At 38.5% G+C, this 144179-nt stretch overlaps 1 protein-coding gene, 1 non-coding gene and 4 pseudogenes across 6 annotated transcripts; 5 read left to right on the top strand and 1 right to left on the bottom strand.

Annotated features, from left to right (window-relative positions):
- The first annotated feature begins 13420 nt into the window (after positions 1–13420).
- Positions 13421–13527, top strand: LOC114108409 (U6 spliceosomal RNA). Its single transcript, XR_003585469.1, has one exon. It is a non-coding gene; the product is annotated as a U6 spliceosomal RNA (small nuclear RNA).
- Positions 13528–46490: 32963 nt separating this feature from the next.
- On the top strand, positions 46491–97337 carry Znf286a (zinc finger protein 286A). 5 transcript variants are annotated; one of them, XM_071603784.1, is made up of 8 exons: positions 46491–46541; positions 46980–47202; positions 48209–48297; positions 50347–50461; positions 51544–51636; positions 57379–58591; positions 63367–63372; positions 95371–97337. In XM_071603784.1, the coding sequence occupies exons 2-8, from the start codon at positions 47127–47129 to the stop codon at positions 97103–97105; spliced, it is 3327 nt and encodes a 1108-aa protein (XP_071459885.1). In that variant the 5' UTR covers positions 46491–46541; positions 46980–47126; the 3' UTR covers positions 97106–97337. The 5 variants fall into 5 exon arrangements, with proteins under 5 accessions (XP_071459885.1, XP_071459884.1, XP_034491068.1 ...); XM_071603783.1 differs by lacking the exons at positions 63367–63372; positions 95371–97337 and adding an exon at positions 59404–61888 and having other exon boundaries at positions 47045–47202; positions 57379–58669; XM_034635177.2 differs by lacking the exons at positions 63367–63372; positions 95371–97337 and adding an exon at positions 59404–61888 and having other exon boundaries at positions 57415–58669.
- LOC114108392 (large ribosomal subunit protein eL6 pseudogene) lies at positions 74037–74674 on the bottom strand (annotated as a pseudogene).
- A 5563-nt stretch (positions 97338–102900) lies between the features above and the next one.
- Positions 102901–105341, top strand: LOC114108408 (pygopus homolog 1-like; annotated as a pseudogene).
- Positions 105342–138369: 33028 nt separating this feature from the next.
- LOC114081967 (BBSome complex member BBS7 pseudogene) lies at positions 138370–140717 on the top strand (annotated as a pseudogene).
- A 3134-nt stretch (positions 140718–143851) lies between these two features.
- Positions 143852–144179, top strand: part of LOC114082679 (pygopus homolog 1 pseudogene) — a 1465-nt pseudogene continuing 1137 nt past the window's right edge.

The following is a 144179-nucleotide window of genomic DNA, read 5'->3' as shown; positions in this document are numbered from 1 at the left end:
AAAGGTCTTTTCCTTCCCATATCTTTCATTGGTGCATTATCATTATACACAATAGTGAGATTTATTGTTACATATTATTATGTTATATCCATGTACAATAGAACACTATAACTTGGTCAATATCATTACCCAGTTTTCTCCTTTCCCTCCCTTCCTGCCTACCCCTGGTCACTTTCTTCTAGCCTATTGGTCTCTCCTTCATTTTCATGAGACCCCCCCCCATAAACCTTTCTTTTCCTTTTTCTTCTCTATCTTCCACATATGAGAAAAACATACCACTCTTGACTTTATGAGTTTGGCTTCTTTTGCTTAACATAATACTCTCAAGTTCCATCCCTTTTACTGCAAATGGCATAGTTTCATTCTTATTTATGGATGAATAAAACTTCACTGTATATATAAACCATATTTCTTTATCCATTCTTCCATTTATGGACACGTAGGCTGGTTCTTGGGTATACAAAGCCTTTGGTCTGTCTCTTTGAAACTCTCCTAGAGAGTTGTGATACTGGTCTTGGAATCAGCATCAGGTCCTCATTCCAGGGTGTTGAAGACTAAACACCTGAGAAATGCTGAGGCAAGTCCAGAAAACAAATTTTATGTAAAAGATAGAATAGAGATAGTAGTCTCCTCCAGAGAAGAATAGCTGGTACCCAAGAGAGTGTGGGGGGACGGTCTCGCTTTTTCACACAACCCCCACCTTATTTCTTTCCTGCCCCAAAGCAGAAAAAGAGCCACTCAGAGGGTAATTGCTTATGCTGGGAAATGTGATCCTTCCTCCTTCCCCTCCCCTGGAGGTTTTAACAAGGGGTGAGGGGTGGTGCTATCTGGAGGTTAGCTTTAGCAACCCCATTTCCTTTTCTTTGAATTGATAATTAGCCCCCATCTTTCCTACCCAATCATTTATTATCTGTGCTGACTACCTGTCCATTATCCCTGTCTCAGTTGGATGCGTAGGTCAGTGGTAGAGCCCTTGCCTAGCATGCTAGGTCCTGGGTTTCATCCCCAGCATCACAAATTTAAAAATCTCCTTGGATTTTTTTCCCATATGTGATTCTCCTGAGTCATGCAGAGCTGTGATTCACAAACCTAGATAATATTTATCCATCATACTGCAGAAATTAAGAAAAAACAGTCCATCAGACTGAGAAAAATAAATAGGTCACAATACTGAATTTGATTAATTGAAGATGTTGTACTTCACCTAGGCTGTGTCCTTTTCTTTTTTCTGAACTTGTCCTATCATTTATAAAATAACACTAATAGTAGTAGGAGTGAGGGTATATTAAAGAGTTACTTCTGAGTCAGTTGTCCAAATTCACTTTGCAATTTTTCTGGTAAAATCCCAGTCTGAGAGCCACCAAGAGTGAAGTTGCGTCATTCTTCTGGGAACCAGCCCAGTACTTTACTAGCTAACCTTTGGGGGTAGACCCTGTGGACCCCTGGCCTGGGGTCACTATCAGCAAACTGGTCTCTAGCCCTACTTTTCTTCTAATTTAAGAAATCAGTTTCTTGAATTGCTTTAGTAATTAGATATTGCTGGCAAAACAATGGAAAAAAAATAGAGAGAACAGAAGAGCATTAAAGACTTTAGGGATCATTGCTCTTAAACTCAAAATATGACATTCCTTTATGGGGGTAGGAAAGAGGAGGCATCCCAGGGCATCATACATGCCTTCCCTTTGCAAAGACAGGAGGATATATATATGAGTACAGAAGGCAAGACTGCCCACTCCACAGGAAAGGGGATAAGGCCTGTCTTGCTCAACACATAACAAAGAGCCCAAAGGATGCCTGCCACAGGATGAAGAAACCTGGCTGAAGTCAGCTTGAACAATGCCTTCAGCTATGGGCATCCACCATCTAAGGAAATGCAACAGGGTCATTTCCCCCCTAAGCTACAAAAGGTCTAGTCCTGGGTTATCTCCAGGTTCCTATTTATCTACCAATGAGATGTGGCCACAAGGCACAGGTACAGCCTTGATGCCCTCTTCTCAAACCACCCAAGCTTACAAGGCCAGAATTAGCTACTGTACCACCCAGGAACTTATTGGAGAGCCTGCAAAGCCCTGGAAATAAAGGACTCAGGAATTTGACCACACTCTCCAACTGTTGTTATAAATTCCGAACACAAGGGCATGACATTTTATGGGGCAAAATAGTTGGAATATTTGAACCATGCTTTGTTGAATCACTATATCAGCCCCTTTAACAATACTACAAAATATGGCATAAAGTAATTACAGAAATTAAACTTACTTATCTTTTTAGGTTATGACTAAAATAGCACAAGAACCCACACATAATAAATGAAATAAATCTCTTAAAATATGTAACAAATGTTCTCTCTTGTCCTAAGACAGAACATGATTTTCAAGTTTGGCTCAACTAAAGGTCCTAAACCAGCTGTTGTCTTGACAGTGCATGTTTTCTAACACTTGGGCAGTTATCCAGCCCCTAGTCAAAATCTAGCTGTTTGTTAGGATACCGCACATTCCAGGAAGCCGTACACACCTTCCTAAAGGGCACAATTATCTCATATCAGCCAGGGTGTGACAGCCACTAACATGCTAAGAGAGATGTGCCTCAGCAGCTCAGCAGGCCAAATAGCCAGGGCAGGTCAGCCTTGCTGGGCACACAGGTGGGCCTAGGGACAGATGTCTTTATGCAACATCAGGGTACAAAGTGAAGGTAAGGGACTTCTTGGTTTTACTAGTGAGGTACAGACCTTTGAAGTAGGAAAGAATCTCAGAAATATCTACTCTCCTCAACATCTATAATTAAGAAAACCCAGACATGTTTTTCAACAATAAGTAGGGACTATAAACTCAGAACACTGTTCAAAGGAAGGAAAAAGACTTTTTCATTCTGTACCCAAAATGTGCCCCTCCCTTCAGGGACTGTTTGTGATCAGGTTCTGAGAACAATACATCATTTTCTGTATAAGCAACACACTATCTGCCTCACCAAAATCCTCCAGGGATCTCTTAAGCTTCAGGAGTCCTTAAAGCTCAATTCTTAATTTCACTTCCCCTGGGACACCCATTTGCTCAAATGGTTTCTACTTCTGCTTCATTGTTGAAAAACAGATGGATAAAGAGTGCTCTGTATTTCTGTTCCCTGATTGTCTGGGTGGAGGAATTGTACATGTCTCTTAGGATGAGGGGACATCACTCCTCTAATGCATAAACTCAGAAAGAATATGTGACACCAAGTCTGCTCAAAAGAAACCACTGAGATCCAGCTTGACATAACTACAGCCATCTTGGTTGTAACCACAATTTTGCCCACCAGGTGAACCTGGTACACATCCAAAACCCTATAGGACAATTAAAGTTGTTAAGATGATAGTCAACTGTGTCATGCTGGTGACTGATGCTCAGAGGGTATCTTTTGAAAAGAGACCAGATGCATTCTGGTTGGTCACAACCCATCTTTGTCTACTTTAACATATAGAACTCTTCCTCTTGCCTTGGGACACAGGTATCTTCCTGTTTTGTTGCTACTCAAGACATATTTCTGTCTGTAAGTCCCAAATAAATTGTACTCTATGCAATCCTGCCTCAGAGATGGGCAAGTCTATATTAATTTAGATCCATCATATGAGAAGTCTGCTGTAAAGTTCTTAGCTCTCAAGAGAGACACTTGGGAAACCAGCTTCTTTCTCCTCTGAATAAGGACAACCACCCTGGGATCTAGGAACTGACCTTAGGATGAGGTCTTCACAGTGAACAGCCAAGCAGAGGCTGTAAGGACCATGTCCTTAATGATGACATCATTGAGCTGCAGAATCAGGTTGATCCACTTTCCATACATTTCTTTATAGCTTAAAAGCATTTGGGTTGGCAACTCCATGGCGCTCAGATTCTTGACTCAAATAAATTGTGAGATGATAAACATTTTTGTTTTGTATACGTTGATGATATGAATATGAGAATGTTCTTGCCAGACCCAGTCAAAATTAGAGCTGGAAAGTAACAAAGAAAGAGAGCTTATGTCTGCCTGTCTGAGATAAGTACTATTTCAGAGACTTTCCTTTTAGTTCTACATGCACCCTATGATTTGCCTGCCTACAATTTAGGCACAGATTTCTGTAACAAAATATATCTTTGCAGTACTGGGGAATGAACCTAGAGCTTGTGGATGCTAAGTAAGTACTCTATCACTGAACTTCATCCCGTTCCTTTTGTGTTTTGTTTTGAGACAGGATCTTGCTAAGTTGCCCAGGCTGGGCTCAAACTTGCAATCATCCTGCCTCAGCTTCCCAACTCACTGGGATTACAGGCATGTGCCACAGCACCAGGCCAAAACTTATATGTAATAAACTTTGTAATAACTGAGAGAAGATGCTCTGGATAGCACACTTTCCCGGCAAGGGTACCTTCACCAATGAGCTGATGCCAACTGCTGCCTCAGGTTTCCAAGACCAGTGAATTTTGTTCCAAGTTACTTAAGTAAATTTCTCCCTTTTTACCTTTCAAAACATCCATTTGCCTCAACCTCCTTGAATATCCTCACAGTTTACTATGGCATGTGTGTTCCCTCAAATGCTTTGTTATTCCCAAATAAATATTATACTCTGGAAAATCTAATTGTTATTTAGGTTTACAGTTTTAAAAAAAAAGACATTTAAGTCTTCAGATAGTCTGAAACCCCCTGACAAAGGAATACTTTCTAAAAGCCATTCTGAGATCAGCCTGAATTCTTTTGCCACAAACCTTAATTCCAGCTACACCCCTATGCTTCTGTTTGCATTGTTTCAGGGAGGAACAAAATTCGTCAAGAAACTAAGATCATAAAGTTCATTATAAGCACCACTGAATTTGTATCCAATGTTTTCCTCAGTAGTCAGAGACCCTTTTCACTTATAGGCAAAATTTCTGCTAATCACATTACTCCTTTTGGAAACAATAGTTAGTTTGGGCCACTTACTTCTGATGTGACCATCCAAGGGGGTTCCAGCACTGGAAATGTAGACCCCCCCTCTGTATTTGTATCCCCTGTATCCTTGCAGGGATCAAGCTTGATATATAACTTGGTCACAACCACCATCTTGCCCACCAGGTGATCCTGGCATGCATTCTAAAGCCTTGAGAATCAATAGTCAAGACAGCTGACCCTATTTCTTAACTATCTTAGTCACCTTTTTCATTTCTGTGACCAAAATACCTGACAAGAACATTTTTAGAGGAGGAAAAGTTCACCTGGGGATCATGGTTTTAGAGGTCTCAGTCCACAGATGGCAGACTCCATTGCTCTGTGCCTAAGATGAGGCAGAACATCAAGGAGGAAGAGTGCGGCAGAGGAAATAGCTAGAGACATGACACCAGGAAGCAGAGAGGGAGACACTGCAGATCAGGCATAAAATATTTACCCGGAAAGGCACAACCCCAATAACCCTTTTCCTCCAGTGGTAACTGGAGTTACCACCCTATCAGGGAATCAATGCACTGATGAAGTTCAGACTCTTATATCCCCATCATTTCACTTCTAAACTTTCTTGGATTGTCTCACATATGAGCTTTTGGGGGATACCTGCATTCTAAACCATAACATTAACTGATGTTTGACAAATTACTTTTTAAAAACAAAATCTCAGGTACATTTCATTTGTTTTGGGGTTATCTTTGTCTATTTATCTTAGCTTTCAAACCCAAGCTTATCAACTTTTGGACACAGGAATCCTCCTGACTTTACTATCATCAAAGACATCCTTCTGTCCACAAATCCCTAATAAAGTGCATTTTGTACAATCCTAGATTTGTTTGCCTCTTTCTTCTACCTCTTAGATCCTCTACGCTTGGCAGCTGGTTTTCATACTCTGAGTTTTCCCAAAACAATCTTCTTTCCATAAGGAGACTAGCCAATTTCTGCAACTCTGGAATCATACCATCTGGGTTCAAACCTACAGAGGTAGCTTTGGTCAAGTTTAACTTCTCTGTTTTTCCAAAAAGAAAAAGTGATACTGATCTCAAAGGAGTTCAGAGGATGAATTTAAACCATACATATTCACGAGCAACCTTCGTTTTCAACAAGCTAACTGCTGTCATGGATTATTATTACTTAAGAATTTAGTAGCATGCAAACAGTAACACAGTAACTAAGAAAGCTATCAAGGGCTTAGAAGACACCTCTCTTTCCTCCAGATATTGTCTTTCTGTCTCATCTCTATCCCTTTATCATGCAGCTTCTTCCATGACAGGTTCTTGAATAAACCACATGGTGCTAGATTTGAAGCTCAAACTAAAGGACCATTTTTCTCTCAATCTCCCATTTTTTCCCCTCTAAATATCCATTCTTCATGTCTCAGCTCAAATTCTACTCTTTCTTTCTTCCCAATCACTTCATAATCATTAACTTTCCCTTTTCCTCACTGCCCTTACCATTTCTCATTTATTCTAACATTATGGTATTTGGTAAGCTATATAAAGCATATGTACATTTTTAAAATACCTTTATTTTATTTGTTTATTTTTTATGTGGTTCCAGGGATCAAACTCAGTGCCTCATGCAGGCAAGGCAAGCGCTCTGCCACTGAGCCACAACTCCAGCCCTGTATATGTACATTTTTAACAAGCTAATAAATACTTGTTAAAAATGAATTGGACTGAGAACTGGTTGTGAGGGACCAGGCCCAAGTCTAAGATGAGCTCAGATTTGGCTGAATCAAAACCAATGATCTCTTTGCCCTGGTTCCCTCCAGTTGTCACAAGAATTCCATATTCCTTAGCATAGCTTTGTTGGTATTTCTTTGAACTTCTTAGTTTGTATTCACCTGTTGTCTTTTCTTTTTCTGTTATACACATTGCATGCATTCTGTTTTGAATCCTTGATTGCATGGTTCTCAAATTTCATCTTTCATATAATTAGGCTCTTGGAACACTTCAGCCTGACCTCCCAATCACAGAGCAAAGCTGTGATTTTTTTTTCATGGTATCTTCTTGAACTTGAGAGCAAATCTGTCTTTGAAACCTGCCACCACCACTCCCATCACTATTGCCACCAGCAACACCATCATCATAGCTAACTACTCATTCAGTGCAGGGACTGTGTTGAGCAGTGAGTATATATAATCTTTATGCTGTAGAGTTTTATAGAACAGAAACAGCAGTTAAATGAGATTGAGTAACTGGCCCAACGTCATACATTTGATATATGACAGTCAGAATCCAAACGCACACTTGTAACTCCAAAACTAAAGAAGTCCCGGGGACCTTCTTGCTGATCCTGGAATAGGACAAGGTTACTCCTAGATACCTCTCAGAAGAGAGTGGCACGTCATCCACTAGTAGATGTGGGAAAGTTTCTTTTGCCGTGGCTGGTGGTGGTGAAGTCCATCCCTCAGTTGCTATCTGCCTTTCTCCAATTCTGTCTTCTCAGAAGCCTTCTCCTCCTCAAGAGGAGGAAATGGGCATAGGATATTTCTCCAATTAACTGGAACTTTCTCTCACTTCTGAAACATCTTTTATCATTTAACCTTTTACTAACCAACAAGTACACTCTGGACTGTGTCATTGGTCCCAGAGCCAGGTCTGACCTAATATATAACTTGGAAGATATTTCTATGGACCTGTCTCCTCTCCACCAAGGATTGCTCCATGCATTCATTATTTACCCTGCATCCATTTGATGCTTAATGCTACATTTGGTGGAGGTCACAAAATAAGTACAAGATGTGACATGGGTCCTGCAGTTACCAGTCCTACATGCACAATATCTCTGGAACTTCACCTTTCTTTTCCAACTTCATGGATTTTTCTGCTTTCAGGCTCCAGCAACATTTTACAATCATAAGAACCAACACAAGGACCAGATCAGTAAGGTGAGGATAATGGAACCGAAAAATGTAAAGAGCCTCAATGATATTGCTGAATTGCTAAACTCTAAAACTGCTTGTTTCCAGATTTTGAGTCACATAAGAAATGTCCTTATTGCTTTCCTCATATATACCTTGAATCTTGCATATGCAAAATTATACTCAAGACCTTACCTGATCCTATCACAACAAACCTGACCCACCTCATGGTTCTTAGGTTTTGCTGCCAGCACCCAACCAGATGCACAAACCAGAAGCCTCAGGAGCATCCCTAACTCCTTTCTTTCTCTCACAACCCATGCCCCCTTCCTTCACCATTTTTCATCCCAAGTATCTACAAACCCTTTACACTTTATATTTCCACTGCCATTGTCTCTCACCTGGATTATGGCAATGGCCTCCAAACTATAACTCCTACATCTACTCATTGTTTCCTCCAATCCATTTTCTACACCAAATCCAGAGAAGCTTTTTTAAAAATCAGCTTTTCTATGGTATAATTTACACAAATAAAATTCACATATTTTTTAATGTCCAGATCAATGAGTTTTGACAGAGGTATCCATTCATGCAACCACCACCCAATTAAGGCAGAGAATATTTCCAGCACCCCTAGGGAGTTTCTCATTTCTTTTTGCTCATTTTCCCAGTCACTGCTGATTCCAGGAAACTATAGATTTGATTTTTTAAATAAATATTTTAACCCCTATAGATTAATTTTACTTATTATATAATTTCATATAATTGGAAACAGTAGGTAGTATGTCTGACTTATTTCATTCAATAAAATGTGAATGTCTGTATTAGTAGCTTGTTCACTTTGATTGCTAAACAGTAATTTTATTACTTGCCACAATAAATTTATCTTTTCACTGTAGATAAATGTTTGTGTTGGTTCCAGATTTGGGGTATTTGATATTGTCATTTTGCCATCCTTTTACCAGCCAACCTGACCTTGTTATTTGAAATGCATCTTTGTAAGTATCACGTGAGTCTTGTTTTCATCCACTCTAATGATCTCTGCCTTTGGAGAACAGGGACAGGACTAATAGATTTATTAATGAGTTAAGAAGGACAAGCATTAAGTATTTATAAAGGTTTGCCTTCACCTTCCATTAAAATCTGAATGCCCACTGTTAACCCAGTGGTTCTTAAAGTGTGGTTGATGGAGCCCTAAGGTTTCACAGAGACCCTTTAGGGATTGTGTGAGGACAAAAGTCATTTTCCTAATAGTGTTAGGTATTCTTTCCCTTTTTCACAATTATTACTATGGCTTGTAAGTGTCCTTCAAGGCCCATATGTTTTAACATACCAAGCCTTTAAGCTTGATCCCTAGTCTGTGGCGCCAAGGAGAGGTGGTAGAACATTTAAGAGAGAAGCCTAGTAGAAGTCCACTCACTGGGGGTATGCCCTTGATGGGTATATTGGAATCCCAGTCCCTTCCTCTCCCCCTCTCTTTCAGTTTTTAGATGCTATTTGGTAAACCGGCCTCCTCCATCACATTCTGTGCTGCCACAAGCCCAAAGCGACTGGGTCAAGTAATTCTGGACTGAAACTTTTGAAACCATGAGCCAAAATAAACCTCTCCTCCTTCTAAGGAGATATCTGAGGTATTTTGTCACAGTGACAGAAAACTAACACAACTGTCATGGCACTGATAATGCAGAAGCATTAGTGGGTAAAACTGCTGGGACTTCAGCAAAAATCAAAGCAATGACACCAAGCCTGTACTAGCAGTTATGTTATTTTATTCCCCACTCACATTAAAGCAAACAAAAGCCAGTTTCATTCAAGAGTATGCTTGATGAAATGTTAAAAAAATTATTAAATTTTAAATTTCTCGATCCTTGTGTATATGACTTTATATTTTCTAGGTGGCAAAATGGGACTACATTTTGGTTTTCTAGCAAAAATGTACTTGTATAATTGTAAGAGTTATGAGCAGCCAGGTGCAGAGGTGCACACCTGTTATATCAACTACTCAGGAGGCTGAGGCAGGAGAATCACAGCAGACATAACTCTTTTAATTAATTTTTATTAATTAACTTCCTGATACACATCTAGGACACTTTCTTTTTCTGATAGTTTTTGGCTGATTTCTATGAGTACTTCTTCATAAGAGAATTTCATAATTTCTTGGGAAGAACAAATTTCTCTACCATGATAGATCAAACTTTTTTTTTACAGTTTCCACATACCCCACACCCAAATTCCCCTACTGCTAATATCTTATGTTATTATAAACTTGTCACAATTATAAACCAATACTAATATGTTATTCACTGAAGTCCACACTTGCTTAGATATCCTTGGTTTTTAATCTAGTATCTAGTGTCATTTTTCTGTCCCAGGATCCCATCAAGAACACATCATAATTCGGCCGTCTCTTTAGGTAACTCTGAATTGCAACATTTTTTTTAAGGCAGTTTTTTTGTTTGTTTGTTTTGTATTTGATGACCTTGGCAATTCTGAATTGTACTGGTTAGGAAATTCACATGTCTTTTGATTGAAAATTGTGTTTTCATTATTAGACTGGGGTTATGGGTTTTGGTGTTTGTTTGTAGAGGAAAAACAGAGGTAAAGTGTCATTTTCACCACATCTTATAAAAGCACATATAGTCAACATGATTTAGCAAGTTGATGTTGACCTTGATCACCCGGATAACCTTGATCACCTGATCAGGTTTCTCTACACTTAAAGAATGAGAAGTTATGTTTCACCTCTCTGAGGATGAAATATCTATAAAAATTATTTGGGAATTCTTCAGAATGGGAGATTTGTCTATTTATCCCAAATTTATTTATTTACTCAATCACTTATTTACAGCAGTATAGACTCATGGGTATTCACTTTGTACATTGAGTTATATTAAAATACTACTTTATTTTGTTGCCCAGATTTGTCCATTGGGAACCCTTCACTTGAGTTCCTGTGTCTCTCTGATGTGTTTTTTGTTTTATTTTGTTGTTTGGTGTTTTCAAGTATAAGATGTTCATCTTATGTATTCTCTACCACAATTCTGGAATCAGCTGTTTCTCCAAGGATCCCTGGTTCCTTTTATTTGAAAACGGAATAGGAACACAGATCTATTCATTTCCTTCTCCTATTTTTACATTGGGTTACTTTCTTTCTTATCAATTTGCAGTATCTCTTTATACATTTTGTTTATACATTATAAATGTTTCCAGAATTTTAACTTTATCCTACAGAAGTAACAACATGACCACAGAATTATTTGTTTCAGCAAAAAAGGAAAGAATGAATATATATGTGTGTGTGTGTGTGTGTGTGTGTGTGTGTGTATATATATAAAATATGTAATAGTGCATCCATAAAACACTATTAATCCATTTTTTTTAATGAAGTAGTTCTAAATTACTTTAAAAGATGTCTACAGGATAATTTTGAGTTAAAATGAGTTGAAAAAAACAGTACAATCCTAATTACACGCACATATTTCACACACAACACACACATATTTAAGGAAACAATGTGAATGGATATATATTGAACAATTCTAAAAGGTAGAATGTGAAGAGGAAAAGAGGAGTTTATATTTTACTTTATGCTTTTTTTTTTACTTTTTATAGTATTTGAATGTTAAAAGACTTTCACTTTTGCAGAGTAAAAACATTTAAGTGTGTGTGTGTGTGTGTGTGTGTGTTAAGAAAATAGATTGATTAAAATCAGCTGCTCCTGTGAAATTTCACTGTGGTTTTGATCTCAGCATCTCCACAAGAGGCACTGCTGCCACCTTGTGGTGCAATGCTACCATGGAAAACCACCTACCTAAGCATTTCTGGACCTCAGTACCCTTGCCACTTGGGGCAGGCTAATCCTTTGTTGTAGGGGATGTACCATGCCTTGTAGGATGTTTGACAGTATCCCTGGGCTCTATCCTCTAGATACCAGTAGTATTCTCTCCCCTGAGTTGTGACAACCAAAATTGTCTCCAGTGGGACATATTGGAGGTGAATTGGAAATAACACAATATTTTCCAAACAGCCAATTGTATTACAGTCTTTATTATACAATTCTTCCTTTCCTCACTGAATTGTAATGTGAACTCAAAAATCATTCATATTGCTGGCAACATCATTCTTTTAAGAGGCTGACAGTCTCATGAGTGCAAGGTATATAAACAAAATGTATTCATTCACTTTCAAAAATATCACAACAGAAAGTCTTTACATGATAATTTTCTAATGTTTGACTTGTTTCTTTTTTGGTGGAATAAGTGATCTCTATCCCCTGGGTATTCTCAAATAGATTTCTTTTCATAGCTTTGGGATATTCTGAGATTCAAAATTTTTAAAAATATTTATTTTTTAGTTGTAGTTGAACACAATACCTTTATTTTATTTATTTATTTTTATGTGGTGCTGAGGATCAAACCCAGGGCCTCACACGCACTAGGCAAGCACTCTTACCACTGATCCACAACCACAGCCCAAATATTACTACTTTCATTTCAGGGAGCTGCTTAAAAGGACTTAAAAATGCAAAATGAATGAATAGGGCCTTCCCAATCTCTCCCAACCAGACACACTTTCTCACTGTCCTCTGAATTCATACTGCATTTTCCTGTAGCACTTTATTATTAAGTAAGCCCTTAGTAAATCTGATTTGTACCACAGACTATGTACATCCTTTCTCCCTATAGGATTCTAAGCAGATGGAAGCAAGAAATGCCTCCTGTATTTTTGTCTATCTATACCAAAGTGAACAAATGGAACTTTGATTCTTACTCCACCACATTCTATGACTTATCCTCCCCAATTATTTGCTAAAGAGGCTCATCTTCCTCACCCTCTCTAGACTGATGGGAGAGGCTGCCAAGCCTCCTGATCATCACTGCTGATTCCACACAACTGAGGAACATCTGAACACCATCTTGATGGCAGTCCATCCCACCCATCTGATCCTGTCTTTTCAAACTATTACTGACAATCTTCCTGCTAAAAGTAAGAAACCTATTTGCTTCCGAAATTAAAATAAGATTTCAGGGAAGAGAGTAAAACCCACAGCTTACCTGGTATTTCCCTGTATGGTGAAGAGCAGCCATGGTTTCTTCCTCAAGATACCCTTTTGGGGTAAAGGGCAGGGTCCCAAATGGCAGAGCTTGAAGGAAAAAGTTAACAAAAGAACCAGTTATTTTTATATGTGTCAGATCTATTGCATTAGAAAAAGATACTTACAATAATATGTGCCTCAGACATTGGCTGTCATATGGTTTAAAGGATTTTACAGACATCTAAAGCTTCAAAGATAATCTCAGAGGGTAGAATGAATGTTAACTTAGGGAACATATGACCATTAATGGGGTTCAGGATCTGCATGAGCCACTGTTCTAAGAATGAGATTCCCTGTGATTAACCAAACAAACAAGAACAAAAAGTAACCCTTACTAATAGGGCTGGAGAAAAACTCTAGTCTCTGAGGTGACAGGCCAATTCATTGATCTGATCATTATATGTTATACAGAATTATTCAAATGTCACACTGTACTCTGTAAATATACAATTACTATGTCAAATTAAAAAAAATTAAAGACTGCCAGCCTCAACTCCTACATTCAAAAATGGAAAAACTGTCTTAACTTTGTACTCACTTCAAAAACACATATACACAAATTGGAAGGATACAGAGAAAATTAACATGACCCCTACTAAAGGATGCCATGCAGATTTGTGAAGTGTTCCATATTTTTTGTGTGTATTTCTCTTCCACAACATGGAAGCAACTTTAGCACAAGTAGACTGTGTAAATATTTCACTTTATTGTGGCTATATTTTTATCTTGCATTATTATGACTCTTAAATTTTATAGCAGCTTTAAACTTTACAATTCTATGGAATCTTTCATTGAATTTGGAATTTAATTATCTCACAATAAATGATTAATAATGTGTTTAAAAAGTTTTCTAACTTTATATAACAAGGAAAAGCCACAGAAGAAAAAGAAAAAGTAGTGCCCATTTTAGCAGTCAAAAATCACAGAGGTCTTCAGCCACCACATCCTAAGTATTCCAGGTCCAGGATAAGCCTGTGACCATCTATTATAATTTTAATATCTCCTTCAAAACTCACATTTAAATTTAAATGCTCTGATGACAGTATTAAGAGGTGGGACCTTTAAGAGATGATGTGGTTGTTATCAAAGAAATAGGATAGTTATTGCAGGAGCAGACTCCCAGTAAGAGGAAAAATTCAATCTCCATCCTCTATCTCATGTACTAGCGTTTCCTTCTGCCTTCCACCATGTGATGATGTACAAAGCGACCCGCATGAGATGCTGAAGAGATGGTGCTGCCAATCCTTGGACTTCCCAGCTTCCAGAACTGTGAGCCAAATAAATTGCTTTCAATGTAAATTACCGAGTCCATGGTATTCTGTTACAGCAGCAAAAAACAGAATAAGACACTATCTGTCCCACTACACACATGATCCACAAAGTTGCATTCAGTCAACTCACTCATCCTGCATCCTAAGCACTGTGTACCTGGGAAGATAGCAGGCCCAAAGCATTGTGAATCAATCAATGAATGATCCACTAATTCCCTATGTCTGATTCAATGCCCATCAAGGAATTTTCTGCTTATGTCTATTTCTCCGTTTTGATTTTTTGCCTACAAGGAGAAATACAAATAACTTTAAGATCATATTAACTTTAAGCAATTCTTTGAACTTATTTCTGGGTTGTAGGGTAACATGCTATCAATTTAATTCTATATATAATTCTGTATTTTCCTAATATTCTACAGTTTATTCTTTCTTTAATCTTCCCTCACGCTCTACTCCTCTCCCCCTACCTCCCATCCACAAAAGCAATAGTTAAATCCCCTTGTAGATTTGTTTGAGGAATCAATGTTTGTAGCCTTCGGTCATCATAAACAGCACAGTATTTCCCAATTTTGAAAAATCAGTGCCTCTTATAATCCTTTCTCATTACAACACTAGCATTGGAGGTTTCCTGCCTATTTTCAAATCCTGGTCCTGTGTAACCACAGCAAAGTTTCTTCTTGCTTCAGTTTCTTCACTTTAAAAAGGGGGGAAGGGGTGAGCAGGAATAATGGTATCTACCACATAGAATTGTTCATTAACACATATAAAGGGCCCAAACCAGTACCCAGTACAGAGTAAATATTCAGTAAAGGTCATTTAATTATCAGTTCATTATTATTCTCAATACCTTCTACACATCAACATTAATCAAGACTTTGTGCTTTCTTTCTATTCCTTGTTCTATGAAGACAAAAAGTATAATCAATATTTTGTGATACTCCCTAACCCCTACTTTCCCCCAAAATGCCTACCAGCTCCCTGTACTGGACAGTGGCAATCAGCAGTGGGTAAGGTGGAAATAGGAACTCATAAGTCCCAAGCCTTGAGAAACCAGAGGGGCTGAGGGCAGGATATTATGGGAAAGCCAGAAAGAATAAGGAATAAGGGCAGACTATGGAAGCCCCCTCCCCACCTGTGTGTGTGTGTGTGTGTGTGTGTGCGCGCGCGCGCTTAACCACTGAGACATAACCCCAGCCCTTTTTAAAAAATATTTTTAAAAAATATTTTTTAGAGATAGGGTCTCACTAATTTGCTGAGGCTGGCTTTGAATTTGCGATCCTCCTGCCTCAGCCTCCCGAGCCACTGGGATTACAGGCCTCCGCCACCACACCTGGTGTGAAAGCCCTTCTAATCTGGATCACCCCACTGTACTTCCTTAAATGAGAGAGTACTTTTTAAGAGGGAACTGAGAACCAGCCAAGAAGTAGTCCCTAATTCTTTCAGAACCAGGTAGCAGGTCCATGGACTCTGCAGATACAGATATGCCTGCCCTCATGAAAGGTTCAAAGGCCCAGAACTCCCCCATGTACTACCATGCCAAATCAAATCATCAGCTTCTCCCTGTCCACTTTCTTATCTCCACCCACAGTGTGACTTGCCGCCTCTCTCGTCTTTCAGAGAGGAAGCCAGTATAAAGAAAGAAAGTATACAAAGTAGGTATCTTATTTTCTTGGAGCTTCAATTAAAAAGTGAATGATATCAGAAAATTAATACCATTTATCAAGCACTCACCATTTACCAGGTGTTTTCCATAAATCACTTTTTATATATTATGAAAGAAGTAACTTGTCCAAGATTTCAGAGTTACCCACACACATTTTACAAGACGACTGTAAAGAAAAAGCAAATTATGTGTGTTCCTGTAAGATGCCCAGATAGTGGTAGAGTCCTCTCTCATATTTCTTACCTCTGTTCTGAAGTTTGTGGGCCCAATCCTCTATAATCACAGCCTTTGCAGCACCACTTGAGTATAGTAACCATTCCCAAGTCTTCCACTTCCTTTCTGAGAATTTCCACCATTCTCCCAGAAATTCTGGCAAAAGATTCTGGACTGAATATTTCTTTTTCTATTCTCTGAGATCCTGCTCAAAACAAATAGGGAGTCTGAAGCAGTATCTTTTGAGATAAGGCTAAATTTAAGAACTTCAAAGGTTGGAGTTGTAGCCCAGTGGTACAGCACTTGCCCACCATTTGTGAGGCACTGGGTTTGATCCTCAGCACTACATATAAATAAGTGAAATAAAGGTCCATGGACAACCAAAAAAATATTTGAAAAGAAAGAATGAACGAACGAACAGAAAACACTTAGTCTTCAGGAAGCCTCAATACCTTTACCCAGGGGTTCTGCAGAGAAAGACACCTAAGAATATAAGACAATTACAAAGGTAAGATACTGTAATCAACAAGCCCAATTAATACATAAGTGTAAGAAGGCCTGATGGAAAATGCCCTGCTGGGAATGAGGGCACCTGTATTCTATGTGCCAGTGGGTGACCCAGAACAAGGCACTTTTCCTTCCTGTATTTCAGTTTCTTTGTATGTGCAAATGATGAGATGGATGTCTACTACTGAAGTAACACAGCTTTCCACAAATGATTATGAATGATCTCCTACATTCAGCCCTTCCCACGTCTTTAAAAAACAAAACCAAACAAACAAATGTTCCACCACAGGGTAGTCTGCAGGGACACATGGGTGCACGCGGCTTGATCTCTGACCTGCCCCAAACACTGGGAGCCTCAGACTCTACTTGCCTCACCTTCCAGCCAGGCAGTATGGACCCTTAACCCATTTCTGAGCAAAGGACCCAGAGGTAACTCAGGATATGAAACACACATACCCCATTGTCAGGCACACACAAAACCCAGAGAAAACTCCAGGGGAGAAGGGGTGGGTCAAGGTGGCCAAGCCTACACGGACACCAACCCAGCTCCAGAAGAAGGGACTATGGTCAGATTAGTGGGCCTGGGGCGGGGTGGGGGGCCTGGGAACAGACCCAGTGAGAAAAGCCCAGCATCTGCTCCTTCCAGGTCCAGACACCAGGAGGGTATCTGCCGGGAAAGAGCGCAGCCAGCAAAAGGGATCGGAAGCGGAAGTCGGCGCAGAGGCTCCTGGGAAATGTAGTCCGGCTCCTCGGGCTGCCAGACCTGAACCGGCTGCGACCCCGCTGAGTTGAGACCTCGGTAACCCTCAGCTGTCTCTGAAGGCAGAGCGGAGCCCTCCTGTGGCCCCGAAAGCACAGATTGTAGTTGGCTGGCGGGAAAAGGCGGACTAGAGCCATTGGGAGCGTTTAGTGAACCATGAAGGACTATTCACAGTGTTTTAGGAGGAAAAGATAGGAAGTCAGAATTGTAGATTTTGTCCCTTGGGTCGCTGTCCACAGAATAAGCTGGACTGCAGCATTCCTTCAGAGTCTGCCACAATTTCGGTATTCTTCTTTTCCAGAATTCTGGATGATGCACCAAGCTCACGCGTTATGGTTGCCATTGCACACATCAGCTGGCCCATTCATTCTACAGCGGATCCCACCTTTTGCCCAGGACACGGACCTTTGATGGCTATCTGGGTTTCTGTCACTGAAGAACTGGGTTCTGATTCATGGAGAGGTGGGGCCTCCCTAGACCATCATTGCACCACCATGTTTATGTCTCTGCTCAGAAAAGTGTCCATTTATTTGTTATGTCCTGTTTCCTAGCCACTTTTATATTGACCATAGTCCTCCAAATACATAAGCGATTGGATTTTTGTGTGCCCAGGTTCAGTTAATTAAGGGTACATTCTGCATCCAGCTCCATGATGGTTCTACTGAGAAAACAATGAAGATAGTCGAATTCTTGGTCTCTTCTTTTTCTCTTCCGGAATCAGGAGACGTCTGCAGGACACATACAATTTTTTAGAATAGGCCCCAGTGTGCAACAGTCTATCACCATCAATTGGAGAAGCTGTACCTGAGTTCAGTCTATCCTGTCTTTACAACTGTGCTCTGGATCCTGTCTTTTAAAGCATTTTTCTGGCCAGAATGCTCTGGGAATCACAAAGATGCTACTGTACAGAAAGCAAAACTTCCAACTTGACATCCTTGTGCCAGAATTTCTGAAGAAATTCTGAAACCTCACCAGACATGGTGGCAAAAGCATGTAATTCCAGCAACTTGGAAGACTGAGGCATGAGGATTGTAAATTCCAGGCCAGCCTCAGCAACTTAACAAGACCCTCAGCAACTTAGCAAGACTCTGTCTCAAAATAAAAAATAAAAAGGACTGGGGATGTGGCTCAGTGGTTAAGTGCCCCTGAATTCAATCCCTAGTACAAAGGAAAAGAAATGCTGAAGCCTCTACAATTTTGGGTTCAGTGACGGAGATGGAAATCCCATAGGACACTCAACCAGCTGGGCTTCCCCTCTCCACCACAAGAAAAGCCCTAAAGTCTTCTGGAGTCTAATGATTTATTAAAAATGTTTGGAGTAGTAGATGAAACAGGAATAGCAAAGTGTTGATAGTTGTTGACTATGACTAACTGTCATAATGACAGATAAATGAAAATTCATTATGCCTTGCCCTCCACTGTTGTGTATGTTTGAAAATTTTCATGAAGTAATTTTCAACAATAAAAAGTTCATTAAAAAATAAGGCAGGTCATTTAGCTATAGAACAGGTAATTTCAGGCTGCCATTCGCCTGCGTCTCGCAGACAAATTACTCAGGCTCAGTGCTAAAGAACCCGTGGAAACTGCTTCTTGGAGTCTGCTCCTATCAGAACATACACTGAGCCCGGAGCAGCTGAATTCCGGCTCCCGGAACTGCTCTGGCCCAGGGCTAAAGAACCCGCGGAAACTGCTTCTCGGTCCGGGTCCTGCTGAATACTGTGGAGGTAAATACCAACTGAGCCCTCATAGGCAGTGGCAACAGGATTGAGACGGGGCTTGTGAGGGCCGGTCAGGACTCACCCATTGCTTTGGTCACCCGGCAAAGGGAACGAAATGCTGCCATTAGCATAGGATACCAACATGGCAGAGATCTGATGTCATCAGAAAGCGGCGGAGGAGAGAACTTCATCGATACCAGCGGCGACAGAAACAGTTGGTCTCCTGGTAAAGAAAGTGAGTCACAAACACCCGAGTCTCTCTCACTTTGTCATCAAGCCAGAGGGGCAGAGCAGAGCCGCCGCCCGAGCCCGCAAGGTAGGCAGACCTGCGACTGACCAGCAGAACAGGCCCAGCGGCCCGCCAGCGTGGTAGTCACTTCACCCCAATTGGAGTAGGGGCAGAGCAGAGCTGCCACCCGTGCCCGGAACAGGCCCAGCGACCTGCCGGTGTGGTAGTCACAACACCCCAATTGGAGTAGGGGCAGAGCAGAGCTGCCACCCGCGCCCGCAAGGTAGGCAGACCTGCGACCGACCGGCGGAACAGGCCCAGGGGCCTGCCAGCGCGGCAGACGCGTCACCACATTTGGAGTAGGGGCTGAGCAGAGCCGCCGCCCATGCCTGCAAGGTAGGCAGACCTGTGACCCACCAGCAGAACAGGCCCAGGGGTCCACGGGCGTGGTATACACATCACACCAATTGGAGGAGGGGCAGAGCAGAGCCGCCGCCTGCGCCTGCAAGGTAGGCAGACCTGCGACCCACCGGCAGAACAGGCCCAGCGGCCCGTCAGCGTGGTAGACAGATCACCCCAATTGGAGGAGGAGCACAGCCACCGCCTGCCCCTGCAAGGGAGACTTTTCAACTATACAAGAGCAATATAAATATATAGGAGGAAAATTTCAAAAACACAACAGTTTCACCAAGCAGAAAGAAACGTGAGCAGTATGAAAAGACAAGGAAAGAAAGGACCACAAGCAATGCAGGTCAACTCAACTTTAGAAGAGGGAATAGCTGCAGCAGATGGAATGTCAGATAAAGAATTCAGGATATACATACTTCAGATGATCTGGAGTCTCAAGGAAGACATTAGACAGCAAAATCAGACAATGAAAGATCACTTCGACAATGAATTACATAAACAAATCCAAGAAGCAAAAGATCAACTATACAGGGAGATAGAGGTTATAAAAAACAAACAAACAGAAATCCTAGAAATGCAGGAAGCAATAAACCAACTTAAAAACTCAATTGAGTATACTACCAGCAGAGTAGAACACTTAGAAGATAGAACATCAGACAATGAAGACAAAGTATTTCAACTTGAAAAGAACATAGACAGCTCAGCAAGACTGTTAAGAAACCATGAGCAGAACATCCAAGAAATATGGGATAACATCAAGAGACCAAATTTAAGAGTCATTGGGATACAGGAAGGGATAGAGTTTCAAACCAAAGGAATGAGCAATCTATTCAATGAAATAATACGAGAAAACTTCCCAGACTTGAAGAATGAGACAGAATCCCAAATCCTAGAAGCCTACAGGATGCCGAATGTGCAAAATCATAAGAGATCCACACCTAGAAACATTATAATGAAGATACCCAACATACAGAATAAGGAGAGAATTTTAAAAGCTACAAGAGAAAGGAAGCAGATTATATTTAGGGGTAAACCAATCAGGATAACAGCTGATCTTTCAACACAGACTCAGAAAGCTAGAAGATCCTGGAATAACATATTTCAAACACTGAAAGAAAATGGGTTCCAACCAAGAATCGTGTATCCAGCGAAATTAAGCTTCAGGATGGAAGATGAAATTAAAACCTTCCACGATAAACAAAAGTTAAAAGAATTTGCAGCTAGAAAACCATCTCTTCAAAACATCCTCGGCAAAACATTACAGGAAGAGGAAATGAAAAATAACAATGAAAACCAACAGTGGGAGGTAAGACAGTAAAGGGGGGAAAATAATCAAAGAGGAAAACAAACCATGTTTAGTAACATAAATAAACAAATATGGCTGGAAGAACAACCCATATCTCAATAATAACCCTAAATGTTAATGGCTTAAACTCACCATTAAGAGGCACAGGCTAGTAGAATGGATCACAAAACAAGACCTAACAATATGCTGCCTACAGGAGACACATTTGATAGGAAAAGACATACATAGGCTGAAGGTGAAAGGTTGGGAAAAATCATATCACTCATATGGACTTCGGAAACAAGCAGGAGTGTCCATACTCATATCAAATAAAATAGATTTCAAGCCAAAGTTAATCAAAAGGGATAAAGAGGGACACTACATACTGCTCAAGGGAACCATACACCAACAAGACATAACAATCATAAATATATATGCCCCAAACAATGGTGCAGCTATGTTCATCAAACAAACTCTTCTCAAGTTCAAGAGTCTAAAAGACCACCATACAATAATCATGGGAGAGTTCAACACACCTCTCTAACCACTGGACAGATCTTCCAAACAAAAGTTGAATAAGGAAACTATAGAACTCAATAACACAATTAATAACCTAGACTTAATTGACATATATAGAATATACCACCCACCATCAAGCAGTTACACTTTTTTCTCAGCAGCACATGGATCCTTCTCAAAAATAGATCATATATTATGTCACAGGGCAACTCTTGGACAATATAAAGGAGTAGAGATAATACCATGCATCTTAACTGATCATAATGGAATGAAACTGAAAATCAACAATAAAAGAGGGAAGGAAAAAGCATGCATCACTTGGAGAATGAACAATAGGTTACTGAATGATCAATGGGTTATAGAAGACATCAAGGAGGAAATTAAAAAATTCTTAGAGATTAATGAAAACACAGACACAACATATCGGAATCTATGGGACACATTGAAAGCAGTTCTAAGAGGAAAATTTATTGCTTGGAGTTCATTGCTTAAAAAAAGAAAAAACCAACAAATAAATGATCTCATACTTCATCTCAAAATCCTAGAAAAAGAAGAGCAAAACAACAGCAAAAGAAATAGAAGGCAAGAAATAATTAAAATCAGAGCTGAAATTAATGAAATCGAAACAAAAGAAACAATTGAAAAAATTGACAAAACTAAAAGTTGGTTCTTTGAAAAAATAAATAAAATCGACAGACCCTTAGCCATGCTAATGAAGAGAAGAAGAGAGAAAACTCAAATAACTAGCATACGGGATGAAAAAGGCAATATCACAACAGTCACTTCAGAAATACAGAAGATAATCAGAAATTATTTTGAATCCTTATACTCCAATAAAATAGAAGATAGTGAAGGCATCGATAAATTTCTTAAGTCATATGATCTGCCCAGATTGAGTCAGGAGGATATAGACAACCTAAACAGACCAATATCAATTGAGGAAATAGAAGAAACCATCAAAAGACTACCAACTAAGAAAAGCCCAGGACCGGATGGGTATACAGCAGAGTTTTACAAAACCTTTAAAGAGGAACTAACACCAATACTTTTCAAGCTACTTCAGGAAATAGAAAAAGAGGGAGAACTTCCAAATTCATTCTACGAGGCCAACATCACCCTGATTCCTAAACCAGACAAAGACACTTCAAAGAAAGAAAACTACAGACCAATATCTCTAATGAACCTAGATGCAAAAATCCTCAATAAAATTCTGGCGAATCGGATACAAAAACATATCAAAAAAATTGTGCAGCATGATCAAGTAGGATTCATCCCTGGGATGCAAGGCTGGTTCAATATACGGAAATCAATAAATGTTATTCACCACATCAATAGACTTAAAAATAAGAACCATATGATCATCTCGATAGATGCGGAAAAAGCATTTGACAAAGTACAGCATCCCTTTATGTTCAAAACTCTAGAAAAACTAGGGATAACAGGAACATACCTCAATATTGTAAAAGCAATCTATGCTAAGCCTCAGGCTAGCATCATTCTCAATGGAGAAAAATTGAAGGCATTCCCTCTAAAATCTGGAACAAGACAGGGATGCCCTCTCTCACCACTTCTGCTCAACATAGTTCTCGAAACACTGGCCAGAGCAATTAGACAGATGAAAGAAATTAAAGGCATCAAAATAGGAAAAGAAGAACTTAAATTATCACTATTTGCAGGTGACATGATTCTATACCTAGCAGACCCAAAAGGGTCTACAAAGAAACTATTAGAGCTAATAAATGAATTCAGCAAAGTGGCAGGATATAAAATCAACACGCATAAATCAAAGGCATTCCTGTATATCAGCGACAAATCCTCTGAAATGGAAATGAGGACAACCACTCCATTCACAATATCTTCAAAAAAAATAAAATACTTGGGAATCAACCTAACAAAAGAGGTGAAAGACTTATACAATGAAAACTACCGAACCCTAAAGAGAGAAATAGAAGAAGATCTTAGAAGATGGAAAAATATACCCTGTTCATGGATAGGCAGAACTAACATCATCAAAATGGCAATATTACCAAAAGTTCTCTATAGGTTTAATGCAATGCCAATCAAAATCCCAACGGCATTTCTTGTAGAAATAGAGAAAGCAATCATGAAATTCATATGGAAAAATAAAAGACCCAGAATAGCAAAAACAATGCTAAGCAGGAAGTGTGAATCAGGCGGTATAGCAATACCAGACTTCAAACTATACTACAGAGCAATAGTAACAAAAACAGCATGGTACTGGTACCAAAACAGGCGGGTGGACCAATGGTACAGAATAGAGGACACAGAAACCAATCCACAAAACTACAAGTATCTTATATTTGATAAAGGGGCTAAAAGCATGCAATGGAGGAAGGATAGCATCTTCAACAAATGGTGCTGGGAAAACTGGAAATCCATATGCAACAAAATGAAACTGAATCCCTTTCTCTCGCCATGCACAAAAGTTAACTCAAAATGGATCAAGGAGCTTGATATCAAATCAGAGACACGCCGTCTGATAGAAGAAAAAGTTGGCTACGATCTACATACTGTGGGGTCGGGCTCCAAATTCCTCAGTAGGACACCCATAGCACAAGAGTTAATAACTAGAATCAACAAATGGGACTTAATCAAACTAAAAAGTTTTTTATCAGCAAAAGAAACAATAAGAGAAGTAAATAGGGAGCCTACATCCTGGGAACAAATATTTACTCCTCACACTTCAGATAGAGCCCTAATATCCAGAGTATACAAAGAACTCAAAAAATTATACAATAAGATAACAAATTACCCAATCAACATATGGGCCAAGGACCTGAACAGACACTTCTCAGAGGAGGACATACAATCAATCAACAAGTACATGAAAAAATGCTCACCATCTCTAGCACTCAGAGAAATGCAAATCAAAACCACCCTAAGATACCATCTCACTCCAGTAAGATTGGCAGCCATTATGAAGTCAAACAACAACAACTGCTGGCGAGGATGTGGGGAAAAGGGTACACTTGTACATTGCTGGTGGGACTGCAAATTGGTGCAGCCAATTTGGAAAGCAGTATGGAGATTTCTTGGAAAGCTGGGAATGGAACCACCATTTGACCCAGCTATTCCCCTTCTTGGTCTATTCCCTAAAGACCTAAAAAGAGCATGCTACAGGGACACTGCTACATCGATGTTCATAGCAGCACAATTCACAATAGCAAGACTGTGGAACCAACCTAGATGCCCTTCAATAGATGAATGGATTAAAAAAATGTGGCATTTATACACAATGGAGTATTACTCTGCATTAAAAAATGACAAAATCATAGAATTTGCAGGGAAATGGATGGCATTAGAGTAGATTATGCTAAGTGAAGCTAGCCAATCCCTAAAAAACAAATGCCAAATGTGTTCTTTGATATAAGGAGAATAACTAAGAACAGAGTAGGGACGAAGAGCATGAGAAGAAGATTAACATTAAACAGGGATGAGAGGTGGGAGGGAAAGGGAGAGAGAAGGGGAATTGCATGGAAATGGAAGGAGACCCTCAGGGTTATACAAAATTACATACAAGAGGAAGTGAGGGGAAAGGGAAAAATAATACAAGGGGGAGAAATGAATGACAGTAGAGGGGGTAGAGAGAGAAGAGGGGAGGGGAGGGGAGGGGAGGGGGGATAGTAGAGGATAGGAAAGGCAGCAGAATACAACAGACACTAGTATGGCAATATGTAAATCAATGGATGTGTAACTGCTGTGATTCTGCAATCTGTATACGGGGTAAAAATGGGAGTTCATAACCCACTTGAATCAAAATGTGAAATATGATATATCAAGAACTATGTAATGTTTTGAACAACCAACAATAAAAATTAAAATAAAATAAAATAAAATAAATACCTTGAGCATAAAAAAAATAAGGCAGGTTAGAATCTACCTTTCCTATGCTCAAAATTTTCGTTAGACTTGGTTCCCTTTGCAAGCTGAAATCCAAAGTGTATACTATTTGAGTAATCATGTAATCCACTTAGTGCTACATACCTTTTTTTTTTTTTTTTTTTTGATACCAGGAATTGAACTCAGGGGCACTCGAACACTGAGCCACACCCCCAGCCCTATTTTGTATAATTTTATTCAGAGACAGGGTCTCACTGAGTTGCTTAGAACCTTGCCATTGCTGAGGCTGGCTTTGAACTTAGGATCCTCCTGTCCCAGCCTCCTAAGCCCCTGTAACTACATGCGTGAGCCTCCAAGCCTGGTTATATCATTTTTTAAAGAAATAGAACAGAAAAGAAGAAAAAACACTGGAGTGCATTATATGTAGTACAAATAAGTAGTTGTTAAATGAACTTATGCTTTTTGCATGTGTATACTTGGTTGTAATGTAAAGTTTTTGTGGGCAGGGGGTTAGGTGTTTCTTTGGGTAATGGTAAAAGGAGCTTGAGAATTATTGCTATAATGATCAAGTCTCCAACCTCATAGCCTGTCCCTTATGTACTACCACTCACCTTTCCTCTTCCCCCATATTTCAATATTCACTCCAGCCTCTTTGCTATTCCACATACCATGCTACACCCTCATATAGTTACATAGCTTATTCCTTCGACTTCATCATATCTCTGCTTAAATGTCACCTTGAACATCAATGTCTTTCCTCCTACATCCTATCAAAATAAAAACTGTTTAATATCACTCACCGTCTTATAATTTCCTTATAACACTTATCTCCACTTGACATTATATATTTATATATTTATTTGCTCTTTCTCTACCTCCACTCTTTTGTTTTGATCAATATATCCTAAGCACTTACTTGTTTTGCATGTGTATTCCTTTATTAGGCAACTTATAGGTTCTTTTTGTTGAGCATGTAAGTGGCATCTTAAATTTTTTTATTATGATATAAATGTCAGACATGCAAAAGAATACATAATGCTTAAAAATAATAAAACAAATGCCCATGTAGCCACTTCTTGGATGGTAATCCAAGTAGTATCATACTACAGATAGCATATTACTTTCTGTTGGTGTAGAGAGAAATGTTATTGACATTAGTAAACTGACTTTTAATATGGAAACTTTGTTAAACTTAATTTTTTATAGTTTTAATTATTTGCTGATTCTTTCAGGTTTTTCAGGTAGATAATTATCTCAGGGTCTACCACTAGGACGTAAGTAAATTTAATATATATATATATATATATATATATATATATATATATATATATATATATATATATATACACACACACACACACACACACACACACATACACATATATATAATGAGTTAATTTAACATAAGCCCACTTGATCCTCACCTGCATAGCTCATTTAATCTTCCCCATTACTCTATACAGAAGGTATTATTTATTATCTCTTCTTTATAGATGAGAGAAATTCAAGAACAGAGAGGTTAGGGAACACGCTTGAAGTCAAAGAGCAAGTAACAGAGCCAAAATTTTAAATTTAAAACCTGGTCACCTTGCTTTAGGATTTATTGAGACTGCCTGTCAAATGACTGCTATACAAGTTTTGTCTATTGTCTTTCAGACTTCTAGCCCCGACCCTTCTTTGTTTGCTTGTTGTTACTGTATGGGACAGGTCCTCCTGTACTATATTAAACAACAGCAGCTTAAAGAGAACATTCCTAAATTCTCTTTTAAATTCACATTTTCTCTAAGCTTTTGGTATATAAAGTTTATCAAATTGAGAAAGTAATCTTGGTAATTTTAAAAAGTTAGTCATTAAAAGATCATGTAGTTTATCAAATGATTTGTGTTTTTACCAAGTTAGTTATTTGACTTTTCTCCTTTAGTGTCCTTTAATTTGGGAGGGGGGATCAGGGATTGAACCCAGGGGTACTTAACCACTGTGCCACACCCCCAACCCTTTTTATTTTTTTAAATTTTGAGACAGGGTCTTGTTTCATTGCTTAGAGTCTTGCTAAATATAGCTCAGTGGTAAAGTGCCCCTGAGTTCAATCCCTGGACATGGGCAGTGTGGGAACCTTTTATGAGATAAAGAAACTTTATTCCTTGAATGGTTGGTAGATTTTTTTATAGTATAGCCTCATCATTCTCACTTGAGACTTGTATACCTTATTAATCTATCCATTGAATGAGCTTTTGATTTTGTGAATCTATTGGTTTTGTGCACATTATTTTACCAATTTTGACCATTTATTCTTTTTATGTTTTTTGTTTCTTTGGCTTAATCAAAGAAACAATGTTTTATATTGATCTTAAATTAAAATAAAAATATTGATTATACTAATAAGTTAAGACAAAAATATAAGTTAAAATAAAAATGTTGGGTTAAGTAAGTATATTTTTTAAATATAGCTTCAAAAATAGTTAAAATTACATGTGAGGATGAATTATGTTTCTATAATCTATAATACATATAGAAACAGGTTTAGATGTTAATTATTTTAAATTCATTGAGACAGCTGCGTTTAGCATATGGTCACACTTTCTGAATAATGCATGTGTGCTAGAAAATAATATATATTCTGTTTCATGGGAAATTGCATATAGATTTATTACTTTGAGATTCTTACTATTAAGATGTCTAAAACTCTCTTACTTTTAGCTACTTTATCAGTTTCTCAGAAATTATATAAAAGTTTTCTATTATGAATACTGATTTATCTATCAGTTCACTAAAATGCTTTCTTCATCTTTCATTCTTTTTATAAGTACAAGTGGATCCAGATGCTAAGTACAGTAAAAATATTAGAAATAATATATAGGAACTCTGAGAATAGACAAAGGAAGATGGAGTAGATAGAAAGAGAATTCAAGACTGGAGGAACATTGTGGTAGCAAAGCATCTTACTTCCCCCAACCCTAGTGGTAGAAGGTGCTGCAGCCCCAGGGACAATTCCAGGTGAACTGGCAAGGATTGGTGACTGGAGGACAATTGGAAGGCCTACTGACAATAAGCAGCCAGAGGAAGTATTTTTCTTCCTAACCAAGACTAAGATATCTCCCATCCAGAATACAAGTAAATGAGCAGCATCAAAAAAGGGCATCCTACCACAGCAATTACTGGCTCAGCCATATCTGGGAATTCCCACTCTCCCACATACACACACACACACACACACACACACACACACACACACCTAGAAACATAAAGTAGTTGGGTAATAATGGCAGCTGGGAATACCAACACATAGGTCTTCCTCATGGACTGAAGAATTCCTTTCCCCACCTTGGACCAACCTGGGAAAACTCCTTCCAGCCACTCAGGCAGCACCAGCATGGACCAGTGGGAACTACAGACCAAAACAGGACTAAAAATTAAACTGTCATTGAGTAGAGTGAAGATGACAGATAATAGAATCAGTGAACATAGGATAAATCAATAGAATTTACCCAATCTAAACAACAGAAAGAAAATGGACTAAAGATGAAGAGTCTCAAGCTGTTATGGATCAATGAAAGAAGATCCAATCATCTCCAACAAAGTCTCAGAAAGAAATGAAAAAAGAGAGCGGGTCTGACAGAACATTCAAAGGAATAATGGTAGGTAATATCTCACATTTGTAGAAAGACATAACCTTACAGATTCAAGAAGATGAATAAATTCCAAATTAAATAAATTTCTATGGAGGCACATTAAAAATGCTGTAAATAAAATACAATGAAAATGATCTTAATAGCACCAGAAACATGGCATTTTCTATGGAAGAACACCAATTTGAATGACAGTGGGTTTGCTACTTGAGATAATGAAGGCAAAAAAGAAATAGATCTGGGATTAGGGTGTTCCCGGTTTAGGATAATCGGGTTTAGGGCGTTCCAGGTTTAAGATTATTCCTGCTGGGAATAGGGCGTATCCTGCTGCCTGAGTTCCCCTTGAGTTCTCACGGGATTCAGACAGTATTTTTTGGGAGATAGAAGCCCAGTGGAGGTGGATTTGGGCAGAGAACATGGATTTCCCCAGAACGTGATTGTAGACGGCTGGTGTGAGTTCGGGAATAAAGAGTTGCTGTTTGAATCTACAAGCTGTGTGGTGGCTCGTGATTGTGTGCCCAGCCAGACTGCGGCATTTGGCGGCCCGTTCGGGGAACTTCTGAAGCTTGGAGGTAAGTGAAATTGCTCGCCCCTGAGGAAGAGGGAAAGAATGGGTGACCAATTCAAAAAACAATGTGTTATTGTTTTGATTTATCTTGTTGTTGTTTCAAGCTGCCTATCCCTAGAAATTTCTCAGGAAAACTGGAAAAAATGGTTGACTAAAGGTTTGAAGTTTGTCGGCCCTGAGGAAGAGAAAATTGATACAACGATTTTTTTATTCCGTTTTTGTTTCATTCAGTTTCGGTTTTGTTTTGTGTTATCTTATTGGGTTGCGTTATCTTTATAGTAGATTAGAAATTAGTAAAAAACAAACCGAAAAGATGTTAAGTAAATTGTTAGAGGTTCAGACCATGGAGAAAGACATTTTAGATCAAGCAAAAGAGAAGGTCTCTCGAGCTAGTCAGACAGAGGAAGAAAATTTAAAGGAAAAGGGGTTGTTAGGAAAAAGGCCACAACAGGAGGCTGTTACTAACTCCGTTTTATCACAAGAGGGCATAATTCAACCAACAGCCCCACCGATGGAGACAGCTGAGTGGCCCTCAAACCCCGTAGTTGATAAATGGGATCCTGAGACAGGACCTCAAAGATTAGCATGCCCTGTACTTGAACAGGTAGGAGGACAGCAAATTCACCGTGCTTTAGATTTTAAAACAGTGAAGCAGTTAAAGGAGGCTGTAACAACCTATGGTCCCCAAGCTCCCTTCACGGTAAGCATGGTCGAGTCCATTACTGACTTGGACATGACGCCAGCAGATTGGGCTAGCATATGTAAATCTGTACTAAATGGAGGACAATATTTGTTATGGAAGGTTGCCAATGAGGAATTTTGCGCGGAGACAGCTAGGCGAAATGCAGCAGCCGGTTACCCTCAAAGAAATCTAGATATGTTGTTAGGAAAAGGACCTTATGAGGGTCAACGGCAACAAATTGAATATGATCCTGCTATATATGCACAAATTGCTGCAGACACAGTTAGGGCATGGAAGACTTTACAAGGACATGGAGATTTACAAGGTCAGCTATCTAAGGTAATACAGAGAACTAATGAACCTTACGCTGACTTTGTAGATAGGCTAATTCAAACGGCTGCCAAAATTTTTGGGGATACAGAACAAGCAGTGCCATTAATAAAACAACTGGCTTATGACCAAGCAAATCGTTGCTGCAGAGAGGTTATTAGACCATGGAGACATGAAGATTTAAACACATATATTAAATTATGTAGAGATATTAATGAACAAGGGCAAGTCTTGGCAGCTGCAGTACAACAGGCTTTAGATGCCAGGCCAAAAACATGCTATGATTGTGAACAAACAGGACATTTTAAAAGGAATTGCCCCATAGGAGGAGGGTTTAACAAAAGTAGGTATCAAAGGAATAGAATACCGGGTATTTGCCCACGATGCCATAGAGGGAGACATTGGGCTAATGAATGCCGTTCTCAAACCACCATAGAGGGTACTCCCTTATCAAAAAACGGACAAAGACCAGGTATTTATCCATGATATCGTGGAGAAAGGCATCAGGCTCCATTGCCAAAAAACGGACAGGGGAGCCCAATGCCCCGGGGCCCACAACCACAAATCTACGGGGCAGTGGAGGAACCCAGCAACACCATCAGGGTAGTGCCCAGGACACATTGTCCATTAAATCCCTCATCAGACAAACCCGAGGGAGCGCAGGGTTGTACATCTGCGCCTCTGCCAGAGCAGTATTAACTCCAGAGATGGGAGTTCAAATCATTCCCACAGGAGTAAAAGGACCTCTTCCCCAAGGAACAGTAGGCTTATTATTGGGACGTAGTTCATCTACATTAAAAGGACTTATGATAAGTCCTGGGGTAATTGATCCCGATTATGTAGGTGAAATAAAAATTATAGCTAGTTCTCCAAGAGGTATATCAGTAATTTCACCTGGAGATAGAATAGCACAGTTGTTAATAATACCCAGCCTACATAATAAATTTTGTAGTCGTAGTGTAGAAAGAGGTTCCAGGGGATTAGGCTCCACAGGTGTAGATTGGGCTATGTTGTCTTTAAATTTAGATTCTCGCCCAATGCTAAAACTAAATATTCAAGGTCATGAGTTTAATGGGCTACTGGACACAGGAGCTGACCTTAGCATCATATCTCGTGAAGAATGGCCAAAACATTGGCCATTACAACAAGGCACTCAAACGCTTTGAGGCCTAGGAGTGGTGACTAATCCCCATAGAAGTTCTATGATATTAGATTGGAAGGATCCTGAAGGATGTGAAGGAACTATACAGCCATATGTATCGGATCATCTTCCTATAAATTTATGGGGACGAGATGTCCTAGATCAATTAGGTTTGACGTTGACAAATAACATCAATCCTAATGCGCCCACTACTAGGGCTAGACAAGGCTTTAGGAAAGAAAAAAGATTAGGAAAACAAGGGCAAGGTATAGCAGCACCAATACAAATAGATCAAGGAACAGACAGACATGGGTTGGATTTTCAGAAAGGGCCACTGAGACAATCAAAATTACTTGGAAATCAGAAAGACCAGTGTGGGTTCCTCAGTGGCCCCTGACTAAAGAAAAGATACAAGTAGCCCATGATCTGGTCAAACAACAATTAGCGGAAGGACATATACAACCTTCCATGTCTCCCCATAATACTCCCATTTTTGTCATCAAAAAGAAATCTGGTAAATGGAGATTATTGCAAGATTTAAGAGCCATTAATAATGAGATGGTTATTATGGGACCTGCTCAATCAGGGATTCCTCAATTGTCTGCTTTGCCAAAAACCTGGCATGTTTTAGCTATAGATATTAAAGATTGTTTTTTTTTTTCAATTCCAATTCATCCTGAGGATAGTCCACGTTTTGCATTTACTATCCCTGCGTTAAATCATGAAGGTCCTGATCAGAGATATGAATGGAAAGTACTCCCTCAAGGGATGGCTAACAGTCCAACTATGTGTCAAATATATGTTAACAAAGCAATCCAGCCACTTAGAAATCAAAATCCTGAACTACAAATATTTCACTATATGGATGATGTATTATTGGCACATAAAGATAAAAACATATTGCTGGAATGTTATGCCACACTTACAAACTTATTAAAAAATTATAATCTAGAGATAGCAATAGATAAAGTACAATTAAATTTTCCAATTAATTATTTAGGAGTTCTATTATCCTCAACCATGGTCCGTCCACCAAAAATTCAAATACGAGTAGATCAACTCAAATCACTTAACGACTTTCAAAAGTTATTGGGAGACATAAATTGGATAAAGCCTTATCTAGGTATACCAACAGGAGAGTTGGGACCTTTATTTGATATTCTAAAAGGTCCATCAGATCCAAATTCACCCCGCATGTTAACTCCTAAAGCAAGAAAGGCATTAAAATTTATTGAAACATATATGGAAAATATGCATTTGGATAGAATTGATATAAGTTTGCCTTTATTATTTATTGTACTACCAACAAAAAATATTCCTACAGGAGTATTTTGGCAAGAAGGTCCATTATTGTGGATACATTTATCTTATTCTCCTAACACTATTCGTACTAGGTATCCTGAGGCTGTAGGACAATTAATACTCAAAGGAATAAAAGCAGCGAAGGGAGTGTTTGGAATTTCTCCCAATAAAATCATTACTCCATATACTATGGATCAAATTGATGAGTTAGCTAATGAGTTAAATACTTGGGCAATAATCATGTGTAAATCTAATGTTACATTTGATAATCATTTACCATCTAATCCTTTGTTGTCTGTTTAGTCTAAGCATCCTGTAGTTTTTCCTAAAATGACAAGAAAAACACCTATCATGAATGCTCCAAATATATTCACTGATGGGTCTAATAATGGTACAGCAGCAGTAGTTACCCCAGATCGAACTTTTACATTTTTAGTACCCAAACAATCAGCTCAAAAGGTAGAGCTTAATGCAGTTTTACAAGCTTTTTTGATGTTTAAAGATTCTGTATTTAATTTATTTTCTGATAGTCAGTATGTAGTTAATGCTATAGTATCCCTTGAAGATGCTGGTAGGATTTCCCCTTCTTCTACTGTTTTCTCTTTGTTTTCCACTATACAAAGTCTAATCTGGGACAGAAAAGATCCATTCTTCATAGGACATATTAGGGCACATACAGGATTGCCTGGAGCCCTTAGTTTAGGCAATGATTTAGCAGATAAAACTACACATGACATACATATTTTCTCTACATTTGAAGAAGCTACAAATTTTCATAAAAGGTTTCATGTTAATGCTAATACTTTACAAAAGCGTTTTAAAATAACTAAGGAACAAGCCAGACATATAATAAAACAATGTCAAAATTGTGTGACATTTTTACCACAAGTTAATCTTGGAGTCAATCCTAGAGGACTGATACCTAACCATATTTGGCAGATGGACATCACACACTTGCCAGAATTTGGAAAATTAAAATATTTACACGTTACAGTTGATACTTCTTCTGGATTTTTGATGGGCTCCCTTCATGCCGGAGAAAAAACTAAAGATGTTATAGCTCATTGGTTACAAAATTTTGCCACTGTGGGCGTTCCTAAACAGTTAAAAACTGATAATGGTCCTGGCTATACCTCTACCTCTTTTAAACAATTTTGCTCATCATTTGGTATTACTCATATAACAGGAATCCCATACAATCCACAGGGACAAGGCATAGTTGAAAGAGCTCATCAAATTATTAAAACGTACTTATTAAAGCAAAAAGAGGGAATTGGAAGGGGGTATATATCCCCCAAAGATAAACTTAAAATAACGCTTTTTACTCTAAACTTTTTTAAATTTGGATTCATCAGGACTTAGTGCTGCGGAAAGGCATATGTATCCAAAAAATGTACATAAGCCTAAAGTACTTTGGAAAGATATTCTAACAGGACAATGGAAAGGTCCTGACCCAGTGATTGTCTGGAGTCGGGGGTCTGTTTGTGTTTTTCCACAGGGAGAACAGCAGCCAATTTGGATTCCAGAGAGATTAACTAAAACAATTTCTACAGATCGAAAAGAAGATGATTTGACTCAAATCCATAACAGCTGATATCCAGAACTCCAGCTTGCCCATTCTTACATCTGCGACAGTGATTAACCAGGATGCTTTTTTCAATAGCTATTTTATTATAGCATTTTTCCACATCATAAGGTTCTATTTTTATTTTTTGAGCTCATACAAACCTAGGTTAATGTTTTTCTGATCAGTTTTATTTTTTGACTGTGGAGTTTTTAAACATTGCAATGGAGATTTCACCCAGGTAAAGCTACAAGGCCTTTACTATTTTCTTATGTGTTGTACGTTTGTGTACACTCTTGTGTTTTGTGTTGTATGTCTGTATGTGCATATGTCCATATTTCTTATATGAGGAGCGCTCATGAAGAAATGGATCCGAATTATTATTATTTTTTTTTATTCACGTGATTTAAATGGTTTAATTTAAATTAGGTAAACATCTGTTAAGGATTGTTTTTAAAGTAGGTTAACAGATCTGTTTGTTTACTTTCACCTTTCCTTTTCATTATATTCAATAATTCTTTTCAGGATAATGTCTTTTTAGCATCATTGCCAGAATTCCTATCTTCATCCCAGTGCCGGTGAAGACAAAGATAAAACCAAACTACAGCTTCTATGATAGCTATCACAGTAAACTGTATAAACTGATGCATCAATGAATATAACTCAACAAGTAATGCTCAATCAAGGAGTCAACTTACTTTGGGAGGAAACGGATTTTGGGAGGAAATGGACATATTGATAGATTTCTCCACTTTGAACTGCTTGCAGAACCTGCCTGGACTATGTAACTATCGTTTGGTGCAGCGAATTGTGGTAATGCTGGCATATCTTTGCTGATGGTGTCACCAGTGATGCAATTTTTCCCAAGGAGCCGTCAATTGGCTTGGTGTTGTGGCATTTCTGTATCCTCCTCCCTTCTGCTAGTGATGGTCTAAAATTTGGGGGCCAATGGCTGTATGCTGGACCGGTAGTCAGTGACGGGTATGATCCAATTGCAGTGGTATCAACCTAAGACAGGAGGCTGACGCCTAAAGGTCAGTTTTCCGATGACAGGTAAGAACCATATGTTGAATTGGACAACCTACCAGGCACGGTCCTTAAGCCACATTGCTTGTTGTTTAATTAATCAGAAGGGGGGAGATGCTGGGAGCCATTAGCCAAGTAGGTATGACAATTTCCTTGCCAGCGTACCCCATGTTGCTTAGTGGAAGGACTCGTGGAAATAGGACATTTTGCAGTGACATTGCAGTTAGGTGACCTTGCTCAAGGACCAGGGCAGATCCGGGATTAGGGTGTTCCCGGTTTAGGATAATCGGGTTTAGGGCATTCCAGGTTTAAGATTATTCCTGCTGGGAATAGGGCGTATCCTGCTGCCTGAGTTCCCCTTGAGTTCTCACGGGATTCAGACAGTATTTTTTGGGAGATAGAAGCCCAGTGGAGGTGGATTTGGGCAGAGAACGTGGATTTCCCCAGAACGTGATTGTAGACGGCTGGTGTGAGTTCGGGAATAAAGAGTTGCTGTTTGAATCTACAAGCTGTGTGGTGGCTCGTGATTGTGTGCCCAGCCAGACTGCAGCATAGGGCCTCACACATGCTAAGCACATGCTCTTCAACTTTTTGGCATCACTTTGTTTTGTTGTTTTTCTTTTCTTCTTTCTTTTTTTTTTCCTGCCGATTGGCTCTAAAAGTGCATTTTGTAAAGAACATATTTTGTGTCTTGATTTTGTTGTTTATCTGTTTTTATTTCAAACTGAAATTCTCTGCCTTTTGATGGGTAGATTTCATCCATTCCCATTCATTGTGATTAGTGATATAGCAGATCCTGTTTCATGTTTTCTGCTAAACAAGATGTCTTTTTGTTTCTTGTTTTCTTCTTGTCTGCATTTATATCAAATAATCAATTATTTTTTCTGGGCTTTAACATTATACAATCAATTTTTAGTCCCTGCTGCTTGAATCGAATCTATTAAAGTGTATTCCTGCCTATGGAAACAGGAGAGGAGGGAAGGTCCCGTTTGAGGATGGGTGACCAGTGTTTTCAGTAGGGAAGGAGGTTTTATCAAAGGTGGATATCCTACCATCCCTCCTCCCAGGGTTGGCAGCATATGGTCAGTACTGAGCAGTGGACATAACCCAAAGAACTTGGGACCCAGAGTTTTGTCGGTCGACACAAAGAATTGTCGTCTCAGAAAGCTTTTAGGGTGGCAGGAATAGGAAGATGGCCGCTGCGTACGGGGGTTGCTGAAGTGCTGAGCGTGGTGCTCAAAGCAGCGGCTTTAATAGAGATTTCGCACAGTCTGTTAAAGCTCCTTTCACCGTTAATCTGTAGCGGACCACTTTGCCAAGGAGCAGGAAGAACAAAGAAATCAAAAAAGAGACGCTTGGCTGCTCAGAGCCGCGGGCGCTTTGCTCCCATCTGCTTCCTCTTTCGCTTCGCTCCGGGCGGAGAAGCTGAATGTGTAATCAGCAGTGGATTTGACTTCTTCCCTTCCCTTCTAATATCTTTCCTCTCAAGCATCAAATAAATCTATAAGAGTAAACAGTAACTCAGCAGTCAAACAGAACAAGAAGTAACATGAGCAGCATAAAAAAGCAAGGAAGAAAAGGAGTACAAACAATGAAGGACAGCCTAAATATTCAGGAGGACCTAGAGTCAGCAGAAAAATGGTCATATAAAGAACTCAAGGAATACCTTAGACAGATGGAATGGAACCTTAAAGAAGATAGGAGACAGCAAATCCAAACAGTGAAAGAACACTTTGAAAATGAATTACATAGACAGATAAAAGAAGAAGTTAAGCATCTTTATCAGGAGATTGAGATTATAAAAAAAAACCAAACAATAATTCTAGAAATGAAGGAAACGATAAACCAAATTAAAAACTCAATTGAGAGTATCACTAACAGAGTGGAGCAAGTAGAAGCCAGAACATCAGATAATGAAGACAAAATATATCATCTTGAAAAGAGCCTAGCCAACTCAGAAAGGCTGGTTAAAAACCACGAGAAAAACATCCAAGAGATATGGGATAACATAAAGAAACCAAACCTACGAGTCATTGGGATAGAAGAAGGTACAGAGATTCAAACCAAGGGAATGAGTAACCTGCTGAAAGAAATAATTACAGAAAACTTTCCAGAAATAAAAAAGGAAACGGATATACAAATTGTAGATGCATACAGGACACCGAGCACACAAAATCACAGTAGACCAACGCCAAGACACATTGTTATGAAGATATCCAATATACAGAACAAAGAGAAAATACTAAAAGCTACAAGAGAAAGGAGGCAGATTACATTCAGGGGTAAACCAATAAGGTTAACAACGGATTTTTCATCACAGACGCTAAAAGCGAGAAGATCCTGGAACAACGTATTTCAAACACTGAAAGACAATGGATGCCAACCAAGAATTCTGTATCCAGCAAAATTAAGCTTCAGGTACGATAACGAAATAAAAATCTTTCATGATAAACAAAAGCTAAAAGAATTTGCAGCCAGAAAACCAGCATTGCAAAGCATCTTGAGCAAAACACTACACGAGGAAGAAATGAAAAACAATAACCAAAACCATCAGTGGGAAGTGCCTCTATAAAGACAGAGGGCGGGGGGAAAGCTAACCATGGAGAAACAAACTAAATTAAAAAAAAAAAAAGAAGAAGATAAATAATCAAACATGGCTGGAAGTACAAACCATATATCAATAGTAACTCTAAACATTAATGGCTTAAACTCTCCAATAAAGCGACATAGGCTGGTAACATGGATTAAAAAAACAAATCCAACAATATGCTGCCTCCAGGAGACACATCTGATTGGAAAAGACATACACAGGCTGAAGGTGAAAGGTTGGGAAAAAATATACCATGCACACGGTCCTCGTAAGCAAGCAGGGGTGGCCATCCTCATATCGAATAAAATTGACTTCAAGACTAAATTAATCAAAAGGGATAAGGAAGGACATTATATACTGTTAAAAGGAACCATTCGCCAACAAGACATAACAATTATCAATATTTATGCACCAAATAATGGTGCTGCGACGTTCATAAAACAAATTCTCCTCAAGTTCAAGAATCAAATAGACCACAACACAATAATTATGGGTGACTTCAACACACCTCTCTCACAATTGGACAGATCCTCCAAACAAAAGCTGAATAAAGAAACTATAGAACTCAATATCACAATCAACAACCTAGACTTAACTGACATATATAGAATATATCAACCATCATCAAGTGGATATACTTTTTTCTCAGCAGCACATGGATCCTCCTCAAAAATAGACCACATATTATGCCATAGGGCAACCCTCAGTAAATATACAGGGGTGGAGATAATACCATGCATTTTATCTGATCATAATGGAATGAAACTGGAAATCAATGATAAAAGAAGGAAGGAAAAATCCTACATCACATGGAAAATGAACAATATGTTACTGAATGATCAATGGGTTACAGAAGACATAAAGGAAAATCAAAAAATTCTTAGAGATAAATGAAAATACAGACACAACATATCGGAATCTATGGGACACAATGAAAGCAGTTTTAAGAGGGAAATTCATCGCTTGGAGGTCATTCCTCAAAAAAAGGAAAAACCAACAAATAAATGAGCTCACACTTCATCTCAAAGCCCTAGAAAAGGAAGAGCAAAACAACAGCAAATGTAGCAGAAGGCAAGAAATAATTAAAATCAGAGCGGAAATCAACGAAATTGAAACAAAAGAAACTATTGAAAAAATTAACAAAACTAAAAGTTGGTTCTTTGAAAAAATAAATAAGATCGACAGACCCTTAGCCGTGCTAACGAAGAGAAGAAGAGAGAGAACTCAAATCACTAACATACGGGATGAAAAAGGCAATATCACAACAGATGCTACAGAAATACAGAAGACAATTCGAAATTATTTTGAAAACCTATATTCCAATAAAATAGAAGATAGTGAAGACATCGATAAATTCCTTAAGTCATATGATTTGCCCAGACTGAGTCAGGAGGATACTCACAACTTAAACAGACCAATAACAATAGATGAAATAGAAGAAGCAATCAAAAGACTTCCAACCAAGAAAAGCCCAGGACCGGATGGGTATACAGCGGAGTTTTACAAAACCTTTAAGGAAGAATTAATACCAATACTTTTCAAGTTATTTCAGGAAATAGAAAAAGAAGGAGCTCTGCCAAATTCATTCTATGAGGCCAACATCACCCTGATTCTGAAACCAGACAAAGACACCTCAAAGAAAGAAAACTACAGACCAATATCTCTGATGAACCTAGATGCAAAAATCCTCAATAAACTTCTGGCGAATCGGATACAAAGGCACATCAAAAAAATTGTGCACCATGATCAAGTAGGATTCATCCCTGGGATGCAAGGATGGTTCAATATACGGAAATCAATAAATGTTATTCACCACATCAATAGACTTAAAAATAAGAACCATATGATCATCTCAATAGACACAGAAAAAGCATTCAACAAAGTACAGCATCCCTTTATGTTCAAAACATTAGAAAAACTAGGGATAACAGGAACTTACCTCGACATTGTAAAAGCTATCTATGCTAAGCCTCAGGCTAGCATCATTCTCAATGGAGAAAAATTGAAGGCATTCCCCCTAAAATCCGGAACAAGACAGGGATGCCCTCTATCACCACTTCTATTCAATATAGTTCTCGAAACACTGGCCAGAGCAATTAGACAGACGAAAGAAATTAAAGGCATAAAAATAGGAAAGGAAGAACTTAAATTATCACTATTTGCAGATGACATGATTCTATACCTAGAAGACCCAAAAGGGTCTACAAAAAAACTACTAGAACTAATAAATGAATTCAGCAAAGTGGCAGGATATAAAATCAACACGCATAAATCAAAGGCATTTCTGTATATCAGCGACAAAACTTCTGAAACGGAAATGAGGAAAAACACTCCATTCACAATATCCTCAAAAAAAATATAATACTTGGGAATCAACCTAACAAAAGAGGTGAAAGATTTATATAATGAAAACTACAAAACCCTAAAAAGAGAAGTAGAAGAAGATCTTAGAAGATGGAAAAATATACCCTGTTCATGGATAGGCAGAACTAACATCATCAAAATGGCGATATTACCAAAAGTTCTCTATAGATTTAATGCAATGCCAATCAAAATCCCAACGGCATTTCTTGTAGAAATGGATAAAGCAATCATGAAATTCATATGGAAAAATAAAAGACCCAGAATAGCAAAAGCAATTCTAAGCAGGAAGTGCGAATCAGGCGGTATAGCGATACCAGACTTAAAACTATATTACAGAGCAATAGTAACAAAAACAGCATGGTACTGGTACCAAAACAGGAGGGTGGACCAATGGTACAGAATAGAGGACACAGAGACTAATCCACAAAGCTACAACTATCTTATATTTGATAAAGGAGCTAAAAGCATGCAATGGAGGGAGGATAGCATCTTCAACAAATGGTGCTGGGAAAACTGGAAATCCATATGCAACAAAATGAAACTGAATCCCCTCCTCTCGCCATGCACAAAAGTTAACTCAAAGTGGATCAAGGAGCTAGATATCAAATCAAAGACTCTGCGTCTGATAGAAGAAAAAGTTGGCTCCGATCTACATATTGTAGGGTCGGGCTCCAAATTCCTTAATAGGACACCCATAGCACAAAAGTTGATAACAAAAATCAACAAATGGGACTTACTTAAACTGAAAAGTTTTCTCTCAGCAAGAGAAACAATAAAAGAGGTAAATAGGGAGCCTACATCATGGGAACAAATTTTTACTCCTCACACTTCAGATAGAGCCCTAATATCCAGAGTATACAAAGAACTCAAAAAATTAAACAATAAGAAAACAAATAACCCAATCAACAAATGGGCCAAAGACCTGAACAGACACTTCTCAGAGGAGGACATACAATCAATCAACAAGTACATGAAAAAATGCTCACCATCTCTAGCAGTCAGAGAAATGCAAATCAAAACCACCCTAAGATACCATCTCACTCCATTAAGATTGGCAGCCATTATGAAGTCAAACAACAACAAGTGCTGGAGAGGATGTGGGGAAAAGGGTACTCTTGTACATTGCTGGTGGGACTGCAAACTGGTGCGGCCAATCTGGAAAGCAGTATGGAGATTCCTGGGAAAGCTGGGAATGGAACCACCATTTGACCCAGCTATTGCCCTTCTTGGACTATTCCCTGAAGACCTTAAAAGAGCGTACTACAGGGATACTGCTACATCGATGTTCATAGCAGCACAATTCACAATTGCTAGACTGTGGAACCAACCCAGATGCCCTTCAATAGATGAATGGATAAAAAAAAATGTGGCATTTATACACCGTGGAGTATTACGCAGCACTAAAAAATGACAAAATCATAGAATTTGCAGGGAAATGGATGGCACTAGAGCAGATTATGCTTAGTGAAGCTAGCCAATCCCTAAAAAACAAATACCAAATGTCTTCTTTGATATAATGAGAGCAACTAAGAACAGAGCAGGGAGGAAGAGCAGGAAGAAAAGATTAACATTAAACAGATACATGAGGTGGGATGGAAAGGGAGAGAAAAGGGAAATTGCATGGTAATGGAGGGAGACCCTCATTGTTATACAAAATTACATATAAGAGGTTGTGAGGGGAATGGGAAAATAAACAAGGAGAGATATGAATTACAGTGGATGGGGTAGAGAGAGAAGATGGGAGGGGAGGGAGGGGGGATGGTAGAGGATAGGAAAGGTAGCAGAATACAACAGTTACTAATAGGGCATTATGTAAAAATGTGGATGTGTAACCGATGTGATTCTGCAATCTGTATTTGGGGTAAAATTGGGAGTTCATAACCAACTTGAATCTAATGTATGAAATATGATATGTCAAGAGCTTTATAATGTTTTGAACAACCAATAAAAAAAAAATTAAAAAAATAAAGTGTATTCCTGTTTCATCACCCCCTCCATTTATTTCTTAAGTTTGCAGATGTGTACAGTCTCTCCCTCATCGAGACAAGTAATTACCTACTCATTTTCTTATTTCTACTTTTCATCTTCATCCTCAATGGTATCATCTAAAATTATTTCCAGTTAGATTACTATGTAGGCAATTGGTGTCACTATCTCTTATTCTCTTATGCTTATTAAGAAGATAATGAATTCCAAAGTAAATTACTTTTAGTTTTCCTTTATGTTTTGAAGCATTTTCCTCGAATTTTCTTTTTGCTGAAATACTTTCCCTGAGGTCTTTTATACTAACAATCCACTTTATTTTTGGCTCATTTACATAATATGTAGGTAAAATGTAAAATCCTAGATTCAAAGTTTTATATTTTACAAGTTAAAATATTATTACATTTTCTTCTTGTAGATTGTGCTTCTACTGGCAAGTCAGATGTATTTGTTGAATCATTATTTGTTGTGAGGCCACAACATGCCAAGCACTGCTTTTGACACTAGGGATTCAATTTTTCAAAAATTGTGATCTGTTTACAGGTGACTTATATTTTTTTCTCTGGAAGGCCTTAGAATTTATTTTTTATTTATGTTGTTAGAGCTCACTATAATGTGTGATGTCTTTTAATAATTTTCTTGCTCAACTCTCAATGAGCATTTTCATATAAAGGTCACTGACTTCTCTTATTTCTCTATAATTCTTGGTTAGTGATTTTAAAAATGTCTTTTTCACTGTTTTTTTTTTTTCATTCCAGAATTCTAATTATATAAAATTTAGTCAGTCTCCATATTGCTAATATTCTTTCTCCATTTTCAACTTTTTTTTCTTTTTTTTTTGGGGGGGGGAGGTACTGGGGATTGAATTCAGGGGCACTTAACCACTGAACCACATCCCCGTTTCTATTAAAATTTTTATTTAGAGACAGAGTCTTACTGAGTTGTTTAGGGCCTCACTAAGTTGCCGAGGCTGGCTTTGAACTTAGGATCCTCCTGCCTTGACCTCCTGAGCCACTGGGATTATAGGTGTGTACCACTGCGCCCAATCATTTTCAACTTTTCTTCCCTTCTTTCTTCTAAGAAAGTTATAGTTATAGTTAAAGTTAAAGTTATAGTTACAGTTCCTTGACCTCATATTCTAGCTTTGTAATTCACTTCAGGTATTTCTCACACTTGCTTCAACTCACCAGGAAAGACAAGTTGTATGTATATATGATGAGCTGTATGTATATATGGGGGAGCAATGAATTATTCCCTATTTAGATAATCTATAGTACTAAAATTTGGGCAATATAACTCTCCATTTATCAGCATATTCCAACTAAGTGACCTTGCACCTTAAAAAACTTCTTTATGTCCACCTCTATGTTTTTAAAATATTTTACTTAGTTGTAGGTAAACACAATACCTTTATTTTTATGTGGTGCTGAGGATTGAACCCCGAGCCTCACATATGCTAGGCAGGCACTCTACCACTGAGCCATAACCCCAGCCCTCTACCTCTGCAGTAATTATTTGGCTCATTACTCTTTGAGATGGATCTATTATCTATTGGTATCCACTCCTCTCCCAGCCTATTTTCAAGGGATACTGTGCAATGATAAAAGAATGGGCAGAGATTTACCCAGGGTAATATGGAAAGTAGACAGGAAAAAACAAAACCCACACCTCCCCACCAACACCCTGTGGCATCCCTCAACATACACAGATGAACTGTAGTTATTTGAGAGTTTTTGTTTGTTTGTTTTTGTGGTGCTGGGATTTGAACTCAGAGCTTCAGATGTGAGACAAATACTCTACCACTTAGCCAATCAAATAAACTTTTCAGTAGTTTCTCAATCCAATAACTTCTCCCTCACTTTGCAGAGTCTCAAAATTGGATTTTGGGAAAAGAGATAACCACTTATTAAAATATTAATTATTTTTCACTGTAAAATAATATTACTATGTACCTGATGGCTCAGAATAACACATATGTATTATCTCACAGCTCCTGTAGGTGAGGGTCTGGGCACAGCTTATTTGGGTCCTCAGCAGCCGGCTATCAAGGTATCAGACAGGACCAGGTTCTCATGGGTAGACTATAGGGAAGGATCCCTTTCCAAGCACAAAGAGGATGTTGAAAGGTTCAGTTCCTTGCAGGCTATGGGATCTAGGGTTTTAGATTCTTGCTGGTTGTTGGCTAGAGGCCATTCTCAGTTTCTTGTCATGTGATCTCCCCAATATCACTAGTTTCTTCATCAAAGTCAGCAAGACGATTCTGCCACCAAGACAAGCATTAGATTCTAACGTTGCCTTTGTTGTATTTTATCAGTAAAAAGTGAGTCACAGTCCAATTTTGCTCAAAAGGAGGGGTTTGCGGGAATTGGAAATCATTTTGCCCCAAAGTTTCTGAAAGCCACTGAAGGGTTTTAAGCAGCAAAGTAACATCATTTTTTTTTGCTGTAGAATGACCACTAGTCAGAAATTGTAGAGAACAGATTGGTGGGAGAGAAAACATGAGTTCTGGAACCCAGTTAGGAGACTGTGATTGTAATCCTGGTGAATCCCTGACAGTCAGAGCTGAAATAATGCTAGTAGGAATAGAGAAATGGAAAAATTGGAGAGTTAAGAAATATATAGGACTTGGTGATAACTAGATAGTGAGGTCAAAGGTTTGCTTCTGACTCATGCAAATGGGTGAATGGCAGTAACATTATTCACTGAGAAGAGAAGCAGTGTAGACAAGATGAGTTTGAGATAAGTTAGTCCCATAATAGAACTGGACGCAGCCACATTCCCTTGATAGTATAACCTTTTTTTTTTTTTGAAAAATTTAGACCATCTTTTTTATATGTATGTATTTTGGGGCTTCAAAGAATCCGTTGTTCAAATTTATTAAAACTGGTTCAATCTTTTCAATTCATCTCACATGATATAGGAATTTTTAGGAAAGCAAGATAGTCTATGTATACAAGAACATTGGAATTGCTACTGCCAGTTATGGGTGACGAGTTCTGCTTCATCACATGTTGAAGTTTGAACATTAGAGAAGCACGCCAAGGCAAGCATATAAAGCAGGGTTTATTTTTAAAAAAGGGTAACATGAACTTCTCTGGGCAGGGAGAAGGGGGCCATAGGTGGTATCCTAGCATCCCAAAGAAGCAAGGTGCTCTGCCCTTTTTATAAGTTCTAGCTTCCTTTGTTCTCCTGCCCTCTTCCCCTTATCTTTCTCCTTCCTGTGTAGGTAACTAGGCATTTGGCTAGGCCTAGGAATGTTTGATGGATGGCCAAAAGGTGGAAACAGGTGGGTTGAAGGGGGAAGGGCAGGATAGAGCAGCCAAGGACAAATTAATTAACAACCTTACAGTCCGGTTACCTCAGTAACAGGTTGGAGCAGAGGGAGATTCTTGATAAGAGTGGAGAAAAGGCTCCTAAGTAATTAACATTTCAGTCCCTCAGAGGACATTCTCTAACTTGAGGGACTCACTCAAAATTGGCTCCTTGATCCAACATAACTCAATTTACCTATCTCTACTGACTGCCTCTCTAATCCTGGCTTCAGAATGAACGTGCAACCAAGAACCTACTGCTCCTAAAAACACACCTTTCATATGTTTAAATGTAAAGGATGAGTTTGGGGAGGACAAAAACATGGATAAAATTCATCCACTCCAATATACTGTACAACAGAATAATTTTGCATTGAACTCTGCAATCCTATGCATTGTGCACATGGGTAGACAAGGCGTGAAAAAGTCCAGCCAATTCGGGTCAGTATTTCTGGAGCTGCCTTCCTCCCTTGGCTGGAGATCCGACACAGGAGACGATGCCCTATATTCTAGCAACAGGGAAGAAACTAGTCGTGCTTCGGATTCTCCCAGCCCAGGCACGCATGCTCCCTCCCACCTGCCGAGCAAAGGGCCTGACGGCGCGCAAGGGCTTCTGGGAATCGTAGTTCCGGGTGGGAGGGGCTGGTCGGCGTTGCCCCGGCTTCTTACGCATGCGCGACTCCGAGCTGGCCTGAGAAGTTCGTACCCTTTGTCAGGCCCGGGATGGGAGGTGAGTTGGTTTTACCTATACCCCGACTCCGCGTTTGGATTGGGCGGTGGCCCCGGGGGGTCGTTCTGTGCCCAATCGGGACTGGAGTGCTCCTTTGCGAAAGGAGTGTGGAAGGCAGACCTTGACCCCATCCCCTCACGCTCTACCCTGAATCCTAACCCCCCCCCCCCCCCCCGGCCCCGGGTGCTAGCGCGGTGCCAGTCGGTGCGCGACCGGCGGGCAGCGCGGAGCTGAGCGGAGCACGCGGGGCTGTCGTGGGTCCTGGGCGAATGTCCTGAGCGCCACGGATTTGTCTATGCTCCTGTGCCTTGGCGGCAGCTCCAGCGCCATCTCTTCGGACGCTCTGTCCCCCCCCCAGGGATCGTTCCCAGCGCAGGGACAGGTATTTAAGGACCCACTCTCAGGGATGCTGTCCTCGGGTTTCCTCCCGCTCTGTAGGACCGAGGCAGGTTCCACCGTGAGAGAGAGAGAGCGACCTGATTCTGACTGAGACATTTCCGCAGAGCCCCCAGAGGAAAGACAGGAAGGAACACCCGAGGCTCCCGGGACTTCTGACTGCTCTGTCCACTGAGGTGTGCTTTTTGGATGAAAAGCAGAAATCTGGACATGGAGGAGGTGGTGATCATGGAGACAGATTTGGCCGAAATGCCTGAGAAAAAAGGTAGAATTGCTCAAGTGTTGCACTTCTGTGGTGGAAGGGTGGAGTCCTTCATCCTGGAGGGAAAAGGGTTGTCTCGGAATAGGTGGCCATTGGCAGAGAGGACTGTCTGTCTCCATTGTCTTGGTGGATGGGTGGGCTATTTGAGTGTAGAGAGTTTGGTACAGGATCATCCCCTGTCCTTTCCATTGCAACCTGGTGCACAATGGACCCTTCCAAGCAGCCCCCAAAATAAGAGTGGAAATGTTAATCTGAGATGTGAGCACAGCTACAGCCACTCTTCTCACTTGCTCTTCCTTTCAAATGATTATTCCATTCTAGTCCCCATCAGTGGATTTGAGAAATCAGCTTTGTGGTTGACAAAAATTTCTCCACACCCATTATTTCACTGTATCTTCTATAGTTACCTATGATTTAAATTCAGTGCGGGTTTGATCTTTTTGTTTGTTTTGGTGATGGTGGTGTTTAACATGCAAAACAGACTAGAAGGCAAGGGTTGACTTTCAGTACTACTAGACCAGAGTTTCTTGAAGTTTGTTCTGTGACCTAGCATCAGAATTCCCCCTAAACTTCCTATCTGTGCTTGTTAGGTTTTTGGATTGCACTCCATACTCAATCAGTGACAATTACTTTGAAGTGAAGTCCAGCAATCTACATTTTAAATAAGTTTTTAGAGTAATTTTTGAGAACCATTGATATGATGAACTATGATACTAATTTTGTGTAGACTGAACTGGGAAATTCACTGAATTATTCTAATTTCTAGATCAGAGAGGACCACCTTCCAGAATGTGATATGATTATAGCAATGCATTTAAGTCTGGTATAGCAACATTCCTGGGCATTTTCCATAATTCTTGGAGGTAATAGGTTGTTGGGGGGGGGTGTCCTTTCAGTCTCAATGTTAATAAGGGGCACATTTAATGTGATGGAGGAATTTTTTAGACTTGTTGTCTTATGTGTCTAAGTAGCATCTTGAGCCCCATCATGACTGCTTTCTTGCCCTTAGCCATGTCTTCCCAGGATTCCCCCCTCTGCCAAGAGAAGAACACAGAAGAGGAAGAAGTGGCAGCTATGTGCCTCACAGCCAGATCACAGGTGAGTGTGAGTCTAATGGTGATAGAAGTCCCACCTTATTTCTCAGAGTACAGGTGTGCTCCCTTCTTTTTGATAAAAGTTTCTTTTTTTACTAGAGCCCATCTAGAGAACTGAGTTTTAATTCTGAGAGATTAATGAACTTGGTAGGAAATATTTTATACTTTTCCATAGTACCTCAAATCTCCACCTATTTTTATTGTCCCTCTACAGGCAGGTAAGCAACATTTCCCTTCTTTGGCCTACCATGCTAATTTCTGTGCTTGGTAATATGGGAAACTATTTTAAAGATAATGTGATGAATGCTCCTTAAAATTTACATTTCTCTCTAGAGGAAAAAACACCTTAAATTATGAAGTGATTAGAAGGTAATTAATACTCAAATAGTTCAAATGAGTGTTATAAAAGGGAAGCTTAGGAAGGGGTAAAATTACTGTTAGAATTTAATTCCCTGTGTAAGAGCAGCTATGGTAAATGTTAGGAATTTTTAAATTTATGTGATGGTGTACAATGGATAATTATGTTTTTCTTTTAACTTTCATATGTTTTCAGCCCTTTTTATTTAGAGACAGGGTCTCGACAAGTTGCTCAGGGCCTTGCTAAGTTGCTGAGGCTGGCTTTGAACTTACGATCCTCATGCCTCAGCCTTCCAAGTTGCTGAGATTGTAGGCTTTCACCATAGCACCTGGCTTTTATTTCTTAGATCTCAGATTATTTCCATTGTGTAAACTTTATACTTTGGAAAAACTGTAAACATAAGAAATGTTGCAAAGAATACAGAGATATCTTGTCCAGATTCTCTAGAAGTCAACATTTTTACTTTGTATTATTTCTTTTTCTAGAAATAGGACATTAACAATGGTCTAACACCATTCCCTGCTGACCTTCAGATTTTCCTTCTCATTTTCTGTTCTCAGAATTTCTGCTTTTATCCTATAGTTCTTTTCATGTTCCTTAATTTGTTATTATTAACTTGTTTTGTATGCTTCTTTCATTTATTTACATAATTTTTTAAATGAAATAAAAGTGTTTAAAGCTATGAAATTTCCTCTAAATACAGTTTTAGCTATTTGGCTTTGGGGTCTACATTATTTCATTATTATTTTTATATTCTGATGGTTTTTTTATTATCATCTGTCATTTTTCTGTTCTGTTTGGGAATTTATTGAAATTAATTTTGTTAGTTTTTACAAATGCTTCATGAGTGTTTAAAAAGAAGGCATTTTCTGTACCATTGCAGAAACTATAGAATATTATTTTCCAAGGCTTGTTTATATATGTTTGTTCTTGTAGCCTCTGACTATTATTCCCATTCTCTATGACTTTACTTAAAGGGCATGTTCAATACTGATATGTTTCTACCTCCTTATAATTTTTGTATCTTTTTTCTTATAGAAACAAAATATGAATGGTATTTTACACATAAACCTCTGTGTGTTAAATCTTAATTAGTTTGTTGCAGTCACTTTCCAATTTAATACCTTATTTATTTATTTTTTATTTAATTTAATACCTTTTACCTTGAATTATTTACGTTTAATGGGGTTTGGTGCTCACTGCCAATGTTTGCATATCTTCTGTTTGCAAATTCTACATTGCGATAAATCTTCTGAAAATTGATTCCTCAGGTGTTTATTAAGAACTCACAGGGGAATTACGTAGACCTGTTTTCTTTCTTTCTCTACCTATATTTTGTTTACTTTGCCAAACAAAATTGTTAACTCATTGGTTGGTAATATTTTACTCCCCATAAAAAATGTAATCTCTTAAAGGAGAAACCATGATCTTATTTCATTTGGTTCTTATGTTGAGACCTGCACAGTGCGCCTGGCCCACATTTGATATTCAGTGACTGTACATAGAATATTCAGATTCCAAACACTGTTAGAATACTTGTCACTTCCCTTCTTGAATGTTATCTCAGGCCTTTGCTTCAGTTCCAGCTGAACATTGGGGTATGTGTGTGTGGGTGTGGGTGTGGGTGTGGGTGTGTGTGAGAAAAGCAAGCTATCAAATAAAAGATGGTAAACACAAGTCTGTTTTGTGTCTTAGGAGAAAGTGACATTCAAGGATGTGGCCATGGACTTTACTCCAGAGGAGTGGGGGAAGCTGGATCCTAAACAAAGGGATATGATGCTGGAGAACTATAGGAACCTGGTCTCACTTTGTAAGAATCTTCATGACTCTGAAATCTGCTTATGTGGATATCATTACTTCATTGAAAAAGAAATAGCTTCATTTTTGCACTCATTTTTGAATTCAGAATTCATAGAGTATCCGTTCTTTTGGGGATTAGAGAAAAATCTGTTTCTAGTGTTTTGTTTTGTTTTTTGCTGGGAATTAAACCTGGGACCTTGAGCATGCTAAGCACGCACTCTACAACTGAACTATAACTCCAACTGAGAAAAATCTATTTTTGCTGCAGGATCTTTGTGAAATGTCTATGGCTGTTGTATATCAGGACTCATGGGACAGACAGCCTAATTCAAACTACCTTTAAAATGGGAGAAATCTTGATTCAGGGAATCAAATATATCATCAGGAATTTTATTTATTTATTTATTTATTTTTAACCTGTTGACCTGACTTTTCCCTATATTAGCTTTATTCTTAGGATCTCTCTATATAGCAGAGATGGCCACTGGCAGTTAGAGAACTGAGCCAAAAAAAAAGAAAATGTACATGTTTGTGTGAGAGATAGAAAGGACTAGTAGCCCTTCCCAAACCTCATGTAACAAATTCTCAGTGAAAGTACCTTCCAATAACTGAAAAAGGAGGAAAAGAAAAACATTAGTAGACAAAAACTCCAGTGACCACAGTCACAATTTTGTGGTACCACTGAGGTCCTACTTTTTCCCCATATTCTTTTCTAAGGTAAGAACTAATCTGCAAGATTGGTCTAAAATTTATTTATTTTTTATTTGTTTTTTTTGGTTATACATGACAGTAAGTATTTTGGCAGATTATACATATATAGAGTAAAATTTCTTCATAAAATAAGTAAATAAAGAGACAAACCCAGTTTCACTCTCTACCAGACCTAAACTCATACTGCATATATTTCTAACTCCATTTAGAGACCCATCCTCCCTTTTTCTGGATCTTCTTATAACATTTTGTCTTTGTAGATTATGGGGTTAGGATTATATTGCAGTATAAATTTTTATGCCTATCACAAATAGTTAAGTTCCATTTCTCCATTTCTTCTTTTTTTTTTTTTTTCCTTTCCTCTCTAATTTTAATTAATAGGGCTTCCAGTTTCCAAACCTGAGAATTACAATTTGGACAGTGGAAAAGAACCATTAAAGCTTGAGAGAAAAACTCCCAAATGCAGCTATTCAGGTGAGTCACATAGATGGGAATCTTCAGAAATATTCAGCAAAATAGTAAATAAGTGGTACTTTTTTAATGTTTAAGGAAGAATATTAGAAGTCCCTATATGCCTTTATTTTAAGTATTTTATTTTAAATTCTAAAGCATCTTAAGTACACACAGAAGTCCAGAAAATAAAATAACATGTATTCATCACCAATATTAAATATAGATGCTAATATTTTACTTCATTTACCTCTTTTTTTTCTTTTTGGTAGTATAAAATACATAAGTATCAATGCTATAAATGCTATGATTTTGACAAACCAAGACGCATTCATGTAACTACTGCCTATATCAAGAAAACAACATTACCAGTACCTCTAAAGCACCCCTGTGTCCTCTTTTAGTCACCTCCTTCCTCCCGTGGGTAACCTTATCCTAACTTAGAGTGTCATTGGTTAGTTTTGATGGTTCTTCTTATATCAGTGGACTCATATTGTACATATTCTTGTGTCTGACTTCCTTCACTGAACTGTTAACTTTGAGATACATCCATGTTGTGGCCTGTTGTAGTTCATTCATTCTCATTATCATTTAGTCTTTCATTATGTCAGTATCCAATTTATTTATTTATTTATTATCTTAAAGATGGGCATTTTGATAGCTTCAAGTTTTGGGTTATGTGAATAGTGCTGTAATGTTCATTCTTTCACATGTCTTTTTATAAACAGATACAAGCATTTCTGTTGGATATATACATACAGGTAAAATTATTGAGTCATAGATTAGGTTCATGTTCATTTTTTATGCATATTGCCAAAGTTTACAAAGTTAACATACCCATTATATTCCTACCAGAAGATGTGAGTTCTAGTTGCTCCAAATACTTACCAACACATAATACTACTTGTCTTCATTTTAGCTATTCTTTTTTTTTTTTTTTTTTTTTGATACCAGGGATTGGACCCAGGGATGCTTAACCACTGAGCCACATCCCCAATCCATATTTAGAGACAGGATCTCATTGAGTTGCTAAGTGCCTCATTAAGTTGCTGAGGCTGGCTTTGAACTCAAGATCCTCCTGTCTCAGCCTCCCAAGCTGCTGAGATTACAGACATGTGTCACCACACACATGACTCATTTTAGCCATTCTTGAATGTGTGTAATATCTTTTATTTTTTAAGAAGTAAAACATATTAGAAATTCAGTTACAATCCTTACATTCTTTCTTTCTGTAAAATCAGTATATCTCAAAGTTTGTGTGTATCATTCCAGTGTTTACATGTGTATGTATATGTATACATTATATTTTATTGCTTAACCTATGTTAATGAGTCATGTTTGTTTATTTTGACTAATATGGAGTATGTCCATAGTGTGAATAAAGTGAATAGTTCAATTTTACTTTTTTGCCATTAGTAACAATTGCAGTCTTCTGTTTATTGATACATGTTCATCTTAAGGGTTGGGGTTAATGTAAATAACTGGAAAAACAATTACATGTTAGTTTTACTAGGAATTGTCTGGTTCCACACCCACCCTAGCCTTTCAGTTGATGTTATCAGACTTCATTTTTGTCAGTCTGGTGGGGTCCAAAATGCTATTTTGTGTTTTTAAATTTTCATTTCTCTGAGTTGGAGCACTTTTTGCTTATTGGGTATTTGGGTTTTTTCTTTTGTGAATTGCCTATTAATATCCTTTGTTTATTTTTTAAAAAATTTGACTGTTCAACATCTTTCTTTTTGAGTTATTTATTTTAGACTCTAATACATGGCAGCAGGGGGAAAAATGGTTCTTCCAGTCTTGGATGCTTTATTTTATTAAGCATATTGAATTTTTAAATTTTAAGGACAGATTTATTGATTTTTTTTTTAATAGTTAAGTTTTTTGGAAATTGTCTTGCTTAATCCAATGTTAGAAAGATAATCTGTTTTATTCTAAAGAGTTCAAATTTTGTTTACAGATTTTTATTTTAGTATATGGTGTTAAATGGGGAGCTAATTTTATCTTTTTCCAAGCTTACAGTTCATAATCCAAGATAATTTATTGAATTATCTTTTATCAGATATTTGAAATGATGTTATTCCCCTGGATACTTGCATTTGTATCTGGATTTATTTCTAAGCTCTCTGGTTTACTCATCTATCTATGCTCCAACACTGTACCATTAAAAAATAATATAAAAAATATTTTTATAAAGATGATTTAGGAAGGATTTTTCCTAAAGGAAAAAAGTACATGTTTACTATGTTATGCCTCATAAAGAAAATTCTCCAGAATACACATATAAACATGTTATATCTCATAAAATCCTTCCTGAATATTCTTTTTTAAAACTCTGTTCTTTGGAATAGTGGAGTTTTAAAAATCTTTCTCTGTGATTATGGATACATGTCTGTTTAATCCTAGTAAGCCTTTCTATCTTTGTGACTTGTCTATTTACCACTTCTTTTCTGGGGAGAAATATTGCTCTTAATGATCTTTGAGAATGCTTCATATATTCACCCTTTGTTTAGTTGCACACGTTTTTCCTTTCAGTTTTGCAATACTTTTTGATGAACAAATTTAATATTCTATATTTTTAATTTTCTGCCTTTTGAAGTCCTTTCTCATCCCACGACTACATAAATATTTGCCTGTGTTCTCTAGTATATTTGTTCCTTAAATCCTTAATTCACTTGGAATCATTTCTTGGCTTTTTTGGTGTGTCTTCTTAGTTTTCTTTTTTTGGTTGTTTTTAACAATTTAATGTTTGGATTGTTCAAGATTTGATTTTAATCTCCCTTTCATTTTGTATTCCTGGAGTCATAAATTTGAGTGCTTAACATGGGCCAGGAGGTTATATAAGCAAAGGAAGCAAGGTCAGAATGGTAAATTAGAGGAACATGTGCCTCAACTGAAAGAAGTGGCCATTACTCCATTAGCTCTAATTCAAGGACTGGCAAGCTTTTTATGTAAAAATTTAGGTCATAAATGATTAGGCCTTATGGGACAGATGGTGTCTCTGTATCCACTCAGTTTGACATATGGTGCAAAAACAGCCTTATGTAAATGAATGGATATGACTATGTTCCAATAAAAATTTATTAAGAAAAATAAGCAGCAAACTATAGCTGTCAACCCTTGTTTGAACTGGTTGTTGTCCTTCAGTATGCTTTCATTTTTTTTTCCCCCAGAGAAACCTAAAATTTGGTTCTATGTGACATACCCTTATTTTTTAGATGTTAGCAAATTATTTTTAAAACTTGTATAAACGGTGAAGGCCAAACACAATATGCCTGAGGTCAGATTTGGCAGATGGGTCATCAGTTTGCAGCTTCTACTTTCACTTAGGTCGTCTGATCACTCTTATCACCAATTGTCATCTATTCAGATAATTCCCACATTTGTATTTCTGTCCTTGATCTCTTTTCAGAACTTGTGTTCTGAACATCTGTGTGACTACTTCATGTCTCTGTTTACTTATGTCAAAGATTCCTCAATTCACAGTGTTCAAAACTGGATGTCTGAAATATGCCCAAATTCCTCTTTCCCAACAGGATCCTTTTCCAAGAATTGTCTTAATGATACTTACTGTCTACCAAATCATACATGCCAGAAATCTATGAAGTCTTTATATTTCCTTCTCCTTCCCTTATCCAGTTTTCCATTATACTTACCTAATTATATTCTAAATATTTCTTCACTGTTAATATCCTTCCATTTTATTTTTGTTTGCCTAAATTACTATGACAATCTCCCTGATTCCACATTTACCCCCATGTACTTCGTTCTGTACCACAGTGAGAGAGTTTTGAAAATCAATTGGATCATGCCATCCCTTTGCTTAGAACATTTCAATGGCTTCTTGTTTGATATTTACTTGTAAAGATTATATTAAATTCTTTGTCCTTATATCTGCATAAGGGGTAAATGTATTTTCCCCAGTGACTAGCACATAGTCTAGCATGTAGTAGATACTCAGTAGTTATTTGTTGGATAAAATGGATAGACAGATGAGTAAATAAATGAATAAGTAGAATGTATTTGGTATATGGAATAAGAAATCTAACTTAATTTTCTTCTTAGTTGTCATGGTACCTTTTGTTGAAAAAGAAATATTGTTTACTGACTGAAATATCACCTTTCTATTATCCTTAATTGTTCCATATACTGTAAGAATACAGTTTATTTCTGATTTTGCTCTTCTATTTCACTGATCTGTTTATTCTTTTGAATCACTGTTTAAATTATTCCATCATTTTAAAATGATTTACATTGGGTATAACAATTTCAATATATTTTTTTAGGTATATATTTAGAAAGGTTCAGTACCTATATTTGCCCTCTCTCCTCTGTTCTGATATTTCCCCTATAGATAACATTTTTATTAGTTTTTTTATTTATCTTTCCTTGGTTTTGTTTTGTTTCTTCTTTCCACATTTTTTATTGGTGCATTATAGTTTACATAATGTTGAGATTTGCTGTTACATATTCATATATGCACACAATGTAACATTATAATTTGGCCAGTGTTTCTCCCCAGCTTTGTAATTTTTATAAGCTGACTACACTAAATTTTCCTTACTATAAGTTATGGTGATATCTATTATCAGCCATTTCTTTTTCTTCTTTGTCGTCTTTTTTTTCCCCCTGTTTTGAACATACAATTTATTTATTATTTTTAATATATGTATTTTTTAAAAATTTTAGGTGGACACAGTATCTTTATTTTATATTTATGTGGTGCTGAGGATTGAACCCAGTGCCTATGCTAGGTGAGCACTCTACCACTGAGCTACAATGCCGGCCACTTGAACATACAATTTAATATTCTTAAATACTTCTGATGAGTGAATATCCTCAACTCACTTCTTACAGAAATTCTGACTTGGTTAAACAATATATACCTAAATTGTGAGAAAAGTTTCTCCAGAATCAGATAATCCTTGAAATTCTGGGTCTGTCACTCATTAGATTTGTATTCCATCCAATCTTTCCTTGGTTTTTGAAAATACAACCAAATAATATATCTCATTCTCCTTTTCCTGACACAAAAAGTAGCAGCAAACTATACAACATTCTTTTACAACTTGCTTTTTAAAAAAATACTTAATATATGCTGGAGATCACATAGCAATATGATAAAAATCTTTCTCATTTTTTAAAAGTTGCGTAGTACTCATTGTATAAGCTATAGTTTATTCAGTCATTTCTCTGTATTAGGTATTGGAACTGTTAACATTCTTTTACAGCCTTAATAAGTGTTGTAGTGAATAGCCTTGTTCATCTGTCACCTCATATCATATATTTGGATTTTTTGATGAGAAACTTTATAAAAGCATTGTTGGGAATATTAAAATGGTAATAGAACTGAACATAAGTAGGATTAAAAGACCAGAAACCTAGAAATTGTAACTGTTTACTAAGATGATAACTACCAATATTTATTACAGCAATAGGAATTCTATATATATAAAAAAACTGGAAAGCACTTTTTACTGATCCTGTTCTGATCCAAATGTAATCATTGCCTGCTCATCCACTGATGTATTGCTTCATCTGCATCTCTCCTCCTACCTTTCTTGTCATCTTTCCTACCTTCCGATTCTCCTGGATAGGGTATACTTGTTTTCTCTGCATACACTGAGCATTTGTTTCCCTCTATTTGCTTCTCTTTTGTAAATCACCCCAAAAAATTCAAATCTACTCCTTGAATTTGTGCTTTTTACCTTCATTAACTCTTAACCTATTACAGAACTGCTATTTTTTTTTTTTTTTTGAGCACAGAAAATGAAGGAAATATGCATTTCCAATGTCTTTCAGACGTGGAGACTTTACCTGAGAGCAAAGATTCATCTTCAGTTCAAGATTTTTCCAAAGACGAATCACATCCAATTGCAATAATAGACAGACTGGCAAGAAATAGTGTCTATGACTCCAACTTGGAAACAGCTCTTGAATGTGAAAATTGGTTAGAAAATCAGCAAGAAAATCAGGAGAAACACTTGAGAGAAATGTTTACCCACATGAATTCACTTCCTGAAGATGAAGATCATGAGCGTGATATATACTGGAAAACCTTTGGTCAGAAGTCTGTTCTTATCACTCAAGACAGAGTTCCCAAAGGATCTTATGCCTTTCACTCACTTGGGAAAAGATTGAAACAGAAATCAAATTTAATGAAAAAACAGAGAACCTATAAAGAGAAAAAACCGCATAAATGTAATGACTGTGGTGAACTTTTCACTTACCATTCAGTGCTTATTCGACACCAGAGAGTCCATACTGGAGAGAAACCCTATACTTGTAATGATTGTGGGAAATCTTTTAGCCACAGAGCTAATTTAACTAAACACCAGAGAACTCATACTAGAATTCTCTTTGCATGTAGTGAATGCAAGAAAACCTTCACGGAAAGCTCATCCCTTGCAATTCACCAGAGAATTCACATTGGAGAGAGACCTTATGAATGCAGTGAATGTGGGAAAGGTTTTAACCGAAGTACACATCTTGTGCAGCATCAGTTGATTCATACTGGAGTGAAACCTTATGAATGTAATGAATGTGATAAAGCTTTTATTCATTCATCAGCACTCATTAAACATCAAAGAACTCACACTGGAGAAAAGCCCTATAGATGCCTAGAATGTGGTAAAGCCTTTAGCCATTGTTCATCCCTTACTAAGCATCAGAGAGTTCATACGGGAGAGAAGCCATATGAGTGTAGTGAATGTGGGAAAACTTTTAGTCAGAGCACGCACCTTGTTCAGCATCAGAGAATTCATACTGGAGAAAAACCCTATGAGTGTCAAGAATGTGGGAAGACCTTTAGCCGGAGCTCAAATTTTGCTAAACATCAGAGAATTCATATTGGAAAGAAACCCTACAAATGTAGTGAATGTGGAAAAGCCTTCATTCATTCATCAGCTCTTATTCAACACCAAAGAACTCATACAGGAGAGAAACCCTTTAGATGTAATGAATGTGGGAAAAGCTTTAAGTGTAGTTCATCCCGCTTCAGACATCAAAGAACTCACATAGAAGAGAAACCCTGAAAAATTACTGAATGGGAAGAAATGTAAGTACATTTTATTGCTGCGTTAATATCTGAGTGTTTAGGTGGACCCATAATGTGCACAGGCCAATGCTATATGCATATAATTTCACTTGCCTAATATATAATTTCACCCATAGATCCCATTCCCCTTTTTCATGGTCATATGCCAGAGGCTTGTTGTACCCTCTCACTTTGAAAGAAAATTTTTATTTTGTAACTTAGGCTGAAATTTCATATCCTCATCAGAAAGATGAGATTACTCTGAATCCAAAGTAGACTCCTATATATGCATATATATTCTTTCTCCAGGGTACCATTTCTTTTATTTTAGCCATAGAAATTATAAGGCCAAAAGTAGGAAGTTTCTTAGGATTTACTTCCTCCTCCTTGAAGGCTGCTGTCTAATTTGCTGAACATAACTAAAATGTATTTACAGCAAGTTCTAATTACATTTACGTGGATTATGTTGTTCATAGATTTAAATACTTTTTTTCCTTCATTTGAAAGATTTTCCTGCATTTTCCAATTCCTTGAGAGTTACCCTGAAGTAGAGAGTGGGTCAGAATCTTAACTGTCATTGTTAATCAAGTCTATCTTTTCTTAACCTTGTCATTGATTGAATCCTTGGTTTTCTGTAGTCAAAGTAGGGGAGGCTTCATTTCTATATATTATTTAGCTTTCTGTCACCTTTAGAAAAAGCCGTAGAATATTGAGAATCTGAAAAGTTGATAAATTCAATTATTATTTTTATTTAGGATTCCAGTCAAGAAGAGAACCTAAGCAACTGTGAGGCACCAGGGCAAACTTTCCTGTTCGGTATGGAAAAAGCTTATGAAACGGCCCTCAAGTGAGTCATTTGAGGGTTAACAGCTGCTCTTCATGAAGAAGTTACTACTTTTTTTTTCTGACCTGTATACTTACCCATATTTTTGGTATTGTTCTTATTCTCTATATGTCAGTTGGTCTTTGTCCCAGAGCCCTTACTTAAGAAAGTGGGCAAGGCACAAAATCAGAGAGGCATATTAGCATAAGTTACATGGGTGACCAAAGACCAGTGGCAAGATTGGAAACAAAAGCAGTAGTACAAATTAATATCTAGTAAAACACTATACATGTGCAATTTTTGTTGTTACCCTATTTATATGTTATATGAAAACTATAGGGGGACAAAAACATAATCACAGATTTCCTTCTTCTCTTCTGAATCTTTACCTTCCATTCCATACGTTTGCCCCCTCCACATTATTCCTCTCAATAGGAATCATAAATTTTATGATTGAAGAAAATTAGGGGGTAGGGTGTAAAGAAGTGATGATAATGGGGATCACTCTCATGAAGCTGAATGGAGTATAAATCCAGCAGTGAGGGTGAAAGACCTCTTCAGGAAGAGATAATAGAAACATGGAAGGGAGCCAAAGTGGAAAGGCTTAAGAGTTCAAAGGTCAGGGTGGGAAAATAGCTTACTTAACACAATATAGGAAAAGTAGCTCAAGTCTTTCATCACCTTAATCAGTATGATTTAGAGCAGGAAGTGGCAAGCTATGGTGTGGACTCTTGGACCATGTCTGGCCCATTGCTTTTTTCCTTGAATTTTGTTGGGATTCAGCCATACTCATCAGTTACATGCTGTCTTTGGCTGCTTTTCTATGCAACAGAGTTTGTTTCTTGGGGGCTGCTACAATCCAATTCCACTTACTGGATAGCTTATAAACAGAAATTTCTCAATAATTTTGGAGACTGAGAATTCCAAGGCACCAGAGGATTTGGGTTTGGTGATGTGCTACTTCCTGGTTCACAGAGGGCTCCTTCTCATTGTCCTTAGCCCCTTAAAAGTGTACTGATCCCCTTCAAGAAGACTCCACTTTGATGACCTACTCACCTTCCAAAAGCCGTACTTTGTAATACCATGACATGGGTAATTAGATTTCAGTGTAAAAATTTTGGAGGGGCACATTCAGTCCTTAGAAGATTATATGTTCCCCGAAGCCCCCAAAATTTACTATTAGGCTCATTATAGAAAATGTTAACTGGCCCCTGCACTAGAGAATCCATGTCTATCCAGGTGGGATAGAGAGATTAAACCCAGAGAAATTAGGTAGAATGGAAAGTTATAATGATGGTGAACATATCCTTTCTTAGGGACTAGCCATTGTGGTTACCCTCCTAAGCTAGACTAGAAAGCAGAACAAGACAGATAAATACCCCCAGAGGGATGGCTCAGGAACTCCATAGTCCTATCACTATTTTTAATGTTAGAGAATACTGGGAGAGAGGAAAAAAATGGGGTGGGGGAAATATGAGAGTTTGGAAATGATGCATGAAAATACTCCTAACCACTAGGTTGCAACTATACATTGTAGAGAGAGTTGCGGTTATTTAAGCTTTTTTAGTATGCCAAAAGCTTGAGTGAAAATAAATTCATTTTGGAGACCAAAATCTGACTAATGAAAGAAGACCAACATGGGCTTTTCAAAGTTGAGTATGATTTCTGCCACTCCCAGGTAGTAATTATGTGACCTTGAAAAAACTACTAAATCTGGGTTTCGGTTTCTTTATCTGTAAAGTGGGAATAAGTCATCCTTTCCTCACAAAATTGTCATGAAGTTTAAATGAAAATGCATATGGAGGACTTCGCACATCATCACTGTAGACAGCCCCCCATTCCTGCCTGCTCCCACCTGCCTGCTCATGAATACTCTGAGGTCGCATGCTGTCTTTCTCTCTATAATGTTTATATTTTTAAATTGTATTTTCATCAAGTGACTAAGCATCAATCAGTAGAAGTTACTTTAGTATCTCCCCACCTTTTGTTTACCAATAAAGAACTGTGACTCTCCTGCTCTCTGACTTATCTTAAAGATGGAGCTTTCACTTTTTGCTTTTGCTTCCATTGGTGCTGTTCCTTGCAGTTTCTTTGAGACCTTGTGGAACCTGCCGCTTTTCCTTCTGAATATCACTTAAGCAGGAGCTATCTGATAGTTCCAGAGACTCAAGTTTACAACCTAATTGCACTTTAACTAGTGTTAAGGGATTTGCTCTTTTACTGGAAACTCTGGCCCTTTGCATTTTGTATTTGTCCTTTCTATACCTAATGTTCAACCTAATTACATGTTTGTATTCCACATAAATCTTGGAAATTTTAATGATCTGCATTTTAAATGTTTTGGTTATCTATAAACAATATTATCTGTTCTTATATTATCTGTTCTATTGTCAATAAAGATGTTGTTTGTACATGTATTGTCAGAGATTTTTGTAAATTGCTTTTAAACTGTCCTAATTTAAGCCCATTTTAAGAGGAAAAGAAAAACCAACTGTAAAATATCTCCTTATCACTCAGGAAAACAATCACACTTCTGTTTATCTGGGCTTTATAACTTCTGGAGATATGTGATGGGGAATGAATGCCCTTGACAGCCCAAATGTCTCCGAGAAGATTACAGAGTAGAGGAAGATAGTTTCTACCAAATAGTGCTGATTCCTTAGGCCAGGTATAGCACCATTCACATAGCAGAGGTAAAGGGGGTAAAGGGCAGGAAAGAGGTTTCATATCAAACACACAGTTGGGCTGGGGGTTTGGTTCAGTGGTAGAGCAGTTGTTAAGGCCTCTGTCTTAATCTCAGCACTGCCAAAAATAAAATAAAAAAGAACAGTTTAAACTAGGTAAAATATTATTTGAAATGTTTGGATACAAATATCAAACATCATTCCATCCATAGGTAATTAGCTAGTTATTTTAAGTCATAGTTTTCATTTTCTTGAGTGTAGTCTTAGTTAAAGAAAAAAAAAAAATCCTGGAACAGACCTGTTTTTTCTTTACCCTTATTTTCTTTATCCTTTCTTTACCCTACTTCTTCTTTTAAGGCCACAACTAGGCTATCTTAGAGCCCAGAACCACATGAGCTGTCCCTCACCATAAGTTATTGATGAGGGAGAATGATATCCCCCTCTGGTAATACATGTATGACATTTATGGGTTCCTCTGAAGTTCCAATTAATGCTTTGCAAAACTTAGATATTTTCACAGAAGTGTTCTTTATATTTTTAACCTCTGTTCATTAATAATCTTTCCTTAGGTTATGTTGACTATACATAAAATGTACATACCTTACTTCCCTCCCACCTTCACCAATTTGCCCATAAACACATTATCATGTCAGAAAAGTTCACAGGGCTGGGGAATCTAAAGGGTGAAACTAGAGATTCAGGCATTGCTAAGTCAAGAACTGTTTACCGCCATCTTTCCTAGGTTTCCTCTGCATTGGCTTTATTTTCAAATATGTCTACTGGCAATTCCAAGTTATTGTGCTTAATATTCACAATCCCAAGGAGAGTACCTTCTTTTCGTATAACTCCAGCAAAATCCCCAAAGGTACTTACCTCTGCTTGAACCACACTAATTTCTGAAACATCTGTGAAATGGGGTCTTCTTATTAACCTGGGTCCATGTAAAACCTTGGAGCTAGGAAATGTTTATTTATACTCTCACATACACAAAAATATGCTTACTTTTGCCATGTGTGGGGCTGTAAGTCATGAGTTTTTGTTAGCTCTGTTTATCTGCTAAATTGCTTATGTATACTAGAGAGATCTTTATTGGGTACATTCCAGTTAGTTACTTTGATTAGCAAATTTGTGATGAATATGAGTGGTCGAAAGACCATGGGAAAAACAGTGGCAACCTACCTGTAGAAAAGATGTAACCTAGCAAGCCTGAGACAGCTGTTTAGAAAGGTCTGCTCATCAGGTTGACCATTGGCTGGCATCTGGGAACTTTGACTTTGGGATAGTTCCCATCATTCCCAGCACTGATAAGAATAACTGACGGTTCCAAAATTCTGTATTTAAACTGTGATTTTTGCCACATTTAAAAAGGTAAGAATGATATGTAGAGAGTAAGCCTCCTCTCTTACAGAGAGCTGTAATGGTGATGGTGTTTCCTGGCCTTCACTAGGGGAACATGAACCGTTTTAGAGAATTAAATTGAGTGGAAGTAGAACCCCCTGGCTTCCTCCTTTCTTCCTTCCAGCAATATTTGAGATGGTGGCTGTTTCATCAGCTTGGGCTCTTGAGTGATTATAATGAGGAGAGCATTCCTGCCATCACAATAAACAGGTCACACAGGTAAGCATCAAGAATGGGTGTCCTAGTAAGAAGGCCAAGACGGACAATGACTGGCAGTGGTTTCTAACTTCAGAGCTGGTTAAGTGGTAGGGTAAGTCTAGGAGATATTTCTCTGATCACACACTGGCTTTGGGGGGTGGGGGTATTATATCCTACTTCCCCTCTCTCTTGTATATTTCTTCTTAGTATTCCCACGTCAGGATATCTGGAAGTAGATGTGGTCAAATAAACTTTTCCTCCTCCAATAGAGTTCTTGTCAGATTTTTTTGGTCTCAGAGGAAAAAAAGCTGACTATAACAGATACTCAACTTGTATTAAAAACAAAAGGACTGCATTCTTTTAAAATGTTAATGTCAAAGCCAGACACAGCATGGTGGAAGGGTGCAGCAGAGCAAAGCTGCTCACCTCTTGGCAGCTGGGCAAAAGATAAAGAACTGGGAGTAAGACACACCCTTCCAGGACATACCCATGGGGACCTACTTCCTCCAACTATGCCCTACCTCCTATAGTTTCCACTACCTCCCAGTAGTCTCAGCTGTCAGTGGATTAATCCACTGATGAGGTCAAAATCTTTATGATCCAGTCACCTTCCCAAAGGCCTCACTTCTGCATTAGGGTCCAAACCTCTGAAACATGAGCCTTTGTGAGACCTTCCAGATTCAAGTTCTAACAATAATTGATTCATGTCATTTGAGTATAAAAAAGTAGTTATGTTTACAGTTTTCTAACTCTAATATTTTAGTTGAAAGTTGAGGTAGTTATACACACCCATCAATGAAATTGCTTTCACAGAAGAGTCCAATCAATGACCTAATTGATAGGGAAGCAGAAGGAAAAATCTAGAAGAAGGCAGGGCAACCGCAGGTCCAGCTGCTGCTTAGTGCTAATGAGCTGACTTAGAACATCAGCAACAGTGTGTGTGTGTGTGTGTGTGTGTGTGTGTGTGTGTGTGTGTACAGGTATACTTGCTACAATTTGTTCATTTTATTTTTAGTTTGAGATCTTTAGTCTTCAGAAATCACCTAAAGTAACTATAGAGCAATATAATCACTGTTGATGTAAAAATTTATCAGAAGTATAGTTCAAAACTTGGGGTGGGGTTTTATATATCTTAAGGTGATTGATTTCTGATGTAATAAATCATGCAGGAAACACAGTGTGCATAATTTTAAATTTAAAAAGTAATGGAAATGCTTTTTATATTGATTGTATTGGTTACATACATGTTAAAACTGATCAAATTGCATACTTCAAATATGTGCATTTTATTTTACTTCAATTTTACCTCAATAAAGCTATGGGAAAAAAGTATAATTCAAAACTTACTTAATTCATATAATGAGACTTTATATCCTGTTTATTAATCCCCTATATCTGTAGGAAAATATTGGAAACACACACATTGAGATAAAGGCTTTTCTCCCAGACACAGATACACAGATAGCTTGCAGTTTTATATTATCAACCATAACAACAGGTGAATAAAAAGTAAACACACAAAAATTCACCTATTTTTTTTTTTTTTTGGTGGAGGTGAAGTGTGTTCTAGACTCATTCGAAATTACATTTAAACACACCAGCATTTCTGTCTTCCCCCATCCATCAGAGAATAAAATATATCCACCATCACCTACTCAACAGAGATTTGATATGAGCAACTGTCTAGAGCAGGAAAAAACCTTCGGAAACAAGAATCGGAAGATGTAAAACTAATGTTTTTGGAAGACCATTATGGAAAAGTCTTAGAAATGTGAAGTCTTGATAAAAAGGTAACAAGACAACAAGGGATATCATCTGAAGAAGAGTTGAATTTCCTTCAAGAAACTTCAACTAAAAAGAGGCTTCAGATTGAAGTTTATCTTTATTGTTCTACAGGCCCTGCAGGAAAGAGTCTGCATGTGAAACACACATGAAATCACATATCTGAAAAGTTTCTTAAGATTATTTTAATTAATGTTAAAGAACCTTAAACCAGCACAAACACTCCATAAAGAACCTTTATACTAGAGAGAAACTATGATGGCTAATTTTATATATCGAGTTGGCTGGGCCAAGAAGTGCCCAGATATTTAATCAAACATCATCCTGGATATGTCTTCAAGGATATTTCTGGATAAGATTATCATTTAAATTGGTAGACCGAGTAAGGCAAATTGCCATCCCTAATGTGGATGGGTCCCATCCAATCAATTGAAGTCCTGAACTGAACAAGGCTAAATAAGAGAGAACTCTTCCCTCATGACAGCTTGAGTGAGCACGCCAGCCTTTTTCAGCCTCTGGACTCACTGAAACGTAGCCCTTCTTGGGTCTCAAGCCTGCCAGCTTTCAGACCAGTACTCATACCATCATCTTTCCTGGTTCTTGGGCCTTCAGATTCAGATTGGAACTATATGATGACTCTCCTGTGTTACTGTCTACTGACTCAAGATCTTAGGACTTGCCAGACTCTACAATTGCATGTGCCAATTACACACACACACACATGCGTGCACACACACACACACTATTAGTTCTGGTTCTCTAGAGAGCCCTAATAATACAGAAACCCTATAGTTGACATATAAGTCTTACTATTTGTATAATAAGAAAATATTTATAAAGGAAGAAAAAAGTCTTTGCAAATGTATAAATGTGAAAATTATTCTTCTACTCTAGAACCCTACCCTGCAAGCATAAATGTTTGTAGGGAAAGCATCTCAGAATGCAGCACATTATTCACAATCTTATAGTAGGCACATCAATATAAAAGCAAGTTTCCTCTGACCCCAGAATATAAATAACACTTAATGATACTATTGACTGCGAATAAACATGCTACAGGAGAAGCATGTCTGGCAGGGGAAGACAAGGCAATCATTTGGGACAAGTTCAACTTGAGATGTTTAGAGGTGCCTGGGGTCTGATACATAACCTTTTTGTATCATCTATAAAATGGAATAATAATAATATACATATACTAATATATATACACGTGTGAATGTATAGGTAACTCACATATGTATATATACACATATATAGAGATGCATACACACATATACTTACACATATATGTGTATATAATGTGTATATATATATATATATATATATACATATACATACACATGTATATGTTGTTGTGATAATTAAATGAATTATATATATCAAAGGCTTAGAACTGTGCCTGGCCCGTATTAAATTGTATATGTGTTAATCATTATGGGTACTTTTTTTTTGGTACCAGGGATTTAATCCGGGGGCACTTAACCATGGAGCTACATTCCCCAGTCCTTTTTAATGTTTTATTAGAGATAGGGTCTCGCTGAGTTGCTTAGGCTGTCACTAAGTTGCTGAGGCTGGCTTTGAACTCACAATCTTCCTGCCTCAGCCTCCAGAGTCAAATTAATCATTATAGATCCAGGGCTCACGAATTTAATTTGAACTATGCATTGCAATTTGAGAGTCATTACCATATAGGTGGCTATTAATGACATGGGAGTGAGTCAACAATCAAGGAACAAAAGAGAATGCCCAACAGAATCCTTTAACCATAAGAAGCCGATTCTGATGAAGATGAAGAACATTTGGACCTCGGGCTGGTACAGAATTGGACGAATGAAAGGAAAACTTCCTATGCTCAGGGAAGCATCTTCAAAATACCCAGATGTTCTCAACCTGACCAAAGAAGTGGAAAATACTATACCGGACAGAACTGGGGCAAGGAATAATATTTGGCAGAAACACCAATGTAGGAAGTTCTATTGCAGAGGCACACAGGATGAGGGAAGGGTTGTTTTTTTGTTCTACCATCTGAAGGAAACAGTAAAAATCATGGCCACCTATATACCAGCACAGATTCTGGACTCACATGTTTCAACCAAGTTACAAAAGTCCCGCTTGTCCTCATGGTGAACTATTATTACCTTGTCCTTCTCTGTCACGTGCCCATATTGACAGACTTTTTATATTCACTCTTGTGCTATTTTCACTTCAGGACAAAGTCTGTTTCCTTTAGGGTTCGCCATGCCCAACGGGTATCCAATATAGCAGAGGCAGATAAAGCTTGAATCCCCTGGGGACCTTTCAATCCAGCAGCAAAGCAAAGCCAGGTGGCCTTATGGGGTGCACAAGCCAGTAAACCTCAACCGCCAAGCAGGTGCAATTGATGTTGATGTCCAGTTCAGCTGAAGCGCTATACAGGATCCAGGGTGGTCTCCCTGTCCACCCTTTCTCCAGTGCTGGACATGGTTCTTCACTGCCCCTCCCCTCCTCTTTCTGTACCCAGATCCAGGTGGTGTCCGGTGTGTGGCCCCTTGCTCCCTGTTGACCCACTTCTAAAATAGCAGCGGTGCTGAGTGGCTGGTCTGGGAGTCCCTCTTAACTACGCGGAGGGGGGCTTGTGCCACCTCACCAGAGTCCAAGGGAAGGAACCAGCTCTCTGGAGAGTCTGTGGGGATGGGGAGAACGGTCCCCACATCTTGCATCCAGACCAGGGGTGGCAGAAGAGACCACTGAGGTTTGCATCTAAAAAAGAGGGATGCTTTGGGCTGTGGTTGTGGCCCAGAGGTAGAGCGCTTGCCTAGCATGCTTGAGGCACTGGGTTCGATCCTCAGCACCACATAAAAATAAGTAAAATAAATATATAAGAAGAACAATAACAGTGTTTAAAAAAAAACTGGGATGCTCAATATACACCTCTTTCTGACCTTAAGTCTTTTTTTTCTTCTCATATTAACGCAAAGGCAGTTCAAGACATCACTTTTAAAACTTCACTCTGTCCCCTGACATCGTGGTAGAATGATGGCATCATGATATGACAATGGGGATTGCTGGACTGGGCTGTGGTCATAAAGAGCGCAGCAAAGGCATGATTTCTTGTACTTCACGCAGCAGTTCTGGTTTAGAATCACAAGCGAAGTTTCTCTCTGATATGATCCCAGAGCTGCTGGTTCCACTCTTGATCATCTTGCCTACAGAGACCACTGTTGGGAGTGGTGAATGAATTATTGCTTTGAACTGACACCTGGACAGAGGTGACACCACTTCTGGGAATTTCTCCATGGGACGGTGCCAATGGAAAATGGCCCAGCTGATGGTGACCCCTGTTAAAAGAGAGAATTCTGTGCTTGCCATAGAATTCTTTAGCTCACAGCTTTGAGTTCAGATGCCAGCTCCTGGGGGTAGAGGATTCTGAGCATAGCAAGATAACAATAATGTTTCATCAGTGCTGTAAGCTTCAAGCCTGCCTGCTTAGTAGAAACTTTGAACAATGGGCTTCCTGGGTGCCACAGGAAGCCCTAGGCATTGCAACAGTGAAATAGCTACAATATTGTTTCTAGCCCTATAACTTTCTAGTGTTCAAAAAACAATGCATATCTAGTCCTTTACCTCTTGATATGAGACCCTATATAAATAAACTTGCTGGGCCAACCCTTTAGCCACTTTTTCTCCATCAGAGAGCAGTGTCCCACCTGATCCCAGCTCTCCAATATCTCTGTGTTTTTCTTATCCCCCATCACCCCTCTTCAATTTCTTGGGTTTAGCTGTGCAGGTCATTGTAGACCAGGACTACCTGTACATTACTACACCTGAAACATCCAGGGAAAGATTTTGACACAAGTATCTGAGTAAGTAGATGGGCATTTATGGGATAGAAACAGGTAGAATAGTTTGCTCTATTTAAAATCAGTTAATCAAAACTAAATCACACTTTCAGGCACTGGCAGGCTCAAGACAGAATCCACTGGACCAAAATGCATATTTTAAAATTATTTGTATCATTGATAATAGATAATAGTTATTATCAAGTTGTGACTATTGCAATTATAAAATTTATGCTCCCACTAGCAATGTATGAGAATGCTAGCTTCTCTATCATGGGACAATTGGTATTATGCTTTACCACTTTTAAAAATTAATTATTAGTGAATTTGACAGTCCATCTTCATTTGGTGATTGCTGATATTATCTTTTTATGTTTTGGGGGCATTACATTTCCTGTTGAGAATTGAATTTTTTGCCCACTTATTTCTTTTCATTAATCATTAAATATTATGCAAGATAGAGATAATGCATCAATCATTTTTCAATTAAATCAACAAATATTTTTAGACAAAGCTAAAAATTCTTTTGATCCACCCATAAATATCATTTCCTCTTCCTTCCACAGTGGTAACTACTGTTGTCTCTGTGATATATACCCTCAGAACTTTCAGAACTACTTTTACTTCCTTAGCTCTGATCAGGCATGAGCCTCATTATGTGCATTAGGAAGCACAGCAGCACCTATGCAGTTTTCTTGTCTAAAAAAAATCCAACCTAAATCTACTCAAACGTCTAGTTCCAATGACTAGTTTACAAGAAATATTGGAGGACAACCAGCTTAAGGAGAAAGCAATATCAACCAAATCGATGAGAGCATTCTATTGTACAAATGACACTGTCTCGCCACCCAAATAATGCAAATGAGGAAGAAAGGATAAGGGGATAGTTACAGAATAAGTGAGGGTTAAGAGACATTATAAACAAACAAACCTAAAGTGTGAACTTTGTTAGGATCCTAATTTGAATAACCAGCTGCAAAATGATAGTTCTGAGACCATCAAGAAGAGTTAACTAGATATTAATAGTATTAATAATTATTGGGGGGCTGGGATTGTGGCTCAGAGGTAGAGTGCCCTCCTAGTATGTGTGAGGCATTGGGTTGGATCCTCAGCACCACATAAAAATAAAATAAAGATATTGTGTCCACCTATAACTAAAAAATAAATATTAAAAAAATAAAAACAATTATTGGGGCTGTGGTTATAGCTCAGTGGTAGAGTGCTTTCCTAGCATATGTAAGGCACTGGGTTCAATCCTTAGCACCACATAAAAATAAATGTGCCAAGATCATTGTATTGTCATGAGCAACTAATAAATAAATAAATAAATAAATGTTGCCCCACTTCTTTCTGGCCTCCATATCTTCTGATAAGAAATCCACTGTAATTCACAAATTTGGTGTTCTTAACCAAGACAAGACAAAATTATTAAATAGTTTTGCCGGCCACAACTTGAAAACAGGTCTCACTGGGCTAAAATCAAAATGTTCAAAGGAACGTGTTTTCTGTGGGCTCAAGGGAACCTTAGCTTATGGCCCCTTACTCCTTGTCCAAAGCTAGAAATTCTGCATCTCTCTCTTCCTTCCTTCTGTTGTCACATCTCTCACAGCCAGGAAAATTTTTTTCATCTTAAAAGGCCATGGTGACTATATTGAGCCCACCTGGAACAACTAGTATGATCTCTCCAATTCAAAATCATATCTCTGAAAAGTACCTGTGTCATATAAGGTACCATAATTATGGGTTCTGGGGATCAGAATGTGGACATCCTGAAAGGACATTATTCTACCTGCCACAGCTAGCAATGAATTTTCTCAAGTTTCTTTGACTGAAACATTCTTAATTGCACCTCAACTTTTTTTTTTTTTTGAGGCAACTGGAAAGTTCTTTGCTGTGAAAATTACACAATATAAATTGTTAGATTAAAAAGAATCTCGATTTTTAGGAAAAAAATTATCTTAATTTTCAAAAATCCCTCATTCTTAAACTCAATTCAATTCAGTGAAAATCAGGACAAGCAGTATTTCAGTGAAACTGGGAAGAATTTAAAACTCAGGTATGTTTTCTGCCAGGTATGCCATCTATATAATTTTTGTATAAAACCAAATTTTTACTCTTTTTTAGTTTCTTTCCTGATGTTCAATGTTTCCCTTTTTTTAAAAAAAAATCACATATTTTCCATTTCAAGAACTTCTATTAACCATGCTTTTAGAGTAGTTCTGCTGGTAACAAAATTGTGTTAGTTGCCTTTCATCAGAAAATGTCTTGACCTCCCTGTCATTTCTGAAGAACATTTTCACTTGATTCTGAGTTGACTTAATTTTCTTCAGCATTTGTAAAATGTTATTCCACTTACTTCTCACCTCCATGGTTTCTCATGGAAACCCCGCTGCCATTTGAATTTATTTTCTGTTACTTGTATGGTGATGTTTCAATCTTACTGCTTTCAGAACATCTTTCTTTTTCCAATTTTCTTTTTCTTTTTTTTTTTGTCTTTAGTTTTCAGGAGTTTATTATCTTTCTTAGCCTGGATATCTTTGTGTTTTCCCTCCTGGGCATCTTGTTAATTCTTGAATCTGTAGATTCATCTTTTTGCCAAATTTAGCAACATCTTGTGTATTAAGGTATTGTAGATCTTCTTTATTTCTTGTATTTTAGGATTCTTCCTTTGACACCAGAGAAGGGGTAAGAAGGTCTCCAACTGGCTATTGCTGTTGTGGGTGGAAGTCCACATTTTACACCCAACCTCTGTTTAGACATACCTGAGGAGTGAGAGATTCTTGTTAGTGGTGGGCAGGGGTTGCATTTCAGGCTCTCCACTAGGCCACCACTGATAACACATTGGCTGGGTGGGAAGGAGAACCTTATACTGTTTCCCGGATGGCCTCAACTGACAGTGTGTGGGGAGGTTCAATATTACCAAGTGTGAATGAAAATCCTAGCTCCCCACACTGCCTCTTCTGTATTCACCCTTGCAGGAGCAATGAGGGCACTTATTAAGGTTAAGTGAGGTTGGAAGTCTGGGTTCCCCACCCAGTCTTTGCTGATGAGAATGTAGTGGGACCACAGTTATGGTTTTGGTTGTGAGATATCCCCCAAAAGCTCACGTGTGAAACGATGCAAGAAGGTTCAGAGCAGAAATGATTGGGTTTTAAGAGTCTTAACCCATCCAGTGAATTAATCTCCTGGTAGGGATTAACTGAGTGGTAACTGAAGTGGTAAGGAATGGCTAGAGGAGGTGGGAATTGGGGCTTGGATTTGGGTTATATATTTATATTTGCCAAGTGGAGATCTCTCTCTCTCTCTCTCTCTGGTTTCTGATCGCCATGTGAGCTGCTTCCCTCTTTCAAATTCTTCCACCATGATATTGTGCCTCACCTTGACCCCCCAAGGAGTGGGGCCAGCCTTCTCTGGAATAAGACCTCTGAAACTGTGAGCCCTCAAATAAAATTTTCCTCCTTTGTAATTGTGCTGGTTGGGTGCTTTAAAGACAGTGGCAAAAACAACCACTGACTAAAACAACCACCATTTTTGTCTGTGGTATTTGGTTGCAGCAGAGTGGGTATTGTCTTAAAGGTTTTCTATCATGTGATATTGCCCTTTTCTCAGTCCTTTCACTAGAGAAAGCAGGTCTTTCTTTCTTCCTTCCTTCTTTTTCTTTTTTTCTTTCTTTATTCTTTTTTTTCTTTGCCAGAACCCATTGACAATTCAGGTTGCCAGTTTTTTTCAGGATCAGGCCAGGAGATATAATGAAAACACAAAAAAACCAGGAAACTCCCACCATGTTTTTCCTGTGCTTACAAGATCCCTAGCTGGACTGCCTTCTGTTCAACTTATCTTTGTTTTGTATATATGAAGAGCTTTAAGTTGTACTAAGTAGGGAGGGGTGTGTGTTTACTCCATCTATTCCACTATAAGGTCACCTTTATTTATGAAAAATATTTTGATGGGTATACATTTCCAGGCTGACAGTTTTCTTTCAGTGTTTTAAATGTGTTTTTCACTGTCTCCTGATAGATTTTTTTTAACAAGGAATATCTTTGTTCATTTTTCCATCTTTTTCCTCTGTTTTTTTTGTGCGGTTTTTATTAGTATGTCTTAAATTTCACTAATTTTTTCTTTTGCAATATCTCAATTGCTTTAAATTCAGTCTAATTTAAGTTTTGATGTTGTACTTGTGATGTCCAGAAGTTCAATTTTCCACTTGCATTTCTCCTTTGATAATTTCTATAAAGATATCCACAGGATCCTTTTTTCTTTGAACTCATGCAGAATCCAGTGTTTTTTTTTGTTTTGTTTTTTTGGTTTTTTTTTTGTGTGTGCTAGGTTCAGTTTTACTGAGATTCACATTTCCCTGAAGATCCTCTTCTGGAAGGGCTGACCATGCTTAGGCATTGTACACAAGGCAGCAGAAAGAGGTCTTATGGAATCCAACACACACAGGAGAGGAATGGATTAGAGAGGAAATAGTGCCATTATTGAGGAAGCAGCTGTGGTGTCCTTAAGGATTCTGTTTGACCATCCATGGAGAATATGGTTTTGGACATTGAAGTCATGGAAATGGGGCAGGGGAAATCATGACTTATTATTACTATCATTATTATTTAGATGAACTGAAAAAGGAAACTATGATTCAAAGACCCCAAATGATTGTTGTTGTTTTTTTTAATGTATTAGTTATTTAATTAGGTTCTTGGTAAGAAATTTAGAATACCAGTTTGTGAGGATAAAACGGAGCCCTGGAGCTGAGGGATAGCTTTGATTTGGGGTAAAATTTGTGAGGCCACAGCTTTCTGATCAAACTTGCACTGCTCTATGATCTCGTATTTCTCTTTCTCTGTGTTGAAGATTTCACCTTCCTGGTGTCTGGACTTCTTCAACTGCTTCTTCTTGAAATAAGCATCAGTGAGGTGTTTTGGGATTTTCACATTGCTGATATCAATCTTTGCGGAGGGAGTGGTAACAAATATCTGGTGTGTTCCACGCAGAGGAACTCGATTGAGGGAAAGAGGTCCTGTCACAAGTAGCAAGCCACTGCTCAGCTGCTTCAGAAAAACCACTCTCTGTGGCGTCCAGTGAGGATGATCAGGATGGTCCCAGGAGTGATGCTGGCTCGCAGCTTTCTCACGTGCTGACTGAAAGGTTTCTTGCCGTGGCTAAACAGCTTTCGCAGCACATCTTCAGTCAGGTAGTATCTAGGCATTTTGCGAAGCTTAACCACCCTGGTACCTCCATTCTTGTCACCACCGACTGGTTTTGCAACAGTAGCAAGAAACTTCTTCTCAACCTTGGATTTAGCAGCTGAGTATTCCCTCTTGTACATGTCCTCAAAGACCCCAAATTATAATGAGGGCATTATCGATTTTTTTTTTTTTTCTGGTCAAGAACTTGAATGGAAAAAGAGCAAAAGCTTGGACAGAAATCTATCAACTCTACAGGCGCCTGAGGTTTTGAACTAAGTTTATAGGATGACTTGTTCTATGGCCAGGGTCCTGTCAGCAGCCTGTGTTAGTAATGCCTAGTACTAGCGCTTATTACACTCATGGTCCCTCAACATATGTGTTCTCAACCTGATCGAGTTTTTTTTTTTTTTTTTTTTTTTTTTTTTTTGGGTCACCCAGAGCATCAGTAAACAAATCCTTCATAAATTTCTAAAAGCAGACAAAGGGGGCGGGAGGGTACCGGGCACTGCTCCGGCGCTGAGGATTCTGGGCACTGTAGTTCCAGCGTCCAGGCTGCGCAGGCGCACTGGCCTTCCTGGAGGCCGACCCAGTCGAGCGGGCGCCATTGCTGGACGCGTTCCCACCTTGCTCTGCGAGCGCCCTCAGTTGTGCTCAGTGCGGCCGCCAGGTACTCACTGCCCGGGGCGTCAGGCCCCGACTACCCCCGCCCCTCCCCTGGCGCTTGGGTCCCGGCAGCGTCCGGGGCGTGGCTGCTTCCTCCCCTGCCCCAGACTGGGCCCTCCCACCCCGCCGAGAGACTTTCGGGGCTGGGCCTCCTGCCCGGGGGTGGGCCCGGTCTCCACCCGGCCCTATCGTAGGGCTGTCCGCAGGAACAACTGTCTCTTCGCCGGTCCGACTCGGGGAACGTTCCTCGCGGACTTGGCAGGGCCTCGCCACAAGGGGTTAGGATCCCCCGCGCAGGGCCCGCGCTGCAGTTCCACGAGGATGACCGGCCCCTGCCCGGGCCAAACGGTCTTCCCAGGCCTGCATCTTTGCTTCTGTGAGGAGCGGGACCCCGGAATGGCCGAGAAGGGCAGTTAAGGAAACAGGGCGAGATGGGTCAGAGGACGTCCGCCCCGGCTTCCGAACTGCCCGAGATGGAGCAGGGTTTCACATTGGTGACCTGTGTTATGCTCGACAGTTAACCGTGGCAGCTTTTCTTTCCGGGCGTATGCTTTTGGGAAATGCTGGACTAGTCGGGGACGCTGAAGTTCTCAGCAAGAACGTGGACACTGCATTATTATTATTATTATTATTATTATTATTATTATTATTATTATTATTATTTTGAAAAAATACCTACACTGGCGTAGGAATCACAGCAAGGGAAGTTTCTCCTAAAGTCTCTTAATAATTCTGCAGCGCTTGGGTGCAGTCAAAACAACCAGGAAAAAGAAAATGTGAGGGAAATGATGACTCTGGGGAAATAATAGGTCTAGATAGCTTCTGCATGATGTCAAAAGTACAAACATGTAACGTGGTTATGTTCAAATAACTGATTCATTGTGCTCATTGACTTGCTTATGTCACATTGCTAAGTTAGCCAAATCAAGGTTAAAACCTGAGGTATGGACAGCTACCTTGGGATTTTATTCCATACTTAAATCCCACTTAAATATAGATATGTTATATTGTCTACTTGGAAAGTATAGAAAAATAGGTAAATATTGAGGCCCCACGTATCAGAGGTCTCGGTCTCTCTGTTTTGTTATGTTTTTTTTGTTATGCATATGTTTGCATGATTAAGATAAAGCTGAATATATTCAATCATAAATATCATTTATTCTGATTACAAAAGATGTCTATTTTACAGTTTGGATAAATATACTTTACTAGCATAATTTATGTGACATATGGCAGAGGAGTTGATAAATCTTTACCAATTTAAAAAATAAATAATGGCTCAGATTATTCTTGGTAAAACCACTACTGAAATTGAAAATTTCAATTACTCTTTGTAGGTCTGCTTTAGTGTTTAGAGAAAAAATAATTCATGTTGATTATTTGTCTTAGCTCACTTTTTTCTTTGCAGCCTTGTAAAACTGGGCCTCTTCACTTGGAGATCAGTGAATAGGCTTGTGGGGAACAGTCAATCTTCATGTACCCTGAAATACCATGCAACATCATATATGCATGTGCATTATTCTGAGACAAGGTCAAATTCTCAAATGGATCTGTAACCCCTTCTTCAGAAGTTAAGTTGTACCGGTGTTATGTAGTATAATAAGAAACACCTTGATTGACGCAGAAACTCAGCCCAGCTAACTCCTGCAACACCACACCTTGCCTGTGCTCTAGAGTAAAACATATTGGCCTTGCCTCTTGGTAAAACACATTTTGCTTGGATTTTGAAGTGTGTAAAGAATTTTTAATTTGAGGTTCAGAAATTGGCCTCAAGATAATATTTCTTAAGGTAAGAACCTGAGGTACTTATTAAAAGTGTAGATTTCTGTGCCTATCACATGAAGTAGAGATCCTTATTTGTATCTTGGATGGAACCAAGGAATTTCCTTTTATTTGGGGGTGGGGTACTCAACCACTAAGCCACATCCCCAACTCTATTTTGTATTTTATTTAGAGACAGGGTCTCAGTGAGTTGCTAAGTGCCTCACTTTTGTGAAGTCTGGCTTTGAACTCAAGATCCTCCTGACTCAGCCTCCCGAGTTGCTGGGATTACAGGCATGCGCCACTATGCCAGGCAAGATTTCCTTCTTAATAAGCATCATAAGATTTATCACCCTCTTTATTCTTCTATGTGGGAGTCTTCTGGGAGAAGATTGATAATATTCATTAACTTTCCAAAGGGATCAAAAACCTTAAATCTAGAGAATATTGGTATAGGGGAATACCATTTTGTTGGTAGCCTTGAGACTTTACTATGGGAATCCCCCAGATGACTTTTTTTGTTTTTAACCCTGGGCTTATCTACACACTGCAGTGTTTTTCTTCTGTCAACTTCTTAATTTTTTCTTCATATCAAAAATTTTATTGTGCCTCGTGAAACCCAATATCATGAAGCAGACTACTGTACATTCCTAAGATGTTCAAATATTTTCTGTTTAACTAAACTCTGCTCCTTGATATTTCCCTGATAAATTTAGACTTTTCTTTTATGGATTTCACTATGTTAGAAATTAATTCAGCAGCTTTAACAGAGTCCATATAGTGGTTCCAACAAGAAAGAGCTTATTTCTCATTACAATAATCTGAATTGATAGTTGGCAAGTAGTGATGAAGTGAGTGGGAGTAGGCAACTCTGATTTTTAGATCATCTAGTAACCCAGGTTCCTTTTTGCTCCAGATTGTCCAGGGGGCATTGTCCTTTCTGTGATAGAAGCTGGTTCATTCTTTTAGTGTCACCAGTGGATAAAGGAAAGTAAGAAGTGGAAGGCAAGCAGCTCCCTTTTAAAGATGTGACCTGAAAGTTGAATGCATCTTTTATTCAGATCCCTTTTGCCATAATTTATTGACATCCACACCTGGCTCAAGGGAGGCTGGGAAATGTCTTTAGCTGGGTAGCTTGTTGCTACCTAAGAGTTCCAGTTTTTGCCAGGTTGAAAGGTGGACTGGATGTTGCCACGCAACTAGCCATCTTTGCTGCATTTTCTGTATTGGCTACTTAAGGTTCTTGCCCCTTGTAATATCTGAAATAAAGGACTTAACTCAGAAGTAGTTAGTTTTAAGGATGGCCTCAGCCAATTAATATCTCCTAATAGCTTTTGAAAATCATTAAGGGTATGTAACTCCTTAACTCTTATCTGAAGATTTTGAGGATGGATTGTACGTCCTTGAATTATCTGACCTAGATATTGAAAAGGAGGTGCCTTTTGAATTTTTTGAGGAGCAATGCATAAACCCATTGCTGTAAGTGAAGTCTCTGAGTAAAAATTTCTGAAAGTACCTCTGGATTAGCATGAGCCAATAATATATCATCCATAAAATGAATAATATACGCATCAGGAAAGCTATTTCTTATGGGATCTATCGCCTGGTCAACATATTTTTGGCACAGGGTAGGACTATTACGCATTCCCTGGGGAAGTACTTTCCAGCAATATCTTTTAACAGGTTCCTTAAAATTAATTGCTGGGACAGTGAAAGCAAATCTTTCACAATCTCCAGGATGTAACCTTATAGAGAAAAAACAGTCTTTTAAATCTATTACCATCAAGCTATAGTCTAAAGGGATGGCTGTGGGGGAGGGAAGTCCTGGCTGTAATGATCCCATAGGCCGAATTGCATGATTTATTGCCCTTAAATCCTGTAGCAATCTCCAATTTCCTGACTTTTTTCTTAATAACAAAAATAGGTGTGTTCCAAGGACTAAGTGTTGGTTCTATGTGACCAGCCTGAAGTTGTTCCTCAACTAACCTATGAATTATTTTAAGTTTTTCCCCTGAGATGGGCCACTGAGAAATCCATATAGGCTCCTCTGTGAGCCAGGTGATTTTTTCAGCTGTCTTAGGGATCGGGGAAGTACTCAGGGCCCCTAGTAAAAATTTTGGCTTGGAGCATTTACTAATCTTTGTCGTGGAGACTGGTTTGTAAATAGATACTCTTCCTGAAGGGTCTCTTTATCATCTCCAGGAAAATAGATACTCTTCCTGAAGGGTCTCCTTATTATCTCCAGGAAAATACCTCTGATTAACTTCCTCAACTGACCTTATAGAATTTGGAGTAACTAATAACAATCCCATTTTGGCTAAAATATCCCTTCCCCATAGGTTAGCTGGTAAAGACTCTAACACATAAGGCTTAAATACTCCACTGTTCCCATTGGAATCTTCCCAACGGAGATAGTTGGCACTTTGAGCGGGCTGTGAAATCTGTCCTATTCCCTCTAGGTTAGCTGGTGCTACATGTAAGGGCCAATTCCTAGGCCAGAATCTACTAGAAAGGACAGAGATATCAGCTCCTGTGTCTACGATTCCTAGGAACTTTTTATTATTAATTTTAAATTCTAATAAAGGGCATTCTTGTCGCACTAACTGAGACCAGTACACTCTGTCCGGCGGTTTAGAAACTGAATTTACTGGTGGGTGTTTTTCTGAATTACAGGGCAATAAAATCAATTGGGCAAATGTATCCTTTGGAGTGAGCCTTAGGGCATAATTGGACCTTACAGTAACATTTAATTGTCCTTTAAAATTTGAATCTATCACACCAGGTATCACCTCAATAACTCCCTTTAAATTATTACGTCCCCAAATTAAACCTATAGTATTATCAGGAAGCGGCCCGAAAATCCCAGTAGGGATTTGTTTTGGCCCTGATTCAGGATTCAATTCAACTGTCCTTGAAGGTTCTAAGAAAACTGTCTGCGATCTACATTCCGGTAAAAATCGCAGGCTGTCCTGGTCGGCGCCAGTGATGTCACACTGTGTGACCTCTCCTCGAATCCCCCGTATTGTTGCTCAGCTGGGGAGGGGCCGACCGGAAGTTTTTTGTCTTCCCGATAGGAGGAAATGACGGCAAGAAGGCAGCACGCCATCTTGATCCGCCACGTGGGGTTCAGTCCTGCAATATCTATTATCACCAGTAGATGGAGCCCTGAACTTAAAATTGTGCATGCAACATTCGTGCGCAAAATGGTTACTTTTCCCGCAAACGTAGCATCTCCCGCGGGGCTTTCGTTCTAATTTTTGTGGCCTTAATGTTTCCTTTAGTGCCGCAGCTAGGGCTACAGTCTGTAAATGAGTAGAGTCTATCTCAGAACATAAGCGGATAAACTCAGAAATTGTCCCTTTTTTACGGTGTGGCCCAAGAACGTCCTGACAATACTTATTCGCATTTTCAAATGCAAATTGCTTAACAATAAACTCACAGGCCCCCGGGTCCCCGATCGACCTGTTTGCGGCCTGGTACAATCGGGCTACGAAATCTGAGTACGGTTCACTTGCACCCTGCCTGATTTTGGTAAGAACTAAATTGGATTGGTCTTTAGAGATAATCTGCTTCCAGGCACATTTCGCACAATCAGTTATTTGATTGTATACTACAAATTCATAATTTAACTGTCTTTCTAAATCAGCAAATTCACCTGTTCCTAAAAACATTTCTACCGGCGTCTCTAAATTCTGTCTTCTATTCCTTTCTGCCTGTTCAGTACAAAAATCAGTCCAATAACTATGCCAAAGTAAGAAATCTCCTCCACTCAACCAAGATCTAGCTAAAGAAATCCAATCACTAGGAGGAAGGGGCTGTGAGCAAATATTTTCTATCAGGCTCTGTACAAAAGGCGAATTCGGACCATATGTCTCACATGCACTTTTTAGTTCCTTAATGGTTTTAAATGGGATTACAGCATGAACTCTAACTCTCTGATCTTGCTCATTAACTTGCTCAAAAACTGGAAAAAGTTGAAAACCGCTAGTATCTTCCCCAGCTTCCTGTGCTTTCTTAATATCTTGCTGGAACGGGGTAAGACAAGTCATTGTTAATTCAGAGTACCTGTTAAATTTTGTCCTTTTAGCAGGTAATGGCCGAATTCGAATAGCCTGGGCAGGCAGTGTTAAACGCAGCCTGTTAAAATTTCTCTGTAAGTCCTGAATTTCAACGTCTGATTCTTCTCCCTCCGACTGCGAGTCGTGGGTAGACTCTGCGCTGTCGCCATTTTGAAATTGGGCTTCTAAGCCACGTGGCGGAGAAGAACTCTGTGCCCCTCTAAGAATCTCTTCTGGATTTTCCTCCCCAAGAAGATCCTCTACCTCTTCCGGAGGACTTTCTAGGACTGTGGAGGTTTCTCCTCTATGACCTTCCTCTCTATAATCTCCCTGTGGGCTAGCCTGATCCTGCAAGTTTAAAGTCACATTCTTAACCTTTGGTTTAGCCCCTAGAGCCTTTGTTTTTAAATGGCTCAAGGGAAAGGGAATTAACTTAGCCTCAGGCGGATTTTCCATTTGAATAGACCTAATAGCTCTTTGAATGCCTTTTAATAGATCTACAGGGGGCCACGAACTCTGGCCCATATATTCAAAAAGACAAACTTCCAGAGCCGTCCAAGTTTTCTGAATATTTTCTATGCCTCCAGGTAATTCATTAGAAAGACAAACTTTTTGTAACTTCCTTCCTAGTTTCTCCCAAGTAAGTAAATTTGGAGACTCTTGTTCACAAAACCAAGGACAATATTCGCCTACAATCTTTAAGAATTGTAATAACTGAGTTTTCTTTATCTGTTTTCCTTTCTGATTAATTATACTGTCTAAAATAGATACATTTCCTTATCCGTAGAAGTTGAATTTCCCATTTTAATTAATTTAACGTCTCTTTCCTTCAATATCTCCAGGTACTTTTGTGACTCTAAATTGTCACCACTTCCTTTATCTTTATCTTTATAGCGCGCTCCCACTCAATCTAGCTAATCTAGAATGCCCCCCTCGTGGGCTCCAAATTCCACCATGCGACCAGCGCACTGGTTTCATTAAAGAGGTTCTTGGCATAAAAGTTAACTAGTGAGATCAAAATAAACACACAGACTCAGTTACCTTTTTCTATGACCAGGTCCGAGACAGCTCCCCCTCTGGCTCTTACCTCGAACCACCCTGTAGGGCAGCAAGGATTACTCAGGGCTAGCAGGAGAGAGAGAGAGGGAGCACACCAGGGAGTAGCCTTTTATTGGGGAACAAGAAATTCAGGGGAGAATTCCATCCAGTGAAGGTTGAGGGCGGCCGCACTCCAAGGTCAGGGTCAGTGATTGGCCCCCCGGGTCAGTGGTCAGTCACACCCCCACACGGGCAGGCTCTCGCACCAGGAGGGGGTCGGGAAAGCTCCGACACAGTTTAGCCAGAGCGCCTCAGACCCAAACCGGGAGTTGCCCAGTCACGTGTGAGAATGGCTCCCCACACTTGCCCTTTCTGTTTTAAGAAATTTTTGAAAAGAAATTTGGAAAATTTTATTTTTACTGGTAAACAATTTAAAGTGCTTGCTATAACTACTTTCCCGTTTCTATTTTTGGTTTATTGACTTTGTTTTTTGACTTCCTTTGACCAACCAGTGACATATATTTTATTGCTTAGAGAATTAGCTACTGGCTTTTTCAGATGTTTGTTTTCTTATTCATTAGTTTCTTCTTTTAATATTTCTTCCTCTTTATTGCTTATTTGTTATTGATCTTCTTTAGTTGGATGCTTACTCTGTTCATTCTTTTTAAAAATTTTATTGGAAATATTTAGGGCCATGAATTGAATCTCTTTATAACTTTGGCAGATATCTGGCATATTTCATCTTTAATACCCTCATTTTGCTAACTCACCAGCAATGACATTTTTTCATTGTTTCTACTAAGGTGCTACTTTTAATTTCCAAGTGACAAGTTTTTCCACTTCAGACTTTCATTTATATTTGTAATTCTACTGTACCATGGTTAGAGAATGTATTCTATTGAGTTTCTTCTAAAAGTGGGAAAGCAGAATCAGTGCCAGGCACACCTAAATAAGGCCTCTGCCCCGTTATTTCTCCACAGTGTAAAATCTTTACTAGGCAAAAATTTTTCCCAGTGTAAAAGTACTATTGCTTAATGCTTTTTATATTGAATTAAACACTCTCTTCCATTATCATTATTCCTGTTTCCTTTTCATTTGAGTTTGCCTGATATAGAAAGGACAGATAAAATTTATTTGAATATGAGATTGAGAGGGGCAAGTCAAAGTTTTTAATATTTAAATTTTGAAGTTATACTACACTCTTTACATGACTCTGAGGTCTCTGCAAATTTTAGCAAATTGACTCTTCCAGAAAAGGTCAGAAAAAGAGATTCTTAAAATATTTCATTGTTAAAATGAGTAGGTGATTGGTGCAAAGAATGATTGCACTGTTTTTTTGTGATTTTACAGTGCAAGTTGATTTAGTAGAAAAATGTGGGTTTGGGAATTAAATCAATTTGGAGTCATGTATCTATATGACCTTGCATATGTAGTTTGTATTTTCTAGGCCTCAGTTTCCTCATCTATGAAATAAATATATATATATACATACATACATATATACATACATACATATATACATACATATGTATGTATGTTTTATATATATATATATATATACACACATACATACATATGTATATATGTTTTATATATATATATATATACACATACATACACACACACACACACACACACACACGCTATGGGTTTGATGTGAAGATTTAAAGTTCCTTGTACAATATTTGGTCTGCTAGCTATGACTGCACTCAATAGTATTAAGATCTCAAGATCTTTGTCCTTTGTGGATTGTGGGGGTTGCTCTCCTATGCCCTTAAGGTTATCATGCTCACTATGTTAGAATTCCAAGTCAGTGAATCTGAAATACCCAAGGCAGACTTGGTTTTCATAGCTTATTTCTGTTCCTCAGATGTCTTTGTGGGACTCTCCTCTTTCAAGAGAGGGGTACTGAGAAGCAGAGATTATGACTGCTGTGGTTTTTGCAGTTGGACCTTTGGTAAGTCATTCTCCTCCATTTCTGATTGCTCTGTTGTTTTCAGAGCTTGTCTGTTTTCTAAATCACATACTTTTCTTACTTACGCTCTTTATAGGAAGAGAACCAAACTGTATGACCCATTAAAATTGGGTCAATCTTAGCAAAAGTTATAATCTTTAAAAGGATTCATTATACTTATTGAACCAAATTTAAGGACATTGGGCCTTTCCAAAAATATTTGGGCTATGTTTAGATATGATAACTAGTCTTGGCAGTTCACTTTTGAGGTTAAATTTGTACTGTTCCCAGAAAATTTCACGTATTTATGGAGTAGTATAACAGAATATTTTTCAATTGGGGAAATTTTGGGAAACAAAATATGTGGACACACACACTTGAGTCATGTGTCCACTCTCAGTGATCTCCCACTTTCTACCCATAAAGAAGTAGTCAACCAGAGAAAAGGTATGTAAGACACAGTGGTTGGCTATAAAGAGTTCACAGTCTCACTGAGGGTATAGCATTAAAAAAAAGTGGTTATGTAATTTGGGTGAATGATTGTTGTGTAGCAATATGATAAAAGACGAGTGCTATACAAGTAAAGAAATGAAGTATTAGTGTTATCTAAATTGGCCGTGGAAACTTATGAGGATAATTAGATTTAAGCTTGTACCGAATTACAAGTATTTGTATTAAATAGTTGTAAAGTATTCATGAGGATTCAGGTGAGAAGGGTATTTAAGGGCAAGACTCTGATGCAAAGAACAGTGGGTGAAATAGTGATTCAAGTTGAAAAGTTGAAAAAGTTAGGGCCAGAGATGAGATATTTAAGCTGAGTTTTTAAATGTGTCCCTGAAGACATTTAAATGTGTGTGTGTGTGTGTGTGTGTGTGTGTGTGTGTGTGCTTAAGTGTGTTTAGGTTGGGTATTAATATGATAAAAACTAGTTGAGCAATGACTTTCTGAAGTAAGAGATTCAGAAGAAAGGTAGTACAACAAATATAATTTATTATAATAATGGTTGTTTATTCTTTCTAGCCAGACTATATAACATGTAAACAATACTTAAAAGATGCCTTTGGAAATATAAATTAAAACAAAATGTTTCACTTGATCAGTAGGTCCATTTGTATTTGTGTAGTAATAGATTATGGCCTGATCATACCCATCCATATTACCAGGGTTGAAATTCACATCATCACAGCTTTTTAAAAGCTGAATGTTTATGGATTTTTTGGATAAGAACTTGAGAGAAGGTAACTATGATAGCTTTTTTCCCAATAAAACTTAAGCAGATATTTTTATTACCCATAATTTTTAAAAATGACACAAAACTCTAAAATGATAAATCTAAATAGGTACTACTAGAAGATACAGTAAACTTTAATTTTATTTATAGAAATCACTTCCTTATTGGAATACAGTTTCTAAAGTTTGGAAGAAGACACTATTATGAGAGTTCCCTGGAATATTTCCTGAGTATTCCTGACATGTGCCCCCTTAGACACTGTACTGATATTTCAGTTGTAGAAAACAGATGGTGTTGATAGGTTTTGGAAATTTTCTTGAGCAAGGTAGATACATTCTGAAAAATTGATCTCATCCTCATATGAAAAAAGAGAGGTATGCAGTAGGTAGGTGAAGGCCTTTATTTTAAGTGTGTTTTTGTTTTTGATGGGTTCTTTTTCAGTCCCCTACTTTTAAAAAAACATGGAGTTTTATCTTTCTGGTTTGCATATTTGTCATTGCCTCAAAGAAGATGAAGGAGGATAATGATTGGATATTACTACAGGACCTTAGTTTCAGCCCTGTTTAAAACAGTAAAAGAGGTTGTTCCATACACACCACATCCACAGTGGACTGGGGGTACCTGCTGGGGCTCTGTTCTAGGTCATAGGCAGCCTTTCGCTGAGTGATCTTTCCCGTGTTCCTTCAGAGTTCTGAAGTTACCCAGGCAGATGGAGATCTTCACCTTCTGATGGAAGAAGCAGAGCTGGTGAAGGTAATGGCAGCATCATTTGTAAGGGGCATAAAGAGAAAGTACATTTTACTCCCCCTAATTCTTGACAATCCCAGCTCCTTATAAGTTCATAGCAAATATTTGATAGGTGTTTTAACCCTAGGGGTGGTAGCATCAATGTGATAAATTTCCTTTCTTTGAAGTAGTAGCAGTTTTAAATTTGACAGATGGTCACATCATAATTGCTCATGATAAATTATTCTACCATTAAATAGTCTGATTTTTTTTCTTTTCTAGTAAGACCCAATGTAATGAAAAATATCAAGAATATATTAACATCAGTGGCAGTAGTCTTACAATGATTTTAAATTGGTTTAGATTTTTTTCATATTTGTTAGGCTTACTTACTAATTTGTAAGTATATTAACTACCTGATTTTTCCAGAAAAAGTCAAAATAAGATTTATTATTAAAAAATTATCCAACACTTAGAAATAAGGCAAAGTATGGCCTTTTAGTGTCCTATGAGACCATTGTCTAACAAGCTTAAGGGTCACCTGAGGCAGCAGGAAAAGGCTGCTTTACTTGACTTACTATTTACTATTAATATTCAAACCCTCAAAGTTGTATGTAATCTTGTAGAATATTGAAACGTTCCAAATTATTTCTACCTAGGAGAAAATGTAATCACCAAAGTTATAGTTTTATTGCCCTGTAGGACATTAACTATGTTTTTGTCTAATTTTATAATCTTTATCTATCACTCTCTTTTTCATTGTGTACATACATCTGTTTCTTTTAAACTAGTTTTGTTAACAATTTAACTACATTTTTGATATGTGTTCACTATGCTTTTAGGATAATTATGTTCTTGCTTTTGAAATTTTTACTTTGAAAGTTGGTTCTATCCCAAAAATGTTTCAGTTTTTCTTTTTATTTCTATGATAAGATACATACTGAGACTCAATCTTGTTGTATTTCTGAAATATAACACTGAGCCAATGGATCTTAAACTTGTCCTTTAGCATATAACCGTTTATACTTCAAAAATTGCAGGTAAGATATTCATAGTTTCAGACTTTGGATCTTGAACCTTAGGAAAACACCATCCTTTTTGATATGGTGAACAATTTGTATGTTTTATTTTTCTTCTTCTGATAGAGAGGGGACTCTGGCAGATCAGTTTTGTCTGATTAATTCTGAATTCTTTTTGTAAGTACTGAACCTTGCTTTGTTTAATTTTAAATGAAACCAGTATTGTGATGACATCAACAAGTCATCAACCTATTTTTGTTTTACTGGTTTTTATTGGCATTTATTTTGTTTTGTTTATAGAATTGCTATTTCTGACATTTTTAAAATACTTTTTTCCTAGTATAGTTCTTCAAAAGGAGAAATTTCAGTGCTAAACATTTTTTATCTGATAGGTACATGTTTTTTTTTTTTTCAAACATCTAACAAACGGTTTAAGACTGATGAGGGAGTTATATTCACATGATTATTATAATCAGACCAAAAGGAAAGAGTCATGATATTTTCTGACTCTCATATAAGGTTGAGGTACGTAAGATAGAAACCAGTAAAATCATAGATAGTTTAATAGTAAAACCAGTAAAATCATAGATAATTTAATAGTGCCTGTATATAGGTTGATATTTTAGGTTAGTAATTTAATTCCCTAACAACAAACAACTAGAGAAGCATAACTTCAAGATGAAGAGGAGATAATAAGAACCTTTAAAATCAAATGAGCTTTATGATTTTATAGTGACATAAGAATTAATATAATTAGTCCTATTCAATTGAAGGCCAAACTTTTCAGTATTATTGGCTCATTGCAATGAGAAATACTTCATACCAAATGAAGGAGGACATAGGGTTATTACATCATTTTGAGGGAGAGTGGAGTTCAGCAGAAATTTTAATGAAATCAATGATTTGATAGGTGCAAATCAAAGTGGGCTTTGTATAAAGACTGAAAAGTGGAACTGGTGTTCTCTCTCCTCAGAAAGTATAAACTTAAGATAAATGTAAAGTGTGTTCAGTATCCCATGGTGTGAGCTCTTTATCTGGGTTGGAAATCAAAACTGCATCAAAGTCACTTTCATTTTTTTCTGACATGATTTCAAACTGTAAATTTTCTGACAGTCTAAATTATAAAAGTTTCTTAGTAAAAAGCAGTAGTTATTCAAAGAAGGGGCCATTTGACACTTTACACCTAGAGTGACTATGCAAGAAATATTTCTGCTTAACTTTGCTGCTGGTTTTCTCTGTGTCTCTTATTCTAACTTGACAAATGGGAAGGCAGAATTTTATTTTACTTTCTCAGCCTGAGATGATTTTTACTTTATCAAAATTTATCAGGAAGAAATCTTTACGTCAACCTAACTTAATGCAGTTTTCTCAGAATCTTTAGGATAAAGAACATCATAAGGCATTTAAAGTTGCTTCTATTCCTTGATTTGATAGCTCATTTTTTTTAGTATTGAATAATATTCCATTGTCCAGATGTACCAATTTATTCATCCATTCACATACTGAAGAATATCTTGGTGGCTTTCAGATTTTGATAATGATGAATAAAGTTCCTATAAATGTCCATGTGGAGATTTTTGCTTGGATATTAAGTTTTCAGTTCATTTGGGTATATACTAAGAACTGGGACTGCTGGATTGTGTGGGAAGAATATACTTAATTTTGTAAGAGACTTTTAAACTGTGTTACAATGCCATTTTGCAGTTCTGCCAGCAATGAGTGAGAGTGTCTGTTGCTCCACAGCCTGGCCAGCATTTGGTGTTGTCAGGGGTCTGGGTTCTGGCATCTAATACATTCATAGTGGTATTTCAGTATAGTTTTAATTTGCAGTTCTGTAATGACATATGATGTGGAGCATCTTTTCATATATGTACTTGCAATCCGTTTATCTTCCTTGGTTAAGTGGCTATTCAGGTATTCTGTCCATTTTTTTGACAGGGTTGTTCATTTTCTTATTGTTGAGTTTTAAAAGAGTTCTTTGTATATTTTAAATGTCAGTCCAAAGGCCTATCTTCTTTTTCAGTCTACTTTGCTGTTTCCTCCTGACTCTAATACTCACCCCATTTTATATGCAATTATCTGGATTATAAAATATATCTTTTATTAAGTAATATTCTATGGATTGGAATTGGAAGGAAGTTGACATAAAATAGGTTTGGAGGGAGAAGAGATGATTTGGATGCAAACTACCAGAATTACTAAATATTTTAAAGGTTTTCTAGGGAAGAAGAAAACCATATTGTTCAACTCCAGGTATTAAGGTAGGATCAATATTTAGTTAGAGTTTATAAAAAGCTAGACTTGAAGTGGTCTGAAAAAATCCTGCTATCAGGTAAGACACCAAAGCTGGAATAGGCTTCCTCTTCTGGTTTTAGGTTCTTGTCATGTATTCTGTAAAGGTTGAACAAGTTGACCTATATAATCATTTGGTGATTCTGATTGTGAGAGTTCTTCCCCAGTTTCATACTTACTGTCTGCTTAACAAGTCTAATTCTATGATCCCTGGGTAATTGCTTTGTATTTATTTTAGGAATCAGTGACATTTAAGGATGTGGCAATAGACTTCACGTTGGAGGAATGGAGGTTGATGGACCCTACACAGAGGAATCTGCACAAAGATGTGATGCTAGAGAATTATAGAAATCTGGTCTCGCTGGGTAAGGCTAACTTCTATGTTAATGGCTTTGCCTATTTGACCAGGTTTTCCAGAAATATTGAGCCTCTAAAGTTTTTACTGAGTGTGGCTTAGAGTTTAGGTGTCAAAAATCTCTTCATCTCAGGGGCACGTTGTTGTAATTCATGCTGTTCCTCACTTTTAACTAAATGGTATGCTCATTGTAGATAAAGAAATATTTGTTTCTTTGGAACCTTGGCGATTGTTGACAGTCCTACAGATATAGGATCAAAGTTTTTCCTGATCATTGCCATAAATTGGAATTGTTATCATTGCCTCTAGAAAGGAAGGAACAAATGCGTTCATTTTCTTTCTAAACTTAGATTATTCTCATGATCTGTTATCCCACGAACCTAGATCATAGTGTTGAGCTCTCCTTGAGGTCATCGTAATGCTCTAGAATAAACTATATGACTGAACATTCTACTATGAGAGGTTTATTCTATAACTGTGCTATCCACTATGGTAGATACTAGCCACTTATGTTTTTGTTTTAATTAGAGCTTTGTGGTTATACATAGTAGTTGAGTTCATTCCAACAAACTCCTCATACATGCATGGAAATTGATTTCAGTTCATGATCCCCACATTTTCCTCCTCCTTTCCTGCTTCCCCTCCCCCTCCCTTTTTCCTTCCTCTAATCTACTAAATTTCCTTTCACTTATCTATTAATTTGTATTTGATTGGTTCCTTTTGTAATCTTATCCTTCCCTCCTCTTTTCTTTATTTTACTCTAGCTTCCGTATATGAGTTTGGCTAATTTCACTTAGCATGATATTCTCCATTTCCATTTATTTACCAACAAATGCCATAATTTCATTCCTTTAAATGGCTGAGTAGAACTTCAGTGTGTGTGTGTGTGTGTGTGTGTGTGTGTGTATGTGTGTGTGTTGTGTGTATGTGTGTTTATCACAGTTTCTTAATCCATTCATCAGTTGATGGACATCTGGGTTGATTTCATAATTTAGCTACTGTGAATTGTGCTACTATAAACATTGATGTGGCTGAGCTGCCATAGCATACTGATTTTAGATCTTTTGGGAAAATATCCAGAAGTGGAATAGCTGGATCATATGGTGGTTCCATACCTAGTTTTGAGGAATCTCCAAACTGCTTTCTAGGGTGGTTGTACTAGTTTGAAATCCTACCAACAATGTACAAATGTTCCTTTTTCCCCACAACCTTACCAGCATTTATTGTTGTTTTTATTCTTGATCATTGCCATTATGATTGGAGTGAGATTAAATCTTAGAGTAGTTTTGATTTGCATTTCCCTGATTGCTGGAGATGCTGAATATTTTTTCATGTATTTATTGGCCTTTTGTGTTACTTCTGTTGAGATGTTTGTGTTTAATTCTTTTGCCAATTTGTTGATTGGGCCATTTGGTTTTTTGATGTTAAGATTTTTGAGTTCTTTGTGTATTCTGGATATTAATCCTTATCAAAGGTAACTTGCCAAGATTTTCTCCCATTCTGTAAGCTCCTTTCACTTTCTTAATTGTTTCCTTAGCCGTGCAGAAGAAGCTTTTTAGTTTAATGGCAATCCTACTTATTGATTGTTGGTTTTATTTCTTGTGTACTTATGGTTTTTGAACACTGAAATTTGGCTGGTCCATCTAAAGAACTGAATTTTATTTTTTCATTTATTTTAATTTCATTTCAAATTTAAATAGCCACAAATGACTAATCAGCAATATTAGTACAGTTCTAAAGCTTCTTGTAGTGGTCCTTACAGAGATTGAGACAAAAATTGGTAATAATTCTTGATTGTAGCTTCAATTAAATCCTATTCATTTTTCTCTGAACAGGGCTTGCAGTTTCCAAACCAGACATGATAACTCATTTGGAGAATGGGAAAGGACCATGGGCAGTGGTGAGAGAAATTTCAAGAACTCCCTATCCAGGTAAGTTAATCAGAACCAAGAAACTGGGGTTTATTTCAAATAACAAATCATAGGGAGAAATTCCACAGAACATAGGAAATATTTGGGGTGATATTTCTTCAAAGCTGCCTCAAAGGAAAAGATCCGGTGTCCCATTCTTCTCGCTGCCCATTTCTGTTGCCCACTGTTTTCTCTTCCCCTCTCTCTGTCCTCTCCCTTTGGTTCATTGTACCATCCTACTTTGCTTTCTTGGCGGGGCATACTTTTTACAAATATTCCTTTATTTTTTTTTATTCAAACATTCACAACATAACCCTTTATGTTCTATCCTTTCCAGTTAACTTTTTGTTTTTCTGATTTGTTTTATCATAATATGACATTTATTTTTTCATTTTTTCCTAAAAATGCTTCCTTAAGAGGGTCACCACTGATTTCTTTTAAAATAAACCCATTTACTTGTAATTTAACATTGTTCAACTGCAAGGCTACTGAACCTATTCGAAGACTGTCTTCCTTTTTTCCAGGTTCTTAACTCCTTGAGAATATGAACAAGGAACCAGTTGAGAATCAAAATATAGAATTCATTTATTTAATCAGTGTTTATGATATATCTGTATGCTGTGAACTAGGTTAAATACTAGGACAATAGCAGTGAATAAGATGTAATAGGTCCCTACCCTTATGACAATTGAATTTCAACAAATAAAAACAAGTTAATTAGTGGTTGGAGTACCTGTTAGCTACAAGATAAATGAGGAGATATGGGATAGTAACCTGGAAAGGGATGAGGGTGCCTGCTTTGGATAGGGTGGTCAGGGGAGGCCTCTGAGGATGTGGCATTTAATATGAGACCTGAAAGGTAAGAAGAAGCCAGCCAGAGGAAGAGAAGAGAATCATTTCAGGAAAAAAAAATCAGCAGTGCAGAGGACCTGATATGGAAAAGAACATAATATGTTCTGGAAATCAAAAGGAAGTCTCTGAGACTGTAGCGTAAGTGAAGGGGGACTGCTACAAAATGAGATTAGAGGTAGGGTCAGGAGGCAGTCTGCAGGGCATGGCAGATAATGGTAATGAGTTTGGATGTTAACCTAAGGGAGCTGAGTGCAAAAGTATGAAAAGAATTTTTAAAATATTTGCTTTTTAGATGTCGGTGGACACAATAACCTTTATTTTATTTTTAATTGGTGCTGAAGATTGAACCCAGTGCCTGAGGCATGCTAGGTGAGCACTGTACCACTGATCCACAACTCCAGTGCCTTGAAAATATTTTAATTAAGAATTTTTAAGAAACTAATGCTGTTAATGAAGATTTAACTTAAGGTCATAAAGCCACCAGGAAGTTAAGAGGTTGTAACAACAGTCTAGACAAGAGAAGACAGTACCTTTATTACAGTGATGGCAGTGGACATGGAAAAAATTAAATGGAAATTAGTTTGAGTATTCATTTTTTTATAACTCACATATATACTACATATATTCTGTATTAAATAATACTATTTATATTTAAATGAGTCAGTAAAAGTTAGTGGAGATAGATGAGTATCTAAAGGAGATTATTTTTTTTCTTTATGAAGAGGGAGAGAACAATGATGCAACAGTTAGGGGAAAATATAGAATGAAGAACAGCATTTTTGTTGTATTTTTTGGGATGGAAGTTTCCACAAAATGGTTCAGTGTTCATAGAAATGCCTCAATCACTAAAGGACTGAAGGGTTTGAGAAGGTTTAAGTGGATAAAGTCTAGACTGAAAAGGAGGGATTGTCAAGGAGATCAACTCCTGTCTTGTAACACTGAGAAAGATTGAGAAGATGGGCACAGATGTTGGTCAGCTGGTAGTGGAAAGGTTAAAGCATTCTGTTATTAGGGCTTCCATATTCTGTATAATATGAGGCAAGGTTAAGAGCTTATAGTAAAGAAAGAAAGAGTTGAGAGTTTTTATTTTTTATGGAATATAGAATTCACAGAATTCATCTGAGCCTGAGAAAGGTATTTAATTACAACTTCTATTAATCTTTAATACTTACCAGAACTATTCCTATTCCCTATTTCTTTTGTTTCAGTTTAGAAAATTATGTTTATCTAGTAATTGGTCCATTTAATCTAAAGTTTTAATTTCTTGGTATTAATCTCCGTCCTCTGATTATCTTTTAAACATCTATATAGATCTGAAGTAACATCCCCCTTTTCATTCCCGATAATAATTTTTGGGTGTTCTTCTATCTTTATCTTTATCAGTCTTTCCAGGGTTTATTAATCTTATGTGGCTTTAAGAAACCGGTCTTTTTTTCCTTCTTCTGTGTTTGATCTCTTGTTTCATTACTTTCTGTTCTTTGTTATTTCATTACTTTTACCTCCTTAAGGTTTAATTTATGGATTTTTGCTAATTCTTGAATGGGATACTTACATCATTGATTCTAGCCATTCTTTTTTTCTAATGGTGTATTTAGGTTTATAAGGACTATATGACACATTTTTATATATAACATCTTCATATTAATGAGTTCAAAGTATTTGGTGATTTGTGTTGTGATATCTTTGACCCTTGGGTTATTTTTAATTGTTTTTTTAAATTTATGCTGAGGATTTTCTAAAGATAATCTTTGTTATCTTTAATTCTACTATGGTCAGAGGATATCCTCTCTTATGATTTGAATCTGTAAAAACAAGTTGTAAGATTACTTCCTAAAGAATTATTAAAAATGAATTTTTGACAAACCATTAGAAATGTTCTTAGAACCCATAATAAATTTGTGAATGTTATCCTTGGTTAAATAATAATTTTCACTGTTTGAAACATCAGTAACTATAAATACTAATTTTGACTAATTTTTTGTTCAACTTTTGGAAAATTAGTATCTTCTTCCATTAAGTTCTATTAAAAGGTATGTACTAAGACTTAAATAAACACTTTGCCAGGGAAATTTGAGAGAAAACCCTCACAACAAAAACAATAATGAGAACAAATAAAATGGGTGGTTGGGAAGAGATGTGTGATTTTTGGAGCAAATGAGAAGCAAGGAAAGAGAATGCTCTTTAAAGAAATTGGCTCTAAAGGGAAGGCGGAAAGGGAGAAGTATTTGAGAGACTTAGAATCTAAGGAGGGTTTTGAGTGATTTTTTAATAGGAAAAAAATGTCATTGAATTTGTGAGTCTTTGATTCTTTGTACAACTACCCTCCCTTAACCATACCTTCATCTTCCTAGAAAACAAGGTCAATTGGAAAGCAGTTAAAACCATATATTAATTATAAGCCCCTTTCACTTTTATTATCATGTTTGGTGAATTTTCCATAAGCTTAAGAAATAGGAAGTTACTTGTTTCTTCTCTTTTTTCCCCTGGACATGGAAATCAAACCTGCAGTCAAGAATGCTATACTTACAGAGGATATTTTTGAAGAAGATTTATTACAGGAAACTGTTGTAGAGAAACTCACAGAGAATGGTCTGTGGGATTCCACAAAGGGAGGATTATGGAAATGGAAGGACAAAATATTGAAATTGCAAAATAGTGAGAAGAGTCATCTGAGTCAAAGAAGAGTAACACACAAGAAAATTTCCACTGATCAAAGAGGCTTTAGATTTGGGTCTGTTCTTTTCCTAGAACCAGGAATTATCACAGAAGAGCCCCATGGCAAATGCAAAATACATGAGGAAAACTTCACAGAGAATTTAGATTTGATTACAGATACTCATTTGGGAAAGATAATTTGCAAGAATATGAAAGGCAACAAAACTATAAACCAGACTTCAGAATTTAGTTTAGGGGAAAAATCCAGTAATAAAGAAAAACCATATAAATGTAGTACATGTGAAAAGGCCTTTCGTTATAGATCATTACTCATTCAGCATCAGAGAACTCACACTAAAGAAAAACCTTATGAATGTAATGAATGTGGGAAAGCGTTCAGCCAGCCTTCATATCTTAATCAACATAAAAAAATTCACACTGGAGAAAAACCCTATAAATGTAATGAATGTGGAAAAGCTTTCATTGCTTCATCTTCACTTATGGTACATCAAAGAATTCATACTAAGGAGAAACCTTATCAATGCAATATCTGTGGAAAATCCTTTAGCCAGTGTGCCCGCCTAAATCAGCATCAGAGAATTCAAACTGGAGAGAAGCCCTATAAATGCAGTGAATGTGGGAAAGCATTTAGTGACAAATCAAAACTTGCAAGACATCAGGAAACTCATAATGGTGAAAAACCCTACAAATGTAATGATTGTGGGAAAGCTTTTAGGAATAAGTCATATCTTAGTGTACACCAGAAGACCCATACTGAGGAGAAACCTTACAAATGCAATGAGTGTGGGAAATCTTTTAAAAATACCACAGTTTTTAATGTTCATCAGCGAATTCATACTGGAGAGAAACCCTTTAGATGTAATGAATGTGGGAAAGCCTATAGAAGTAATTCAAGCCTTATTGTACATATCAGAACTCATACAGGGGAAAAACCCTATGAATGTAATGAATGTGGGAAAGCATTCAACCGCATAGCAAATTTCACAGAACATCAGAGAATTCATACAGGAGAGAAACCCTATAAATGTAATGAATGTGGAAAAGCATTTATTAATTATTCATGCCTTACTGTACATCACCGGATGCATACAGGAGAGAAACCTTATAAGTGTGATGAATGTGGAAAGGCCTTCATGCGTTCTTCATCTTTAATTATACATCAGCGTATTCATACTGAAGAGAAACCTTATCTATGTAATGAATGTGGGGAATCCTTCAGAATAAAATCACACTTAACTGTACATCAGAGGATCCATACTGGGGAGAAACCATATAAATGTACTGACTGTGACAGAGCATTCACCAAAATGGTAAATCTCAAGGAGCATCAGAAAATTCATACAGGAGTGAAACCCTATAAATGTTATGATTGTGGAAAGTCCTTCAGGACAAAATCATACCTTATTGTGCATCAAAGGACACATACTGGAGAAAAACCATATAAATGTAATGAATGTGAGAAAGCTTTCACTAATACATCACAGCTTACTGTGCATCAAAGAAGGCACACTGGAGAGAAACCCTATAAATGTAATGAATGTGGGAAGGTTTTCACAAGTAACTCAGGCTTTAACACTCATCAGCGAACACATACTGGAGAGAAACCATTCAAATGCAATGATTGTGGAAAAGCATTTAGCCAGATGGTGCATGTCACAGAGCATCAGAAAATCCATAGTGGAGAAAAGCCCTATAAGTGTGATGTCTGTGGAAAAGCCTTCAGGAGAGGTTCATACCTCACAGTGCACTGGAGAACACATACTGGTGAAAAGCCCTATACTTGTAAGGAATGTGGTAAAGGTTGTATTACTCTATCACAGCTAACTCTACATCAGAGAATTCATACTGGGGAAAGGCCTTACAAATGTGAAGAATGTGGAAAAGCCTTCAGAACTAACTCAGATTTCACTGTACATCTGAGAATGCATACTGGAGAAAAACCCTATAAATGTAATGAATGTGGAAAAGCCTTTAGGAGTAGTTCAAGCCTTACTGTACATCAAAGAATTCATCAGAGAGAAACTCAGTTAATTTAGAGAACAATAAATTGTTGATCCAGATGTCAGCTCCATAATAAGAATCTTATAAACTATATTTTATGAATGTAGAAAAATCTTCAGTAGAAATTCATGGAAAATATACTCTGAAGAGACACTCTAAATATAATGAATGTGGAAAAAGCATTTAGTCATATTAAATCTTAGAAGTTAAAAGAAATTCACACTAGAAAAAAACAGTGGACAAATAAAAACCTTCATGCAGATTTCATACTTTTTTTGGTATCTATTTGACTATTTTATGGGTTTTTCTGCTTTTCTTATAACATAGAGGTGCTTTTTATATGCTTTTGATATTAATTCCTTGCCATGGGTGTACAAATGTTTTTCTCAACTTACAAATTATACTTTTCTACACAGGAAAGATACAGCATTTTAATTTTTATAGTAAAATATATCTTTTTAAGTTCTCAATTTACTTTTTTAATTAAAAGACGTATCCTTAATCCCTGCTTTGTACATAATCTTCTAAATTTGTTTCCAGGATTTTGACATTTTTTTAACTTAACATTTAATCTAGATGAATTAAACATCTGGATTGAAAGACTTAGAAGAGCAATTCCAAAAGGCCACTAAACTATAGAAAAATTTAATCCTAACTAGCACTCAGGGAGATGCATATTTAAGCCACATTGGGATGAAAACTTCCACTTCATGGATTTGACAAAATTTAACCTTTTCTTAGCTAGTGGGGACTCTTGACTCAGAGACGAATGCAGCTACAGTGCATAAGAACACAAATAAAGATGTTTGTTGAAGTATTGTTTTAGAAGGTAAAAAAGAAGCCCCAACTAGAAGCATACTGCCAATTAATAGGGAGATGGTTGGATATATGTGACATATATATATATATATATATTTTTTTTTTGGAACAGTATGAGAATAATTTTTAAAATGTGTTATATGAACTGACTTCAAGATTTTTTCACAATGTTTAGTTTAAATAATTGCTTTGCAACAGATGTATATATAAAAGACTTCATTTACATTGAAGTAATGTCTACATGTATTGTATAATGATGTGTGTGATTATATGTGCATAAAGAATAAAAACCAGATTGTCAATATTGGTAACCTTGAAAGGAGGGAGAAAAGGAGAAGCGGGAATAGGGACATGGAGAAAAAAATAGAAAATGTAAATGTAGCATGTATGATATAAAACTATCTGTGTAAGATGACATATTTATGTGACCACCAGAAAGTGAATGAAGAGATGGTTTCCAAAAAGTTAATGAGAATTGCTCTAGAGTTGGTATCATTTGTTTGCAATTTTTTATTTGATTTTCTATAATTTTCTTTGCAATGAGCATGTGATATCTATATAAAAAGGAAAAATCTTTTTTTCTTGTGAAATTGATCAATTGGACCCCTAAATATGTGCCAGGAACTACTTTAGTTGTGGGGGAAACCTGTGGGAGAGGGGGGCTTAAGGATCTGAGGGTATGGGAATGGGCTCTGAAGTCAAATACATTCTGAAGAACTTAGTCAGCACCTCATTCCTCCCACCTTCTCAGTTTCATTTGGAGGTTGTAATCAAAAGTCCAGATGAAAAGTATGTCTCAAGAACATCTGAAACTTGTTTCTAGATTGTGCATCTGAAGACCACAACCTCAGAAAGTAGTTATACAGAAAGTAGTTTCACTTTCAATGTGGCACCAAACAAAAGGTCATAATGGCAAAAGGAGTATGTTGGAAGGTGGGCCTGTGTGCAGTCTCAAAACTTTGCATGATGGAGGAAACAGCCACAAGCTTCCAAGTCCGTGAATGAGTGCTTGGAAGTTCTGTGAATAGTAGGAAAGGTCTGTAGTCAAAATGAGAACCCAAAGGCTGTGCCCCTAATACCAAAAGCTCTTAACAAAACATGAACTATTACATCCAGAAAGATCAGGACATTATGAACTACACTTCATTAGTAGTAAAGATGAAATGCCTCCTCCCACAGTGGATAAGTATGCATTTAATTTGGAAAAGGCTTATTTAATAAGTGATATCATTGTCTCCCATTATAAATGAATAATTTCATTTTGTGTTTAAAAGTGCCCTTTTGGATTGAGTTTTAATAGTGAAATCTATTAACATTTACTAAGAGGCTTACCTCTTTTAAGTATAGTTAATGTACTTGGATATAGCCAGTTTCTCATTGAGAAGTTTGAGTTTCAAACCCTGAAATAACTACTTGTAATCCCCTCTGTTAGGCAGTTGATGCAACCTGATGCTAACTCAGTTGGTTTGTTCCTTTTTGCCTTCTAATCCTCACCAAACCTAAGCCCTGCCTTCCAACCCTGACTTGGGGCAAACCCTTTCACCAAGAGAAGCAAAGTTAGCACATTAAAATGACATAAGGACTGAAGAGTATCCTTTGAGTAAGGGGATAGGGATGATATAGTCATTTCCATGACTTAGCAGTTTTAGTGGAGTGGTAAGGAGCCAAAGCTGATGTGCTAGTTCCTTTCTCTTCCCATAATGAAATGCCTGAGAGAACTTACAAAAAGAAAAGTTTTTTGTTTTTTTTTGTCTCATAGATTTGGAGGTTCCAGTCTATGATTGATTGGCCCTGCTGCTTTGGGCCTGGGACCAGGGAGCATAGCATTAAGTGGAGCAAACTTGTTTGTATCATGAGCTAGGAGAAGGAGGGGAAGAGGCCCTGGTCCTGTAGGCCCTTTCAAGGGCACTCCTTTACTGATCTAGGGATCTCCCACCAAGACCCCAGTAGCAACATCCTGGGTACCAAACCTTTAACATATTGCCCTATGGGGGATATTCAAGATCCAAACTATAACATCCTGGTTCTAGTGTATACTAGTATCTCATTATAGGTCTAATTTACATATCTTCAGTCACTAATAATGTTGAGTTTTTTAGGCTCTTATTGGTTTTATGAACGCCCTCTTTAACCCAAGTAACTATGACTTCCTTTTCATTTGTAGGATACTTTATTCTGGATGCAAGGTATCTTTTAGATATTTGTGTTACAAATAGCATCTCCCCACACAGCTTGCTTTTCACTCTCTTAATGATATTCTTTGAAAGAATAGAAGTTTTTATTTTGATTAAGAGTAATTTTTCTTTTTTTTTTTAATTGTAAGTGCTCTTTGATGCCCAGCTTGAGAAATCTTGTCCTAGCTTGTCCTACATTTTCTTCCACATATCTACTATTTTACTTTTCACTTTAATATTTGTGATCCATCATAAATAATTTTTATGTACATGTGAGTTGAGAACAAATTGACATTTTTGTATATAAATATAAAATTTGTTTAACATCATTTTCATTGAAAACACATCTTTCCTTCTTCACTTGAGTTGTAGTGGAACATGTATGATAAACCATCATATATGTGATGGTCTTCTAAGCTGTCCTGTTCCAGTGTTTTATTTTGTTTAGCATTGTACCAATATCAATTCTTAATGAAAACTGGTAGTATATGTTTCCTGATTTTTTCTTCTTGTTCAAAATCATGACTACTATTCTAGGTCATTGGCATTTTCATAATCAATTTATGAATTATTTTTAAACAAATCATCCCACCAACAACAACCTGGGATTTTAATTGGTATTGTATAAATAACAATATTGACACTTTCATCTTATGGGCATGCTTAAATTTCATTTATTGTAGATATTTTACTATCATTAATTTTTTTTGTTATGTAGAATGTTTTCATTTTTTTCAGTTTCAGAAGTTTTGCTATTTTTTCGGTTGTAGATTTTTTGGGTCAGTTGCAATTGATGTTTTTGATATTTTAAATGCTATTTTTAAAATTTCATTTTTGATTGTTGCTGCAATATACATAACAAATATATTCTGTATGTATGTGTATATATGTACATGTTTTTAAAAAGGCAGCCATATAACCAGTTACCTTGCTAAATTAATTTCTTAATTATAATAGTTTGTTTACTCTTTTGGACTTTCTATGTTTCAGTTTTTACATTATCACAGATAGCATATGTGTCCATAGAAAAAAAGCTTAATCCTTTATAATCTTTATACCATTTTTTACTGTACTGGCTACTATCTAGGATCTCCAGAAGTAGAAAGAGTAGATAGACATCTTTGCCTTTTTCTCCAAATCTAAAGAAAAACTAAATATTTTTTCATCAGTGTGATATGAGGTAAATTTTAGATAATGTCTATTACATTAAGGAAGTGTTTTTAAATCCTAGTTTTCTGAGGTTTATTATCATTGACAGATGTTGAATTTCATTAAATGCTGTTTTGTAACTCTGGGAATGATTCTTCTGTTAATGTGATTGAATTACATGAATTTGATTTTTTTTATTTCCTTAAATTGTGGTGAGATGTACATAACATTAAAATTTGATAACTTAACCATTATTTTATATACAATTCACTGGTGTTAATGATATCCAAATTGTTGTGTATCCAGTACTACCATCCATGCCCAGAACTCTTTTCATCTTGCAAAACCAAAACTCACCACCCATTAAACAACAATTCACCATTCTCTACTCCACTTCCCAGCCCCTAGAAACCACCACTCTACTATCTGTCTTTACAAATATGAATACTTTTTTTGTTTCCTAATATAAGGAGAATCATACAGTGTTTGTCTTTTTGTGATTAGGCTTATTTCACTTAGTATAATATCCTTAAAATTTGTCTAATGAATTTATTTTTTCGTGCTATTGGGATTAAACCCAGGGGCACTCTAACATTAAGCTATAACTCCAACCCTTTTTTGAAGACAAGTTTTCTTGACATAGCTGAGGCTGGCCTCAAAGTTTGATCCTTCTGCCTTAGTCACCCAAGTGGCTGGGATTAACAGATATACACTACCGTGACCAGTTATATGGACTTCTTTTGGGATTAGTAAAGCAACTTCACATTCTTGAATTAGATTCCATTCAGGCATTATGTGTTACCTTTTTTATGTACTTTTGAATAAGATTTGTCAAATTTTAGCTTTTTTTGTACCTTTATTTTATTTATTTTTGGGTGGTGCTGGAGATCGAATCCAGGGCCGTGCACAGGCTAGGTGAACACTCAACCATTGAGCCACAACCCTAGCCCCAAATTTTGTACTTTTATATAGGGTTTTGTGTCTGTCCATGTTGTCTTATGTTTCCTTTTTTGGTTTAAAAAAGTTTTAAATTTAACTGAGGCATAAAATTTGTACAACTCTGTGGGGTACCATGGGATGTTTCAGTACTGTTTCCTATCATGTAATAGCTTTACCAGAGTTTGTTTCAGATTATAATGGACTCATAAAATGAATTTAGATTTATTTCATTTTTTATGTTTTCTTTCTTGTTTTGTTTGGTTTTGGTTCTCTGTAAAATATTATATAAGATTAATATTATTGGTATTATAGTTGACATAAATGGGCTAGGAGTTTTCTTTGTGAAAATATTTAAGTTATAAATCTAATTATTTTTACTATATAGGACTATTAAAATATTCTATCCCTATGTAAGTTTTTTTTGCCAGTTTGTAATTTGTCCATATTTTATCAAATAATATAATTTTGGGCTTTAAATAGTTTATGATATTTTCTTATTAAAGTTTTAGTATCTGTATGATTCAAAGTAATATTCCCCTTTTCAGTCCTCATATTGGTAATATTTATGTACTTTCTTTTTGTGTGTTTAGGTTTTATAGGCATTTAATATTTTATTAATCTTTTCAAATCATCTCAGAACAATTATACAGTTAGTTTTTTTTTTTCATTAATTTATGTTCTTTCATTTTATACTATTTAGATATGATTCATTGTTCTGTTTGTAGCTTCTTGGGATGAAAGTGTAGATAATTGATTTCAACATTTCTTTTTTGCTCAGATTTATGTTTAACATTGTATATATCTTCATAAGTACATATTTAGCTGAGCTCAATTGTTCTTATCACCTTTATTGAGACATACACGATAAGTTGTACTCATCTTAACTTCACATTTTGGTGGTTTGGGAAAATTTATACACCTGTATAAACAAAACCAAAACAATGAACATTTTATTACCCACAACTATTTCCAATCTTTTCCCAGATAATTCTGCCACTTGTGTCTCCAAGAAACCATAGACCTGACTCTTGTCAATATAGATTAGGATTTTTTTCCCTAGGCTTTCACATAAATGGAATTATACAGGTTTTATTTTTATGGTTCTACCTTTTCATTCACCAGTTTTGAGATTAATTCTTGCAGTGTATGTCAGTATTTCATTCTCTTTTATTGCTAAGTAACATCCCATCACATTAATGAACCACAATTTATTCACCCATTGATAGAAATTTCAGTTGTTTTCAGTTTGGGGCTATTATGAATAAATCTGATATGAACATTCATGTACAAATTTTTGTGTAGATGTTTTCATTTAAATTGTATAAATTTCTAGGTTTTGAACTGCTGGGTCATAGAGTAAATGGTATGTATAACTTTTATAAGACACTGCCAACTTGTGTAAGTGTCTATACCATTTTGCAAACCAGCAGCAAAATATAAATTTTCCAATCACTCCTAGCCTTGACCACTTATGGTATCATCATCTTGGAATTTTTAGCTTTCCTAATTTGTATAGTAGTGCTTTACAGTGGCTTCAATTTGCATTTCCCTGATGATGGCTTTCAATATTTTTTATGTAATTGATGGTCATTTCTCTCTCTTTTGTTAAGTACATGTTTAAATCTTTTGCTCACTTCAAGACATAGGTGATTAGGGTCCACATCCCTGCAACCTTAGGTTGCACCTCACAGCTTCAGCACACCATCAAGGAAAGAAGCCGCTACCTTTCACAGCAAAGAGACTGATCCCCGCAGCCTGGGGTGGGTGGTAGAAGTCATGCCTGGTGTTCTGTAGTGCCAGCAGAACAGGAGAAGGATCCCATTTCTCTGAAGAGAGTTTGAGGTGGCAGTAGTGGACTGGATGGGTTAGGAGGTCCAGTTATACAACTAGGAAGCCTACATAAGAAAAAATAAAAGGCAAATACATAGGAACCCGTTCCTCCATTGTCTGAGTATGTTCCTCCACCAAATCCAAACCCTTGATGATCTAGTGACTGCTAATCCATTTGACGACAACTATAACACTCTTTCCTACACCACAACCTTCATCACATCAGTGTCTCAGCCCTGATGTGCCTTTGGAAGCTAAATGGCATTCAGAATGTCACCTCATGTTGCCCCCAAGAATTTCTTCCCCATATTGTGATCCTTACTCAGGAATCAGCCACATCCATTTCCCCAGAATCCTATGGGCATGGGTTTTAATCCACCTCATGCTGTAAACTTTTGGTCACACAATAATTCATGTTTGGGAAATCCATTTTATAATAATGTACTAAGAATATTAACATGCCTAATCAATATTTAGACAAAATCCTCTGAAAGCCTCAGATTCCTCCACAGAATGCTAGCCAAGTATCTAATTCTGATTTGGCATCTAATTTTATTCCTGGGAATAATTCAAAATTTACTTCTCCATTAGAGTCTAATCATTTTTATCCCCAAATATGTTTTATCCCCAAATACTTTTGGTCAGGCAAAAGCACTACCTCCCAAAACAAGACTTTAGTAAAGGAGGAACCCAAATCACCAATCAAAATTCGCCTGTTCATCTCACTCACTTGAATATGGAGGATATAGTGACTTAGACTAATATTGAATTTAAAAATGTTAAAACAATTCAATAAATCAAGAAAACAGCCATTTGAGTAGCACTGAAGCTACAAATAACAGCCTTGTATATGGGACCCAGAACAAGCCAGGACACCTGGAGGAGCAGTAGATGCTTGTACCACCAAAAACTGCTATAAGTGCTGTCTCCATCTAAACTCATGAGCATTCAATCTTCAACCCACTGTATCCTTGTGGAATTTGTACACACGAAGTGGCTGATGATCAGGATGCCATCTTATGTGAGGCCTCTCCTCATAAATGGTTTCATCAAACCTGTACTGGAATAACTGAAAGAGTGTATGACCTACTACCCGCAGAAGAAGTCTTTGGCTGTGTTACCTGTATGGAAGATGAAGATGTCCAGTTAATGCCCACTAGAGAAACTTTTGGTCCACCTGCAGTGGGCAATGATGCTTAGTCACGGGCATTAATAACTAAAGTAATTTTTCTGTCTGTATTATAGAGGTTCAGTGATATAGGATTTAATGTTTTATATTTTTTGAATGCACACACAAAAACATTACCTTTCAGTTTTTATTAATATAGTATTTCCTTACTAGTGCAACTTTTGTTTTCAATGCTCTCTAAGTCAAAATAATGTGTTTGGAGGAATAAAGGAAAAAATGAATGGGGTCATTAGTATTGTTGAGTTGTAAATATTCTTAATATAGTTTAGATAGAAATCCTCTAACATGTTTTTATGTTGTAAATACTCTCTCTGTCTTTAGCTTTCCTTTTAATTTTCTTAGTGGCATTTCTAAAGAGCAGACTTTTTAATTTTTGATAGATATCAATTTATCACTTCTTTTTTATAGGTCATATACTTAGGGGCCTAGGTAAGAAATATTTATCTACATTTTTAATTTATAATTTATTCTAAAAATTTATAGTTTTAAAATTTATTTATAGGCTTACAATCCATTTTGAGCTATTTTTTCTGCTTATAGATTTTGACATGTTATATTTTTTCATTCAGTTAAAAATATTTTCTAAACTCCACTGCCCCAGTTTTATCAGATCTTTGATTATTTAGAAGTATGTTGATTAATTTCAAAACATTTGTGGGATTTCTTATTTACCAATTATAAATTGAAATCTAGTTTAATTCCAGTGTATTATTTCAATCATTAGAAATTTGTTTAGGCTTAACTTATGGCCCACCCTCTTGTTGTTTTTGGTTAGTGCTCTTCAGTCTTTTGATAATAATGTGGAAATAAGAATTTTTACTCAAAAATTCAGCATTTAGATGTGATGTTCTGAAAATATTAAATTGATTAATAGTGTTCTTCCAATCTGTATTCTTATTTTATTTTTTATTTTTAGATACACATGTCAGTACTGTATATTTTAACGTATACATACATGGAGCATAACATATTCTAATTAGGATCCTGTTCTTGTGGTTGTACATGATGTGGAGTTAACACCGGTCATATGTTCATATAGAAGGATAGGAAAGTTACGCCTGATTCATTTCACTCCTTTCCTATTCCCACCGCCCCACTCCCTCACCTTCATTCCCTACCTCTCCCTTTTCTTCATTCCCCTTTGTCTAATCCAATGAATTTCTATTCTACCCTCCCCACCCTTTCTTGATGTGGGTTAGCATCCACATATCAGAGAGAACATTCGTACTTTGATTGTTTGAGATTGGCTTATTTTATTTAGGATGATATTCTTCAGTTCCATCCATTTCATTGTCAGTTGAGTTGCTATAAACATTAATGTGGCTGCACCACTGTGATATGCTGATTTTAAGTCCTCCTTTAGGTATAAGCCAGGGAGTGGGATAACTGGACCAAATGGTGGTTTCATTCCAAGTGTTCTGAGGAAACTCCATACTGCTTACCAGCAATATATGAGTGAATTTTCCCCCACATCCTTGCCAACATTTATTACTACTTATATTCTCAATAATTGCCATTCTGACTGGAATGAGATAGAATCTCAGTGTAATTTTAATCTGCATTTCTCTAATTACTAGAGATGTTGAACATTTTTTTCAGATATTTTTTGACAATTCATATTTCTTCTTCTCTGAAGTGCTGATTCAGTTTCTTTGCCCATTTATTGATTGGTGTGTGTGTGTGTGTGTGTGTGTGTATGTGTATATATATATATATATGTGTGTGTGTGTGTATAATATTATATATATGTTTTGGGTGTTAAGTTTTTTGAGTTCTTTGTATATCCTGGAGATTAATGTTCCATCTGAGGTACATGTGGTAAAGATTTTCTCCCATTCTGTAGGCTCCCTGTTCACATTCTTGATTGTTTCCTTTGCTGTGAAGAAGCTTTTTAGTTTGATACCGTCCCACTTATTGGTTCTTGATATTCAGTTTTATCCTTGCTCTAAAACCTGGTTATTCTGGAATCTCAATAGAAACTCCAAGGTCTTTACTGGCCCCTCTGGCTTGGCAGGATTTGTGACAGCTGTAATTTGTTTTTGCAGTATTGGATTGCTGATGAAACCTATGCTTTATCTTTTTCTTTTCTTTCTTTTCTTTCCCTCCCTCCCTCCCTCCCTCCCTCCCTCCCTTCCTTCCTTCCTTCCTTCCTTCCTTCCTTCCTTCCTTAATGGAGTTTCTCTTATTTTTACCATAAGCAACTTAGGAGTCAAAGAGGTAAGGGAAATTTTTTATACAATTTTTTTAGGATTATCTAAATGTACTGGAATGTTTATGAACGTATTATTCATAACATCCCCAAGTGGAAATAATCCAAATGCCTGTCAACTAGAGAAAGAATCAATAAAATATGCTATTTCCTACAATTGAATATTATTCAGAAAAAAAGGAGATGAAGTGCTGGTGCATATGACAGTGTGAATCAATCTTGAAAAAGCATTAAGCAAAACTATAGGGAAGTAGTTGAATAAGCTATACCATGGAGTACTATGTAGATGTGAAAAAACTGAGCTGATATGAAGTGATTTCCAGGACAAGCTGGCAAACAAAACCAGCAAAACTGTGCCAACTATGCAGAACGTATTTATGTAGAATGCAGAACATTCTATATTTATGCTAAGTTACAAAGTTACTTCTTAAGTGTGCCCTCAGTGGTTTTTACCACTTTCATAATTTTGGTGGGACCAGGAACTCATGGGAGCACCAGGGTTCTCTTAATCCTCGCTTCTTGGAGCTGACTGGCCTTGCGCGTTTCAAAGTTACTTTCCATGTCAAGCCATCTGGCTTCATCCAGAGTGGGATGAAGCCCCAGATCCCTAGGTCCCCAGCTCTCCGCAGCACATGAACCGGGCATCTTCACACAGTAGTGGTCTAGCCTGCTCTGCCTGCTTGACCTTGGTCCCCCAGCCTGAAACCTGTAAGAGTCACTGCACCCTCAGCTGCACCCACTGCACCCCATGGGCCCTGGCACCTGGGCATCCAGCTGCGCTCTATGGCCTCTCCTCGGTTCTGCACAACGTGACTTTCCACCGCATCCCTTCACACCCTTTCTTATTGAGTTAACATTTATAGAAAAAACAAAGAAATTGCATGAGGAAGCTACTAAGAAGCACAGGAGGAAAGAACCTGTATTAAAAGATTGAAATTCTCTTGCTCTGGTGACTTTGTGGCTTTGTGGCAAACTGACTCCAGATCAGAAGGTTGTGTGTTCAAATCATATCAAAGTCATAGTTACCCATATTCCCAAATGGTGCACTAGGAGATTTGAACATGGAAGCTTTTTCAAGAGCAAAGCAATATCATTTTCAAATATAAAAAGAATGATTTAATTAGCATATGGGTACTGATTTTCACCCTGTTCACCTCCATCTAAAATTCTGACTCTGTGACCCCACCCACTTCCCCATGCATCTTGCTAAGTCACCGAAAGAGAAGTTTTGAAAGCAAATCAAAACCACCAACAGGAAAATAGAAAACAGGAAAAGGGCAAAAGTAGTTCACAGAAGACAAAATAAATATTTTTAAATATATCAAAGAAGCAATTTCTTTTCACAACAGAAAACCAAGGTACAATGAAATTTTATTTGCTTGTTTGTTCATTTATTTATTTTTCAGTGCCAGGAATCCAGCCCAGGACTTTGCACATGATAGACTAGGGCTCTGTCACTGAACCCCACCTCAACCCCTCAATGACTTGTTTTTAATCTAAAGTTGGCATGATCAAAAAAGTCCACACTAAATTGCACTGCTCACACTTTGTTTTAAAATATTTTTTAGATGTTTATGAACCTTTATTTTATCCATTTATTATATGCGGTGCTGAGAATTGAACCCAGTGCCTCACACATGCCAGGCAAGCCCTCTACCACTGAGCCACAACCCCACCTCTGCTCACACTCTTAAAGCTATAAAGGAGAACAGAAACATAAGACTACGAATAGAGGAAATCAAAATAATGATAAAAGCATAGTTTTGATTTAGCCAGTTTACAAAAGTTCTCTAGTGTATTTCTCAGTATGGCTTCTGTTTCTTTTGTTGTAGAGTTCTTGCAGGAATGACACCCTTGTATGTGATGCATATTTATCACTAAACAGATGGACAATTGTGTTTCTCCCTACTATGCATCCGTAACCTCCTTTCACATAGTTTCTTCTGTTACATCTTTTCTCTGCATTGAAGGGCCTCTTCTCAGTTTGTCCACTGTCTGGGAGTATGTTTTTTGCAACTTCAGTTCTATTCTTTATGATTATAATTTGGTCACTCTAATTTTAGTTTCCTTATGATGTTTCTGCATCTTATTATCTCTCTTAGTTGCTCCATAAGGACTTTTAGAAAGTAGACTTTATTTTTTAGAACGTTTTTGGTTTTATGGCAAAACTGAGCAGAAGACAGAGATTTTCCACACACCTCCTACCTACACAAATACAATCTCCCCAATTATCAATACCTCCCCCAAAATTTGATGTATACATTGCAATTGATAGTTTACACTAAGACTCAATCTTAGTATTATATATAATATGGTTTTGCACAAAGTATTATATATTATATGGGTTTAGACAAATGTAAAATAAACATATATCCACCATTAGAGTATCCTACAGAATAGTTTCACTAACCAATTCAAATAATACTCTCCAACCTGTCAGATCTTGGGTCTCGAGTAAATGTATTCATTCCTCAGTATTTGGCAACTACTGTTTGAGATAGAATTGGAACTAAGACATAGACTCTGCTCTGAGGTCACTGTCTGGTGAGGGACAACACCCAAGGGTTATAATATAATGCAGAGTGATAAATTGTTGTGTGCAGGTGACTAAAATCATTATCTTCTCTCTCCCTCAAATGCTTATCACCAATTTCATTTGGATCTGATGTTCTTTTAGGATATAAAGAGTTTTAGTGAAATTTACTCAGGGAAAAGAAAACTTAGTACTTTGGGGATAGTAGACAGTGTGTGCCAGATCTCAACCAAGCTAACCATGGGATCTACAATTTGACAAAGCTGGCTGAGCCCTCTTGCTGATGACCTGTAGTGGGACCTCATCATTTCAGTTACATTCTGTCTCTGTGGAGCACATCACTTCCCATCAAGATTCCCATCACAAAAGGAATAATACCACTAAAGAGATCGATGGTACATCACATCTGTCACAAGATGTTCTACATGAATGCTTGTACATGATGGAAGGAGGAGGGAGGGAAATCCAAACAGAGATGTGGGGTGGATCCATCATTTTTCACGTCTTCATATGTCCAGATATACGTCTTCCAGCTAGTGGATGGCCTTATGTTTGTTTCTTGTAGGGAGTTGTCAGCTTCCAAATCCTAATGAAGAATAAAAGCAAGTGAATGTTTATTAGACAAATTATCTATCATTATTAAACATGTTTTGTAGAGGGCAAAACTTGCAAATATCTGCAATGGTGTCATGGAGGCAAGCAGTCATGCACTGCCTGCTGGTGGCCACATGAGAAAATGGCATGAGAGCTATGGCACTCAGTGATTGTCAGCCAAGACTTAAACTTTTTCAGAGGCCTGCTATTACATCATATCCAAATTCTGTAATATCAATGCTTTGGTGGTTTCATCTGGAGGAAAACAGTTTTATCATTTCACATTATAAACAAGAGGGACCTTTTCCCAAGTGCAGTGCTGTAAGGAATATTCTTGGGCACCAGAATCAGGATCTGGATTGCAGGGCAGAAAGTAGACATGAGGTCTCTGTCTCACATGAACAGCAAGGCCTGGGTGACAAAGTGTGGAAAATACCTGTTCTACACTACAGGTATTTATGGCTGGTATAAAGAACAGTACACCACATAAGAACATGTTGATGGAATTCTTGTGATTGTATATATTATAATCATTTTAGAAAATTTGAAAATTATCACCCCACACATCTCTAGATGTTCAACTAAATTTAGACGGTTTTACAAAATTTGGATCATCTGATATTCTCAGTTTCACTGATAATCCATTATGAGCATTTTTCCATGCCTTTCAGTTTTTGATAATAGAATTTAAGCTGGACTCAGTAGCTCATGCCTGTTCTCACAGCCACTTGGGAGACTGAAGTAGGAGGATTCAAAGTTCAAGACCAGCCTCAGCAACCTAGCATAGCCCTACATAACTTAGCAATGACCCTTTCTCATAATTAAAAAATGAAAAGGGCTGGGGATGTGGCTCTGTAATTAGGTTCCCTGATTTTAATTACCAGTACAAAAGAAAAAAAAAGAAAATAGAATTTAAATTTGCTTATTCCTTAATATATCTTGTGCACAAATTACATGCTTCTATGCTTCCTGCAGCCATCTCCCTGCAGTATTCAAATCTGGTTTACTATGAAAATGGAGCTCAATTTCTGTCATCTCCAGGCAACTTCCCAATCTAGAATAATCCCTCAGACTTCCAGAGAACACTCTCTTTATTCTTTCCTTTATTAGATTGTAGGATCCTCACATCATATCTATATTCATCTTTAGACCTCAGGACACTGCAGGTCTTAGTACAGATGAATTCTTCCCTGTTCCCTACTTATCCACAAATGTCCAGGCTCTTTTTCTGTGGTCACACACCTGCACTATGCTGCCCAGCTTCCTTGTGTTATGTGTGGGCACATGACTAGTTCTGGCCAATGGAAGAGAAGTGGGACTGAGAGGAGCCACCTGTAGAGCAGGCCCATACATTCCCCTCATGTGAGTTTCTCCAAGTTCCTTCCCTCCTGCTGAGGGATGCAGACTGGGGCTGAGATCCAGGGTGGGGATTGGTGAAGGCATGAGAAGGAAGAACTCTGGGCTCATGAATGCCTGAGGGAACAGAGCTGCCCCCCAACCTGAGTACCAACCAGTAATGACAAGTAGACACAAAGTACAGCATGAGGCCACTGAAATGATATAAGTTGTGGGGTGATTTGGCATGATGTAATGAAGACATATGCTTTAAAACCTGATCATAGGACTAACTTACATAGGCATCTCCCTGGCACACCAAAAATACAGAAGGAATTTGACCCTATCAGTTTTACCTTTGGACCCTACTGTTCTTGCCCCCAAACCTGTGATCCCTCAAAATATTTTTAAGTCTGTACTCAATACAATGAAAGCAGGATTATGCCAACATTTTAACTTTTTTTTTTTTTTGAGGAAATATTTTTGAGAACAGACTTCAATAACACATTTTTAATTCTAAGGCTTTAAAATAATTAGCGGGGCACTGTGGGACCCACCTAAATCCCAGCAACTCAGGAGGCTAAGGCAGAAAAATTGCAAGTTTGAAGCAAGAACTGCAACTTAGTGAGGCGCTGCCTCATAAATAAAAAATAAAGAGCTTAGGATATGGTTCAGTGGTGAAGCACTCCTGACTTCAATAACAACAACCAAAAATTTTAAAAATAAAACAGTATAAAATATATCACACAATATACCAATTTCATTTATCTACACTTATTTTTAGTTTAATGAAAGTATTTTACAGTTATATTTGACATAAATGACTTGATATCTTGTCCACATTACAATATACTTATTATAGATTCTAACCCTTAAAGATTAATTTAGCAATCACTATTTATGTCTTTTCAAGTGTCCTGGGTCAAGCACTGCATAGCAAAATATTTTCAAAGTATTTTTCCATCAATTCTTTTTAAATGATTAGTATTACCATACATCATGAATGGTTTTAGTCAGTGTGATGTATCTTCATTAGTGATATTGACAATGGGAGTTGAAGTGTCCTGGTGTCAAAGCATTTTACTTCCTTCATCACAGAGACTTTTTTTTTTTTTTGAGAAAGAGATGGACACAACACAGTGCCTTTATTTTTTTTATGTGGTGCTGAGAATCGAATCTGGGTCCCACCTGTGCTAAGCGAGCGCTCTACCGCTGAGCCACAATCCTAGCCCAAACAGAGAATTAATTTTGAGCAATTCTAGGAGCATGCTGTGTCTATGAAGGCCTCCACCACCTTCTGCTTCCCCACCTTATATAAGTATAGGAGGGGATTTTCTCCCAGCTCCTTTTGGGGCATAGCAGATGAAAGACCACACAGAGGCTCTAGCCATTCTTCCAGGGAACTAAACACAGGCTTCCCAACAAACATCCTGGGATACAGCGCAGACTTTGCCCCTCTCTCTGGGAATGAAGAATCATCAAGAAAAGAGAGGGCATGGCAGTGGGCATGGAATCAAGAAATCCCCAAATAATCTTTCCAGTTTCACTTGCTTTGAGTTACTGGCTTTTAGTTCACTTTAAAAATCACTACTTTTGGATGTCTAGCAGCTGAGCAATGTTAATAATCTCTGAGGTGTGAATTTGGTCACTTTTCGGGGATGTGAAGGCCACCTTTGTCAAAACCATCAACTCTTCATTTGGATCTGAAAGTGTCTAACAGGGGACTTTGATGTCAAAAGGCTGAAAACTACACCCTCACGCCATGCTGATGCTACCTTGTTCCAAAAATTCAAGTCATGAAAAGCCATGAGTGTAGACTGTGCATGCACAAACCACTGTCTGCTTCACCTCCAGTCACTGCCACCTGCTCCTTCATCCCATAAATGACCCAGAAGCCTAGCCTCAGGGAGGCAGATTTGAGATTTGAGATTCCCACCTCCACACTTGGCTGCCTTGTGAAAAAGTTCTCTTTTGCAAAATTGTCTCTAGGATGGGCATACTGTGAGAAGGCATGACAGGCCTGGTTTGGTAACAAATCAGTGCCTAGCACCCACAAAAGACTCCACTTTCTCCACTTAATCTTGGAGCTTAGGAAGGAACGAGTCTGTTCTTGAACACATGGTTTAACTTTGTCTATTTCTTCAACATAAAGACTTGGTTTATAGGGCAAGCAACTCATCAAACTAAAAGTTTGTCATTGCTCACCTCTCTTGTAGCTAATTGTGGCTACAGCTCAAGCTGATGAGAAGTGAGGAGAAAGAATGTGGGGACTTGGGGAGCAGCTCTCATGGAACCAACACAGCTATGCAGCATTCTGTCCTCTTTCCCCCTCAAACTCTATGAAATGTAGCATCTGGGGCCAGGGACAGACTCAGGGATGAAAACCAGCTCCAGAGAAGCTGGGGCAGAAAGACAGTGAGGTGAGTGGGCACAGTCCGGGTCAGCATGAAGCACCACTCCCACTTCTTCCATAGCAGAAAGAAGATATTCTCTCCCTCCCTCCCCAGTTTCTCCTTGAATCACTGTGGGAACTCAAGCCAGACCCTTCCCTCTTCTAGAATATATATATTCTTTTCTGAAAGTGGTGATGTCAAGCATGCTTCTGAGGATCTTGTGATTTGCCTGGCTCCCATTGGAGCCCACTTCTAATAGAGAACCTCACATTTGCTTTGGGGATCCACCCCCTCCCCCATGTCCATGTGGCTAAATGAGACTGATGATACTTTCTGACAGTGGAGAGATGGGAGACATAGGGTATCACACTTCAGGAATGATGGAACCCCTGGGAAAGTGCTAAGTGGCTCTGTTTCCATGAACATGCCAACTGCAGCACACATGAGCTAGGAAAACAAGGACAGGGTGCACCTGCATCCCTCCTGGGAAGACAGTAACATGGGACCCTGAAGCACCACCTTGTCCACCCTAACCAACCTGGGGAACTAATCAGCATCTACCACAAAGGCCTGTGTGTTAGTTCCTCTCTAACATTTAGTAGGACATTTGGGAAACCAAGGCCCAGTGACAGGCGTGGACTGGTCCAGGGCACAAGACAAGGACAGACTCCATAGAAGACTGGGTCTTGACTTGCTAAGTCAGGACTCAGTCAACTAGCAGGAGATTTCCTTTGGAAGGAGAACTCCCAAGATCCTGGGAACTCTGCCTATCTTTGCCATGTGAGACCATTTCCTCTCAGCATCCCAACAGGTACACACACACACTGGTACACATTCTTGACACCATATGTGGGCACCAGGGTGTGGATTAGAGAAGATGTGGACCCTGAGAAGTGACACAGAAAAGGAGGAAGAGATTGGAGACAGCTCTTTCATGGAACAGGAGTAGGCCATTTCCATGCACCATGATCAGCAGAGCGTGGAATGGGGAGAGAATGCAAGGGTTTCAGTCTTGGGTTGTCCCTAAGGTGGTCAGGGATCTGCTTACTTTGGGCCATCCCAAAAAGAGCAAAGAGGGTGGCTCTGGATATAGCTCAGTGGTACAGAGCTTCCTGGCATGGGTGAGGCCCTGGTTTAGATCCCCAGCACAGCTCCCCCCCCAAAAAAAATCCATTAAAGAAAGCAAAGGGAGGACATGACCTGGGGCCCTATGTCTACCAGCATCTTTGACTAGGACAAGCCCCCTGAAGGAGGAATACAGGATAGAAGGCCTATTTCCTTTTCTACATATTTTGGAACTTGGAGTTGGTCATCACAGGGGTCCTGCATGTTCACCTGCCTCAGTTCTGCTAGTGTGACACTGTGTTCTAGTTCTTGGAAAAAACCCTTCTGTCACCTGGAGGGACTTCAGAGCTGACAGGAGAGAGGAAGACAGATGGGGGATACGGAAGAATGGTGGATTATAAACCATTCATCCTCAAAGGGGAAGAAGACCACTTTTTTTTTGGAGCCTCAGTGCCTCATGTGGAACTGGGGCCAGAGTCCTTGCCTTGGCTGTGGTGAAAAGAGTTTGGGAGGTCAAGGGACTCCAGGGCTGTTGTAGCCAAGAGGGGAAAGAGAAGGTCCGTCTAATGCCCCTGGATCTTTCAGGCCCTGTATTTTTTTTGTTCCCAGGTACCTGGTAAACTGAGGACTACAAGTCACTCAAGCAAAGGCCTGTTTCCTGTGATGCTTTTTCCTCCATGAGTGCAGGGTGAGCACTGGCCACCAGAGAGAGACTGAGCCCACTGTGCTCTGCTGGAGCATCTGCAGCCAGGAAGAGCCTTCAGAGGGCCTTTGGCCATTTTCCTGCCACCACACAGTACTGCACCTCCTATTAGGAGCATCATCTCTACTGTCTGAGCTGCTCATTGACTGGAACCTGCTTCAAGAGCTTCCCAGATCCTCTCATTTATTCTACCACTATGTCCCAAATGCTTACCTTGTTCCATGAGCTGAGTTAGGCCTGGGAACTGCAAAGCAAGAGACCAATATGGTCCCTGCCATCTGAGAGCTCAAATCTGGAGAAATAGAAGGACAAGCACTAGAGTAATATAACTGGAAGAAAAGACCAAGTGTTATAACAAAATAAACACTGGAGCTCTGAGGGAACACTGCAATCACTACACAAGGCCATCAGAGAGGTCTCACTGAGGTGACTCAATGCTTAGAGCTGGTGCCAAGTGGAACCCAGCCTTGCATAAGGAGGGAAAATCAACTATTAATAGATTCAAAGGCAGAAGTGAGTTGTCCAGAGAGGAGGTAGGAGGGCAGCCACTGTGGCTGAAGGGCGCCCAGGAGGAGAGAAGGGGAGGGATGAACCCTGCTGGTGATTAAGACTGTACAGTGACCCAACACTATTTGAAGAGTTACCACAAATGGAACAGATGTTACAACAAACATTTGTGGTTTCATGGTTTTTTTGAATCAGAAATGCAGGTGGTCTCAGCCAGGGTTTCTGCCATATCTGTCATGAGACTGGGGCCACATTCTTAGCTGAGGCTATTATGGCAAGGTCTGCTTTGAAGCTGAGTCAGAGTTACTGGCAGGACTCACCTAGGACAAGGAAGGCCTCATTTTTCCTCATCTGTTGCCCTCTCTGTCCCAAGACTCATGAGCCTCTCCTTAGGGAGCCAGAGAAGACAGCAGCCGCATCCCCAGAGCCTGAGATCCCAGGGAGAGAGGAGAAAGGAAACAACACATAAAGAAGAGAGAAACAAGAAAGGAGAGAGCAAGATGTTAGCCGCAGTAATTTCATAAGTCAATCATGGAGGTGACACCACATGAACATCTGTCATTGTTTGACATCACAAGGGAGACATTAAATCCAGGTGACACTGAAGAGGAGGTGACTGCTCAGATGTGCACCCCAGGGTAAGGAAAGCTGGGAGCTGCTAAGCAGGAGGCCCAGCACATAGGCCTGGCTGGGGCACATAGGTCTGAATCTGAAGACCATGGGAAGCAACTGAAGGCCTAGGGAGATGAGGATACCTGCATTAATTGCATTTCAACCCTCTCACCATGCAGGTGGGGAAAGAAGGCCAAGAAGGAAAATGGCATTTCCAAAGTCACAAGACAGGAGGCTAGGCCTATTTTTAGGTCTATTATATATGATATTGCATCTGTTTCTATATTTTATCTCACTTCTGTGCATTACACACATGTGGCAGCCAGTTTTCTAAGTGCTATCACACATGTGACTGTGACATCACTAGGAAGCAGATGCTAGGATGACCCCATCATGAAGTGGGAGACTGGGGAAGCCTTGAGAGACCTGATGATTTGTCCAGGGTCACATGAGAGGACAGAAGGAGGAGCTGGGTCTAGTCCCAGGTCTATCTCCTCAGAGCAGGAACCCTGGCTGCACCCGAGCCTGTCAAGAGATGTGGGGGACAGTGTTGGGGTTCCTGTGGACACATATGGAAATGGCATGGGGCTGGAGGAGAGCCAACAGTAGCCCAGAGGCAGATATTATTTTATCTGGAGGAGGGGTCAGGTGAGGGACCGCCCCCTGACTTCCTGTCCTTCCTTCCAAACAGAACTTGCAACCCTGTAACCAGGCACCCACATTCTAGCAACAGCCTCCTCCTTTGACCAAGAATTATGTTCTGCTTCTTACCTAGAGGCCAAGGCTCTAGGAGGTCCCACAGCCAGAGCTCCCTCTCTGGCTGAATGGCCCCTTCTTCAGGCCCCAGCCCCAGGATTCCCCACAGGCAGAACCTGTTACAAAGAATGGAATACTGGTTGAACTCCCACTCCTATCACTGTTGCCCACGTGCCAAGAGACAATCAAGGCCTAAACCTAACAGCCCAGGCCAACTGAACACAAGAGAATCCACCACTGTGAGTAACCTTGCAATGCCTTCATACTGAGTTTGGGGGAGCAGGGAGCTGAGGCAGGATCAGGTGATGGAATATTGTCATGGTCCTCCCCAGGACAGGGCTGGAAGTGGGGTTTGGGAGTGTTCAGGGTTCATTCTGAGCCCTCAGTGTCATCTCCTGTCCTCATAGGATAGAACTCTGGGACATAGGGTCTGTATGAGGTTTGGTAGAAGAAGGACACAAGGGGCAGAAACAGCCTGAACAGAGGCCAGGTAGGACCTAAGACTCCCTGCCTGCTACCAGGCTCTCTGTTTACCTGCTCTCCACAGGTTCTCACTGAGGAGAACTGGAGAAGGAGCTTCAGCTCCAAATCAGTGGTGGAAGAGCCAGAGCCAAGCACCCATGGGAATGAGCTCAGCCTCAAGGGTGAGTGTGGGAGCAGAGGGGACTCCACAGCCAGGGTCTAGAGAGGAGCAGATGGGGACACTGAGCCCAGACCCCACCCTGAACACCTTCCTTGTAGGGCTGGAAAGTGGAGGGACAGAGTCCTGAACCATAAGGATTCTGAGCACCAACTCCTCACCCATCCCCACCCTTTCTGCCAGCCTTGGCCTTGGCCTTGGCCTTGGCCTCATGCAAGTTCACTGTCCCCAGATTAGTGCCAACATCACAACAGCAACACTGACACTTTTTCACTTCCCTTCCTCTGATGATTTTGCATTTCACCATTCAGCTGATTATAACTTCTGGACCCAGGTGTCCAGGTGGCAGTGGCCTATCTTTCCACATATTCACCAAGTCTTACACATCATAAGGATTAGTAGGGCTGCATTTAGCCAAATGTCAGGGTACTCGTGCCATTTGATCCATTTCTATTTCTCTTGCTATCTCAATGAACACACCCTAGACTGTGAAAGCAGGAGTTGGGTCCCACAGGGCCTCACCATCTTCCAGAGGGACCCAGGTTCCACAGCCATTCAGCCTTTCAGGACTGTGGGATCTGGACCTCATTCCTTCGTGGAGCCATTTCAGCAGCACTACAGAGAATGATGTCCTGGGTGTCCTCACATAAGAACCCACTTGTCTGGGATGAGCCTATTTTCCCATCTCCAGAAGGTGATGTGCTGGTGAGACTCCTGGGATAATGCTCCTAATGCACAGAGCTACCACATCTAGTCTGCTAACAAACTGGCCGGAAGATGCTATGTTTCTAACTATTCCCTCCGCAATTCCTCTTTGAACTCTGCCATTGTTGTGCTGGAGCTCTTCTTTCCTCCTCTGGAAGGAAAAATACAAATACAAAAAAAGCCCTCTTAGGGCTTTGTATTTTGCATTGAATACTATCTCCAGACACTTCTGGTGAAGGTGGCTGCAGAGGTGGATAATACCAGCATTGTATGTGTATTCCAGGCAAACTCATTGGAGAGCCTGGTGGAGACCCTAGAGCCAGCCTTCCTAGATGACTACCCCTCTTCCATGTCCACCATCTCAAGTTCCTCCACCCAACAGAAGCTGGACATAATATTGGCAAGGTGAGCCCTGCCCAGGGTGACAGGGTCACATAAATGGGAGTCCTGGAACTGGCCCTGCCCTTCCCTCAGCCCCAGCCTGCTTCTCTGAACAGTGGAGTCCCAAGAAAACTGGCTTCATGTTAGAAAAGGCCAGGCCTCTCATGCTGCTGACCCACTTTCTTCTAGGCTGATCTCCTCACTTCTTGATGTGCACTCACTTCAAAATCGACCTGGTAATATTCACAGCCAAGTCAATGTGACAGGCTCCCAAATGGAGGATGAAGGCCACCAGGTCCCGGCCTTGATAGAAAACCCAGAGCCCATGGAGGAAGAGGTTGGAGGTGAAGAGGTCTGGGGTGGGGAGTGTGAGCATGTGGGGATGGGATAAGGCTGGACATGAAGAGCAGATCTTCCAGAAACAGGGGCAGGTCAGAAACAGAAGCAGAGCTGTCATTGTCTGCATGTCTTCTGGGAACACTCCCAATGGGTGGGTTTGTGTGTGAAGCTCTGTGAAAGGCAGTAGGAAGTATTGTCCCTGGAAGGAACAGGGATAGTTGGTGACCTTTACTCCTTTTGCAGCTACAGGACCACCTCTGGTGCTTGTGGAGACTCCTGCTCAAGTTCCACCACCTCCACCACCTGAGAGAGAGCTGGAACCAGAAATACCTGCAATGGCACCTCCAGCCCAGCAGCTCCTGGTGGACCCTCTCCAGCAATACCCACTGAGCTCCTACCCCAGAGCTGCCCCTTCCCTCCCTTGTCATTTTTTTCCTTCTTTTTATATGTTTATAATTTTGTTTAAACTACCTTCTTTTAAAATTGAATATTTTATTCATTTTTAAAAGATCCAGTTTATTGGCATTAAGTACATTCTCAAAACTCTGCACTTATCATCATTATGTAGTTCCAGAACATTTTCCTGAATCTGGTACCCATAAAACTCCCTCTCCCCACTCCCCCTAGTCCCCAGCAACCCTTTATCATTCTAGCCCTGTGATAATCCTTGTCTGCATTTTTCAAATCAGTGCAGTCTCATTGCTCTCTGGCTACATAATGTTGGAACAGACTGATGCAGTTTCCTTAGTAGGGTAAATGCCACATGGGTCTAACTTGATTATTTTTTTTATTTCTATTGTTTTAGTACAGGGTGTTGAATCCAGGGGCACTTTACCACTGAGCTACATTCCTGGTCCTTTTTCTTTTGACTTTTGAGACAGGTTCTTGGTCAGTTGCTTAGGATCTCCCTGAGTTGCTAGGGCTGCCCTCAAACCTATGATCATCTTGATCAATACAGTATTATTTGGAAATAAAAAATCCTCTATATTCAATGCCTGGAGAGTAGCTAAATCAGGTGTGTAACAGGTATACCAGGGAAGATCATACAACAGTGAAAAATAATAATGTCCAGCCCCATATTATTGAGCAGGTAAATCTCAACCAAGTGCTGAACAAAAGAGTACCCAGAGAAATCATTTATTGTAATTTCAGCAACAAGCTAAGTAAAGTAATAAAGCAGTGGGAAGCACATTCTCACCACAGTGAGAACAAGAGGACAAGAATGGACAATTCTCACGCTGGTGACAACCTCTCAGCCTATGTGGAGAAGAAAGAGGCTAGAGAAAGCCCAGTGGAGGCTTCCAAGGTACTCAGCCACATGGCTCTCTCAAATGGAGCTCTCGCTCACAGGTGCTCATTCTAGTTTCCTTTAAACTAACAGGCAGCAAGTGCATTGGTTTTATGAAGGGAGAAAATCTGTGATTTCTGCGAGGTGAATATGTGTGGGTCTGGGTGTGCGTGTGTTGGTGGGAGGGGAACCCAGGGCCTTCTGCATGCCAAACATATGCTCTGCACCTAAGCTACACCTCAGGCCTCTGATATATGTTTTGAAATTTTTATCAAGTTTGTATCCTACATTACTTGTACAACAATTTCCTATATTGTCACCAACAGAGAGCTGCACATTATTTAACTAACTGAGCAGTTACCAATCTTTTGATAAATGATCAATAGCATTTTTTTTCAGTTTGTAAGCCAAAGTAAACATTTAACCCAAGTCACCAACTCATGTGAGACTTACCTGGCCACACCATAACCCCCTGGCCTTTTATATGTGCACAGTTAATAAATAATTCAATAGCATAACACATTAATAAGAGGTAAGGGCTCCACACCACAATAATGTCAGTTCTTCCTCCAGCATCACCCACTATGATTCAGGTCCTTGCTTTAGAAATCAGCACCGGTCAGAATAAAACACACCACAGTTTATTAAAAAGGAAAACAAGGCCTTTAAGAAATTAATGTCTCATTATTATTAACTCCCAACACAAAGAGAAGGAAATTTCCTCACTCTTAAAAAGGGTGACTAGGAAAACCTGTAGTTGGGCTAACAGGAACCCAGAAGTTGGAAAACTAAAAACTGTCCCTGAAGAGCAAGAACAACAAAAGGATGCCACTGTCCCTCAACACTGTTCTGTGCTGGCCAGAGCAACTAGGCAAGGAGGAGGATGAGAGGAGGAATGCAGATCAGAAATGAAGTAAGCCTCTGTTAGCAGATATGATCCTACAAACAGAAAATTACAAAAAATCCAAAACACTACCAAAGCTAGCACATGAAGTCAGCAAAGTTGCAGAGGACCCGATCAACACACAGAAATCAATGGTCTCTTCTATATACAAGCACTGAACAAATCTGAATGGAAATTAAGAAAGGATTCCTATTTGTACAGACTTAAAAAGAGTAAAACACCTACAAGGCATCCCACGAAGGATCCTGGATCCCTTGGTGGGCTAGAGGGAGATGATGGTGGGCTAGAGGGAGGCTGCATTCTCTGTCACTCTGTAGGAATATTGTTTCTCCCTGAGTGATTAGAGGACCCCCAACAGCTGCTCCTGGGCAGGACTCCCAGCCACTCGGCCATGCAGGACCTCCGGGCGCCCACACAGGATCACCGACATCAGCACTCATGTAGGACACAGGCTGCCCACCTGTGCAGGAATCCCAGCTGCTGCTCCCACACAGGATACCCTGCCACTGCCCATGTGTGGGAACTCCAGCTGCCAATCCCAAGTGGACCCCCATCTACCAACATGAGGCTCCCCCGGTTGCCTCTATCTTGGGACACTTCAACCACTACCATAGTTCCCTACATGTGGTAGCCTGCACCTGGGTCTGGAGACAGCTACAAGCCACAACACAACATACCACAGAGTTGCATCTCTGAAAACACCACCCATGCCACTACCCGGACTCACCCAGCCCAACACCCCATCACTGAAAGCAATCGCCTCCATCTTGGGACACTTTCATTGCCATCTTTAGTTGGGACAATCCCCATCTTAGAAACAATTTCAAGGGGGGCTGGGGATGTGGCTCAAGCGGTAGCGCACTCGCCTGGCATGCGTGCGGCCTGGGTTCGATCCTCAGCACCACATACAAAGATGTTGTGTCCGCCAAAAATTCTCTCTCTCTCACACTCTCTTTTTTTTTAAAGAAATAATTTCAAGGTACTTTAGTCCCCAACTGCCCCACTCCCTGGCAGCTGCTAACCCAGCACAGTGCTTGCCAGTTCCAAGCGTGCAAAACCTGGTTCTGAACTGCTCAATACAAAACAGCTCCCCATGACAGGTGTGCAGCCCCAGAGCACAGCCCACAAGATCTCCACAGAGAAAGGTTCCCAGTTGGGAAGTAGAAAGGGAGGGGGCGAGTGAGAGATTAAATTAGAGACCAGGAATTGTGGGGTCTACACGTGATATTGGGAGATAAGACAAGGGGCTCACATCACACAAGTGGGCCCCAAAAGAGATCCTTGGGGGTGCAATCTCCCATCAGGGAGCAGCAAGCGCTCTACCCCACATTCAGGAGCTCTACCTGCAAGACCAACCCTCCCACCCTAATAACCTCCACCATCCTGAGAATGGAGATGCCAGCAAACAACAGACAATTCCACCTATTGGATGAGAAGGAAAGCAGAAAGACACTGATCTCCAACAAAAACAATTCATGTATCTTCCTTCAAGATTTTTTAATATTATTTTTTTCTCTCTCTTCTCTCACACTCACATCCCCAACATTTGTGAACCAAGTAATTTTCATGAATTAGGCTACTGAGGATTGGGATGTTGGAATAGTATATTACAGTTGTATTGTACATTCTTTTATCTCTTACTTTTTAAAAAATATTTTTTAGTTGTCAATGGATCTTTTGTATATTTTTATGTGATGCTGAGGATCAAACCCAGGGCCTTACACATGCCAGGCAAGTGCTCTACCACTAAGCCATGACTTAAACCCCCTTATCTCCTATTTTTACATTTTTCTTAATATTTCTGTTTGTTTTTTAACTCTACTGTCCTCCCACTTACTTGTCTCCCACAAAGTGTTTTCTCTCTTATCCTGCTACTAACCAAGTTCTTTAGATTTCTTTCACGCTTTCTAACATCTAATAACTCTATCTCCTCACCTCCTACCCCCTCAACACCTCATTCTACACCTCACCCCCATTCTTTGTCTACTATCAGAAATTGTAGACAGTTTTGCAAATCTACTGTTAATATTGTAGATAATAATTGAACTCACAATTTCTGTATAGTGGGACAAAACTGTAAACATCTTAATAGCATCTATTTGGTTTACAGTTTTATATTGTTTGTATTGGGATTTTTTAACATTGTTCTTCCCCTCAAAGGAGAGGTTTTGGAACCCTGAAGGACATTATAAGCCTATAGGGTAAAAATAATAATGCCTCAGATCAGCAGTGCTAAAAGGGAAGAAACACAACAACATGAAACAACAAGGGAAGAAAGTGCTCCAAACAAACCAAGATACTACCTTATTAGAATCATAGGCCAGCATAACAGAAGAAATTACAGAGAAAGAGTTCAGGATGTACATAATTAGAATCTTCTGTGAATTAAAGAATGATATAAGAGAGCAAATACAGGCAGCAAAATATCATTTCAGTAAAGAGCTATATAAGCAAATACAGAAAGCAAAAGATTACTTCAATAAGGAGATAGAGTTCTGAAAAAAATAAAACAGAAATACTTGAAATGAAAGAAACAATAAATCAACTAAAAACTCAATAGAAAGCACCACTTGATCTAATCTGTTGGATTAGATCACTGGGAAGACAGGACCTCAGACAATGAAGACAAAATATATAATCTTGAAAGGAATGGTGACCACACAGTGAAGATGGTAAGAAGCCATAAGCAGGACATTCAAGAATTATGGGATAACATAAAAAAGACCAAATTTAAGAATTATTGGGATAGAAGAAGGCATAGAGTTCCAAACCAAGGGAATGAACAATTTATTCAGTGAAATTATATCAGAGGGCTGGGTTGTGGCTCAGAGGTAGAGCATTCACCTAGTGCATCTGAGGTTCTGAGTTTGAACCTGAGCACTATATACAAAAAATAAAAATAAAGGTATAAAGATTATACAGAAAAAATTTCCAAACATGAAGAATGAATTAGAAAATCAAAAACAAGAAGCTTACTGAACACCAAAAGTACAAAATCACAACAGAGCTACACAAAGCCATATTATAATGAAAATCCCTAGCATACAGAATAAGGAGAGAATTTAAAAATCCACAAGAGAAAGGAATCAGACTGTGTATAGGGGAAAAACCAGTTAGGATATCTTCAGATTGTTCAACCCTGAAAGCTAGAAGATCCTGGAACAACATATACCAAGCTCTGAAAGAAAATGGATGCCAACTAAGAATCCAGCAAAGTTAAGCTTTAGATTTGGTGATGAAGTGAAAACCTTCCATGATAAAAGTTAAAAGAACTTACAACTAGAAAGCCTGCACTATAGAACATCCTTGGCAAAATATCTATGAGGAGGAAATGAAAAACAACAATGAAAATCAGCAAAGAGAGGTATTACACTAAAGGGAGAGCCAATCAAAGGAGAAACCAAGTCAAGTTAAATACTAAAAATAAACAAAAATGACCAGGAAAACAAATCATGTCTCAATAATAACCCTGAATATCAATGGCCTAAACTCACCAATTAAGACATACACTGGCGGATTGGATTAAAAAAAAAAGATCCAACAATATTCTGCCTTCAAGGGACTCTCAGGAAAAGTCATCCACAGATTGAAAGTGAAAGGTTGATAAAAAAAACCACTCACATGGGCTTTGGAAAGAAGCAGTGGTTTCCATCCTCATATCAAATAAAGTAGACTTCAAGCCAAAGTTAATCAGAAGGGATAAAGATGAACATTACATACTGCTCAAGGGAACCATACATCAACAAGACATAACAATTATAAATATATATGCCCCAAACAATGGAGCATTTATGTTCATCAAATAAACTCTTCTCAAGTTCAAGAGTCAAATACACCACAACACAATAATTCTGGGTGACTTTAACACACCTCTTTCACCATGGGATAGATCTTCCAAAAAAAAAAAAGCCAAACAAAGAAACTATAGAACACAATAATATAATCAATAACTTAGATTTAACTGACATATATAGAATATTTCATCCATAAAGTGAATACACTTTCTTCTCAGCAGCACATGGATCCTTATCTAAAATAGACCATATAGTATGCCACAAAGGAACTCTTAGCAAATACAAAAAAGTAGAGCTACTACCCTGTGTTGTGAGCCATCCATGGGCTGTGTGTGTGAGATATGCCCATTGGAGCTATGTGAGGGGACAGGCCTGGCATTACATGCTGACTGGGGTGTGCGATGCAAGTATGTCTTTCCTTTTGCTCTGCCTATGATCTCACATAGCACCTTAGATGGGTGTGACTTGCCAGGATGTCAATCAATCTGCTGAACACAAGACATCACATAGCAAGACTCCACCTTTGAAACATTATCCCTTTCCTTATTTGGTGAAGAACATTACATCAAATCTCCTTGGTGGGTCCCCCCTAAAAAATGAAGATATTCTGGGTACATGCTCTCTTTCCCAGCTGAAACTAAAGGTCACAGAGCAGTCCCACCCTCAACCTGAAAAACTCATGTCCATGTGTTGTGTGATTTCTTCACTGTTTTCTTAGTTTAATATTGCATCCAGCTATTTTGAACCCAGCTCAAATTGTCAGTGCAGGCAACTGGTGAGAACCCTGCATTCTATCAGATCATAATAGAATGAAATTAGAAATCAGTGATAAAATTAAAAATAGAAGCTACTCCAACACCTGGAGAATAAATAATTATGCTATAGAATGAAAAATGAGTTGCAAAAGATGTCAAAGAGGAGACTGAAAAATTCTTAGAGTTAAATGAGAACACTGATACAATATATCAAAATCTCTGGGACACTATAAAGGCAGTACTAAGAGGAAAGTTCATTGCATGGAGTCCATTCCTTAAAAGCATAAAAAGCCAACAAATAAATGACCTACCATTACATCTCAAAGCCCTAGAAAAAGAAGAACAAATCAACACCAAAATCAGAAGACAGGAAATAATTAAAATCAGAGCTGAAATCAATGTTGTTGAAACAAAAGAGACAATTGGGAAAAATGGCAAAACAAAAAGTTGGTTCTTAGAAAAAATAAAATTGATAAATCCTTAGCCATGCTAACAAAAAGAAGGAGAGAGAAAACTCAAATTGCTACCATCCATGATGGAAAAAGAAATATCATAATGGACACTACAGAAATACAGAAGATAATTAGAAATTATTTTGAAAATTTTTACTCCAATAAAATAGAAAATATTGAAGGCATTGACAAATTTCTAGAGTTATATGATTTGCCCAAACTAAATCAGGATGATATATACAAGTTACACAGATCAATTTCAATCAGTGAAATAGAAGATGACATCAGAAGCCTACCAAACAAGAAAAGCCCAGGACAAGATGGATACACAGCTGATTTCTACAGGACCTTCAAAGAAGAACTAATATCAATACTCCTCAAATTACTCCGTGAAATAGAAAAAGAGGGAACACTTCCAAACTCATTCTATGGGGCCAATATCACCCTGATTCCAAAACCAGACAAAGACACTACAAAGAAAGAAAACTTAAGACCAATATCTAATGAACATAGATGTAAAATTCTCAATACAAATCTGGAAAATTGAATAAAAAATATATTAAAAGATAGTGCACCATAATTAAGTGCACCTTGCATACAGGGATGCAAGGTTGGTTCAACATACGGAAATCAATAAATGTAATTCATCACATTAATAGACTTAAAGATAAGAATCATATGATCATCTCAATAGATGCAGAAAAGGCATTCGACAAAATACAGCACTCCTTCATGTTCAAAACACTAGAAAAACTAGGGATAATAGGAACATACCTCAACATTGTAAAAGCTATCTATGCTAAGCCCCAGGACAACATCATTCTAAATGGAGAAAAATTGAAAGCATTCCCTCTAAAAACTGGAACAAAACAGGGATACCCTCTTGCACTACTTCTATTTAACATAGTTCTTGAAACACTGGCCAGAGCAAGTAGACAAAATAAATTAAAGGGATATAGATAGGAAAATAAGAACTCAAATTATCACTATCTGCTGACTATATGATTCTATACTAGAAGATCCAAAATATTCCACCACAAATTTCTAGAACTAATAAATAAATTCAGCAAAGTAGCCGGATACAAAACCATAAATCAAAGGCATTTCTGTACATCAGTGAGAAATTCTCTGAAAGAGAAACTAGAAAAACTATCCCACTTACAATAGCTTCAAAAAATAAATAAAATACATGGGAATCAACTTAATGAAAGACTTCTACAATGAAAACTACAGAATGCTAAAGAAAGAAATTAAAGAAGACCTTAGAAGATGGAAAGATCTACTTTACTCTTGGATAGGCAGAATTAATACTGTCAAAATGACCATACTAGCAAAAGCACCATGCAGATTTAATGCAAATCCAATCAAAATCCCAATGCAATTCCTCATACAAATAAAAAAAGCAGTCATGCAATTCATCTGGAAAAAATAAGAGACTCAGAATAGCTACAGAAATCCTTAGAAAGAAGAGTGAAGCAGGTGGCATCACTATACCAGACCTTAAACTAAACTACAGAGCAAAAGTAACAAAAACAGCAGGGTACTGGCACCAAAATAGACTGGTAGACCAATGGTACAGAATAGAGGACACAGAGATAAACCCATATAAATACAGTTTTCTCAGATTAGACAAAGGAGCAAAAAACATATATTGGAGAAAAGATAGCCTCTTCAACAAATGGTGCTAGGAAAACTGGAAATCAATATGCAACAGAATGAAAGTAAGCGTCTATCTCTCACCATGCACAAAACTCAACTCAAAGTGGATCAAGGACCTAGGAATTAAACCAGAAACCCTGAACCTAAGAGAAGAAAAAGGAGGCCCAAAACTTTATCATGTCAAATTAGTCCCTCACTTCCTTAATAAGACTCCTAAAGCACAAGAAATAGAATCAAGAATCAATAAATGGGATGGATTCAAACTGAGAACTTCTTCTCAGCAAAAGAAACAACCAGTGAGGCGATAAGAGAGCCTACAGAATGGGAGCATATTTTTACCACATGCACATCAGATAGAGCAATAATCTCTAGAATATATAAAGAACTCAAAAATCTTAACACCAAAAAACAAAAAACCAAATAACCCATCAATAAATGGGCCACAGAACTGAACAGACACTTCTCAGAAGATGATATACAATCAATCAACAAATATATGAAAAAAATGTCCAACATCTCTAGCAACTAGAGAAATGCAAAACTACTCTTAAGATTTTATCTCACTCCAGTGAGAATGGTAGCTAATTAAGAATACAAATAACAATAAGTTTTGGCGAGGATGTTGGGGGGAAAGTCACACTCATACATTGCTGGTGGGACTGCAAATTGGTTTAGCCAATATGGAAAGCAGTATGGAGATTCCTTGGAAAACTGGGAATGGAACCACCATTTGACCTAGCTATCCCACTCCTCAGTTCATGCCCAAAGGACTTAAAAACAGCATACTATAGGGACACAGCCACCTCAATGTTTATAGTAGCACAATTCACAATAGCTAAACTGTGGAACCAACTTAGATGCCCTTCAGTAGATGAATGTAAAAAGAAATTGTGGTGTATATATACACAATGGAATATTACTCAGCTTAAAAGAGAATAAAATCATGGCATTTTCAGGTAAATGGATGGAGTTGGAGAATATTATGCTAAGCGAAGTAAGCCAATCCCAAAAAACAAAATGCCAATTTTTTTTATATGTGGATGCTTATCCATAATTGGGATGGGGGGCCATGGGAGGAATGGAGAAAATTTAGATAGGGCAAAGGGAAGGGAGGGGAAAGGAGGGGACATGAGGGTAAGAAAGACGGTGGAATGAGATGGATATCATTACCTTAGGTACATGTATGAAGACACAAATGGTGTGATTCTACTTTGTGTACAACCAAAGATATGAAAAATTGTGCTCTATATGTGTATTATGAATTGAAATACATTCTGCTGTCATGTATAACAAATTAGAATAAATAAATTTTAAAAATGTGTGTGTGTGTGTGTGTGTGTGTGTGTGTGAATAAAACACCTAGAAATAAATTTAACCAAGCAGGTGAAAAACTTCTGGAAACTACAAAACATGACTGAAAGAAAATAAAGTTTTTTTCTAATTCAAGTGTTTAGTTCTACAGATTTCTTCCTAGGTAGACTTCAATGGCTTATCACAAATTTTGAAGTGCTCTTTTCATTTTAATTCAGTTCAATAAGCCAGAGGTGTGTATTTTGTGCCCAAAACAAAGCTAACCAGCAGCTAGACCAGTCAAACCAAGCAAGGGATCCTGATACTGGATGGGTGGAGGCCATACCCACCCAAACAGAATTGGCCTGAGAAGTGACCAAAGATCTGTTAAAAGAAATAATCCCCAAATATGGCCTGCTCCTGTCCTTTAAGTCAGACAATGGGCCCACCTTCATCAGGAAGTTATCCAGGGCATCACCTAATATTGGGAATCAAAGGGAAGCTACATGCCACCTACTGACCATAGGGTTCAGGGAAAGTTGAATGGATGAACCACACCATTGCTAAACTCTGTCAGGAAACAGGGATTTCATGTGTAGATCTCCTCCCTAAAGCTCTCCTACAGGCCCACTGTACACCTGGGAACACAACGTATCCCTGTTTGAGATCCTTTTTGGGACACCCCCACCTGCAATAAAAAAAAAAAAAACTAAGTGTAGATCCTCATCAGATAGATGAGCTTAGCCTGTCCCAACAGCTCCAGGCCTTAGGAAAGACTCTTCACCAGACATCTAGAGATGTTCACAAGAGGGGTCCCCTATCACACAGACACTAGGTGCACCCACACCAGCCATAGACTCTGTATGGATTAAAACTGGAAGAAGGAGCTACTGCAACCTAACAGTGGGGACCCCATATTATCATATTAACCTCTCCCACTGCCATTAAAGTTGCAGGAATAGGCCCGTGGAAACAACACTCTCCAGTTAAAGAGGCAGTTGATACTGATAAATCCACCACCTACGCATCTGAGGCTAGTTTCTATAATCAATTATCCAGGGACACAGCAGATGACATCAAGCTAGTGGCCATACAAGACCAATTAGACTTCTCCTTCTCAGTAGTCTTACAAAACTGAAGACGGCTAGATTTGATAACAGCTAGAAAGGGAGGACTTTGCCTCTTTTTAAATGAGGAATTCTGTTCTTATGTAAACCACTCAGGGATTGTCAGGGATGAGGTTCAACAGTTGAGAGCAATTGAGAGCAGGTGACAAAAAAAGAGACAGGAATTAGCTAACTCTTGGAGCTCTGGAGCAATATGGTAGCTGGGCTTCCTAGCTCCTACTGCTGGATGGACACCTCCCTGGGCTCCTCCTGACACTCCTGTTTGGCCCCTGTATTCTTAACATGCTGACCCACTTTATCTCCTCCCAGTTAGAGGCCATGAAATTTGAAATGGGCCTCCAGAGTTACCAGCAGCTTAGCTTGGAGTATATGGACAGAGATGATACCCCTTAAAAGAGTTTAAAGTTCATCAGGTGGGGGGAATGTGATTTGTGGCAAAACTAGGCCTGGTTATAAGAAAAACTAGTGCCTCGGGAAAGGTGAGTTCCCCTTCAATTCCTGTCAGTGCTTTCTCAGGAAACCTAATTAATGATAGGTCCCTACCTTTTGGGTTATAAATAACTAACTCTAGGAATCTCACTACTCCCCTTTGAAGCATAAATATAGCTCCTTTTGAGGCTTTGCCCCAAGACAAGAGATCTGGCCTATGAGAATAGCCATTTTCTCCCCTTATCACACTCTGCTTCCAAATATATCTTCCCACTAGAAACCCAGCACATACCCTTCTATCATATAGAGTAGACCAGATAGCCTACAAATGTTGTGAGAAACTGGGGTTGGGGGCACAGAATTTGGAGTCTGATCTCCTCTGGGCCCTTGAGTGTAAAAATAAAATTTGAGTTCTCCCACTCTCCGAGTGCCATTTGTAGCATTTGACTGAAATTATTCCTTCAGCATACACAGAACAGATCACCGTCATGAGTACCCCTGCACACCTTCCTCCTGAGTTTGGAGGAATTAGAACCTGAGGTAGGAGCAGCTAGTTGGAGACGGTGAGTTTGATGTCCTATCATGGTCATCGCAGGACAGGGTTGGAGGTGGGAAATGGGAATTTCTAGGCTTTATCCTGGGTCCTTGGTGTCATATACTGTCATCCCAGGGTAGAAATCTCAGACACAGGGTCTGTATGATTATTGGGAAACAGAAGGTCACAAGGGGCAGAAACAGTCTGAAAAAAAGTCCAAGCAGGGCCTGGTTCTCACTGCTAGCTTCCACACATGCTCTCCACAGGGTCTCATCAAGGAGAGGTGGAGCAGGAACATCATCACCAAATTGATGGAAGAAGAGGCGGGGCTGGGCACCACTGGGAAGGAGCTGGGCCACACTATGGGTATGGGAGCAGAGGGTACTCCATAGTCAGGGCCTAAAAAAGAACACAGGGGACTCAGAGCCAAGACACCACCCTGACCACCTTCCTCGTGGGGCCGGGAGATGGATGGACATAGTCTAACACCACGAGGAACCTGAGCACCAAGTCCTTGCCCATCAGCACCCTCTCTGCCAGCCTTAGCTTTAGCCTGATGCAAGGTCACTATCCCCAAATTAGTGACAACATCAGAACAGCAACACTAACACTATTTTACTTCCATTTTTTGATGATTTTGCATTCTGCCATCCAACTGACTATAACTCCTAGACCCAGGTGTCCTGTTGGCAGTAGCCCGACTGTCCTTCCACATACTCTCCAAGTCTTACACATCATCAGGATTAGTTGGGCTCTGATCAGCCAGAATGTCAGGGGACTCTTAACACTTGGTTCCTTTCTTTGCCAGTTGGTTTATTTCTTTCACTTGCTGTCTCAAGAATCACAGCCCAGACTCTGAGAACAGGAGCTGTGGCCCCATGGGCTTCAACAATTCCTTGTGGAGCCAGTTCCCATAGCCATTCAAACTTCCAAAGCTGTGGGACCAGGACCTCATCCTCTCCTGGAGCCATTTCAATGGTGCCGCAGAAAATGTTGTCCTGGGTGCCCTCACCTCAGGACCCTCCTGTCTTTGATAAGCCTGTTTTCTCATGGAAGGTGATGCTCTCTTGGGACTCATGATATAATGCTCCTAATGCAGGAACTTCTTATCAGCTAACAAACAAAATGACTTTGAACTCTGCCAGCCATTATATTGGGGCTCTCCTGTTCCCCTCAGAAACAAACTGCTATGGGCTTTGCATTTTGCAATGAATACCAGCCTCAGACATGCTTGGAGGGTCACAGTTTGGCCTCTGACTCTGTGTCTCCTCAATGTCCCACCCCAGAAGGGAGAGGTGGCTGCAGAGGTGGATGAAATCAGCATGGTATGTGAGTTCCAGGCAAACTCCCTGGGGAACCTGGTGGAGACCCTGGAGCCAGCCTTCTTAGATGACTACCCCTCTTCCATGTCCACCATCTTAAGTTCCTCCACCCAACAGAAGCTGGACATAATATTGGGAAGGTAAGCCATACCCAGGGTGACAGGGTCACATAAAGAGGAGTCCCGGAACTGGCCCTGCACCTCTCTCAGCCTCAGCCTGCTCCTCTGAACAGTGGGGTGCCAAGAAAACTGACCTCATGTTAGAAAAGGCCAGGCCTCTCATGCTGCTGCTCCCCTTCTTCTAGGATGGTCTCCTCACCCCTTAATTTACACTTGCTTTACTATCCATCTGATAATACTTAGAATCAGGTCACTGTGACAGGCCACCACATGGTGCATCAAGCCTGCATGGTTCTGGCCTTGTTCAAGAATCCTGAGCTGAAGAATAATGAAGCTGAACTTGAAGACACTGGGGTGCTCAGTGTAAGCAGGAGGGGGTTAAACAGACTGGACATGCGTAGCAGATCTTCCAGAAACAGGGGTGGGGCAGGAGCAATGAGAAGCAGAGCTGGCATTATCTGCTGCATTCTGGGAACACTTCCAAGGGGTGGGTTTGTGTGTGGAGCTTTCTGAAAGGCCATATAAAGTATTTTGTCTCTGTAAGGAACAGGGATAGTTGGTGACTTTTATTCCTCTTGCAGCTTCAGGGCCACATTTGATGCTTGTTCCACTACCTCCACCACCTGAGAGAGAGTTGGAGCCAGAAACACCTGCAGTGGCAGATCCAGGCCAGCAGGTCCTGGTGACCCCTCAGCTAGCAGCACCCACTGAGTGCCCCCTTATACCTGTTCACAACTAAGATGCCCATATCCTTCCCTGTCATTTTTTCCTTATTTTTCTTTCATGTATTTATATTTTCAGTAAAACTACTTTCTTTTAAAATTGAAGATTTTATTGATTTTTACAAGATTCAGTTTATTGGCATGAAGTACATTCTCAGAACTCTTGAGAATTTTCCTGAATCAGGTTCCATAACCACTCCCTCTCCCCATCCCACTAGTCCCCAGCACCTCCTCATCATTCATCATTTTAGCCCTGTGACTGCATTTTTCAAATCAGTGCAGTACAATTTCTCTTTGGCCACACAATGTCAGAGGGACTGATTAAGTTTTCCTTAGAAAGGTAAATGCTATACAGGTCTAAGTTTATTATTGTTTTCTTTTTAAAAATTTTTTAAGGAATAGGATCCAACCCAGGGGCAATTTAGCACTGAGCTATATCTCTGGTCCTTTTTCTTTTTTTAGTTTTGAGACAAGGTTTTGCTCATTTGCTGAGGATTTCTCTGTGTTTGGGGGACTTCTCTCAAACTTACTGTGAGGTCAGGCAATGGGAGGTAACCAAAGGAGGCAGATTTAGAAAGGCCTCCGAACAGGCTTTATTTGAGATGTCACTCCAGGGTGGAACTCAATCAGACCAACAGAGTGGACAGAAGAAGGGTCTGAGGAGAAACCACGTGGGAGCTTCACTGGACTGGAATTTTATGAAGCTTGCAGCAGGAAGGGAAGGGCTTGGGACAGGAAAAAGTATTTTTAGAGTCCCTTGTCCTGCTAGAGTTGGTGGGGGGAACTGGCTGAAATCCAGGATTGGCCAGAAGACCCTGCTGATCGACAGGCATTTCTATGGGTGCCTGATTGATGTTTCTTTCCTGTGCTCAGGCTGCTTGGTGCTTTGTTCCTAATTCACCTCCACTGAACTGACATGATCATCTTGCTCAAAGCAGTATTATTGGGAAATAGACAAAAAAAAAAAAAAAAGCCAACCTTGGAGAACAGATCAATCAGCTGTTTTTCATCCAAAAATGAAAAACAATAATGTCCTGTATCCTCCATCCCATGCAGGCTACAGAACCAGGGTCACTCGGGTGAATTGGGGTGGGCACGAATAGATCACACAGACACAGAAAATACATTTTTCTTGGGGCATTTCAGGACGGGTTCTCCGCCTTCAGCTGTAAACTCCCACAAGGTGGGCAAGCACTGGAGGTGGGGGAGACACAGGGAGGGCATGTCCTGAAGCTCTATTTATTGTGGGGAGCCATTGGATAGAACATTCCATCCATAAAAGGTAGAGGGTAGTATTACAAAGGAACAAGAAGGCAGCCCACTCCTATTAGGAAATGCCCACTCCCAGAGCCTTGCTCCCCTGATGAGCAGAGGTGGGTCCACCTGCTTCCAGGGGCAGCCACCACCCCAGCATAAGCCAGTCCCCACACCTCCACCACTCTAGGCTAAGGGTGCTTGGCTCCTATAAGGCAGCTCCCGACAATGTCCAGCTAAATATCATTAAACAGATAAATCTCTTAGGCAAAGCTTTCAATAAGAGGAGCATAGTTAGCAGGTCAAAATGACATAAGCACTGAAGAGTGTCCTTTGGATTAGGGGATAGGGATGATATCGCATCCCCATGATTTGGCCCTTTTAATGGAGTGATAAGGAGTCATGGCTGATGTGCTAGTTGCTTTCTTTTCCCAAATGCAATGCCTAAGAGAACGAACTTATAAAAAGAAAAGGTTTGTTTTGTCTCACAGATTTGGAGGGTCCAGTCCACGACTGATGGGCTCTGCTGCTTTGAGCCAGGGAGGAGACAGCATAGCCTGGCAGGAATAAGTAGTGGAACAAACTTGCTTTCGTCATAAACTGGAGAAGGAGGCAAAGAGGCCCTGGCCTGTAGTCCCTTTCAGATTAGTAGGGCCCACCCCTACTAATCTACCGACCTCCTACAAGACCCCAGTGCTCAAAGGTTTATCATCTCCTAGTAGCACCACCCTGGGGACCAATCCTTTATCATATTGACTTATGATGGATAGTCAAGATTCAAACTGTAACATCCTGGTTCTAGTGCGTACTGTTATCTCATTTGGGGTCTAATTTACATATCCTCATCAACTAATAACGTTGCAACTCTTTCAGGTTCTTATTGACTTTATGAATACCCTTCTTTAACCCAAGGAACTCTGGCTTTTTGTTCATTTATAGGATACTTCATTTTCAATGCAAGGTATTTTTAAGATATATGTATTACATTAAAAAAAAATCACAGAAAGGCCCAGGCCCTCCCTGGCTATCAGGGTCCCTTGAGAACAAGGCAAGGGAGAGGCTTTAGGGTGGCAGCAGGCAGTCTGTGATGCCCTCTGCTTCTGCCCTCTGGGTGCTGCCCCCTCTGCCCTGGTAGGGTGCCTGGATGCCAAGCTCTGCTCTCCCTGCCTAAATAAACAGAGAAGCAGGACTGGATGACTACAGGAAAGGGTATCAGAACAGTGGCAATCAACAAATTTGAACAGGAAGCCTTAGCATGTGTTGCTTACTGTAGTCGTCTTGCACTGGTGACAAAATTGAAAAAGCGTGATATGTTTGGTGCTTTGGAAAGTGGAAGCTGCCAGTGAACTCTGTTCTGTTCTCTCAGGAGAAGTAAGTAAAGTTAATGAAGGACTCGTCAACAATCTTGTCATGAAGATGATTGGCTGACCAAGGGGACACAAAGTGACCCTTCAGAGGTTGATGAATTAGTGAGTGAAACGTGTGAGAAATGAGTACAATCTATTGAGTGGAAGTGGCACCCCTAAATATACTAGTGTGAAATAACATTAAACACAACCAGAAGAAAGCCCATGGAGCCATCTGCCCACTTCAAAGGGTCCTCCTAAGGCCCCTCAGTAGAGAACAGCACATAGGTGGACCCTGATACAGATGGACACTGAACTGGATTAGAAGAATTTTCCAACTGGAAGAAATATTTTTCTCAGAAAACACTTTTCTACAATGTATATAACTTGATTTTTTAGATGTATACATTAACAATAAACCACTGTGTGTACTTAATTTTGTGAGTTAAAAAAAAAAGATATTTGTATTACAAATAGAATCTCCCCACACAGCTTGCAATTTTTTTTTTTTTTTCCTGGTACTGGGGATTGAACTCAGGGGCACTCAACCACTAAGCCACATCCCCAGCCCTATTTTGTATTTTATTTAGAGACAGGGTTTCACTGAGTTGCTTAGTGCCTCATTTTTGCTGAGGCTGGCTTTCAAATCTTGCGTATTATTCTCTAAGTCATGTACTTTGATGAATAGAAGTTCTTTATTTTGACCAAGAGTAATTTTTTGTTTTTGTAAAAATTGTGATTTTTTTTTATGCTCAGTTTGAGACCTCGTTCCCTAATTTAAGGTCATAAAATATTTTCCTACATTTTCTTTCATATATCTACAGTTTCACTTTTCACTTTTATGCCTATGATCCACCTAAAAAAAATTATGTAGCAAGGGGAGTGGAGAACCAGTTGACAATTAGATAATTATACATAAAATTTGTTCAACATCATTTTCATTGAAAACACATCTTCCCCTCTTTACTTGAGATGTAGTGGAACATGTATGATAAATCATCATATATGTGAAAGTCCTCTACACTACCCTGTCCTAGTGTCCTGTTAGTTTATTATTGTACCAATACCAAAAGTTGTTAATGAAAACTGGTAGTATATGTTTTCTAATTTATTCCTCTTGTTCAAAACCATAACTGCTATTCTAGGTCATTGGCATTTTCATAATCAATTTATGAATAATTTTTTAAAAATTATTTCATACCAAAAAGCTGGAATTTTTTATTAGTATTACCTAAAATACACACATTAATTTTGGAAGAATAGATGTAGTAACAATATTGACACTTTCAATTTATGGACATGCTTAAGTTGAATTTATTGTAGATATTTTAATATCACTAATTTTTGTTTTGGCTATGAAGAAGTCTAGGTCATGCCGCCGCCGCCGCCGCCCCCGCCCCCGCCCCGCGCCAAGCTGCCGAGTCCCTGGCGGAGCTGAGCCCGGGCCGGTACCGCTGAGGGCGCGACGGCCTGTGGGGCCCCCGAGGCTGCGGTCGGAGTCCCTGCCGCCCCCCGCAGCCGGCATGGATCTGGTTTTAAACCGGGCGGATTATTCACAGGTGGGAGTGACCTCGCAGAAGACTATGAAGCTACTTCCTGCGTCAAGACATAGAGCAGAGCGGCACAGAAGGTGGTTATTGGAGATCATGATGGAGTAGTCCTGTGCTTTGGCATGAAGAAAGGAGAAGCAGTGGCAGTATTCAAGACCTTACCAGGGCAGAAGATTGCCCGACTGGAGCTGGGAGGGGTTCTTAATACACCTCAGGAGAAAATCTTTATTGCTGCAGGATCTGAGATAGAGGCTTCACCAAGAGAGGAAAACAGTTCCTCTCTTTTGAAACGAACCTCACTGAGAGCATTAAAGCTATGCACATATCTGGCTCTGACCTCTTTCTCAGCGCAAGTTACATCTATAATCATTATTGTGACTGCAAAGACCAACATTATTACCTTTCTGAAGACAAAATCAATGATGTCATCTGCCTTCCAGTGGAAAGAGTACCTCAGATTACACCCATCTTGGCCTGCCAGGACAGAGTGCTCAGGGTTTTACAGGGTTCCGATGTGATGTATGAAATTGAAGTTCCTGGCCCACCTGCTGTCTTAGCACTGCACAATGGAAACGGAGGCAACTCTGGGGAAGACCTCTTGTTTGGAACAGCAGATGGGAAGCTCGGGCTTATTCAGATCACCACATCCAAGCCAGTGCACAAGTGGGAAGTTGGAAATGAGAGAAAGCGGGGAGGTATTTTGTGTATTGACAGCTTCCATATTATGGGTGATGGGGTTAAAGATTTACTTGTTGGGAGAGATGATGGAATGGTGGAAGTGTACAGCCTGGATAACACAGAGGAGCCTGTTCTGCGATTTGACCTGGCATTGTCTGAGAGTGTTACGTCCATCCAAGGTGGTTGTGTAGGGAAAGACGGTTATGATGAAATCGTGGTGTCCACCTACTCAGGCTGGGTCACAGGTCTGACAACTGAGCCTGTTCATAAGGAAAGTGGACCAGGAGAAGAGCTCAAGATCAATCAGGAGATGCAGAGTAAAATTTCTTCTTTACGGAATGAGTTGGAACATCTGCAGTATAAGGTGCTACAGGAAAGAGAGAACTATCAGCAGTCTTCTCAGTCAAGCAAAGCAAAATCAGCAGCACCTCCATTTAGCATAAATGACAAGTTCACATTAAATAAAGATGATGCCAGCTACAGCCTCATCCTAGAGGTGCAGACCGCAATAGACAACGTCTTAATACAGAGCGATGTCCCCATAGATCTGCTTGATGTGGATAAGAACTCTGCAGTTGTCAGCTTCAGCAGCTGCGACTCCGAGCCAAATGACAACTTTCTTCTCGCCAGTTACCGCTGCCAAGCAAATACCACACGGCTGGAACTGAAGATCCGCTCCATCGAAGGCCAGTATGGCACACTTCAAGCCTATGTGACTCCAAGAATCCAGCCCAAAACCTGCCAGGTGCGCCAGTACCACATCAGGCCCCTCTCTCTCCATCAGAGGACGCACTGCATTGACCACAGCAGACCCATGAACACCCTGACGCTGACAGGCCAGTTCAGCTTCGCTGAGGTCCACTCCTGGGTGGTGTTCTGCCTGCCTGAGGTTCCAGAGAAGCCTCCAGCAGGAGAGTGCGTGACCTTCCACTTCCAGAACACCTTCCTGGACACCCAGCTGGAGAGTGTCTACAGAAAAGGAGAAGGAGTTTTTAAATCTGACAACATTTCTACAATATCCATCCTAAAAGATGTGCTTTCTAAAGAAGCTACAAAAAGGAAAATTAACCTCAACATATCATACGAGATAAATGAAGTATCCGTCAGACACACTTTAATGCTGATCCACCCAAAGCTGGAATACCAGCTCCTCCTGGCCAAGAAGGTGCAGCTGATCGATGCTCTGAAGGAATTGCAACTTCATGAAGGAAACACAAACTTCCTGATACCAGAGTACCGCTGTATCCTAGAGGAGGCTGACCACCTACAGGAAGAATACAAGAAGCAGCCTGCACACCTCGAAAGGCTCTACGGTATGATCACCGATCTTTTCATAGATAAGTTTAAGTTCAAAGGCACCAATGTGAAAACCAAAGTACCTCTCCTGTTGCAGATTCTGGACAGTTATGATCAAAATGCATTGATTGCTTTCTTTGATGCTGCATGAAAGATAAACAGGGCAAAGTCCCAAAGAAGTGGTCTTTTAAACAAAATGTTAAAGCCAAATTACAAGCCAGCTTGAAATAACTAAATATATTTGAGATACATTGACTTTAAGCTTCTGTTTCTTTTGAAAGATGGAACTGTTTAAAAATAAAGTCTTATTTTTAAAACACACACACACACACAAAAAGAAGTCTTGCATTTTCTTATCAATTTCAGAAGTTTTGCTATATTTTCAGTTGTGGTTTTGTTAGGTTAGCCTTTATTGATATTTTTGATATTTTAAATACTATTTTTAAAATTTCATTTTCTGATTGTTGCTACAGTATATATAACTAATATATTTTGTATGTATATGTATATGTATGTATGTATATATATATATATATATATATATTTTTTTTTTTTTTTTTTTTTTTTTTTCAAAGCCAGTCTTATAACCAGTTAACTTGCTAAATTCACTTCTTTCTTATAATAGTTTGTTCACTCTTTTGGACTTTCTATGTTTCAGTTTTTACTTTATCATAAATAGCATGTGTATATGTAGAAACCAGGTTACTTTATCCATTATAATCTCTTAAAAAAATTTTATGTATATTTTAGTTGTATATTTTATGTATATTTATTTATTTTTATGTGGTGCTAAGGATCGAACTCAGTGCCTCATGCATGCGAGGCAAGCGCTTTACCACTGAGCTACAGCCTCAGCCCCTCCATTATAATCTTTATACCATTTTTTTCTCCATTGTACTGGCTAGGATCTCTAGAAGTAGAGATAGTAGACATTTTTGCATTCTTTTCCTCCAAATCTAAAGGAAAACAAATCATTTTATCATTACTATGAGATGAGGTAAATTTAGATAATGTCTATCACATTAAGGAAGTTTCTTCAAATCCTAGTTTTCTGAGGTTGATTATCCTGGACAGTTGTTGAATTTAATACTTGTTTTGCAACTGTAAGAATAATTCTTCAAGTTCTGTTATTGTGATTGAATTATATGCCTTGCTCCATAAAATTTTCTTAAATTGTGGTGAAATACATATAACAATAAATTTTGCCATTTAACCATTATTTTTTTTACAATCAGTGCTGTTAATGACATTCCTATTGTTGTGTATCCATTACTACCATCCGTGCCCAGAACTCTTTTCATCTTGCAAAACCAGAACTCACCACCCATTAAACAACAATTCACCATTCTCTACTTCTCCACTTCCCAGCCCCTTGAAACTACCATTCTATTTTCTGTCTTTACAAATTTGAATACTTTAGCTCCCTAATATAAGGAAAATCATAAACTTTGTCTTTTTTGTGATATTTCACTTAGCATAATATCCTCAAAATTTGTCTATGTGGATTTATTTTTTTGAGTTATTGGGATTAAACCCATGGGCACGTTCTACCACTCAGCCCTAGCCCTTTTAAAAAAAATTGAGACAGGATTTCTTCAACATAGCTGAGGCTGGTGTCAAACTTTCAATTCCCCTGCCTCTACCACCCAAGTGGCTGGGATTAACATGCATACACCACTGTGACCAGCTATGTGGACTTATTTTTGGATATTAAAGCAACTTTGCATTCTTAAATTAGATTCTGCTCAAACATTATATTACCTTTTTAATGTACTTTAGTATAAGATTTGTCAAATTTTTAATTTTTAATAGGGTTTTATGTCTCTCCATATTGTCTTATATGTTTCCTTTTTTAGTTTTTTTTTTAATTTTTAAATTTAACTGATGCATAAAATTTGTACATCTCTGTGGGGTACCATGTGATGTTTCACACTGTTTCCTTTACTTGACTTTATTTCACATTATGGTAGGCTCATTAAAATGATGTGAGAATTATTCCATTTTTTTCTTGTTTTGTGTTTGCTTTTGGATCTCTGTAAAAGTTTATGTAAAGTTGATATTATTGGTATTATAGTTGACATAAATGAGCAGGAGTTTTTTTTGTAGAAAATGTTTAAAATTATAAATCTAACTTTTTACTACATAGGACTATTGAAATATTCTATCCCTGCATAAGGTTTTCTTTGTCTGTTTATAATTTGTCCATATTTTATCAAATCATACAATTTTGGGGTTTAAATAGTTCAAGATATTTTATTATTAAAGTTTTATAGCTGTGATTTGAGTAATATTCCCCTTTTCAATTCTTATATTGGAAATATTTGAATACTCTCTTTTCATGTGTTAAAGCTTTATAGGCACTTAACATTTTATTAATCTTTGCAAATACCATTTCTGATGTACTATACAGCTAGTTTCTTTTTCATTAATTATGTTCTTTCATTTTCTTTTATTTGGATATGAATCACCATTCTTTTTCTGGCTTCTTAGAATCAAATCATAGATAATTGATTTCAACGATTCTTTTCTATTAAGATTTATATTTAGCACTGTATATTTCTTCATAAGTATGTACTTAGCTGGACCCAATTGTTTGTATCTCCTTTAACGAGAAATAGTTTGTGTATCACAAGTTGTACCCAGTTAAAGCTCACATTTTAGTGAGTTTTGGCAAATTTGTATACCTGTATAACCACCACCAAAAACAAACATAGAACATTTTTTTTATCACCCACAACAATTTCCTATTCTTTCCCAGACGATTCTGCCAATTCTGTCTCCAAGAAACCAAAAATCTGATTCTTGCAATATAGATTGGGATTTTCTAGTCGTTAGGCTTTCATGTAAATGGAATTATACAGGTTTTATTTTTCTGATTCTACCTTCTTTCAGTCACCAGTTTTGAGTTTAATTCTTGCAGTGTATGTCAGTATTTCATTCTCTTTTACTGCTAAGTAGCATCCCATCACAATAACACCACAATTTTTTTTATTGGTTCAAGCTATTTTTTATAGACAGTTTCTGTTTTAAATACACGACAACAGATTTATTTACCCATTGGTAGAAATTTCGGTTGTTTTCAGTTTGGGGTTTATGAATAAATCTTCCATGAACATACATGTACAATTTTGTGGATAGAGCTTTCATTTATATTGCATACATTTCTAGGTTTGGAACTGCTGGTTCATATTGCAAACATACACATAATTTTATTAAGACCCTGCCACGTTGTTTAAGTGTCTATACCATTTTGCAAAGCAGCAGTGAAACATAAATTTTCCAATTACTCCTAGTCTTGACCACGTATGGTATCATCATCTTAGAATTTTTAGCATTTCTAATGTGTACAGTAGTGCTTCACAGGGGCTTTAATTTGCATTTCCCTGATGATGGCTTTCAATATTTTTCATGTAATTGATGGTGATTTCTCTCTATTTTATTAAGCAATTGTTTAAATCTTCTGCTCACTCCAAGACTTAGGTGATCAGGCCCACATTCCTGCCACCATAAGCTGCACCTCTCAAACTTCAGCACACCAGCAAGGAAAGAAGCTGCTTTTACCTTTCACAGCAAAGAGACTGATCCCCGCAGCCTGGGGTGGGTGGTAGAAGTCATGCCTGGTGTTCTGTAGTGCCAGCAGAACAGGAGAAGGATCCCATTTCTCTGAAGAGAGTTTGAGGTGGCAGTAGTGGACTGGATGGGTTAGGAGGTCCAGTT

The sequence above is a fragment of the Marmota flaviventris genome, chromosome 17 (genome assembly GCF_047511675.1).
Source record: "Marmota flaviventris isolate mMarFla1 chromosome 17, mMarFla1.hap1, whole genome shotgun sequence".
NCBI classification, from domain to species: domain Eukaryota; kingdom Metazoa; phylum Chordata; class Mammalia; order Rodentia; family Sciuridae; genus Marmota; species Marmota flaviventris.
Note: the sequence above shows the minus strand (reverse complement) of the source record. Positions and strands in the feature narration are given on the sequence as shown.

Coding starts and splice junctions, on each gene's coding strand:
- Znf286a (XM_071603784.1), top strand. CDS start 47,127: ATGAAAAGCAGAAATCTGGACATGGAGGAGGTGGTGATCATGGAGACA. Junction 47,203..48,208: donor CGAAATGCCTGAGAAAAAAG/GTAGAATTGCTC, acceptor TCTTGCCCTTAG/CCATGTCTTCCCAGGATTCC. Junction 50,462..51,543: donor TAGGAACCTGGTCTCACTTT/GTAAGAATCTTC, acceptor TTTAATTAATAG/GGCTTCCAGTTTCCAAACCT.